We start from the raw sequence: 144,179 nt of genomic DNA, 5'->3' as shown, positions 1-144,179 counted from the left end.
GAGCAGGGGAGGGGCAGAGAGGGAGAATATCAAGCAGGCTTCACGCTGTCAGCACAGAGCCTGACACAGGGCTCAAATCTGTGAAACTGTGAGATCATGACTTGAGTTGAAATCAAAAGTCGGACGCTCAACCAACTGAGCCACCCAGGCGGCCCCCGACTGTTAACATTTAGAACTTTTAGGGGCGCCTGGGTGGCTCAGTCAGTTGGGCGTCTGACTTCAGCTCAGGTCATTATCTTGCAGTCTGTGAGTTCAAGCCCCATGTCGGGCTCTGTGCTGACAGCTCAGAGCCTGGAGCGTGCTTCAGATTGTGTCTCTATCTCTCTCTGCCCCTCCCCTACTCTCACTGTGTCTCTCTCTCAAAAATAAAATAAAAACATTTAAAAAATTAAAAAAAAACACTTCTAACTAAAAAAGGCAGTGCCACGAGTGAAAAGACAAGCATCAAACAAAGATAAGTACCTTACATATAGTCACGAAATAATTTGTATATAGAATATGCAGAGAGCTCCTAAAAATCAAATAGAAGGAAACAAATCAACCAAAAGAATATGGCCAAAAGACAAAGATAGGCTTTTCATAGAAGAAAAAATATAAATAGCTAACAAATACATGAAAGAATACTCAGGGAAATGCAAATTAAAACCATATCGTGATAACATTTGTGTACTCTTTAGATGGGTGAGAAATTAAAAGGCAATGTCATTTATACACTGCTGGAGGGGGTGTAAATTGGCAACCACTTTTGGAATTATATACATATATAACAATTCTACACATAGCAATTGTATATATACATTATATACATAATATAAATATATACAATTGTGTGTATATAAATTTATTTTACATGTATAATTATATAACCTTATGAACAATCAATTTCTCCTGGAGTACACACCCAAAGAAACCCTTGTAGATATGTGCTGAGAGGCATGTACATATTGTTCACAGTAGGGGCACCTAGTTGGCTGAGTTGATAGAGCATACAACTCTTAATCTCGGGACTGTGAGTTCAAGCCCCACGTTGGGTGTGGAGCTTACTTTAAAAATGTGAAAAAAAAACAACTGTTCAAAGTAATAAAAAACAGTGGAGAAAATGCCCGTCGCCTAGAGAACTGATAAATTATAGCTTATTTATGCAACGTAACACTATGCCGAAATGAAAATTACTAACATAGAGCTATACACATCAACATGGATGATTTCAGAAACTATGTTGAGTGAAAAATAAGTTACAGAGGAATGCATATAATACAGGTCCAAGTACATAAAATTCAAAAGCCAAATTTTGAATATATTGCCTGACACCATAACTTGGATTTAAAAAGCATGGGAATTGTGAGCACAACACCGTATTTCAGGGAGGCAGGAGAGATGGCCATGTGCTTGAGGAGGGACACACAGGGAGCTTCAATAATACTAACAATCTAGTCAGCTGGATGATAGGTTCACAGGTGGTCATCTTACTGTGCCTTATTTTTATATTATATTACAAATATTCTTTTGTATGTAACATTTCATAATATTTTAAGGAATGAACGGAAATGGCAGAGCTTAGCCAATAGTAGCGAAAGGTGATACAGATGATAAGTCCGCAGCTGAGACTGACGTTAAACACATCCTTTATTTGGCCATTTACTGACTTGATTTTAAAGAATGTATTTATTATCCTTAGATTCTTGGTTCTAAAGAATGTATTGTCCTTAGATTCTTGCCTTGTTACCATTCTTAAAACTGATCCAAAATTTCTTTGAGTAATCAACTTTAAATTATGCAAATAAAGACAACAAAATCCTCTTAATCCTAAAGTTGCTTTTAAAATCCATGCATTTATACATGTATGCAAATCGACTATTAAATTAGGAAGATTTCATTCTAAGTAACAGAGTCATAGGGGCTAAAGCAGACCTGCTTTCCAGAATATATTAATTCAAGGACTAAGCAATTTCTGCAAAGTGAATAATTTACTGTGTCTCTGAATATCTCCTTGAACTAGAATATCGGTGATGGTGGCAGAGAAGGGGAAGTAGCTTGTCCTGTATTAGGAAAAGCAAACAGCTGTTGGAGTACGCTTGTAATTTAGAGCCTCTTAAAACCCTGTTCACTGCACAAGAAAGAAAGGACTAACGTTTTCTGAGATTTCAGTAGTATTTTTATGGAGAATGAAATACGGGTGCTCCTGTTGAACATAGTACACTTGGTCATGGTCTCTGGCACGGTACCCCTAAAAGGGAGCATTTCATATATCTGAGAGTGGTTTACCTGTACTAATTTTAATCATAACAAATTTAATGTTCCTGTCTTGCTTTTAAATGGAAGGCAACAGGGAATCCTGGGTGGCTCAGTTGGTTAAACAACCGACTCTTGATTTTGGCTCAGATCATGATCTCACGGTTTGTGAGTTTGCCCGCCCCCCCCACCCCCCCACCCCCGCCTTGGGCTCTGCACTGCTTGAGATTCTCCCTCTTTCTCTTCCCCTCCCCCACTTGCACACATGCGCTCTGTCTCAAAAATAAATATTTAGGGGTACCTGGGTGGCTCAGTCGTACTTCAGCCCAGGTCATGTATCTCACGGTTCCTGAGTTTAAGCCCCGCGTCCGGCTCTGTGCTGACAGCTCGGAGCCTGGAGCCTGCTTTGGATTCTGTGTCTCCCTCTCTCTCTGCACCTCCCCAGCTCATGCTTGCATTCTGTCTCTGTCAAAAATAAATAAACTTAAAAAAAAAATAAAAAATAAATAAATACTTAAAAATGTAATAAAAATACAGGAGGCATTTTTTAAAAATAGGTGTCAAGCGACAGCTGGTCTAAAATAGTTAGCTTTGTATGCTGTATTTACTGAACAGTTCAGAGAGCAAAGAAGCAAACAAATGCACTGATGATTCCTTTGCTCGCCAGCTCCTGAATTGTTGACAATTCTGCAGTGCCCATCCTGTACTTTTCTCTCGTTTCTTTGGTTTTCTTCTCTGCTTTGGAGTCAGAAGCTTCAGTTCAGATCCCCGCTTTGTCAGTAGGCGCTGTGATCCTGAGAACACGGCTTAATCTCTCAGCCTGTTTCCTCCCTTGTGAACGAGGTTTCTAATTCCCATCTTGCTGGACTTGCAGGTGTTAGAATCGAAAGAGGCGACGTCCACCACAGTGACCGGCATCCTATGTACTTCAAAGATAATGTCCGTCTCCTTTTTCTGTCCTCCTCCCCAGGGCCCTGATGTCAGGAAGGACATTTAGTGCGCCATTCGCTATCCACCATTTGCTTGGGACTGGCAGCTTGCTCCTTTACGGTATCTCATCTGCTACCATTAACCATCCATCAGTGGAACGGAATACTTCATTTTATTTATGATGTATTGTCCTCACATCCTCCAAGATCCATAAACATCGTCATCACTGTGTAGTAGACTCCTGCCTTCGCAGGTGGAAATGGGGACAGGCGGATGTTGGGATAGAAGGGCCTCCTCTCTGGTGGCTCGGGGCTCAGTTCTCTACCTGACAGCTCCAGGCTCACTCCTGGTGAGAAGGAGCCCTGTTCCGTCCAAATGGGCAGATCCTTAATGAATGTCTTCTTCCTGTGGTCTGTCTCAACATCGCTTTGGGCATCCCAGGGATGTAGAATAAAAGTAGATCTGCCCGTAGCAGCAAATGAGAATGGTTAACACTTGAGCGCTGTGTTTATAGCGTATGAAGTGTCTTTACGGCTATCACTCATCCATCGTTTAGCATTGGCGAGCTCTGCCATATGCCAGGCCTCTGCTAGACACCAGAATGTAAATACACCGGGGAGGCTCTCCCTGGCCTTGAAGTGTCACCTTAGAAGTCACTTCCCAAGAAAGCCTTCTCTCCCCGCTTCCTGTCTAGACAACGCAGCACTCTGTTGACTTCCTTTACAGTATTCCCGATCCTGGTCTTAAGGGTAAATAGAGATTGTGTCAGCACAGTTGCCTGTGCCCAAGACCTAGCATATTGCTAGCTCCCAAATAGGTGCTTAATGAAGCCACTTGGTTGAGGAGAAGAATGGACAATGGCACAAAAGAGAGAAAGATTCCATTGCTGCACAGCGTGATGGATGCCCTGGCCAAGAAAGGGGTTGGGGATATAAAAGACAAGCATTTAACCAGACTGCATGTCTGCTGAAATGTGTAACTTCCTGGAGGAAGAGAGCTGTGTCAGGCCAGCACTGTCTGTGGGTGGCTGGGTAGATCGGCCCAAATCTGTGGTGCAGAATTCAGAGGGCCATCTACCCGCAAGTGGAGGAAAGCTGCATTCTCCAAAATCAGCCTTATTCCTAGTAAAAGTAATACTGCAGTCTCCATATGCCATACTTTTTATAGTGTATCTCATGAATGGTTTAGAACTCGGAGAGGGAAGAAAACACACTATTACTCCCTCCCCTACTTTTTTCATGAAGTATCCACTCCTTATGTATCCTTTTTCTGCTCTTATCACTTAAAAAAATAGATCACACTGACATCATATTTGAAGAATATGCTTTTTCTCTTTTGGAAAAGAAAACAAAAGGGGTAGATGGCTGGGGTGCCTGGGTGGCTCAGTCGGTTGAGTGTCCGACTTTGGCTCAGGTCATGATCTTGCAGTTTGTGAGTTCGAGCCCCACATCAAGCTCTGTGCTGACAGCTCAAAGCCTGGAGCCTGGGGGCGCCTGGGTGGCTCCGTTCGTTGAGTGTCCAACTTCAGCTCAGGTCATGATCTCATGGTTCGTGAGTTCAAGCCCCGCATCGGGCTCTGTGCTGACAGCTCGGAGCCTGGAGCCTGCTTCAGATTCTGTGTCTCTCTCTCTCTCTGTCCCTCCTTCTCTCGCACTCTGTCTCTCTCCCTCTCTCTCTCAAAAATAAACATCAAAAAAAAAAAAAAAAAACCAGCCTGGAGCCTGCTTCGGATTCTGTCTCTCTCTCTCTCTCTCTCTCTCTCTCTCTCTGTCCCTCCTTCTCTCGCACTCTGTCTCCCTCTCTCTCTCAAAAATAAATAAACATTAAAAAAAAAACAAAAAAAACAAAGCCTGGAGCCTGCTTCAGATTCTGTGTCTCCCTCTCTCTCCCTCTCTGCCCTTTCCCTGCTAGTGCTCTGTCTCTCTCTCAAGAATAAATAAACATTAAAAAAAATTTTTAAAAGTGGGGCGTAGATGACTTAACATTGTCTACGCAGAAATCCCAGTCTTTGTGGTTGCCACAAAATGAGTAAATGGCCCAAAATAAAATAAAAATTCTTTCCTAATTCTCTTCCCGGGATTCTGTGTATCGGTGTGATAAAACATAACAGGTGTGAAAATAAAGATATAAAATGCTGCAGAATGTAGGAGTGCCTGGGTGGCTCAGTTGAGCGTCTGACTTCGACTCAGGTCATGATCTCACGGTTTGTGAGTTCAAGCCCCACATCAGGCTCTCTGCTGTCAGTGCAGAGCCCGCTTCGGGTCCTCTGTCTCCCTCTCTCTCTGCCTCTCCCCAGCTTGCACGCTTTCTCTCAAAAATAAAAATTAAAGGGGCGCCTGGGTGGCTCAGTCAGTTGAGTGTCCAACTTCGGCTCAGGTCATGATCTCACAGTTTGTGAGTTCGAGCCCCGCATGGGGCTCTGTGCTGACAGCTCAGAGCTTAGAGCCTGCTTCTGCTTCTGTGTCTCCCTCTCTCTCTGCCCCTAACCCACTCGCATTCTGTCTCTGTCTCTCTCAAAAATAAATAAACATTAAAAAAAAAAAAGATCTGTGTAAAAAAAATAATTAAAAATTTAAAAAATACTTCAATAAATGCTGTCGAATGTAAAATACAATAAAATGACAATAGCCAAAAGGTGGAAACAATCCAAATGTCTGTGAACAGATCAACACAATGTGACATATATGTCCAATAGAATAGAATTCAGCCCTAAGAAGAGCTGAGTGGACGAACCTTGAGGGTATTATGCTAAGTAAAGTAAGCCAGATACAAACGGTCACATCCTGTAGGTTTCCGCTTACGTGATATACCTAAAATAGTGAAGTTTATAGAGACAGAAGGTAGCATCGTGGTTGTCAGGGGCTGCAGCAGGGAGGGAGTGGAGAGTTATTATTTAATGGGTACAGAGTTTGTTTGGGAAGACGAAAAAAAATTCTGGCTAACGGTGATAGTAAGTTGTGGATGTACTTAATAGCACTGAGCTAGGCACTTAAAATGGCTAAGGGGTAGATCTTACTACAATAAAAATTGTATGATAAAGTGCAGACCATGAGCATCATAAAGATACTCCAGGGGCACCTGGCTGGCTCAGCGGGTAGAGCCCAGAGCCTGCTTCGGGTCTTCTGTCTCCCTCTCTCTCTGTGCCTCCCCAGTTCGTGCTTACTCTCTCTCTGTAAAATAAATAAATCAATCTTTAAAAAAGTAAAAGCAATAAAATAAAAACAATAAAATAGGATGCATAAAATGAAATCCAATTATAAAAAGATACTCCAAACATTTGAAGGAGGAATGCTCCGTTCTCAAGCCACAGAGGACCACATAACATCCCAGGAAAAGAGCACATGTTAGCTAAAGGTGCAGGAAAGGGGAAGGGGTATGGTCTGGTGACTGAGGTCAGTAGAGGGGATTGCTCTGTTCATACGAGTCTCTGGGTAATTACCATCCTCATTATCATGGTTAGTGTCCCGGCTACCGTCGTAAGAGAAGGGTCCTTCTCAACCAACTGGCCTGGTGCGATGTCCCTCACCTATATTATCTCACTGAATTTTTGGAACATCTTCGGAGGTAGGTATCACTCCCATTTGCAGGAATTTAATAACGTTTCCAAGGTTGCCAATAAATGATGCAGTCAGGATTGAAATCTTAGATAGCAACTCCAAAACGCAAGTATTTTTTCCAGTACCCCTTAGGAGTAGATTCTAGGAACAATTACATGGATAATCTGGAGTAAAGGGAATAGGAATTTCTTCATTAGGGTTTAGTGAGATGTACCAATGGGATGACGGCAAACATAGGAACTTTGGAATGGTAGTTAATGTTTAGACGAAAAATCATTAAAGAGTTTAAAGAGTGGACATAACAGTGCAATCAAAGAGTTCCTGGAGGCTAATTGGTAGGGCTCTTTGGGACAGACTGAGGGGGGGAAATATTAAAGCCAGAAAGCTCAGTGGAACAAATGCCACAGTGGCCACAATGAAAAAAGAATTTTAAAAATGGGCTGGTAAGTGAGAAACAGCAAGTGGAAAGGGAAGTAACTTTTCCAGTGTCGTTACGGGCACACGCAAAACTGTTCTTCTAGACTAGTCGCTTTGTGATAATCCAGAGACCGGTGACTTAGGCCACTGGTTTTTCTGACTGGGAGTCTGTCTCTATCCCCTACACCGTCACCAGCAGGGATCAGGGAACGAAGAGAAAAGAAAGGAGCTGGTGTGCCATACTTCTGACTGCTGATAACGCTTACATAGGAAGGGAGTCTGCAATGTCCGAAAATGAACTTTCTGATTTGAATGGGTCGAATTTCACCATGTGAAAGCAGCTCATTGCTATTCATTACTGTGTCACATCAAGAGATTTCAATGAGATTAAGATCTTTCAAAAAGAGCTCTTTATTAAACTTTCTGAGCTATTACAGATTAAGGCTCTGATTACCTCCGCCACATAAATAGATTTTGGTTAATGTGTTGACATACTGAGCCACAATCTGGCATTTATATTTTGGCAAGTGACTTCTAGGCCAAAGTTTGTTAGCCTCACTCGAAGGGGAAGGCCAAGCCAAGTCGGGAATTACGAAGAACAAAGCACGGATTCTCAAGTTGAGAAAGACAAATATCTTCTTCTAATTCTCCCACTGGATAAGTGTGGGAAATTGAGGCCCAGAGGGAGTAACTTGCCAGTGATTTTGCTGTTCATTTATGGCAGAGCGGAAACAAGAGCCTCAGATCCCAGATCAAGGACGGGTCCGCTCTGTCATACATTAGTTCAAGTTGGTAAGAATTATTTTCTGAATGAACAACAGGGACTCAATAAACTCAGAAGATGACAGAAGAGGGGTGCCTGGGTGGCTCAGTCGGTTAAAGCTTCTGACTCTTAGGGCGCCTGGGTGGCTCAGTGGCTAAGCGGCCAACTTCAGCTCGGGTCATGATCCTGGTTCATGAGTTCCAGCCCCATGTTGGGCTCTGTGCTGACAGCTCAGAGCCTGAAGCCTGCTTCGGTTTTGGTGTCTCCCACTCTCTGCCCCTCCCCTCCTCACACTCTGTCTCTCAAAAATAAATAAACATCAAAAAAAAAATTTTTTTTTAATTTTTTAAAAAAGCCTCTGACTCTTGATTTCCGCTCAGGTCATGATCTCACGGTTTGTGGATTCGAGCCCCGCGTCCGGTTCCACGCTGACAGTGCGGAGCCTGCTTGGGATTTTCTCTCTCCCTCTCTCTTTGCCCCTTCCCTGTGCGTGCGCTCTCTCTCTGTCTCAAAATAAATAAACTTTGAAAAAAAAGAAAAAATTAAAAATAAAATTTAAAAAGACATTTCAGCATTTTTTGAAAGCACATAGTTTAGATAAAGAGCATTCCAGTACTAGGGGAAATTCTGAATAAGATTCAAATCCTCTGCATAGCCATGATCAGGAGGATGTGGCATTTTTTTTTAATAAGATTTTTTTGATGTTTATTTTAAAAAAAAATTTTTAACTTTTATTTATTTTTGAGACAGAGAGAGACAGAGCATGAATGGGGGAGGGTCAGAGAGAGGGAGACACAGAATCCGAAACAGGCTCCAGGCTCTGAGCTGTCAGCACAGAGCCCAAGGCGGGGCTCGAACTCACGGACCGCGAGATCATGACCTGAGCCGAAGTCGGCCGCTCAACTGACTGAGCCACCCAGGCGCCCCGATGTTTATTTATTTTTGAGAGAGAGAGCATCCGATGAGAGAGTGGGGAGGGGCTGAGAGAGAAGGAGAGAATCTCAAGCAGACTCCATGCTGTCAGTGCAGAGCCAGATGGAAGGCTCGAACTCATGAATCGTGAGATCATGACCTGAGCCAAAATCAAGAGTCAGACGCTGAACCAACTGAACCAACCCAGGTGCCCCAGGAGCATGTGTTTTTTTAATGTGCACTATGAAAAGTACTCTTCAGATGAGGCTTATTCTTATTTGTAACTAATATTTTTATTTTTATTTTTTTCTAAAATAATTTTAGACCAACAGTAAAGTTGCTAAAGTAATATAGAGTTTACATAGATCTTCATCCAGCTTCCTCCCAATGTCAAAATTTTATATAACCATAATTCACGATCAAAATCAGAAAATGGACATGGCTCAATACTATCAATTAAGCGACAGACTGTCTTTGAGTTTCACCATTGCCCCCCGTGATGTCCTTTTCGTGTTCCAGCCTAGAACCCAAGATCCCGTGTTGCATTTAGTTCCTGCGTCTTCTTAGTCTCCTCCAATCCGTGCTGGTTTCTCAGTCTTTGCTTGTCTTTCATGGACTCTTTTGAGGAGTACTTGTCAGCCATTTTTAGAATATCCTTCAATTTGAGTTTGTCCAATGTTTTTCTCATGGTTGGAGTGAGGTTACAGGCTCGGAGGAAGAACATACCAGAGGTGAAGTACTCTTCTCGTTACTTCATATTAGGGGTACACGATGTCAACATGACTTACTACTAGTGAAGTTTGATCACTTGGTTAAGGTGGGATCTGACCAGTTTGCCAACTGTAACCTTACGATTTTTCTCTTTGTCATGATAACTATCTTGGAGAGGTGCTTTGAGACTGCTAACATCCTATCTCCGCAAACTCTTGCCAGTTGATTGTAACAGCCATCTGAGGTCTAGCCTGAAGCAAGATGGTCTAATGGGGATTCTGTATTTTCCTCATTCCTTCTACATTTAGTAGTTACAGTTCTTCTGAGAGATGAGTTGGCCTTCTCTCTCACGTTTATGTATTCAATTATTTACATCAGGATGGACCTAGGGATATTTGTTTTCTTTTATGGCTTATAATCTAACACTACTATTTTTTACTTCTTATTTTTTTAGTAAAAGGCAAAAGATTTATTTGATGTGAAGAGAAACCAAAGTATTAACACCATTATTATTTATATGTTTCTCAAGTTGTTCTTCCTTTAGCCTTTGGAAGCTTTCTCGGGTTGGCTCTTGTGTCCTTCTGACGTGTTCCCATCCTTTTAAAGTATTTCCTTGTTGTCTGGTACCGTAAGATGCTCCAGGCTCATCCTGTCCCTGCCCTAGCCCAGAATCAATCATTTCTTTCAGAAACCCTGGTTTCTCTTACGGGAGAATAAAATTTAGAACCCAAGATGTGCACACCGGGTGGATGTTCTTTGATGATCGTACAGCTTACATATCAGAAAATTTACCAATTACAGGATCTTGCAGTCTCTTCAGTAATAATTCCGAAGCAGAGTGGCCAGATATATATGAGTTAGCTTTAATGTGGTTTAAAATGTTCTGCTTGCTCCAAGAGGTGCTTTGGGCATGAATGCCATTTGTATCAAAGTTGGGAAAGTGCTTTTCCTTCCTAACATGCTCCTTTTCTTTCTTTCTTCTTTCTTTCTTTCTTTCTTTCTTTCTTTCTTTCTTTCTTTCTTTCTTTCTTTTGAAAAAGAGAGAGAGAGAGAGAGAGTGCAAGTGGGGGGGAGGGGCAGAGGGAGAGAGAGAGAGAGAGAGAGAGAAGAGAGAGAGAATCCCAAGCAGGCTCCACACTGTCAGCACAGAGCCCAACTCAGAGCTCAATCCCCCAACCCCCAGATCGTGAGCTGAGCCGAAATCAGGAGTCAGAGGCTCAACTGACTGAGCCACCCAGGTGCCCCATCTCCTTTATTCTTTTTTTTTAAAGTATATTTATTTATTTTGGGAGAGAGAGAGAGAAAATGCAAGTGGGGCAGGGGCAGAGAGACAGGAAAGAGCAAGAATCCCAAAAAGGCTCTGAACCAGTGCAAAACCTGATGTGGGACTCAAACCCACAAACTGTGAGATCATGACCTGAGTCAAAGACACTTAACCTACTGAGCCACCCTGGCACCCCCATCTCCTTTATTCTTTAGTAGAAAGATTAATTTTCTTCTCCTCTCAGTAGCATAGCCTTCTATCTATAATGACAAAGTAATCACATCTTACATTTTATTTATTTATTTACTTACTTATGTATTGAGAAAGAGAGAGAGAGAGAACAAATGGGGGTGGGGCAGAGAGAGAGAGGGAGAGACAGAATCTGAAGCAGGCTCCAAGCTGCCAGCACAGAGGCCAATGCAGGGCTTGAACTCACGAACCATGAGATCATGACCAGAGCCAAAATCAAGGGTTGGACATGTAATCAACTGGGCCAGCCAAGTGCCCCACATCTTACATTTTAAATCAGAGAATGGTAAAATGTTCAATCTCATCAATAATCAAAGATATGCAAAGTTAGCAATGTGGTTATTGCCATATTACGAAAATATTAACAAATATTGAAAAGATTGGTAATATCCAGTATTGTTAAGAGTGTGAGAAAGCAGGTCCTCTATGGCACCTTCCTGAGAACAACTGGTAGTGTTGATTGAAGTGTGAAACGTACATTTGTCTTAGCCATTTCACGTCTAGAAATGGATCTATCAGAGATGTTAGTACAAGTATAAAAACACATGGTGTGTGTGTGTGTGTGTGTGTGTGTGTGTGTGTGTGTATCTGCATTGCTGGGATTGATGAAAAACTGGAGAGACCACTTCAAATGTCATCAAGGGAGGGCTGGTTCTGGGCGCCTGGCTGGTTCAGTCAGTGGAGCATGGGACTCTTGATCTTGGGGTTGTGAATTCAAGCCCCCATGTTGAGTATAGAGATTACTTTAAAAAGACCTTTTAAAAACAAAAGAGGGCTGGTTAAATACTTTGCACTTACTGTACTGTGCAGCTGGGGAGAGTTGTGGAAGACTTCCTAGAAGCCTGTTTAAGTTGTGAACTAAAAAAATTAATAGGGTACACCTGACTGGCTCCGTTGGTAGAGTGTGTGAGTCTTGACTTCAGGGTTGTAAGTTCAGGCCTCATGTTGGGTGTAGAGATTACTTACAAATATCATCTTAAAAAAAAAAGAAGAACTAGGAATAGACCTTGTGAAGTGTACGTGTGTGTATGTGTTGGCAGTGAGGAGAGGACATTCAAGAAGAAGCTGTAAAACATAGGGTAGGAAAGAAGGTTTTTTTCCAAGACACAAAGATTGAGATGGAGTGATAGGGGAGTGGCTTAAGAAGGGGCTGCAGGGGTGCCTGGGTGGCTCAGTCAGTTAGGCGCCCGACTGTGGCTCAGGTCATGATCTCACAGCTTGTGAGTTCGAGCCCCGCGTCGGGCTCTGTGCTGACAGCTCGGAGCTCGGAGCCTGGAGCCTGCTTCGGATTCTGTGTCTCCCTCTCTCTCTCTGCCCCTCCCCCACTCTGCCCCTCCCCCACTGGTACTCTGTCTCTCTCTAAAATAAACACTAAAACAAGAAAAAAAAAAAAAGAGTAGGCTGCTTAACCGACTGAGCCACCCAGGCACCCCGCCTTGCAGCTCTTTTCTTCTTCATGTTTAGCACAGACTGGTGTTGAATAAACAGCTATTGAATTAAATACATTTGACCTTTAAACAACACGGGTTTGAACTGCAGGGTCCACTTCTACGTGGAATTTTTCAATAAATGTAGTACACTTTAGTAAATGTATTTTCTCCTCCTTATGAGTGTCTTTTCCTTTCGTCTTTTTTTTTTCTTTTTTTGGTAAGCTTTCTGACCAACGTGAAGCTTGAGCTCACAACCCTGAGGTCAAGTGTCCCCTGCTCCACTCAGTGGGCCAGCCAGGTGCCTCCCCCTTTTTCCTTCCTTATGATTTTCTTAATCACATTTTCCTTTCTCTAGCTTAATTTATTGTAAGAACATGTACTATATAGATAACATACAAAATATGTGTTAATCAACTGTTTACGTTATCAGTGAGGCTTCGGTCAGCAGTAGGCAATTAGTATGTTTTTAAAAAATATTTCTAGTGTTTATTTATTCATTTTGAGAGAGACAGACAGAGCCGGGGAGGGGCAGAGAGAGGGAGAGAGAGAGAACCCCAAGCAGGGTCCGTGCTGTCGGCACAGAGCTCGATGTAGGGCTCGAACTCACACACCGTAAGATCGTGACCTGAGCTGAAATCAAGAGTCTGACACTTAACCCACCCAGGTGCCCCTAAGCTTGAGGAAGTCAAAAGTTATATGTGGATTTTCATATACATATACCGGGTTGGTGCCCCTAACCCCCAAGTTGTTCAAGGCTCAGCTATATTCAACTGTCTATCGTTGGAATGTAGGGTCTCAACCTGAGGTCAGGGTCTTTTTAAGAGAGGAGGTGTGTCTGCGAAAGAGTTCAGGGTGGGGGAGTGTCTGTGAACTTAGAGAGGAAAACATATCCTTATTTCCACTTACCTCTAACAGAAAATTAGCATTTCCTTCATTTATTAATGTGTACATCCCAACACAGTCTGTTTTTTAAAAAAATTTTTAGTGTTTTATTCATTTTCTGAGAGAGAAAGAGAGAAAGAGCAGAGGAGGGGCAGAGAGAGAGAGAGAGAGAGAGAGGGAGACACAGAATCCGAAGCAGGCTCCACGGCCCGGAGCCTGATGTGGGGCTCGAACTCAGGAACCACGAGATCATGACCTGAGCTGTAGTCAGACGTTTAACTGACTGAGCAAGCCAGGCGCCCCCCAACACAGTCTTAATAGCAGTACTATGACTTTGTCACCCACAGAAGTCACAGCTATTTTCATATCCCATTAGAATGTTGTTGCAGATATCTCAAAATATAATTTATGCTCATTACTATTTGAAAATTACAGTAATTATTAGACCTGCCACTAGATCTTATTATTTAATGTGTCAATAAAGTAAGAGCTCTTATTATTATATTACATTTCAAAAATATTTTGATAACTATATTTCAACATAATTAGCTCTTTTATAATCCTATATATTTTAGTGTATGCATTTTAAAACATTATTCTGAGAGGAAGTCTAAAGAAAAGGTCCATGGTACAAGTGGTTAAGAACCCTACTCTGAGGGGGGCGCCTAGGTGGCTCAGTCGGTTAAGCATCCAACTTCGGCTCAGGTCATGATCTCACGTTCCGGGAGTTGGAGCCCCGCGTCGGGCTCTGTGCTGACAGCTCAGAGCCTGGATCCTGTTTCAGATTCTGTGTCTCCCTCTCTCTCTGACCCTCCCCCGTTCATGCTGTCTCCCCCTGTCTCAAAAATAAAATAAACGTTAAAAAAAAAATTAGAAAAAAAAAACCCTACTCTGAGGGCATAGCTTATACAAAATTTGTACTACACTCTCCACGATAAAGTATCATAATGGAAATTGCAAGTATCATAACCCAACTCCCTTCCTGTCAAATAGGTACCACTTTTAGTCTCCCCATCCCCCAACTCGATACATTCTGGTCTCTTTCTACTGTCTTTAGTTGGACAAATCCCTTGCTCTAATGTTTTCAATTCTTACTTCCATAAGAACAATTATTAAATATAAATAGCCAGGCTGACCCTCTCTGAGCCCTAATCCTGTAGTAACAATTGTCTTTATTTCTTGTGGTGTGCCCAACATTATCTCAAGTTCTCCATCTTTCTCTGCCAATTACCTCTTTTTCCTAATACAGTAAAACCTTGGTTTGCAAGTATAATTCATTCGGGAAACATGCTTGTAATCCAAAGCACTTGTGTATCAACGCGAATCCCTCCATAGAAATAATGGAAACTCAGACGTTCATTTCACAACCCAAAAATACTCCTATAAAAATGATTACACTACCGCAATAGGATACTAAATAATAAAGAAAATACAAAATATAAAGAAAGATAAATTAAACCCACCCTTACCTTTGAAAACCTTCATGGCTGGTGTGAGGGAGACGAGAGAGAGGAAGGTTATGGTGTAGATGACTTTCACTATCAGTAACAGAATCACCCCGATCTATTGGCTCAATGGAATCTTTTTCTTTTTGTGCAACTATAACAAGGAACCTACCCAGTCACACTTGCTTTTGCCTCCTCTTGAGGATTTCGTGGACATGTGAAATCGCATTGTCTGTCATTAAACAGACTCATCAGTTGCACTGCCACAGCCTTATTCCCACATTTTACACAACCCAACTCTATGCATTTATGCAATAAATTTATGTATAAACAAACAAATAAATAAATAAATGTATGTGTATATATACACATATGCATATATGTGTATGTATGCATACACATATGTATGCATACACACGTTTGTGTATATATATACATACATACATTTATGTATATATAAATTATAATAGACATATGCATTTTATTGCATACATTTTACGCAACCCAAGGTTTTACTGTGTTTCTCTTCTCTTCTTCTCCCAAGGGCAAAATGCACCTGTCAGCTCTGCGTGTTTTGTCTAGTTGGCCAACAAAACACATTAATTCTCCTAGACCTCTGAGTTTCACTGCGTCGAATTGTCTGTATAACGATTTATTTTAAAATACTTTAGTATTAACAGTGTGTGATGTATGGGTGTGTAAATTAACTTTAATCTACACCCTAGAGGCTGTGCACATTGAAGTACCCTAATTAGGAACCCACTCTCTAGGGGAGGGATTAGTTAGCATTTGAAGTACCCTAATCAGAAATTCGTTACTTGAGGTAGTTATGCAAACACTTCAAATCCATCACTGATTTACAGATGAAATGATATAATGCCTGGGATTTGCCTCAAAATAATCCAGGAGGTGGGGCAAATAGGTAGGGATGTGGATTGAAACAAGATAGACTTTGAATTGGTAGTTGTTGAAACTGGTGATAGGTAATGTGGCGATGGGTTGTTAACATGATATGTATTTTGTATATATTTCAAACTTTCCATAACAAAAACTTTTGAAATATATCATACTTGCAACCTACACCGGGGTTTCTGTCTAAAGATAACAGACGGAACACATGCCATCTACCTTCCTTCCTGAAACCTCACTAAATGACTGTAAAAGGATTTTTTTTTTCCTTAAAAAAAAAAAAAAAAAAAAGAGGCCAGGGGCCCCTGGGTGGCTCAGTCGGTTAAGCATCCAACTTCAGATCAGGTCATGATCTCACGGTTCGTGAATCCGAGCCCCATATTCGGTTCTGTGCTGACAGCTCAGAGCCCAGAATCTGCTTTGGATTCTGTGTCTCCCTCTCTCTCTGCCCCTCCCCTCCTCGTTCTCTCCCTCTCTCCCTCTCTCCCTCTCAAAAATAAATAAACAACTTTAAAAATAATAATAATAAAAAGAGGCCTAAGTGCATAAAGTTGGACAGAATGGAAGAAGAGATGAAAACATTTTGGAGGCTGGATGGACAATGGGTGAGTGATAAGGTATTAGCAGACCAGGAAAATGGGACCAACTTCTTTTATGCTAGAGAATCTACCCACTTCCCCCAATCGGTGGTTGATTGCACCAGATTTCTCTGGAGGTGAGAGTAGAAGGAAACAGGTTAAAGTAAGGAAGATTGGTTGAAAATCTGTTTAAGAAGCCAGGTGGGGTGCCTGGCTGGCTTGCTTAGTCGGTAGAGTATGTGACTCTTGATCTTAGGTTCATGAATTTGAGGCCCACATTGGGGGTAGCGTTCACTTAAAAAAAAAAAAAAGACAATAACAACAAACACTGGAAGCTAGGTGCCTGTCTCACCTACCTCCGGAGATGTGTTCCAGAGAAGTAAAACAAAAGGTTTGGGCAGGAAGATACCAGGCTTTGCTAAGAGGTACTGTACCAATAACAGAGAAATTAAACGAAAACTCCCTAAAGGTCTAGATCTCTCCTCTGAAGATATTGACATGCTTCTCGTGTTATCCGTTTCACCTTCCTGAGGGAGGCTTCCCTGGGAGCTCTTCACCTGCTCTGGACTGGTTGTGCAATGCACATGGTGAATACCGCTATCCTGGGATCTCTGTTCATGTCTTCCTAAGGGCACCTCTCTCCTATGTTGCTTATATTTCTTCCTATATTGCTTACATATTCCTCTTTCTTAGTTTACTTCATCTTTTGCTGAAGCGCCTCCTTCAATGACTTTCTGGGGGAGTATTGGTTAGTTCTTGCTATAACATGCTGCATAACAACCAGCCTCAAAACCTTAAGGGGGCACCAGCGCCCAGCATGAGGACTGGATGCAGCTGCGCTTCCTTTAAACTAGTAATCCTGATAGGTTATGCGAATCACTGGGATGTTGCTTAATGCAGATTCCCACCCCCCCTCCCCCCAGGCAGGCATATTGGAGCCAGTTGGGGAATTTGACAAAAATACAAATGCTGCCCATTCAGCCCCAGAGACTCTGATTTCAGAGGGTCTGATGTGAGGCTCGGGAATCTGGAGTTTTAACAATACTCCCTCTCCCCAGATGATTCTGAAATACAGCCAGGAGTCATGGGAGCAACGCATTAGCAATACTACCAGTTAATTCAACTACTTATTATCTTTCCATTGATATTGACCTTTCCTGTGTTCAAGATACTTCCTGTTATTTGCAGGTCTCCTGTGGGAGATAAAAGTGAATAAGTTATGATCCCTAACTACAATAGCTTCATTCTGGAGGGAAAGACAGGCGTGCAAACAATTAGCTATAAAACAATACTCATCAGAGGTCAGTATATTTTAACCCAATCAGATTATGTATCCTTCCAATTATACCACACGTATGTACCGTATATATTTATTGAGTGCCTGTTTTGTGCTAAGTACTATATAGTTTGAACAGTTGACACTCCTCCAAATCCATATATGAATTTTGGGGACATGGGCGGATTTTGGGGGGGTTAATTGCATCTGAATCATGATTTCCGGTTCTGATGTGGTATCCTTTTTTTTTTTTGAACATCAGTTAATTCTCTATTTTACTGCAGGTGATATATGGACATTTCAGGACATTAACTTAAAATTCTATCTAAACTCACTGTGAAATGGTAGCACCCCACTCAGAGGATATTTGGGAATGTGTGTGTCAGGAGGATAGTTTTTGATTTTTGGTTGTCACCATGACTCTCAGGGGATAGTGATGTTACTGGGGCGGTGGGGGGGGGGGGGGCAGCACTACTAAATAAACACCTTGTAATACACAGGACAGTCCAGAGTGTTGAACTGCCCCAAATGCCTATATTTCCCCTGCGGAAATACAGTGGCAGCATATTTCTTTCTTTCTTTCTTTCTTTCTTTCTTTCTTTCTTTCTTTCTTTCTTCTTTCTTTCTTTTTTTTTTTTTTTTTAATGTTTCTTTCTTTATTTATTCAGAGAGAGAAAGAGTGTGTGAGCAGGGAGGGGCAGAGGTCGAGAATCCCGAACAGGATCCACATTGTCAGCACAGAGCCCCAGGCAGGGCTCAATCTCACAACCTTCGAGATCATGACCTGAGCCAAAATCAAGACTCAGACGCTTAACTGACTGAGCCACCCAGGTGCCCCTCTTTTTTTTTTTTAATTTTAATTTTTAATTTATTTTTTTAAGTAAACTCTACCGCCAACGTGGGGGTTGAACTCACAACCCCAAGATGAAGAGTCACATGCTGTACAGACAGAACCAGCCAGAGGCCCATCAGGTCCTTTTTCTTGATTCCCCAACTTGGGAGACACTGACAGCCCAACCGCACGTATGCTGGGCTGCCCAGCCTCCTTTCCCAGTGTTGTATCCAGCACAGGTGGTGAAAGGATCAAACCTCTGATCTCTCTCAGTCCTCACCACCTTTGCAAATACCAGCTCAGCATATTCAAGTCTGTGACATCATCCTATAATCTATAAGCACCCAGTGGGCTAAATCCAGATTTAGGTAAGAGGGGTTCCCCTAATGGAAACATAATTTACTGGAGCATAGTCCTATAAGAAGATAATAGCAGAACACTTTGCATTTCTTCCTGAAGCATCACATTCCTGTCTCCTCTAGAAAAATGAGGATGAATTTGCTTCTCTGTGCATAACTAAAAGAACCCAAAATAGATCACACACTTTCTCGAGTGATCTCGTTTTTAAAAACACGGTGTTGATAGGCTTCTCTTCAATATAGCTCTCCCACCCAACCTCCCCCACCAAGCCTTCCATAACCTTGCTTTGATTAAAACGCAAACATTTTTAAAGTTTATTTATTTATTTTAAGAGAGAGAGGAGAGAGGCGGAGAGAGAGGGAGAGAGAGAGAGAGAGATTGAGAATCCCAAGCAGTCTCTGTGATGACAGCACTGACCTGGGGCTCCAACCCATGAACCGTGAGGCCATGACCTGAGCAGAAATCAGGAGTTGGACACCCAACCAACTGAGACACCCCAAGTGCCCCAAATGGCAAACATTTTTATTTTTCCACGTGCTATTCCATGTCTGGAGCACAGACCTCCTTCTCTAATTGAGAAACACCTTACCATTTCCAAAAGACACAGCTTAGCAGTGGCTGCTCGGAAATTCCCTTCCAGGATCTCCCTACAGAGCTGGCCCTCGTCTCCCCCTTGCCCCCATCGGACAGTGTCAATGCAGCACACGACTCTTAGATCACAAGCACAGGAAGCCCAGCCCCACGACAAGCTCCGTCATTGTGTATAAATGATTTCCCACCTCCGTGCCTTAGTTCGCTTATTTGATAGTGATTGGAAAACTTGTTCCTACCCTGTAGGGTGGTTGTGATATGTTGTATAAGATGAATAAAGTACCTGGCACATAGTAAGCACAGACCCAATGTCAGCCCTTATTCATATATCTCTACTATAGCCTTAAATATTGTGCATAAGCAAGCTTCAGTGAATTTCTTATTGAACAATCATGTAATCCTAGGTTTTTCCTAAGCTAATGGTAGAACTCAGCATATAGAAAATCAGGGCAGGGGCACCTGGGTGGCTCAGTTGAGCATCCAATTTTGGCCCAGGTCATGATCTCACGGTGTGTGGGTTCAAGACCGGTGTTGGGCTCTGTGCTGTCAGCTCAGAGCCTGGAACCTGCTTCAGATTCTGTGTCTCCCTCTCTCTTTGCCCCTCCCCACTCCTCACGCTCTGTCTCTCTCTGTCAAAGAGTGAATAAACGTTTAAAAAATTAAAAAAAAAAAAAGAAAGAAAGAAAATCAGGGCAGATGGTAGCTATACTTGTGGGGAGCAGAGCAAAATGCATAAACTTGTTGAGTCACTACGTCGTACGCCTAAATCTAATGTAACGTTGTGCGTCGACCGTACTCTAATTTAAAAAAGAAGAAAGTAAAGAAAAAAAATTAGGACAACCGCTTTTTACATCAGGGTTTCCAACTTTCCCGACCTGTAGGAGTTATGCCTTTAAAGCACATTTAAGACCGCATAAGCCGTAATGTGTTTGTGGGGGATGGTCTATTTTTTACCCTTTCTTCCAGCTAGGTATTACAGTCAAACTATGGAATGCAGATGAAGTTGAACTCCTTCATGAGAATGATCTGTATGCTAATAGGCTTGCTTATAAAAAAAAAAAAAATCGTCCTGTCCCTTCCCCTCCCCTGGAGCTTGAGCTGAGATGTACAGCTCAAATTTATCATGTGCTTCTGACCTTATGAGAAATATAAACCCTGGAGTCAAGCGTGGATTTCCAAGTTGTCTAAGTCCTGTGAAGTTATAACGGGTAGGTTTGATTTCAGGAGAACTGTCAGTTAAGGCAGCTTTCTCCCTACAGTATGACTAATAACGGTCATTATTAACATTGAAGCCCGAGTACCTAGAATTAAGACTTTGGCAGAAATCAAGACACATGGAGACATTCCACAGTTTTGGACCCTTAAGTATATGTCTCAGTGAAACGTCCGCTTCTCACTTAACAGATTTTAAAAGCAAGAGGTGGAAAAAAAGTGACAGAAATAAGAGGAATATGACAAACGTACCTCCAAGGCTCTCCTCCAACGAATTTTAAAATTAAAATTAGGATGAAGATAAAAAGCATGAGAAGATCAGGTCTAGAGGATTTGAAAACAGCTTAGCAAATCCTCGAGGAACTAACAGGAGAGTATTTTAGGCAATTTAAATTTCCTGGGAAGCTTTGCTCCTTGTGAAGACGTAACACTCGAAGAGTGTTTTTCACTGTCAGGGCTAATCTTTCAAATCTGGCACAAGGTGATAAGTGAAATGATTTCACTTGGCATATTTTTGACATGAATCTGTCTCTAGTTTCCCTCTGGTTTTGCAAAAACGGGCCCGCCTATCCACGACTAAAGTGGAAACCCCTAAATTAGTGTCTTTCCCCTCCATGGGCCCCTGGGACCCATCGCTGCAGATCAGGCTCCACTTGGCTGTGGAGGGGCGCTTGGACGCTGCCTTAACGTTTTCTCCTCTTCCTTCTGGCTAAGAGTGGACAGAGAGCTGTAGGCCATAGAGGGTCCTTTTTGCCCCAGTTGGCTGTACATTCTACCCAAACGCAATGAGAAAAAAATGCTTTCTCTGTGCAAATTGATGTTGCAAAATTATTTTACTATCTATAGCAGGGCTTGCTTTATTAAGGACAAAAATCTTTCTCCCATTTTTTAAAAAAATATATTTATTTATTTTTGAGAGAGAGAGAGAGACAGAGCGCCAGTGGGGGAGGGACAGAGAGAGAGGGAGACACAGAATCTGAAGCAGGCTCCAGGCTCTGAGCTGTCAGCACAGAGCCCGACGCGGGGCTTGAACTCACAAGCTGTGAGATCGTGACCTGAGCAGAAGTCAGATGCTCAACCGACTGAGCCACGCAGAAGCCCCAACCTTTCTCCCCATTTAATCGTCATCCTAGTTCCAAGTCACCACCCACCCAGTTTGCCTCAGTTCCTCTCCCTTTCATTCATAGTCTCTCATGTGTCATGGAGTGTTTGTCTGTTATCCTTCTAGGGATTTGGGGTTTTATCGTAATGGCTATTCATTAATATACTTCCATGATCATCATTGTTTATGAAAATCTGAGGCATAAATTTCCTTTAAAGATTGATTCATTCTCAAAGCCTACTTCCTCCCTTTTCCTCAAGCAGAACAATGCTATTTTTAGATTAATAAAAAAAAAGATGCTTCAGGGTTGTGAAGATCTAAGGAAAATTTTCTCTTGATAAGTATATTTATGTATTAAGTAAAATTGACCCAGTTTCCAAAAATGCAACTGATATAGTTTCCCCCCCAAAATGAAAGATTAGACTGAATAAAAAAATTAATGGAGAATTCAACACACTTAACGTTACAGTATGCCTATATTATGAATAATAATGAAAATTGTGGAGTATTTGTTACCCTCAAGATATTTTAAAAATTAAACAATTTCAGGCACCTGGGTGGCTCAGTGGGTTGAGCATCTGACTCTTGATTTCAGCTCAGGCCATGAACCCAGGGTCATGCGATTGAGCCCCACATCGGGCTCCTCACTGAGTGTGGAGCCTGCTTCAGATTCTCTCTTTCTTTCTCTCTCTCTCTCTCTCTCTCTCTCTCTCTCTCTCTCCCCCACTCCCACTCTCTCTTCTCTCTAAAATAAATAAATAATTTTAGAAAAATCTTCAAAAGGAACTAAGTAATTTCTAATCGTTTAGAATTAACTGGCTCGGTTGATAGAGTATGCAATGCTTTTTTTTTTTTTTAATGTTTACTTATTTTTGAACAAGATAGATAAAATGCAAGTGGGGGAGGGGCAGAGAGAGAGGGAGACCCGGAATCCGAAGCAGGCTCCGGGCTCTGGGCTGTCAGCACAGAGTCCAACGAGGATCTTGAAATCACAAACCGTGAGATCATGACCTGAGTCTAAGTCAGATGCTTAACCAACTGAGCCACCCAGGCGCCTGCTAGACTGTGTAAACTCTATCTCAGGGTAATGAGTTCAAGCGTCACATTGGGTGTGGAGCCTACTAAAACATTAAAAAATTTCGAGGTACCTGGGTGACTCAGTTGGTTAAGCACTAACTCCTGATTTTGGCTCAGGTCATGTTCTCACAGTTCATGGGATTGAGCCCTGTGTCAGCACGGAGACTTCTTGGGATTCTGTCTCCCTCTCTCTCTGCCCCTGCCCCACTCATGCACACTCTCTCTCTCTCAAAATAAATAAATAAATTTGAAAAAATTAAACAATTTCTTTAAAAAATTTTTTTAAAGTTATTTGTTTGAGAGAGAGAGAGAGAGAGAGAGCACAGAGAGAGGCGGAGATAGAGAGAATCCCAAGCAGGCTCAGCACTGTCAATGCAGAGCCCAATTCAGGACTCAAACCCATGCACCATGAGATCATGCCTTGAGCTGAAACCAAGAGTCCAACGCTTAACTGACTGAGCCACCCAGGTGCCCCCAAATTAAACAATTTCTAAAAGGCTAATAAAAGACTTTTTTTTTTTTTTAACTTTTCTCTGAGGTTTTTTTTTTTTTTTTTGCAAAACTTTTTTTGCCAATGGACTACTAATGTTACATACCAGTAGGGGGCACTAAAACACTGCTTTTAAACATCATTAAAACTTTATCAAAGTGAATAAAGGACTTTTTGGCAATTTTTCTTTGCCCCTTCTCATTCATCAGAAAACAATGAAGGACATTGGAAAGGGAGAGAAACATCGTTCAGGTAGAAGATCAAAGCTAGCAAATAACCATAACTAAGTTTGAAAAGAATCATTTTCTGTGTAAAAGCAGCATAACTATGTTTAGTATGTTCAGTATTAGTGACTGTCTCATGAACATAAAACTTGATGCTAGCTCTCTGATGCCCCACAATGACTGTAGGCAATTACGCATAAGGATCCCCCAAATGGAAACAAATGGCAAGGCTCGATTGCATGTCGTCAGTGGCACCTCTTGATGGTCTAGAATATGTAACTTTTTATTTTTTTATTTTTATTTTTTAACATTTATTTTGAGACAGAGAGAGACAGAGCGTGAATAGGGGTGGGTCAGAGAGAGAGGGAGACACAGAATCTGAAACAGGTTCCAGGCTCTGAGCTGTCAGCACAGAGCCCGACGCGGGGCTCGAACTCATGGACTGTGAGATCATGACCTGAGCCGAAGTCAGATGCTTAACCGACTGAGCCACCCAGGCGCCCCTAGAATATGTAACTTTAAAAAATACTAGATTGGAATCGTTTTCAGATAGATGGTAGTTTGGGCCTGGAACATCTAGCTGTCCACTTGAGGAGTGGCAAGAGTGTAGGAAGAATGGCCAGATGACATTCTTGGGTGTTGCATGCCATATTTACCTGGGAAGGCTGGACTACTGGGGGCCTTGACTACTGGCTGGGATGATCAGCACCATGAGGTAAATGAACATCTTAAAAAAGTAGAGGGCTCAATTTTTTGCAGTGTGTATTTCTATGAGAACAGAGGTAACATCAAACCCATGCATTTCCCTTTGGCCATGCCACACAGCTAGAGAAAGTGTGCTGTATGTAGCCCAGCCCGAGGCATTTTGTCCTTTGTTCTACAAGTTTTAGTAGCATAGAAAGAAGCCAACAGCACAGAAAAAAAACTCCTATGGCTCTGAATATGTTAAGATTTAGCTCAAATAGGGTGCCCAGCCTGGGGTGCCTGGGTGGCTCAGTCGGTTAAGCATCTGACTCTTGATTTCAGTTCAGGTCATGATCTCACAGATCACGGACTCGAGCCCAGCGTCAGGCTCTGCGCCTACAGCTAGGAGCCTGCTTGGGATTCTCTCCCTGCCCCTCCCCCGCTCCTGTTTTCTTTCCCTCTTTCTCAAAATAAATAAATAAACTTAAAAAAAAAATACAAGTCCCAGCCTTGCTAGTCTCCTGTGGGGGTAAGCTTGGTGCTCTGTGCCTGCCAAGATGTTAAGAGCTCTCTCCGCAAGATAATTAAGCCTCAACCTCACAGGAGATGAGAGGACAGGAGATGAGAGGGGTTTAGATCCTGACATGGGAGTAGCTACAATAACCGAGCTGGTGGGAAAGCAACCATCTGTAGGGAGTGTCGATTTCAAAAGTGGGTTCTCAGAAGAGTTTTTCTCTTCTCATCCCGAGGAGGCCTGTGCTAAGATCAAGAGTAGGAAGGGAATTGAGTAAATGTTCTCCTCAGCCCAAACAGGTATATGGCAGAGGAATGGACAGTGTTGCTGTGGCCAAGGCTCAGAGATGGGGGTGACTGCCTGACAACTCACATTACCAAGTGCGATTCCATAAGGTCCAAGCTGGGGGAGGCCTGGGAGGAAGCCACAGAAGTTCACCTGGAGGGCCAGTGTTTACAACCTGGGTGGACTGGGTCTAACACTCACACGTCCCAGGCCCACTCTGGGGAAGACTGGTGGCCTTAGAGTGCCTCACGGCCACTTGGACCATGGAGGGCAATGAGCCTGAATGCACTCTGGGAAGTTGGGTGTGGGAGGGAGGAGCTTCGGGCCGGTTTAGTAGGATCCCACAAGGCGCTGCCATAACATCTAGTCTTGTGCTTGCCTTATTCAATAGGCTGGCCTTCCATTTCTTTTTCTTAAAAAAAAAAAATTTTTTTTTTAATTTTTAAGCAAATTCTCACCTAATGTGGGGCTTGAACTCACAACCCTGAGATCAAGATTTGCATGCTATACTGACAGCCAGTCAGGCACCCCAGCCTTCCTTTTCTCTCAGAGCCCCCCTCACCTATGTTTTTCCTCCAAACACTGCTTTTCCTAAAGCTGGTGTTTCTAAGGGCTTTGCAGAAGCCTAGGGGAGGCTAGAGAGAAGGCTCCAGGGGCTAGGAAAAGGTGAGCGGGGACCTCTTTTTCCTCCCATCCTTACTTGCCCACAAAATGGTTTACAGGAGGCAAAGGTGGACCTGTGTGGATGGCATAGTTGAGCCCTCATGGACTGTAGAGGTAAGACCAACTGATAGGGGCTATAAACCCCTGATGGAACTAAGACGACCATGGATTCCCACTCAACAGAGAACCCCTCTAAATATTTTCAAAAGGAATCACAGGCCCTGTAAACACGCCTCCAATGCATGGGGCTAATCCCACCTGCAAAGCACCTTCATCTAATTGTCTGAGCTGACCCCCCACAGCAGGTAGGCATTATCTTTCCCATAAAGGGATATCACTATCATTCAGATAAGGAAGCTACCTGGAGAGATAAGGGGCTGAGCTTGAATTCGGATCTTTTAACTTCCCCTCTGACTTCTACCTGATGTGTGCTGGGTTGGTGAGGAAGGATGAGAAGTATTAGATTCCTAATTAAGGAAGCCGCTTAGATTACTGGTGAAGAGCAAAGACTCTGGACTGCCTCAGTTAGTATTCCAGCTCTCACACCTGCTAGCTAGGTGACCTTGTGCCAGCGACTCAACCTCCCTGTGCCGCCATTTCCTCACCTGTGAGACAGTAATACTCCCTGCCCCCCCCCCCCAACCTAGGGTTTTGTGAAGATGAAATGAGTTTATACGGTACTGTGCTTAGAACAATTACCTGGCATAGTTTTCCTTCGGATGCTGACCATGCTGCTTGTTAATAAACCTAACATCAGCCGAATGGATTTGGTCGAGACCTTGGCTCTCAAATTTGTGTTTCATTGACTTAACTGTCTTTCTGGGTTAGGGCCCTTTAGTTCCTCAATGGGATGTTAAAAATCTAACCTAACCGTTGGAAAAACAGAACTGGTCATTTAGTTCAGTGCCTGCCCGTACAAAATGCCACAGACTGGCGGGCTTGAACAGCAGAAATTAATTTTCTCACAGTTCTGGAGGCTGCAAGTCCAAGATCATGGCTGATCAAGATCAGCAGGTTTGGTTTTTCAAAGGCCTCTGTCCTTGGCTGGCAGATGCCCTCCTCTCTCTATGTCCTCAAATCATCTTTCCCCTGTGCGTGCACATATGCCTCTGGGGTCTCTCCTGTGTACAAATTTCCACTTAAAAGATTGGATCTGGGGCCACCCTAACAACCTCATTTAATTACCTCTTTAAAGACTCTATCTCCAAATGCAGTCACATTCTAAGGTTCTGGGGGCTTGAATATATGGATTTGCAGTGGGGGTTCACAGTTCAGCCCATTACAGATTCATTAAGCAAAAACAAAACCAAAAAATCCAGATGAGGTTACATCAATCAAAGAATGGGACATGTGTCTTTTTTTTTTTTTAAATTTACTGATTTATTTTGAGAGAGAAAGTGAGAGTGGGGGAGGGGAAGGGAGAGAGAGCCCAAAGCAGGCTCCACACTGGCAGCACATAGCCCTACACAGGGCTCGAACTCATGAGCTGTGAGATCATGACCGGAGCCAAGGTGAAGAGTCAGATGTTTAACCGACTGAGCCCCTATTTTATTTTATATTAAAAAAAAATTAGTTTTAAGCAATCTCTACCCTTAACGTGAGGTTTGAACTCACAACCCCGAGATCAGGACTTGCATGCTGTACTGACTGAGCCAGTCAGGTGCCCCTACCCATTATTACTATTTTAATAATTTCTCCATCATGACCCATTTAAAAATAATTTTCCATTATGACCACTTTAAGAATTTGGTAGCAAAGGTAGCTAAGAAGACCCTTACTAAAAACCAACCTCTATGTCTTTAAATGTTTTGGGATAACATTTACAAATTCCTACCTTGACTGTGTGATTTTATCAACTTTTTTTTTTTTTTTTTAAATTTCAGGTCCACCTGACTTCTAATTTAAGAGGTTTCCATGGTTCTCATCAACTTTTTTTATTAGTGACTAAATTTGCTGTATGTTTTAATTGGGTTGTAAAAGTAAGGTGGCGATTTGTGATCTTTTAATAGAATCCTGGTACGTAACACATAGGAACATGCATGCACACACACACACACACACACACACACACACTGACATGTCGTTTTACAGCACCACTGCCAAGAATAACTAATCTAGGAATAACTGCAGAATCTGATAATACAGGTGGTGTTTCTTTTTAGAAATAATTTGTCTACATGAACAGACATGAGTCCTTTTTCATTTCAAAAGTGAGTATTAAAATTAAGCTACTGACTCCTTCCTAAATAAGATTTAAATAGTCTTTAAAAAAATCATACTAAAAAAAAAAAAAAAAAAGGATCCAGGACTTAGAAGCCTTATATTCCAAATCTATTTAAGTGGAATACTTATTGTTATTGTTGCTCTGTAGATTTTCTTTTCTTTTTTTGAGCAGGCTGATTTTGTAGGATGTTTTGTTTGTTTTCTCTTCATGAGAAAGTCACTTGTGTTCTGTTTCTATGTTTCTTAGATGCAACATCTACCTCTTACAAAATATGTTGAGGTGTCTAAGTGGGTTTAGTTTTTAAGAATTCTATTGTAAAGAAGAACCACAAAATACCAAAGACTATATTGTATCAATTCTGTATTGCGATTATTTTAGAGAAATTTTCTCTATTGTTAAAGTTGGGCTGCCTTTTGTGATAACATTATCTGTTGAAGTTGAAGCTGCCAGTAACATCATCAGCTAAACTCCCCAAATGAGTCAGCTAACTTTATTTTTAACTGCTTTTTAATTGTCTGCTGAAACTATCAAGAATAATAAGATTTCTAAGGCATTTATAGCAAAGTTTTGGTATATTAGACCAAATTAAAAGGTGGATCAAATGTTCCGAATCCTCAAGTCATTTTTATATATTGTTTTCTTTTTAAACTCAGCTGTAGGGCACGGATAGGTAGTAAAAATCCATGGTTTGAGATTTTTCCTAAATTCGTGCTATGATATTCCATGGGTATTACACGCATTATTTCTGAATTCACAAAAAATCGGTTGGATTTGGGCAAACGATGTTCATAACACTCAAATATGAAGGAGCCATCGTAGGCTTTAGAACAAATGTGAGTGATTTAGAAATTGTATGTTTACCTAAGTTAAAATAATTCTCAATGTAAGAAAAACCTACCCACGAGGTTGTACCGATGTCAAAGAACAAACATTTCGTCCCTGTTTCAAAGCACTTTAAGACATTATTTTAATCCTTACCTCATTGAGGTATGTAGGTGGCAAGTCATACCGAGATAAAAATTCAAAATGCACAATAAATTGAACATTGCGTAGGGAATGAAAGAGCTTCTTAGTTGATCACGCCTTGTTGATTTTCTGCTTTTCTTGGAAGATCATTGGTGCTTTCACTTTATCATATTTTGCATGTAGGGCCAACAAGCATCTCAGCACACTCGATAAAACGGCTACCAAATCTGTAAGAGAGCCACTACGTCTCCACAGTTTCCTCTTCACTCAAGCCCCGGTCCGACACAACCCCAGGAACGCAGCAGGACGTACTTTTATATTCAAGTGGAGGCTTTCGGCTCCTTTCTCCATCCTGCTTCCCCAGGCCTTATCAGGATTCTGATATGGCTGTGTCTATAATGAAAAGTGAAAAATCCAATCAAAGATAAAATATAGGGCTATTAAAGAAAAGAGATAATGTATTTGGATGATTGATTTTCCTTGATTATCATACAAAGATTGGCACTAATCTTCAACATTTGCTGGCTCTCACGGCAAGTTCAATGGGTCATTAAAACTAGGATATCTCCTGGAGATTCTAAAGCAGTGAGGAGTGATTTGCCTTTTGTGATTCATTGGCAATTGAAACTGTTCCTGGCTGAAAGGAAGGTAGCCACAGATAAGTTCTTCTGACTAATACTGACCGGTAGTCTGTGGTTTGTAGAGGGGGCTTTACTTCCCCATGACAAGAGAATGCGCCCTAAACCCTTAGCTAAAGGTTTTATTCACGCTTATGAGAACTGGGGGCATTGAGATATGACCCCATACCATTCCCCCAGTAGGGAGCTTTACAAATGTTTCTGATATTTTATGCTCACTTGATGGTGGAGGAGGCACTTTCCAATTCATGTTGAAGTTGACTTTAAAATAGAAAGGAACACAGGATTTTATTTGGTTTGCTTATAATATTGTTTATTGTCCCAGGAAAGTAGACCTTCAGGCTTTGACCAATCCCCGGCAGGTTCAGCCATAGAGCTGGATTTTAAATAATATAGGAGGAAGGCCTCCACCTGAACTGTAAAATACATGTTCGTGTGTTCTAATTTAAATCCAAGCTTCTGAAACTCAGATGAAACAAGGCTTTTAGGTAAAAATCCAATGCAAATGACCTTCTTCGGTAGGTAGGGATAGAGCTCAATCTAGTGGTTCAGTTTGGTTTGATGTGCTTTTATTCAGGATAAGAAGAGCTTTGGAAAGAGTTCCAGATAAGCCAACCATTCCGGAAGGGCTAGTTGCTCTTCTTGTATATGGTCCGTTCAAATAAGCAAGTGCTAATGGCTTGAAATCCCCCACATCATTCGAGTTATACAAATGCAAACATCAGCATTATTATTGTTATTTATGTTCTATCTCTAGGCTTCTCTCATTAACATAAACTCAACTGGTTTCAGGCAGAGCCGATTGCAGATAACCACCCCCCCCCCACCCCACCACCACCAAAATAAAGTCCCAAAGTCAATTTTCTGTTCCAAAAAACCCTGAATCATTGAATTAATCTCTGGTTAATTTCTAGTTCTCTTTAAAAGAATCCCAACATTTTATGGAGGCAGCAATTTAGTGTTAAACAGGAGATAAGCTCTGGGTTTTGATAATGGTCTACCTATAATTAGATAAACGTGTAAGATAAGACCGTAAGTAAGTTCCTTAGGTCTTTGTACCTCTGTTTCAATTTCTGTAAAATGCAAATCATAATGTCTCCTACATTATTGGGTGGTTTTGAAGACTCATTCAGATGAAAGCTGTTGAAAAAAATAGTCATTTTTATTCACCCTGGGGCACAAAGAAAATAACATTTATGTATATATTCTGATTCTGGGTAAAAAGTCATCTATGGCTTATATATGAACATATCTTGAAATAAAAAATATATGTTTATATTTGTCAATTTATATATCATCTTGTTTCAGATGATATGTAAATCTGAAAAACAGGAGGAAGAGATCTCACCAAGCTTAGTCTTGGATTGTGGAAGGATTTTTTCCTGTTGGATTCTTCCAGAGTGCAGACATGCAATATAGCTGTCAAATGTTCCGTTTTTAGTTTGTTGTCCAAACACAAACTCATTTAAAGCACACATGGCATCGTATGAGACAAATCAATTTCTCCTCCAGCATGATATCAGTGATCAACTCATTAGAAATTCCATTTTTAAATGTTAAACCTCAGAATATAGAATATTTCAATGTGTTTTAAAGGCTGTATTTACCACCAAATAGAAACCTGATACCCTAGAAAAATACTCACTATTCATCTATGTTTACTCTCTGGCACAGCAGACGTTGCATATGGGTGGGCCCTGTGAGTCAGCCAAATCTGAAATTTGATAAAACTCTTACCTCCTGTTTTTACACCTTAACTGATACAGTCAGTGACTATACATATCATTAAAAACACATGTACTCTACACAGTCATTACCTCTTGTTATTGATTCTTATCAACAAATGACAAGCAAAATGGTCAGTTAGCATAAAATGCTAACAGTTTCTTGTTCATTCTTTTATTACTGTCAAGGACTCTCAGGGGTAGCTTTGACTCCCTTTCCTTTCTAATGTTATGGAAATAGGGAGATTTTATTTGAAAAAAAAAAAACAACAACTGATTATTGTAAAGCAGCAATTAATTCTTACTGCTTAACTTGAACATTCAGACATATTAGTTTTCCAAGTAAATAAGTAAAATGCCTCGTTAAACTTCCTTTCTGCCAAAAATGTATTACCATCTGTGTTCTACATGGCAGCGTTTTCTTATTTAATACATATGTCCCCCCTTTTTTGGAAGCATGTGAAGAGCTTTAATATGACACAAAACAGAAATAAAATAGTGAAAACACATTGTGCTTAAGCACGGATGCAACATTCAGATTTGTGCCATTCAAAGAATTGGGATTTCATGTGCCATCCGTGAATTTTATGGCAATTCTATGAGTCCTTAATGTTAGAAAAAAATTTTAATGGTACCATTTACACAACTTGGAGTTTGGGAGAGTTATTTTATTGTCTCAAAGATAAAGACCTAGTGTTTATTTAAAATAGGTTGAATTTAAGGGGCGGCTGCTTCACTCGGTAAAGCATGCGATTCTCGATTTCTGAGAGGTGAATTCAAGTCCAACAGTGGTCAGAGAGGTTACTTCAAGAAGAAAAAAAAAGGTTGAATTTTAAATTAATTAATTAATTTACTAATTGATTAGTCAAAGTAGGTTGAACTTCATCAAACAGTCTGAAAATCTCTGGTTAGAAAGGTACTGTCATGAAAACCAATGCATGAAAACCAGTTTTGGCCTGAATGCTAAGAGGTCTGAATTCTGGTCCCAGTAACTGCACAGCCTTGGGCTAATCACTTAAATTCTCAGTGTCTCTGTTTTCTTACCTGTAAAAGGAGGAGTTTGTGTTGTATCAACAATGATCACCTATAAATCCATCACCCAGATACAATCACTGCTAACATTTCTTCCAACCTTTTAAATATTGTATCCCCAGGATCAACATAGTCACAATGTCATTACAAATGCTTTGTCTATTTTATTTTATTTTATTTTCTAAATGTTTATTTATTTATTTTGAGAGAGAGAGAGAGACAGCACGTGTGAGCGAGCTTGGGTACACAAGCCAGGGGGTGGAGGGGTGGAGAGAGAGAGTCCCAATCAGGCTCCATGCCTTCAGCACAGAGCCCTACCCGGGCTTGATCTCATGAACCGTGAGATCATAACCTGAGCCCAAACCAAGAGTTGGATGCTTAACTGACTGAATCACCCAGGCACCTCTCATTTTGTTTTATTTTATTTTATTTTATTTTATTTTATTTTATTTTATTTTATTTATTTTATTTTATTTTATTTATTTTACTTTATTTTTAATGTTTATTTTTGAGAGAGAGAATGTAAACGGGAGAGGGGCAGACAGAGAGGGAGACAGAGGATCCTAGCAGGCTTTGTGCTGTCAGTGCAGAGCCCGATGTGGGGCTCCAACTCACCAAACAAAAGATCATGACCTGAGCCCACGTGGGACTCTTGACCAACTGAGCCATGCATGCGCCCCTCACTTTATTTTCAACGACTACATAAGATTCTACCTTACGGAGATGCCATTATTCATTTAACCATTCTGTACTGCTGCTCATTTAAATTATCTACAAATATATTTTAGTATTCCTGTAGAGATCCACAAGTAGTCTCTCCCTAACACTTCAAAGTGAGGGAACAAGTTTATTGAAAGTAACAAACTTTGGCTCTTCATAACTGAAAATATTGATGATCTGGTTCATGATTTGCCCAATGCCTCTCTCCAGTTACAGGTTAGTAAGCATTGTCTTTATTTGTGGCAGGCAAATAACCTGATGCAGGTTGTGGCTTTTGTCCGTTTGAGGCAAGATATCTAAACTGCAAGCTTGGTGGCCAAAGCTCATACTCCCAATGCCTGTGGACGGCACATTTTATTTAGCTTTTCTAGCTCATCTTATTTTTCTTCGAAATTGATGATAATATTTCAATTTTTTCCTGCCTTAGCATTCCTAGTATCGACCAAATACTTTGTGTGTGTGTGTGTGTGTGTGTGAGTGTGTGTGTAATTCCTCCAAATAAATATGGTTAATATGCATTGGTTATTTAAGAGTATCATAGCCTTAACTCTGACATCGCAATCGTATAAAAGAAAAGAAAATAAACTGTGCACTCAAGGAATTTGCCATCAAAACGATGTACCCTAAGAGGCACAGTACCTGGTATCTACATGGTAGGCACTCTATAAATATTTGTTGGAACAATAACAAACTCCAAAGGAAATTATCCCTCAGGGAAAAGAAATGACTCCTTCTACCATTGCCATAGCTACTTCTTAGTATGTCAGGTTTCAGGACATTGGTTTAAGAACCTGAAGCTGTGTTTTTTCAGATTATTTTCTACGGACAAAGTGAAGAAAGGCTGTTTTAGGTTGATAGCAGTACCTCTTAATAATGTAGACAATGGGGTGCCTGGGTGGCTCAGTTGGTTAAGCGGCCGACTTCGGCTCAGGTCACGCACGATCTCACGGTCCGTGAGTTCGAGCCCCGCGTCGGGCTCTGTGCTGATAGCTCAGAGCCCAGAGCCTGTTTCAGATTCTGTGTCTCCCTCTCGCTGACCCTCCCCTGTTCATGCTCTGTCTCTCTCTTTCTCAAAAATTAAAAAAAAAAAAAATAAATAATGTAGACAAAATGGTGGAAATGGGCAATGGTTGGGGAAAGGGAATGTGAAGTATGAAGCTAAATGCCATGCCTGAAAAATAAACATCCAGACCTTTCATTTACTCATTAAATCGGACTTAAATGACCCATTTTGACATGTAAGAATTGAAACCAGAGATCAGGGTGTTGGTGGTGAGGGGTAAATGCAGAAGTTTCTGCCAGGGAGTTGATGGAAGGCAACCATCCCTCAGTCTTCCCATCAAGGATGAGGCAATAATTACCCTGCAAACCAGGCAGAGAAAAGAACACATTGGTTTGTGAGATGGGCTTTGTGATGATGCGTTTCCTTTTTCATTTTAATTGCTCTTACCTGACATGAAACCTTTTTCTGCCCAGTTGGGCCATGTGTACCAACTAGTGAGTGATAATCATTAGAAACAGCCTTCAAAGCAGAGGGCTACCACAAAAAATACTGAAGAAAAGAAATGAGCTTCTTTCTCTTAAGCAGAACCAGTGCCAACCTAAATACTTTGGCATCCTTCACAGAGAGAAAACGGGTACGCTTTTGACTAAAAAACCCCAAACCACTTCTTGTAATCTTCTTCCTTTCGTTATCTTCCTGTCACCATCATCTTCTTGTGTCTGCTTTTCCAATCTTTTAAATCAAAACTTCATTTAGTTCAGTGCAATTCATTTAACTAAAATTACTAAAATCTGAGGAGTGGACTGGAAGGAAATATACCGCAGAGTTTTATACAGTGGTTGTTGCTATATTGGAACTGCAGGTATTTCTAATTTTCTGTGTGTCCAGAAGATTATTGATGGGAAGGCCGGAAACTGGGGTTCCAGCTCTGGCAGCACCGCTAAGGTCTGTGTGACCTTGGACAAATCAGCCTCTGGTGGGGTTGGGAGGGGGGCTCAGTTTCTTCGTGGAGAAAGTAAAGGAGGCCACCGAGGTGACCCCTGTCTACTTTCAATTGTAACATTCTGTGGTTCTAGCTGGAAAGAAAGTTTAGCAGGATACAACCCTCATGGAGGGCAATTTGACTGTGTGTCTCCAAATTACAAATGCATTTAACTGCCGACCCAGTGATCTCTTTTCTGGAAATTCCTCCTGTGTATATACTTTCACAGATGCAAAATGAGTTATGTAAGGTTATTCATTACTGAATAGCTCCTACAAGCTAAAGATTGGAAACAAGCCAAATGTTCACCAGCACCCTAAGGTTCAGTAAATTGACGCATACAATGGTACCGTAGGCAGCTAGAAACACCTTTTATCATACCTTCAGTTTTTTGGAACTATGTGTCTGGGACATTGGCGCTATAAGTATTCTGTGCCTGTTTCCGGTCAAATTTTTTATTTTTATTTAAAAAATATTATTTATTTTGAGAGTGAGAAAGAAGGAGAGGGGCAGAGAGAGAGAGAGAGAGAGAGAGAATGCCAAGCAGGCTCCAGACTAGTTAGCGCAGAGCACGACATGGAACTCCATCCCACGAACCTCGAGATGGTGACCTGAGCTGAAATCAAGAGTCCCACGCTCAACGGATTGAGCCACCCAGGCGCCCCTCAACTCAACTTTTTTTTTTTTTTTTTTAATGTTTATTTATTTTTGAGACAGAGAGAGACAGAGCATGAACGGGGGAGGGTCAGAGAGAGTGGGAGACACAGAATCGGAAGCAGGCTCCAGGCTCCGAGCCATCAGCCCAGAGCCCGACGCGGGGCTCGAACTCACGGACCGCGAGATCGTGACCTGAGCCGAAGTCGGCCGCTTAACCGACTGAGCCACCCAGGCGCCCCCAACTCAACTTTTTTTAAAAAAAAGACCAAAAAAAAAAAAAAAAAAAAAAAAACCCCACCACTGTAACATCCAAACAAGGCAGGATAGTCCAGATTTCAAGGACCTGAGGAAAGTCTGTAAGAAAACTGCCTTAACCAAATACTCTCCTCCGACGGAAGCCATGAAAAACCGGAATTGAAAGGAAGGCAAGGCCAAATTTGCAGCTGGTTTCCTTTGCCAAGAATGATGCACTAGGGCACCGCCTATTTGTAGGGTGCGGCCATCCGAATGGGGGCTGCCTCTGCAGAGCTTACTTGAGGCTATCAACAGTTCTGCATTAGCGCCTTCCTTTGAGCTCGTCGTCCGGGTTACTGAGGTCCCCTAGCGGCTGGCAGAGGAAGCCTGAACCATCTAAATTTGATAGTAAATGCAGAGACCACAAGAGGAGGAGGGTGGGAACCACCTCTATCCTTAATCCATCAGGCTCACGACCTTCCTCTTCCCTGCCCCTCTCCCCCATTTATCAGTAGGAAGCTGTGATAAGTGGGTTGTGAAGAAACAGGGGCCTGAACTAGGGAGATGATAGCGAGAATGTAAAGAAGAAGTAAATCTTAGTTCTTTCAAACTTTCGTAAATGAGGCCTAATTTTCTTTAGATGCCACTTTTCAATTGAAGAGTTACCTGTAAGAGAAAGGGGATTGTAAAAATAATTGGGAGCTGTCATTTTGGACAAGATATTTAAAACCCTACTGTCAATCTTCCATCCTAAGTGATCCCATCCCTCTGAAAGGAAATGCCTTCCTTATGCCTCCTGAATAGGCAAAACAAAACAAAAAACTGTTTCTTGAAAACTGTTTCTTTTGCTCCCCGAGACACAAGGGCCATTGTCTTTCTGCCTTTGGCCCCAATGATCTCGACAGGACGTCCAGGACCTGGAGCCCAGATGGGGAAAGGTGGGGGGGGGGGGGGAAGTTGACTGGCATTCGAGGCAATTTAAAGGAACCTAGGGGTGGGCAGGGCTCACCCAGGCTTTGGTTTTACCCCTCTTGCGCTGTTACTTGCAATCTCACTACTTCTATCCTAAATAGCAAAGAAATGACAAGCAAGCCGTTGAACTTAATTAGGGGTACATAATAAAGTGACAAGGTTCTCTCTAAGTGCTCTTCTCTGACCCCTTCCCCGCCGCCCCTGGACCATTAGAGTCTGAGGTTCCCGCGCAGGGGAAGATGATCCCACAGAGGGCACTGAAGTCTAGGATGCTTTTGGGTCTGTGTGTGCGTGTGAAATAGGATTGTCTTCGGCCCGGCTGAGTCTCTTTACCTCATTTCTAGCCTTTTAGGTCAAGTGTGGCGTCAATCCAGCTGGGCTGCCGCTGGGCTGGACGCCTGGCCCCCGACTAGACCGAACCTGCAGAGGCTCAGCTCTAGGGTACGAACAGGTGGGCTCGAGGCGCGGAGGCGGCGGGGCCGGCGCCCGCCGCGCGGACTGGACCGCCGGGACCCAGGTGCGGGAGGGGCTTGTGCAGCCCGCGCGGGGGCTGGAGGACTTGACAGATCGCAGGAAAATAAAACAAAAAACAAAAACAAAACCCACCGACTTCCCCACGTTCCTCTGCAAAAAATCGTGGGTGGAGTCGAGAAGGGGGCGATAGAGTAGAATTCCGCAAGGCCGCCTCCGCCCGCCCACCCAGTGCCCGCGAAGCGAGGAGCGTCCCCCTGGGCCCCGCCCCGCCCCACTTCGGGCCCCGAGCGGAGGTCGAGGCGAAGAAGCGAGCGACTTGTTCCACTCGAGCTTCTCGAGTACTCGGCTTTGCTCTTCAGTAGTAAACAAAGTGTCGCCGCCGCCTCCACGCTGGTTTGCCTCCTAGCAATCAAAACACTGAGAGGGCGAGAGACTCACAGAAATACTTGAGAATTACCAGAAAATAATAACAGAGATCCAAAAAAAAAAAAGAGACAGAGAGAGAGAGAGAAAGAGAGAGAGAGTGTGTGAAAGAGAAAAACATCCCACTACCCCCCACCAAACCACTGCCGCCTCCCGGGTGGAAAACCGGCCCCCGCCCAGGCGGGCGACCACTGGCTGCCTGGGCGGCGGCGCCGCGCGCTCATTGGTCGCGTGCGCTGTCAGTCAGGGGCGGGCCGGCGCGCGCGCCGCCGCGGGCGGGGGGCGGCGGCAGATCCCGTAAGTCGGGCGGCAGCGTAGTCGCTGCAGCAGCCGCCGCCGCCGCCACATTCAACAGGCAGCAGCGCCGCGGTCGCGCCGCCGGGAGAGCGAGCGGCCCGCGGCGTCCGTCCTCCTTCGGTCCGCAGGCCCTGTCAGCAGGAGTTCGGCGCCGACTGCTGCCCGACCCGGCGACTCTGGCCTGCAGTCCTGCCGGTGCAGCGAATCTGGAAGAGCCTAGATGTTGATGGACCCGCGAAGTTAAGTTCTGGGCTCGCGCTACTACTCCGCCGCGCCTTCCTCCCGGTTTTCGTCGGCTCGAGGCGCCGACCTCGCCCCCCCAAATCTCGGACCGGCTCTTCGCGCCCTCTCCCCCTTGGCTCCCTGTGCTGCTCTCGACCCTTTGGCTCTCCCGCGGTTGGGGGAGGGGTGGGGGTCACCATGGCCGAAGCGCCCCAGGTGGTGGAGATCGACCCGGACTTCGAGCCGCTGCCCCGGCCGCGCTCGTGCACCTGGCCGCTGCCCAGGCCGGAGTTTAGCCAGTCCAACTCGGCCACCTCCAGCCCGGCGCCGTCGGGCGGCGCGGCAGCGAACCCCGACGCCGCCGCGGGCCTGCCCTCGGCCTCGGCGGCCGCTGTCAACGCCGACTTCATGAGCAACCTGAGCCTGCTGGAGGAGAGCGGGGACTTCCAGCAGGCGCCCGGGTCCGTGGCGGCGGCCGCAGCGGCGGCGGCAGCGGTGGCGGCGGCGGCGGCCGCAGCTGCCGCCACCGGGGGGCTGTGCGGGGACTTCCAGGGCCCGGAGGCGGGCTGCTTGCACCCGGCGCCGCCGCAGCCCCCGCCGCCTGGGCCGCTGTCTCAGCACCCGCCGGTGCCCCCAGCCGCCGCCGGCCCCCTTGCAGGGCAGCCGAGAAAGAGCAGCTCGTCCCGCCGCAACGCGTGGGGCAACCTGTCCTATGCCGACCTCATCACCAAGGCCATCGAGAGCTCAGCCGAGAAGCGGCTCACGCTGTCGCAGATCTACGAGTGGATGGTCAAGAGCGTGCCCTATTTCAAGGATAAGGGTGACAGCAACAGCTCCGCGGGCTGGAAGGTGAGTGGCCTCGGGACGCACAGCCGGACTGGGAGGGGGCGCGGGGACTCTGCCTCCACCTGAGGTCGTGGTGAGGCAGATGAGAGGGCGGCTGTGGAAGTTTGCTTGGGCTGAAAGTGCAGGGCACGCGGGCAGCGCGTGCAGGGAAAGCTCGAGAAGTGGCAGATGTGAGTGGTGGGCTTGCCCAGGACCTGTCGGGGGACAGGAATAAGTGTGTGTGCGCGCGCTCAAGTGAGAGTTGGAGCGGGACGGGGAAAAGGGGCTCATTTGGGAATTAGGGAGTGAAAAAAAGTAACGGCAAGAAGTGGACATAAGAGCGAGCCGAAAAGTTCACCGCCAGTGGAAGGAGGAAGGGGTTTACTGGGAGCTGCTCCCCCACGGCCGGCGAGGACTCTTGTCACCGCTTCTTTTACTCCAGGACCTTTAGGGGGTGAGGGCGGCTCCTCTCCGTCGCCGCGACGCGCGTTCCCCCAGCCTTGGGCTGCGCCGAAGAGCCGTTTCCGCCGCACTGGGCGGAGGAGGGCGCCGGGAGGCTCATCGGGGGCCCCGCCGCCGGGGGACCGATCTGTAGGTGGAAGGGACAGGTCGCGAGTCGGCCCTTGGCAGCGCAGTTTTTGGAGGCCGGTGTGCATTTTGCTTTGTTTTGATTTTACCCGAAGTGGCCTCGAGTGCAGGGGGTCGGGCGCGACGAGCCCGAGGTAGTGCATCCGACACGTGCGAAGAGACGGCCACCGCCTGCGGAGCGCGGGCGCCGGGCCGCGCCGGGCGAGCTAAAGTTCAAGTGTGACCCTCGGCGGGGGCGGAGGCGGGAGCGGGAGCTGCGACGGCGAGGGAGGGGCCGCAGGCGTAGGAAGAGAGCGTCTTTAAAGGGCCAGCGCGCTGGGGCGGTGCGCGGTTCCCGGCCCGGCCGCGGGGCTGCGAGGCCAGTACTTCTCTACGCAGGGAAGTGACCCCAAACTTGGCCTCGCCCATGGTCTGGTCTGAGGCTTTTACATAGGCACGGGGAGGCTGCCTTGGGTGACCAGAGCTGGGGATGTGTGTACCTTCTTTCTCACTTTGCCGCCTCATTGTTACCGAGCGTGGAGGTACAGATCCCAGAGGCAGGCAGGGGGCTTTGTGACAAGTGTTTTCGGGGAGTCGGAGTGGAGGTGCGCATCAAAGCAGTTTGTAGGGCCGTCCTGCCACAAGAGAGGACCGTAGATGAGGGGCCTCTGGTCCTTTTTGTCTTTCAGAGAGGGAGACCCGGAGAGACGCAGGATGGGGGCAGGTACTTCCCTACTAGGAGACTGAGAAGACCCCGGGGCTCTCAGGAGGAGAGGCTGTGGGGAGGCCTCCCGGGGGTGCATTCTCCTTTGGCCTTCTGAAGCTGACAGTTTCTCGCTGTCCCAGGTGGAGGGATCGATGTGAAAGTTTAGTGGAGAACTTCCTCACTCCTCGGAACTTCTTCCTCACCCCTAATCCTGACTGTACAGCCTAATAAAGATTGATCTTTGCTGCGCAATTGGTTACTCCACGGTTGTTTTACATACACTGTCATGCCTGTGGTTAATGTGTGTCAAAAAGGTTAAGATACTCCTAACGTATTGAGGTTCCTGGAGAAGGAGCCAGGATATTATTTTTTCCAAAGTGTGTTTTAGAGTAAACGTACCACTTAATAATGTCATTACTAGGCGTTAACATGTTATTTTACCAAGTGTTTCAGAAAGGTACAGTGCTTTCTTTTAAGCTTGATATGTATTCTTTTAAGTCACAAAATCAAGATTGTCTGCCAAATCCAATTTTACTTAACATTTGAATTTAAGACCTGACTTGCTCATCTATCAACCCTACTTGAGCTATTTATTTATAAAGCGTTTGCCATTTAAAAAAAAAAAACACAAGTTTTTCAAAGTACGGTGTGTACTTACACCATTCTTTTAGGTCCTTGGAAATGGATACAATCTACTTCAGCTTGCTGGAGTGCCTTTCTTCAAAGATGGAGAAGGGCGATGTTTGGGATTATTTTTAGTTTTGCCTCTCATATGGCCTTAAATCAGATTATTCTTCTTAAACTAGGAATACAACCCAAACTTTCAAGTTAAAAACAAAACAAAGATTCTAAGGCCAAAGCAAACCCCCAACCATTTTTATTAGGTTTTTGTTCTAATTTTTTTTTGCCAAAATGCAATTATAATTTTATTTTTAAAAATACACTTTTCAGAGCTAGAAGAGCAATTAGAATCGTTGGTATCTGTTCACAATTGGAGGCCCACTGACTGCTCCCAGTGGCAACCAAGTGGGGCTTTGGGAGGAGCGGGCTGCCGTTCTCAAGTGAGTAAATGTTTCAGGTGTAATGAGAGTCCGTTGGTGGAAGTCAGATTACAGCAAGTGCATTTTCACTTTGAGTAAAGGGATATTTTAAGAAGAAAAGAAACAGCCTTAAGTATTCTAAGTCATAACTAGTCTTTTGGTTCGAGTTTTCATAAAAATGAGTTACTTGTTAAAACCAAGTTTTTCAGATTTGAAAGACTCCCTTGATTTAAAGGTTCGTAAAAGGGAGAAATTTTACTATGACTTTTAGCTTTAAAAATCGAGTCCTAAAATGCGAATCAACCAAAACCTAACTATTTTAAAACTTAGGAGAGGCTGCTTTGGAACTAAATATTTCCTGTGATTTACTGGTGGGAATTAGATTGACCCTTTAATTAAATATAGTTGCTTGTGCTTTACTTTCTGGGGCCTGCCTGAGGATTTGAAAGTGGTTTTCATGGACGGAATAGTTGAGAAGGTGTTAAAGAGTTCATAAACTTGTAGTTCCTTAGACACTGGTTATATTTGTCAGATACGCATTTTGTATTTATAGAGATGGTACCTTACATGTGCTTTACAGTTGTTTTAATATCGGCTATAATTATCATAAGGTTACACTCAAAGTGGAAGCTAAGACTTTTGGAAAACCCAGGATCTTTTAAACCATGTACACTATTTATAAATAGTGAAACTTCATTTCCATGACCTTTTTTTTTTTTTTTTTTTTTTTTTTTTTTTTCTTCCCCTCCCACATAGAAAGCTTTCTAGAGCTTGGGAACTAGTATTGTGAGCTCTGGTTCTGTCCACCCCCCCCCCTCTTTTTTTTTTAATGGCAGTTTTAAGTTGACTCTTGTTTTTTGTTTTGACACTATTTGGAGCACTTCGGTTAAAAGAATGCTTTGACAAGTGAGATATCTCAGATGTTCCTTATTTTGCAATGACATTTCTTTAATTTGGCTTATGAACTGACAGTACTATTTGTGTTTAAAAACTCGTATTTTGTAATTAGGGTTTGTAATCTGCAGGTGAGTTATTTAAATAGCCACAAAGTCCCTAGCACAGGGATGATAGATGCTTTCTTGCTGCAGTCACTTTTGATTTAGAGAATGACCTCTTTAAAGGTGAGGCCAGCTTCTAGATTGTTACTGAAATTACCTTAAAAGAAAACCTTTTTTTTTACAGTGGGGTGAAAATGTCAATATCTGTATTTGGGGAAGGGAGCATGTGGTAAGAGAATTAAAAATGAGTAAGGGAATTATGCAGCCAAGTGTGATATCATATTTACTAAAGGCTGAAAAAGGTATGTGGGACTGACGTAACAGGTCTTATGGCTGGCATGTTTTTTTTTTTTTTTTTTTCAGAAATTCCAAAATTGATGTCAAGTGTGAATACCTTAATTGATAATTATAAGAATTTTATTTTTATTTTACTTGTGGATTTGTGGCAGATCCTTGGAAGAGAGTGGTGACTTCTATTTTTGACTTTTTTCAGCTTTTATTTTCTTGGGGTGGCAAACATTTGAATACTGGAAAGAAGGCATTTTTAACTCATGTAAATTTTAAAGAAGGTTAAAGTTCATTGAGACAACCCCCCCCCCCCCCCTTATTGAGAGTCTGTCACATTGGCAGTGGACACAAATGTGGCTAGGATACCATGCACTGCACAGGGAATCTTTTAAGGGGACATATAAACTGGGGAGGAGGGAAAGAATACTCAGTGGTGAGTTAGAATCCCTGACAGGCTGGACATGTTCTCTCTGTCCTTGTGCCTTTTCATCCAGCCTCCTAAACTACAATTCTGTATGATTTTTCTAAGACAGCAGCTGTCTGTATTTGCCTGGAATTTCTTTGGAGAGCCTGAATTATTTGCATTTTTCTAGAACACTCTGCCCTTGGAAACTACCCAGTACCTTGGCATCATGGGAATTTAATCGGCTGGGTTTTTTTTTTTTTTTTTTCCCTGCGTGTGCCGTAACTTTGGGGCTTCCTGGAATCCTCTTGGAGAGGCAGGATAAACCCCATGGTGATTAGAGCAGTTTGTAGTTGTACTGAGCCTTAGAGCATTGAGTGAGCAAAGTGGATTTAGCCCAGCGTCTCTGCAGTTCAGCATTTGCCTCGGCCTTCTTAGTAACAGCTTGCAGAGACTTGCCTTTGCCCCATCCCCTGGGACCTTCCTTGGGTTAGATAACCACCTTTTCTTGGTGTGTACAAAATTCTGAAGTTGGTATGGGCTGCTCCTCAGTTGTCAAACAGGATTGGATGAACTTGAGAAAGTGTTTCTTTTGGTGTCTGAGGGGTGACGGTTTGTGTTCCAGTGGATATACTGTATATAAGTGTACCGAAGCCTGGAAGAATTGTCCCTTTTTGCTAATTCTTCATTAAGACTAACAGAACTCAGTGGCACATAAATTCTTTGCAGAAAATTACTGCTTGTTATTTGTGGTCTTCTAAGGAACATACGAAACAAGAAAATGGATTTTTGTACATTAGTGATTTCATATGGTTCAGTTTTTAACATCCACCCTCCTATTGGCATCCCACTCCACTCTGTCTACCTATGGTTTATAAATTTGTGGGTTAAGCACTGCAAATATTGAGGCTTGGTTTGAATTATTCTTGCCACTTGGAAAGCTTTGGGGCTGCTTTCCCTTTTTTTTTTTTTTTTTTTTCCTCTTTTTCATTCATCCTCATGTAGCTTTGACATAAGCTGTTAAAAAAAAAAAAAAAGCAAACTATTTTTGATATTGTGCCAAATAAGATTAGAAAGCTAAATCTGCAATCCCTTTCCAGTTTATTATTTGGTGAATTTTCACCTTGATGCATTATTAATATTAAATAAGGACATACATTCAATATGTGTTCTTTATTTCAGGCCATATTTATTACAAAAAAAAAAAAAACGAGATGGGACTGTGTGATGAGCTTCTATACCCCCGATTTTTGGTTTCTCATGATTGCTTGAGCTTGTAGTCTTTACGGTCAGAGTTCACCAAGGCTGGCAGGGGAGTGTCTAAGCCTTCCATTTTCTCAGTTTTCCGTTGACCACCCCCTCTGTAGAAATCCCTTTATTGGAGACTGGGTTACATTGGACTTTCTTCATCCCTCCCCTGCTTTCATACTGCTTTCTCCTCCAGTTGGTTCATTCATTTTTTTCTTCTGTGCTCAATCCTAAAGATAACCTCAGGACTAGTTGTGGACTTTTTCTCTGGCTCTTTCCTAGGTAACTGACTCCATCTATTGTCCTGTGTCTCCAGTTACTTTAAAGGCCATAAGTGTCCCACTTTCACCTCAAATTGAACCTGTCTAAACCCAAGCACGCCATATTTCCTCTTACTCTCAGATAAGGTTCCCATCTTGAGTTCCCTGATTCGGTTAATAGTCTGGTTAACCTTTTCCCTAGTTTTCAGACTTGGATGCCCTTTTCAGCATATTCTTCTCATGCTTTTTGGTGCCCCCAAGTCTGTCAGCTCTTCTGTCTCAGTCTCTTGAGACATTCTTTTCACGACCTCCACTCATTCCCCTAGGTTAGGCCTCTTATTTCAGGTCCAGACCATCCTGTCCCCAGCACTTGGATCATCTTGTGCCTCTACTGCAAGTTCTGAAAATTTTGCTTAGTCTGCAAAGCTCATGTCCTTTCCACCAACTTCCAGTCTTGGTTCCTGCCTGAAGGCATTTTTGCCTTCTCTTAGTGAATGTCTGGTGATTTCTTAATTCATGTTGCTGTATATTGTAATTTGACTTTAATGTCTGCATGTTATATCATGTCCGTTATATAGTAAATATGTGGTTGGGAAGAAATTTTTTCTTGACCCATGGGTCTTTTATATTTCAGCTTTCTGTGTGTTCAAAACGTGATAATGTTTTTATTAGTATTACTAAAGAACAATGATTATTTTCCACAGATGGTTACGGTATTTTTATTAATTTTTTCTATTTGTTGAATAATTATTGTATACAAGATGTCGTATTAGATGCATCTGAACGATAGAAAAATGATTCGAATGTGATCCTGTAGGCAGGTTAGGTATGGCACATAAATCAGTGTAGTTAGTCCACAGTAGAGAGGGTTAAGTGTCTTTGAGAAAAATGGAGTTCTGTGTTGGCTATTGAGGTGGACCTTGCAAATGGGATGTTAGTCTCCCAAGATTTCATTATAAAATTTTCAAATGTTCAGCAAAGTTGAAAGAATTCTACATTGAACATCTGTATACCTGCCATCTAGTTTCTACTTACTATCATTTTATCATACTTGGTTTTATCAAGTAACTAACCATTGGCATATCCACTTTTCTATATATATATTGATTTTCAAAATGATGAACTGGCATTTATAAAGGCGTGAAAATAAGGGAAGCATCAGCTTCTCTGAGTAATGGCTATATGACACACAGGAAGTTTAAAAAGTATAGGGTAGAATATCGTCAGATGGAAATTGAACTTTATATGTATTAGAACACATTTTTCTATGAAATTATATGTTTTTATAATATAAGAAGTTATGAAAATAGGGTCACATTTTTAGTTTTAAAAATTCAATTTTGTAGAAATGTTCCTGTGAATATAGAAACCCATGGAATGCAAGTAAAGCCAGTGTACTGCATTGGGTTTAAAATTTACATGCAGAATTTGATAATGGAACATGGCACATATTACATAATTGACTTAACATGAAGAGTAGGTATTTCCAAAATATTTAGCTTTTTGCTTGGTCTGTTCCTTAAAACTAACCTTCAGGGGCGCCAGGATGGGCCGTGGATGGAGCATGCAACTCTTGATCTCTGATCTCTGGGTGGTGAATTCTGGTGAATTTGAGCCTCACCTTGGGGGTAGAGTTTACTTAAAAAGACAAATAAACAACAAAACCTAACCTTCATACTGCCCTGTCCTGGGAGCAGAGTGATTTAAATAAAGATGGGTCATTGTTGAGCATAATTCTTGTGTTTTTGAAAAAACAGAAATTTCTTTTTTTTTTAGATCATTATTTGAAATATTTTGACGAACCTTTATACCATTTTCCATAATGGCTGCACCAGTTTACATTTGCACCAAAAGTGCATTAGGTTTCCCTGAAAAAAGAGAAATTCTAAAGTTGGAGTCAGCAATCTCAAAATATACTTAGGACAATCATGAAGAAAATTTATATTGGCTTAAAAAGATGCTTTCAGATTTAAATGTCAGTTCTAATATTGCATTAGCTAAATCCTAGAAATCCTCGATAGCTTTCTCATTGTAGTTTGTCTTTACCACTAACCTTGTATAGGAATGAATGTTATAATGAGATTGTTCAGTGGATCCAGAGGAAGTTAAATCTGGATAGGCTAAACCCAAAACTGATGTCAGGCCGATATATAACTGAATGCATTCCAAATACTTGTGAGTGAGCCTGGCTAGCTCATGGAGAACCAAAAGATTTATGTAATAGAAACTGTACTGTGGCATAGCAAAAAGGCACAGATACAGATCTTTAAGCTTATTGGCCATGTTAGAAATAACAAGTGTTGGAGAAATGTAGAAAGCTATTTTGCTAGTATGTACATATTTGTGGTAGCAGACAGTATCATTTAGAAGGTGTCTTACTTTGGGGAGCCAGGGACAGGGAAACAAAAACAGATGAAGAAAGAGCTCACTTGGAGGAATTATTAAATTTGTAAGTTACCTAACACATGGACAAAGTAGCTTTCACAGCACACCAGGATATCATGCTTGTGTGATTGCTAGTGATCAGAAGCACTAGGAAACAGTATGTAATTGGCCAGTCTGATTTTTTCCCACTGTTAATGTTTGTGGATCCAGTGAGGTTCAGAATTGCCACTCATCTTTGAGAGATATGTAAAACATCTTCATCCGATAACTTATGTCTTATCTTAGTTCTGATTTTGAAGGGGAGAAGTGTAGGCTTATTCCTAGGCTTCTCTCCTGGGAGGAGAGGCAGAGTCAATTTGTAGATCTGTGGGAGGACCGGTCATTTTTTCTAAGGTAGCCTGTCCCCTGTGGACACGACGTCACATGGGTTCTTCAGTTCTTAGGGCTGGTGGGTGGCACATCTGTCTTAGAAGAGACACCTCTAAAGCCTGTGCTGCATTGGTCTGCACCGCAGCACCTGTGACCTGGGATGTGCTGTTAACCTCTGACAACCCACGCTCCTCTTACACACTGCTGCTGGGCAAAGACACGAAGTCTCAAGACTGCCACCTTTTTGAGTGTGACCTGGTTCCAACATCTCTAATGTGGATCCTTGAGACCTAACAAAATCTTACTCTGCCTTAACTTTTCGCCCTAGATGATATTGGTCTTAAGTTACAGAAGTGACCCTCATGCTAAATCCTGTGACCTTGAAGGGTGTGGAGCTGCTGCTTAACTCCCCTGAGTAAAGCAGTGCTGTTATGTGAAAGAGGGTGGGAAGAGAGTGTGGCCCGTTTTCTTTTTGTGTGATTAAACATATTTCTTGGATAAATAGATTTTTCTCAATCGCCATTCCTCGCAGATCTGGAAAATGGGTCATGGTTTTGTGAATGTCTTATATTAGAGATTCGATATGCAGCAGAGTTGGAAAAAAATGTTTTTCTCTTTACAACCCTGATCCTGAAGTTGTTCTAGAACTGCTTTCGCGTGGCTGGTGAGAGGCCTCCTGTTACTGGTTTGCTGAGTTAACAGTTTGAAAGGAGCTAAGCAAACCTGACATCAGGAAGGGAGGGGAGGGGACCTCCGTGGCTGCATTTATTTTATAACTGCAGTAGGAAAGTCTCGAAGAGCATGATTAACCCTCTGAGTCTTGTTTGGGTTCTAGCCAAGAGAGAAGGTCTAATGGAGGAAGGAGGAAGATGAGAACCAGCTTGGATTATGTGGGAAGATAAAGATCTTTTCGGTATCTCTCAAATAGTTATTTGAGGCCCAGAGGCATTTAACTTTGCCTCCTCAGTTCCTCCCCAGCCCCCATAGTAGTTTTCCTTTTGCTTTTAGTAGGCTCTGTGCCCACCGTGGGGCTTGGACTCCCAAACCCTAGATCACGAGTGACATACTATATTGACTGACTCAGTCAGGTGCCCCCAGCTTTCCTTTTTTAACTTAGAAAATTAGTGCTTTTCCTCTACCAGTTCCATACCCCAGGAGCTTGCCATGCAGGTGTCTTGAGGGAAGACCCATCTTGTCTAGGTGAGAAATCCCTGCATACAGAATGGGAGGGTCTTTATCTTTTCAGTGGTGGTGAGGGTAACTGGGAAAAGAAAAGGGCTTACTCTACATTCCGTATTTGAAAAGAAATGTATTTGGATTTCAAATGTAATTTGGAGAGTGAAATTATAATGAATTACATAATTCCTAGGCTTGTAAATATTACATGTCCTTCAAAGCTTGAAAACAAAATAACCACATAAATATTTGGGAATGGTCTATACAAGTAAATATCAAATACCTCAGATAGTTCGTTTGCTTGGAAGCAAGGTCAAAGGAAATGGTTTGCATATGGTTTAGCTAGAGGCTCTTATTTTGGCAGATTCTTGAGGTGGTGACAGTCAAATGTGGATTTTATTGTACTATTTTGACATAAGAGGAATTTTTTTCCTGTTGTTCTCATATAACCTTAAGTGTAGGTTGCATCAGGATAAATGCATCAAGATAGTACCTTCAGTCATCCTAATTTTGTATCAGGGATGACGTAGTTTCTTGAGTTTGTGATATGTAATTTGGAGAATCATCAATTTGTCCCACCAGTGAGGGTTCAGCGTCAGTTTCAGCCCACCATACTGTGACTGAATGTAGGAGAACCCTCCTACTTTAAGGCAAGGGTTATATCACCTGTCTGCATCTGGAGACCTCTTTCCCTTTCTCTCACCCTGCAGGGCCAGCTCTGAAGGGGGGAGGGGGAGAGGCTGAGAGGAACTTGCCGAACTTGTAAATATCACTAAGGTTGTTTGTGTACTGGGTACCAAGCTGGTTGCATTTCTCTAAACTTGAATGTAAACCTTTTCTCTCTGGATGGGTAGATATGCATGCCGTCATGAAATTTACATGCAATGAATGTGAAAGCTTCCTGTGGGCCATCCTGCTGAGAATTTTATGTAACCTGTGCAACTTGAATTGGTCTCTCCTTCAACCTTTTAGAATTTAACTTTCTATTTTTAGTGTCCCATTATTACATTTGCATACATTGAATGTGAAAGATTCCTATACTTTCTTCTGTTACCTGTGTGCCCCAACTGGTTTCTTGAACTTCTTAGAATTCATGAAATAGAATTAATTATATAGGGTCTAGATTTATATTTATTTTGTATTTGTATTAAGACGCGGGCTTTCAGATTATTTTTTTGTTGCTGTTGTTAACACTGATCTTAAACACAGTATTTGATGGGTTTACATTTTAGAAGAGCTCACCAAATGGTTTTTATTGCTTTTTTTGTTCTCTTCTGAAGTACTTAGGACAATTAAAAAATTAATGCTAAGGAAATTTTTTAGGGTTAAAAATTCCTGTAATGAGGTGTGTTTTGATGTGATTTGCATCATCTTTTTTGCCTCTATAATGGATACTTCACCAGCTGTGATCACTCTGCACTGTAATATTATATCCCCGTATTCCCGGGATGTTTTCTGTAAGGTGCTTTATATTTCTAGAAATGCCATTTTGATATCTTTGCTAGTTACATGGAACATACTAAAAACCAAACAAAACACCAAGATTTGGGGTTACTGAAACAGAAATTTAGAAGCATGGTTGTCACGGCTTTAAGAATTACCGTGCCCACACTTTGGTGTTTAGATGGTTCCCTGTATTTCAAGGCTAGTCCCCACGCTGTCTGTATCCATCTTTTCAGAGTTTATAGCCTGAGTTTCTCAGTGTGGTGTCTAACTCAGAAGTAAATATTCTTTGTAAAAAAATTTTTTTTAAGTTTATTTATTCTGAAGGAGAGCGTGTGCATGAGGGGCAGAGAGAGAGGGGGAGAGAGAGAATCCCAAGCAGACTCTGCACTGTCAGTGCGAGGAGGCCGATGCGGGGCTCAAACCCATGAACCCGTGAGATCATGACCTGAGTGAAAACTAAGACCAGGCGCCCCCAGAACTAAATACTCTTGAGTCATCTTTCCAGGTTATTGAGTTTCAATAACTCAATTGAGTTTCATTTAATAAGTAGTTTGGATATTAAAGTTTGTACCATTTCATTCCTTAGTGTGATTGCTTTATTTTTGCTTTATTTTGAGCTAAAGATGGAGAATATGGGGGAGAGACAGAATAAAATGTAGAGAATATTATATTGATACATGCGTAGCTCACATTTATGCTGATCATTTCTGCTCCACAAACTATGGGAGGTTGCATGTTTGAAAGTCAATTTCAGAATTCATTACCATTCCATTGCATGCCTTATAAATTCTATTTCTAAGAAAAAAAAATTAAAATAATGACTTACACCATGTGATCCTGTCGAACAGCGTAAATGATTTTGGGTTATATCAAGTGCTGAATGTATTCATAGAAAGGCCCTGCTTAATTTCTTTTGTGATGAAATTATGTAGACCTTTTAATCAAAGACAGACTGTTGATGGCCATGGTTCTTAGACTAACCATGACTTCCGCCTGTGTTTATATAAAAGGCAAGAAGAGAAAAAGGAAAACACATTCAATCACGGAAGTCAAGAGCTGAGATCATTCTACTGGGATTGACAGCTCAGGGCTTCCAATTAAGCCTCATTCACACTTTCCACCCCCATTTGTGTTTCAAATAACTTTTAAAGAGGACTGGGAGGAAGAAGTAAAGAAGTCCAAGCATAAAATGAAAACTAAACATCTCAGATTCTAAAGTAATGCATCAGAGGGATTCCTTTCCTGTCTAAATTCTTTGTGATCCTTAACTGTGAATATACCCCTGGGATTTGAAATGGCGAGCCCTCCCTTTAGTCACATGCCCTGTTAAGCATGATTCTGAGGAGGCTTGCCTAGACTGTTTCAGGGACTCACTTAAAACAAAATGACATTGAATTTTATTAAGCAAACTTTTCAGTCCGGGACTTGCCTTTTGCACAAAATCTCATCTCTCCTGGTGAGGTCTCCCTGCTCCCTGGGGCTGCTGTTGTGTTACTCTGGCCTGAAACAAGTTGGTGGCCACTTTGCTGCAGACCCACACGGGGCCCACAGGTAAGAGTCATAAGAGCGTCGACTTGTTAGACCACACCAGTTTTGCAGATGAACTGAAATGTCATCAGGACAGCCTTCCTGTGTGGGCATAAAAACTTTTGAATTTAATGCCTTTTCCGACTTTCATCAGGTCATAGCTTTTGGATTTATAGTTACTCTTTCTGGCTATAAATATATTAATAGTATTTTTCTTTGGCCAAATATGGGGCATGACCTTTGACATCCTGCCTGGCCATGCCTGGGAATTTGACATCCTTCAATTTGGATAGAATTCCCTTGCTTTGTTTCCTGTGATAGTGTAGGGAGTACACATTTTGGCTCTTTCAACCAGAGGTAGAGGAAGACAGGAAAAAAATAAAATAAAATTGGAACACACAAAGAGGGTATTAATTATCTCTGTTGGGTGTGGTTCAACACTGGCATGCTTCTGTAGGAGCCTGAGCCTACAAAATAATTTAGCTAGTGCAGAATATTAAGAAAATACTATAATGATACTTAGTTTTATTTTCTGTGATCTGGGTCTAATTTTTGAATAGTTTGACATGTTAGGGTCTTTGAACTCTTGCATTTAAGTACACATGGTAGAAAGAAAATGTGACTTTTTGTGATGCTTTTATGTCCTAAGTATGCCATTGACAGCACAGAAAGCTGCGAAAAAGAACGTACGTGAACTTCTCCTGAGTCAGGGAATGTTTTGCTCTTACTAAGTTTACAAATGTGTGATTGTGTACTGAATCACCAGGAGTCAGAACCACCATCAGAAATGATCCCCAGTGAATTGTCATCAGATTCAAATGTCTTAAAAGTTTGATGAGGTGGAGAGAAATGTGGAAGCCAGAGTTTTGCAGTGTTTACCTTTTGAGAGTGACAAAAGTTAGCTTTTGCCTTAACTGCTTTAAACAGAAAATCACCATCTATTAATGACCACCCCCCTCATTTTAATAGGTTTATTTTTTGTTCATTAATTTTCTCATTTCTCATCTGACGCTGATAGCTGGGGTAGATGAGTTAAAAACGTGGCTTGGAGGGAGTCTCTCTGATCTGTTCTCAGTTATTCCCTAAGTGAAGAATGCCACATAGTCTGCTGAGCTTCTGAGGGTACAGATCTAAATGACTTATATTAAAAGTGTCTTTTTGATCATCCCCTACTCCCCCTCCATACTTTGTCATTTCTTCTTCGGTTTCTTTCTCATTTTCAGCCCCCTGGTTTATTCAATTTGAATAAATTTCTCCAACCTATTAATGTAAATCAGGTGAAAAGTTTCTTCAGAGGTTATTGCTGGTTACCGGTGCAGTTTTACTTTATCACCACAACCCTATTGTATTAACTACTGCCATTGGCAATGGTCTCTAAATTATTAATAGATACAATCCCATTCACAGGGATTTACAAGTAGATTTAATGTCTCACATTGTGTAGAAGTTACCTTAAACTGTTTGTATTCCCATTTATTTCCTTGTTGTTGAGTTTGGGTTTGGGCCTTCAAGTTTATTAAACTTTGTGTACCAGAAGGCATGATGAATCATGGAGTATCATTTATTTATTTAACTGTATTTTTAAGCATAATCTCAAAATTTAAAACTACCACCTGATATGGAAGCCTCTGCTTGGCCATTGTGAGATACTTGAGAATCTGTTGCTTCCCACATTGCTGTAAAGTTTATTTCTATATTGACCCCGTGTGTTCGCCTGTAATTCCCCCTTCTCCTGCCCCCCGGCTTGCTTCTGGTTCTGGTTTTGGGAGTCACCTGGAATTGGCTCAGTTTGTTTCCTCTTCAGGTATGCGAAGCCAGTTTCTACAGCTAACCAGTATTCTTTTCCCGGCTAACCGGTTTTAACTCTTTAATCAACCTTTCAGAGGACTTAGATTTCTATGTGTTGACAAAACACAGAATCCCAAACCTGGTTTTTCTTTTTTTTTTAACAATTTTTTTTTTTTAAACATTTATTCATTTTTGAGAGACAGAGCACAAGTGGGGAGGGGCAGAGAGAGAGGGAGACACAGAATCTGAAGCAGGCTGCAGGCTCTGAGCTGTCAGCACAGAGCCCGACGTGGGCTGGAACTCAGGAACCTCCAGATCGTGACCTGAGCCTAAGTTGGATGCTTAACCGACTGAGCCACCCAGGCGCCCCAAACCAAACCTGGTTTTTCTGTTATGGGTGGGGAGTGACCAGTGGAGTACACAGTGGGGTCGGGTCGGTCGTGCCCTTGTCCAGGGACACTGTGCTTCTTGAAAGGTGGCCTGAGAAAACCTGTCCTAGTTTCTGGATGCTGTGTCACCCTTTGACACAGAAGAGCTGTGAAAGAGCGTAGGGCCATAGGGGCCTGTGCTGATTCTAAGCAGTGTCTGGAGGATGGTAGTATTGTGCTTTACGGGAGCAAGTTCCACATTAAGCAACACCCATAGAGAAGAGAGTAACTGAGGGGAGTAAGCTAAATGGAAACAACTTTGTGTATTTTCGTCTTTAAGCTAAAAAAACCTGTGAGTATGTGTTTGTCTTAAAAGATATTTTTACTAACCTTAGTTTGTGCTGGTAAATAGACAAGGGGGGAAGGAAACAGCTTCTCCCTGCATAAGATAGTCTGGATGTATAGACGTAAATTTCCACTGAATCTGCACCATCAGATCCATCCCATTATGTGATGCATAGTTAACCTATATTTGACTTTTGGGAAGAGAAGAGAGAACCGTACCAAGGGATAAGATGAGGAATTATAGCCATATCAGTGTTAATTCTAGGTGCCTTTTATTTTCAAGTAATCTCTGTAACCCAGTGTGGGGCCTAAACTCCTCACCTCCAGATCAAGACTTGCATGCTCTTTTGACTAAGCCAGCCAGGCGCCCCTCTAGGTGCATGTTGTCATCACTTGTTTTCACTGAACTAAAAGTGTATCTTCATGCTGTTCAGTGGCGAATCTCGAACTCTGTAGGCATAATCAGGCTTAGCAGATTTTGTAGTCTTTCCGCTCCATCTGTGTTAAACGTGGAAATTATTGACTTGGTGATGGGTGGTGTTGGCTGACTTCACATTCTGACATGTCTCTACATTACCATAGTCTCTACGTTAGTAAAAGGAGTTAAAAATCTCAGGATTGCATGGTTTTTGTGCCTTGATGAGGATGATCAGGGATGCCATCCCTGTGTTCTGGGTGAATAATTCCATAGACATTTTATCTGTTGGTTACAGAGATTTGACTCTGTCAGTCCAGGCTTATGGAGCTGGGTTCTCCAGCTCCTGTACACCGCTTGGGAAGTGTCTGAGCCAACCCTGCATGTGTGACCTGGTACATGCTTTGGGACCCACGCACATCTTACATCAACCTCATTGGATTGGGTACTCATCCTATTTCTGTTTTCTCATTGCCCTCTCTCCCTTCGTCGTCATCTCCCCAATACCTCCTACCATTTTTCTTCCTGTTCAGAGCAGTAAAATCCCTGCTCTCCTTGTCAGTCTACATGGAAACTTGGCCTACTTACCTGGCTTCCTTTGGGCTGAGCTGAGATGGGAAAGGAAGACTAGTCCTGTCTTGATCGCAAAATGTTGGGGATGTGTGTTTCAGTTTCCTTCTGCCTCGGTTTTCCCACCTGTAATTTTGGACAGTGATAATTGGCCAGCCAGTGCTAGTGTCTACAAAACTTGCTTGGAGATCTTCGGTTAGATATATTTTCTAACACCCCTGGGAAGATGTTCTTAGATCACCAGCATGTTTGAGAACTGATTCTCATCAGAATTCCCTCTAACATTGGCTTTTTATATTGCCTTCATGAGCCTCTCCCAGGTTTGTGATTTTGCAGTAAATATTAGGATCCCTGGATTCTGTTTTTAGATTGGTAACCAGATAATTCATATTTAGGTAAGTCACATCACTGCTCTATTAACTTCTTGATCTGTAAAGTGGGGTTGGTGATACCAAATGGAGGTGTTCAGAGCAGGAGCTATATAATTATGCGGTATCACACATTTTAGCATTAGCCAAAATTCTTGGCCTTAAAATTCAAAGTAGCTAAGCATCTGGGGCTTTCATATTTTTATTTATGGGCTTGGATTATGTAGAATATTTTGAGATAAAAAGCACAGATCAGAACCAAAGAGAGAGCCAAAATACCTATCTTTCCTAATAATGCTGTAACAGGTTTGATAGGGACATTCTGAAAGACTTGTTTTGTGTTTTGGAAGAGCTTCTGATAGCATGGGAAAATACCCAGCAACATGGGAAAGCAGAATATAAAATTGTATGTAAACTGATCTGACTGTATGATATATCTTTCAGTTTCAGATCATGTGAAATATCTGGAAGGAAATATATCCAGATGTCAATGGTGGGTCGTATTTGGATTGTATAAATATAAGTAATTTATTTTTAATTTTATTTTTAAAAAATTTTTTAAATATTTATTTTTGAGAGAGAGAGAGAGAGAGAGAGAGAGACAGAGAGAGACAGAGACAGACAGAGCACGAGTGGGGGAGGAGCAGAGAGAGAGGGAGACACAGAATCTGAAACAGGCTCCTGGCTCCGAGCTGTCAGCACAGAGTCCAGCGCGGGGCTCAAACTCACAAACTATGAGGTCGTGACCTGAGCGGAAGCCAGATGCTCAACCAACTGAGCCACCCAGGCGCCCCTATTTTTTCTTTATTTTTGACTGACTTTTCACATTTTCTCAGATATATATTTTTTTTAATTTTTCTTTTTTTTTTTAACGTTTATTTATTTTTGAGACAGAGCATGAACAGGGGAGGGGCAGAGAGAGGGAGACACAGAATCTGAAACAGGCTCCAGGCTCTGAGCTGTCAGCACAGAGCCCGATGCGGGGCTCGAACTCACGGACCATGAGATCATGACCTGAGCCGAAGTCGGACGCTTAACCGACCAAGCCACCCAGGCGCCCCAGACTTTTCACATTTTAAGCAACAAACACATTAGAAGCATTTAAAGTTTTTGAAATGAAAATGAACTTTGTGGTTTTCCATTCCTATTTGAGAGAGAATATTGGATTAAAGCAAGTGTTGATTAGTTATACTGTTTTTTTTTTTTTTTTAATTTTTTAAATGTTTGTTTATGTTTGAGAGAGAGAGTACGAGCAGGGGAGGGGCAGAGAGAGAGGGATACAGAATCTGAAGCAGGCTCCAGACTCTTGAGCTATCAGCACAGAGCCCGATGTGGGGCTCAAACCCACGCACTGCAAGATCATGACCTGAGCCAAAGTCGGACACTTACCCGACTGAGCTACCCAGGCGCCCCTGATTAGTTACACTATTATAGGGAGGAGAAGAGGACTGGAATTAGACTTTATGTTTATTACTTAATTACATAAACATACCAGGTAGGTATTGTTGCTATCTCCATTTTTTAATTATTATTTTTTAAAGTTTTTATTTATTCATTGAGGCAATCACTATACCTAGCATGGGCTCGAACTCGTAGCCATGATCGAGTTGCATGCTCCTTGGGTTGAGCCAACCAGGTGCTCCTCTATCCCCAGTCCTTAGATTAGGAAGCTGAGGCACAAAGTTAATTTGCCCAATGTCACATAGTAAGTGGTGGAACCAAGAGGTCAGTGGGTTATCATTGCAGATCTCAGGTTCTTAACCACTTCACTGTACTACATCAGAGAGCATGATTACCTTTGGAATCTTGGAGGAAAAAACTAGGACTTCAATTTAAAGTTGGAAATACAAAGGCAGAATAAAATTAATGGATAAATGATAAGTTAATTAACAGAATCTAAACGGTTAATGCACATACTGGCAGTCCCAAGACAAATTCTGTCGGCCCATCCAACTAGTTAACTAGATTCTTAAAGATGACAAAGTACGTTGATATAGAAAACCTTTGGGCTAGTGGATTTTCTGTACCTCTGAGGAGAGGAGGGAGTGCATTTGTAGTGATGATTAATGAGTGGTCGGGAGGGGCTGACCAAGTGACCTAGACATGGCTTACGGTATGGCCAAAAGGAGGTGCCCTGTGTTCTCAGTATGTGGATGAGTGGACTCTAGTCTCTCGTACTATGGGCTCTGTAACTCCCTCCACATACTGCTTAGGAAGAAAAGTACTTCCTTTCACAGGGAGATAGACTTGGCTTGCTGATGCTCTTTGGTTGACAAATAGAACAAATACCCATTTGGACAAAAAAAAAAAAAGACTGCTCTTGGTGTGAGCTTAAGCTTCAGAAAGATTATTGTGTCCTCACTTAAGGGGCAAGGATGAGGTAAAGTTCTTAATTAAGCTGTCATCCAAACTTTGCTAAGTGCTGGTTAGTCTTCTTACCATTTGGCTGTATCTCCATTGCATGGGTAGGAAACTAAGGCCAAGGAAGGCCTTGTGCTTGCTCCAGACCATCCTCCTGGCATTGTAGGAGTTGCAGAATGCCAAACCTGCCCTTCTTGCTAGATCATCAGTTGGCCTGTATAACTCCTGGGATTTCCCTTGTTTAGAGAAAGTCTTTTGGTTTTGTTTTGCAAGATGCATGGAGAGAGTAGCGTGGTTCAGAGGCAGTGATAGTCTGGGCTTCAGAGTCAGGTGCTACTTACTTGTTTTTGGATCCTGCTTTCAAAGAGTGTTCGTTCCTATATAGCCCTTGAGAAATCATGTCAGCCTACAGCGATTCTTTCTTTGAACTGCTTTTGTATGTTCCTTGTATGAAGTGGTGGCATTTTAGATTTTCCTGAACAAATAGTTCATAATAGGTGGACAGGATTTGTGCCAATTTAGCATGAGATTATGTAGAAGATGATTAATATTTTTTTTATTAAAGTGATATGTGTTTAAGTTAAAGGGCTCCTTTGGGTCAATAAGTAATGTTTGGAACCTTGAGTCTTGTCACCAGATTTATTCAATCTTGTTGAACTTAGAACTTTGGACAAGTTAATACCTAGGTATAGGTTTCTTCATCTCTAAAATGAGAAGAATACTTCCTGGGATGGCTGTGAGGGCCAAGAGATTGGGGTTGCTGCATAAGACAGAGGGTGCTGTCTCCCGTGTCCTCCATCCATTTTATTTGCAGAGATTTTTCAGGTAGAAGGCAGAAAGGAAAAAAAATTGTAAGTATTTCTACATTCTTATACAAAAGTCTAAGCCAGTGGTTCTCAACTGGGGAGGATTTTGCCCCCCTGCCCCGGGCACATTTGGCAATTGGGGAAACACTTTTGGTTGTCAGAATGGGGTGGGAGGGGGTCACTACTGGCCTACAGAGGAGAAAGGCCAGGGTTGCTGCTGAACATTCAGCAGTGCTAAGGACAGCCCCCAGCAGAATGATCTGGCCTCAAATGCCAGTACTGCTGAGGCTGAGAAACCCTGCTCTGTGCAAAATTACCTTATATATTTCTCTTGGACTAAAATCCCCTTATTTGTTGATTACTAAGTGACTGCAAAACTTAGACTGGCGTGAATATAGAGTTTGCCTCAATTTTTCTCATCATTGTCTCTAAGAGGGCAAGAGTTTTCTCAGGACACTTGCTGTCCTCTGAGATCTTGGGTCCCCCAGATGTATATTAGCAAAGCGCTCACCCCAGGCCCGGTCCTCACGCCTTCACGGAACGGGCATTCATTGCTCACCCTGTGCTTCCTTCCTCCTCCCACGTGACCTCTTTTGCCACCTCCTTTATGAAGCTTTTTTTGATTTCCTCCAGTTGAATGGGATCTCTCTCTTTCCTTGGATTCCTCATAACAGGTGTGCTTTCTCATGGAATTTCTGTATTTGTCTCTTGCTTCCTGTGTATCATCTGACTGCGAGAGCTCTTTGGGGCAGAATTCTTCCCTTCTCTTTCCTGGTCCTGGGAAACACCTGAGCATAGTTCCTCACACATAAGGGGGCATGAAAACAGACATTTGGAAAATAACATGTTACATTTTCTTTTTATTTTAATGTTTGTTTGTTTAGTTTTTAAAAAAAAATTTTAAAGTTTATTTATTTTGAGAGAGACAGAGACAGCATGAGTGGGGGAGGGTCGGGGGGGCAGGAAGGAATCCCAAGTGGGCTCCACACTGCCAGCAAAGAGCCCGATGCGGGACTCGAACCCATGAATTGTGAGATCATGACCTGAGCTTAAATCAAGAGTTGGACTCTTAACTAACAGAGCTATCCAGGCGCCCCACATTACATTTTTCTTGGTGAGGATATGAAAACTATTTTTATTCTTTCATGTGATGACTTCCTCATATTACTTTAATATTCCTCTGTAAGTTATATGATGATGATGATGTCATCATCAGAGGTTCTCATCTGGCTTCACATGGTTTTTTAGAGCAACCATTTAAATTATTAGGTCCTTAAATTACCGGGTTCACTGTTGTTATTGTATTAACCTAACCTAATCCATACGATTTCTTAAATTTAGAAAGGAAGAGAGAATCGCAGTCCTTTCTGCCACCGAACTGTGCTGGTAGAAAAACAAGTTTCAAGAATTAAAAAGCAAAAAATACAGTTAAAGTAGGCAGACATACCGCTATTAATGAAGTAGGTGGACTGGTGGTAAAAACGTGTATTGTAACTTGGAAATGAGTCTAAAGTGCTTCAGAATTTTAGACTTGCCTGTAATTGATTGATAGAGAAACAAAATATTTCTGAAATTCTGTAGTATTGGTTATCTAAACCACAGATTTAAGTTATTCTCATAAAGTTAATAGTTGCGGAGAAGTCAGTATACCTGAGGGGCCAAGAGCTTGGGTTTTGCCGGTCACACTGCCTGGGTCAAATCCTGCCTTTTGTACTTAACAGCTTTGTCACTTGAGCAGCCCACCTCACTGTGTTGTAGTTTTCTCATCTGAAAAATGCGACTAGCGGTTCTCTTAGAAGTTGTGAGAATTCCTTAAAATATGGACCGTTCAGTGCAGTATTTGGCATGGAGGAAGTTTTATAAACGGTTGCTATTATCATTACTTCAGCATAGAACAGTTCATGGAAGGCCGAAAACAGGAAGGAGATTGACATTTTTTGAGTTGGGTAAAATTTGACAGATGGGAAGACTCAAGTCAAGGGTAAAATCCCCACGTGGACCTGTTGTAAGCGTTTATACTGGCATCAGCCGCCATTGCATATGACCACAGCTACAAGGCAAGCTGCTGTCTGTCTGATTTTTGAATCCAGTCTTTCTCCACTTGTGAAGTTCTCAATCTGTATGCCTCAGTTTCCTCATCTATAAGCTGGGATAATAATGATAGAGGGTTGTTGGGAGAACTAGTTAATTCATTTGAAGTGCTTGAAGAATAGTGCCTGGTACATTGTCTGGACTCAAGAAATGCCGTTGTTTCTGATTGTTTAAGAGATGTGTTGTTTATTCAGCTTCTACTTGGTGCCAGATACAGTGCTAGGATTGTTGTAGAGATGTTCTTTTGTTCTCATGGCAACCGTTCCAAGTGAGTACTATCACCAGGAGACCCAGACAGTTAGAAGAACTTGCCCAAGATTGTATAGCTTGTGGCAGTTGTAAATGGGTTTAACTGACCCACCTGATGTTTTTGTTTTTGTTTTTGTTTTATTTGAGAAATCTCTATACCCAACGTGGGGCTCAAACTCACACCCCGAGGTTAATAAGAGTCTTCCAACTGAATAGCCAGGTGCCTCCACCCCTCTGATGTTTAACTGACATTTTGCACAGACATGTGCTACTTTGGTCCTGAGATGCATATACTGGGTCCTTGGGAGGGGGCAGTAGTTGGGACATCCCGGTGGCCAGGACCACTCACACCCCTGAGAGTGGGTAAGGTAAACCCCCAGTGGAGGGTGAAAGATTGGCAGCCATCGTCCTCATCAGAGGGTGTGGCTGATGGCCAGAGGCCCTTCCTGGAGGAGGCGCCCGGCCCTGCCCAATTGTGGAGGGCAGTGAGAGAAATAGAGTTAAAGTGGTTACCCAGACATTACATCTTCTAAATTGTCCTTGGTTTACAAATACTCTGTCAGATTGTCATAAAAATATTTTCATGATAGTTTTAACAGGGTATTTGTTCAAGGATTATAATAAACCTGATTACAGAAATGTCAGTAGTGTTTGATGAGCAGATTATGAAGCTGAGTAGAAAACTGGATTGTGGTGATTTCTTTTTTCTTTTTAAATGGCCTCGGTGGTGTATAAAAATACCTTTTCCTTGTTCCCATGGGTTGCAGAATTAAACCTATAAATTAAGTCTTTAAATGTTGCCCTTTTGTATTAAAGCGCCCTTTATTAGAAACTTAATTGAATTTTTTGTAAATATTAGAAGGAGCTTATAGTGTAATGGTTCTCCAGAGCTGCAGATACTTGGTAGCCTACAGAAAAGTTTTATCATCTTTAATTTACTCCTTCTTTCTTCCTAGGAGGAATTGTGGAAACAGTGAAATGCGAACCACTCTTTTCCTAAACTTTTTGTTGTTGTTGTTGTTGTTAGTTAACATGGCATTAGGCTTTATGGTTTCTTGATTGAAGGCTCTTGTAAGCATTTCTGATGTCTAACACTTCATTTCAGGCAGATAGAACAACACCAGATGACCCATAAGGTAGATGATTTATATACTTAATTGGTTATGGTTCATGAATGTTGTGAGTTAGGTTTAGAGGCTTAGATTTTAGTGAATGGTGCTAAATTCACTATGAATTTGTAGAGGTTTCTTCTATTCTAGAAATTAAGACCAAAGCCACTTTTCTTAGTAATACCAGAATGTACATTTTCTTTGCAGCTTCTTAGGTTTATGTTCAGTTTATTGAATGTCAGACTGCTCATTTATTAATGTCTAAGTGAGATTTGTTATTACCTATGTGACAAGACAATTATATGTGCACATATGTGGTTGTATAAACACGAACTAGTTAAATTGTGGAGTCTTCTCCTGCAGATTACTCCCAACGTGGACCAAGGCTTTGTGATGTCATTGGGAAAACTCTCAGGGGACTTTGTCCTGGGTAGTTTTATTAGAAAAGTGGAGCTTTGGGGCGCCTGGGTGGCGCAGTCGGTTAAGCGTCCGACTTCAGCCAGGTCACGATCTCGCGGTCCGTGAGTTCGAGCCCCGTGTCAGGCTCTGGGCTGATGGCTCGGAGCCTGGAGCCTGTTTCCGATCCTGTGTCTCCCTCTCTCTCTGCCCCTCCCCCGTTCATGCTCTGTCTCTCTCTGTCCCAAAAATAAATTAAAAAAAACAACACAAAAAAAAAGTTGGAAAAAAAAATTAAAAAAAAAAAAGAAAAGTGGAGCTTTTCTACATTTTGCTGTCAAATCATATAGCTGGTACATCCAGCCTTGTTATCCTGTCCCATACCTATCTCTCATGTGGGCAAATAGTTTGATGTTGAAGAGCTATTGTCAAATCCTAGATTGTAAAGGAAACTTTTCCTAATTAAGTCTCCAATCTTAATACAGTGAGTGTTTTACTTGGTACAGTACTTTTGCAACTTTATTTTTATGACCCTAGGTGCTTGGCATAATACATACAGTAGGCATTTCCACTGATGTATATATACCCGGGCGATTGTTACCTGATTGTAAGGAGCCTTGTGAATTCTTTCCTTTTCCACTCGAGAGTTACTCTGACTTGATTTTCTTTTAGGTATGGAATGGATGGACATCCACATTCATATTTTTTCATAATAGCTTTATTGAGTTATAATCCACATAGCATACAGTTAGCCCATTTAAAGAGTACAATTCAATGATTTTTATTATATCCACAGAATTGTATAACCATCACTATAGTTAATTTTAGAACATTTTCATCACCCCCCCCCCAAAAAAAAACAAACAAACTATAACCATTGCCAGTTACTTGCCTCCTACCTTCCAGCCCTAAGCCACTAACTATCTGCTTTGTGTCTTTACGGACTTTGTTATTCTGGACATTTCATATAAATAGAATCATATAATATGCAACCTTTTGTGACTGGCTTTCACTTGACATAACATTTTCAAGGTTCATCCATGTTGTAGCACGTGCTAGTACCTTATTCCTTTTTACGGCCAGATAGGATTCTGTTGTAGGGATATGCTGCTTTTTATTTATCAGTTGATGGACCTTTGGGTTGTTTGCAATTTTTGATGACTATGAATAATGTTCTGTGGTCATGTACAGTTTTTTTTTGTGTGTGGACACATATTTTCATTTCTCTTGGCTTGGATATATACCTAGGAGTCAGATTGCGGGGTCATTTGGTAATCCTTTTTTAATCTTTTGAGGCACTGCCAAACTTTTTTTTTTTTTTTTTTTTTTTTTTTGAGAGAGCAAGAGCAGGCGTGAGCTGGGGAGAGGGGCAGAGGGAAAGCGAGAATCTTAAGCAGGCTCCACACTCAGGGTGGAGCCTGATGCGGGTTCCATCCCATAACCCCTGGGATCATGACCTGAGCTGAAGTCAGGAGCCAGACGCTTGACCAACTGAGCCACCCAAGTACCTCAAGGCACCGCAAAACTTTTCCAAAATGGCTGTACCATTTTACATTCCTACAAAGAGGGTATGAGGATTCTAATTCCTCTATATCCTCGATACTTGTTACTGTGTTTCTAGCCATCCTAGTGGATATGAAGTGGTATCTCATTGTGGTTTTGTTTTCCATTTTTCTGATGGTGAATGTTAAGCATCTTTTCATGTGCTTATTGCCCATTTGTATATCTTGTTTGGAGAAATGTCTATTCAGATCCTTTACCCTTTTTTTTTTTTTTTTTACACGTAGGCTCTGTGCTCAACCTCAACATGGGCTTGAACTCGTAATCTCTAGATCAAGAGTCGCGTGCTCTACCAACTGAGTCATCCGGGCACCCCTCCTTTACCCATTTTAAAATTGTGTTATTTGGGGCCCTGGGTGGCTCAGTCAGTGGAGTGTGTGACTCCATCTCAGGGTTGTGGGTTCAAGCCCTATATTAGGTGTGGAGATTACTTAAAAATAAAATCTTAAATAAATTGTTATTTATGTTTATTTTTATTTTTTTTAGTTTTTTAAGGTTTATTTATTTTTGACCGAGTGAGACACAGAGCATGAGCTGGGGAGGGGCAGAGAGAGAGGGAGACACAGAATCTGAAACAGGCTCCAGGCTCTGAGCCGTCAGCACAGAGCCCGACGTGGGGCTCGAACTCACAGACCGCGAGATCATGACCTGAGCTGAAGTCAGATGCTCAACCGACTGAGCCGCCCAGGCGCCCCTATTTATGTTTTTGTTCTTGAGATTTAAGGTTTTTTATTTAACCTGGATACAAATCCCTTATCATGTATTTGATCTGCAAATAATTTCTCCCATTCTGTGGATTGTCTTTTCACTTTCTTAGTGTTTTTTTCTTTTATTTTTTTAAACTGCGGTACACATGGGGCGCCTGGGTGGCTCAGTCGGTTAAGCGGCCGACTTCAGCTCAGGTCACGATCTCGCGGTCCGTGAGTTCGAGCCCCGCGTCGGGCTCTGGGCTGATGGCTCAGAGCCTGGAGCCTGCTTCGGATTCTGTGTCTCCCTCTCTCTCTGCCCCTCCCCCATTCATGCTCTGTCTCTCTCTGTCTCAAAAATAAATAAAACGTTAAAAAAAATTAAAAAACAAAAAAACAAAAAAAACTGCGGTACACTACATGTAAACTTACCACCTTAACCATTTTTAAGCGTATATAGTTCCTTGGCATTCAGTATTGTCACACTGTTGTGTAGCCATCACCACCGTCCGTCTCCAGTATTCTTGTCATCTTGCAAAACTGAACATTATTAAGTAACCCCCAACCTTCCTACCTCCTAGCCCCTGTCAACTACCATTCTACTTTGTGTCTTTGAATTTGACTGCTCTATGCCCCTCACTAGGGGAATCGTACGGTTGTCCTTTTGTGACTGGCTTATTTCACTTAACATAATGTCTTCAAGCACATACTGTAGCATGTAATAGAATGTGCTTTTTTAAATGCTGAATAATAATCCCTTGCGTGTATATACCCCATTTCCATTCATCTGCCAAGGGACACTTGGGTTGCTCCCAGTTTTTGCTACTGTGAATAATGCTGCCACGAACGGGGATCATAGAGGGGATAGTGGTGTTCTTTGAATTACGAGTTTTAAGAAGTTTTTGATGGGATCCAATTTATGTTTTTTTTTTCTTTTGTTGCTTATACGCTTGGTGTTGTGTCTAAGAAACTATTGCCTATTCCAAGGTCGCAAGGATCCCTACTTGTGTTTTCTTCTACGAGTTGAATGGCATTAGTTCTTACATTTAGGTGTTTGACCTTTTGAGTGAAGCCATATTCATGTTTTGTGGACTGGTGGCTCTCAGCGTGTCCTCCGGTGGTTCGGTCTGCTTCGGTTACGCTGCGAGGTTGGCGCTTAAAAGCCTGTGGCAGGGAGCCCTTCACCCCGGTGCTGCCTCCCCCGCCTCCTCCGTGGACTCTGAGCCGCCCTCTCTTGGCCCCAGAGGAGTGGGAACTCTGGAGCAAAGACTCGGGCAGTTAATTAATTCGCATCCTCTTCATTTTTCCTTATTCATAATGGCTTCATTCTTTCTCACTGATCTATCTCCACAGCATAATTTATGTCAGGCAGAGAAGTCCCCCTCAGCGAGCCTCTTTGGGAATCGGAAGTCACACCTGTGTGGCGGCATTGTCCCTTTTGTTCTCTTCTGAACCACACTCTAGCTGAATGCTGTGTGCCGGGAGGGGAGCTTAGTGTGGTATCTCAAGGCAGTTTCCCTCCCATTTAAGAAATTTGAAAGATTTAAACACATAAAATGACAGAGTGGTGTTACCAAAGCATGTAGCCTTCACAGTACCTCAAGGAAAAATAAGATTGTTTTAGGCCCTTTTCTTGTTTACCAGACCAATCATTAGATGACAAGCCTTTTCCTGGTTTTTCTAGTATTGTCAACTAAGTTTTGCTCTTTAGTAGGAACAAAAACAAAACAGCCCAGACTGTTTTGAAGGATTCCCCTTGCCTTGGGTGTGTATAAACTACATGCAGATTTTCTGTATAATCAGAGAATCTCAGGGTTTCAGTTCCCCTTGCTGTTAAATTAATAGTACTTCAATTCCTAGAACAAAATGCCTAGCATTTTGGGAGGTCTGGGGTTCCCGGTTCACCTAATTATGTTTTAAAACCTCCTTCTCTTAATTTTTGGAGGTAGAAAGGTAGAAGGTATTACCAGTTTTTAAAACAAAATTTTTTTTAATGTTTATTTTCTAGAGAGAGCACAAGCTGGGGAGGGGCAGAGGGCAAAGGGACAGAGGATCCAAAGTGGGCTCCATACTGACAGCAGTGAGTCCGATATGGGGCTCGAACTCATGAACTGTGAGATCACGACCTGAGCCGTAGTCCGATGTTCAACCCACTGAGCCACCCAGGAACCCCAATGTTATCAGTTTAAAAAAAATTTTTTTATTTTGAGACAGAGAGCACAAGCAGTGCTTAAGAAACAGGAGATCATGACCTGAGTCGAAATCAAGAGTTGGACACTTAACCAACTGAGTCACCCAGGCACCCCATCACTTTTTTTTTTAATTAAAGTTTATTTATTTTGAGAGAGAGAGAGAAAGAGTGTGAGCAGGGGAGGGAGAGAGAGAGAGAAAGAGAGAATCCCAAGCAGGCTCTGCACAAGCCCGATGTGGGGCTCAAACTCACAAACATGAGATCATGATCTGAGCCGAAACGGAGAGTCAGAGGCTCAACCAACTGAGGCACTCAGGGGCTCCTTATCAATTTTATTTTTAAGTGGTAAGCACTATTTAGTAAGTTAAACATACTAAACGTGACCTAACTAAAGGCTGTTCTCACACTACATACTGACAGCCTGAGTGCTGAGCATGAGAAAAGCATAAACCCGCTACGTGTTTCTGGAGCCTTCCTGATCACCAGTTCCTATCTGCCTTCTAGGTCCTCTGGTTTCAGAATGATGTATGCTCACTGCACCAGCACTCACTGAATCGCCCTGAATCCTATCGTCTGTAGCTTCCTCTTACAGAACACAGTGCCCCGGGAGAGTCATGTGGAGCCAGTGCCCTGTAGGGAAACTGGGTCTGTGGTCTCTTCCCAGGCTTTAGCTGTGGCCCACAGCCCAATATGTGAAAGGAGGGCCTCTGGTGGGTGGGCCCCACACCCAGCCTCGTCTCTACAGACTGTGAATGAAGTCGTAGGCAGCTTAGAACTATAACCACTCATTGCCACTTACTGGCTGCTCCTCTTAAGTGATTACAGTCTAATAATCACTGTAGTTTGTGTGTTAGTGACCTCAGATACTGAGCTCTTGGAAGCACACAGCCGGCACATAAAGATGAGGTTGTTACACTTGTTTGCATAGGTGTATCTCCTTCAGGAGGTGCACTTTGATGAATGTGGTCGACTGTAGGTGGTCTTGCAAAGTATCTGTGACAGTACTGTCTGAATTCAGGGGAGAGGGGAGTCTGTTTCCAAGCAGGTGCCCGGGGGGAAACTTAGGGAAGAAGGCCGACCTGCAGGGCTTTAGATGCGTGGAGGTAATGGCACTCAACTCTGTTATTTTGTATTATTTCAGTTTACGCAGCACTGTCATACTTTCCTCCTCAGTTACTTGGACCTCAGTCGCCCTGCCAGTTCCCTTCTGCATCTTGTCAGCAGGTGACTCTAACCTCTGTTTCACAGATGAGGGACTGGGCTTCTCATTGAGCACTTGATACAGCTTAGATTTGAGGTGACCTGATGCAGTTTAGACTTTTTAAATTTTATTTACTTACTTACTGTTGGTGCAGCTTAGATTTGAACTGACTTGATACAGATTTGAGTCTAGCCTGCGTGAGTCCAAATGCTCTTAATCCTTTTCCAGGAAATAGTAGTAGAATGAACAAAGAGAAGAAAGACAAGCTCAGATAATACAGTGAGTTCTTCACGATTGTGGGAAAGAGGGGTGAAGAGTGCAGGGACAAGAGGGCCACACGGTTACAAGGTGTGTTAAGACAGGTTGTCAGAGAGCCTGTGAACACTGAAACCCTCAGAAGGCTTCCAGTGTGTGTGTTGTTAAGAAACCGCTTTCTGAGGTATAACTCACAGGCATAAACTGCATTTAAGTACACAATTTGATAGGTTTTGATATGTACATACACACTTACGAAACATTACCACAATCAAGATAATGAACGTTATCTATCACTGAAAAACTTCCTTATGCACCTTCAAAGGGCTTTAAAAAATGTTTTTTTTTTTTTAATTTGGAAATATTTTAAAAATGTAAGCTTAAAAATATAAAGAATTTCTGTGTACACTTTATCCAGATGCATCAATTTTTAACATTTGCTTGCATTCTTATGGATCTGTGCATTTGTATGTGTGTATTTATGTGGACATACATTTTATACATACAAACATTTTCCCCTAACCTGTTCCGGAGTAGCTTATATAAATGGTGTTGGCTTCTTGGCTTCATCCCTTCATGTTGCAGGGTATATTTCCAAAGAACAAGAGTAGTCTCCTACGTAACAGTGGTACAGCTAGCACATTTAGGGAACTTACCGTTTTGTCTCCCTGTTTTATTTAAACAATTAAAAGAAAAAAGTTTTTAACGTTTATTTACTTTTGAGAGACAGAGCACGAGTTGGGGAGAGGGCCGAGAGAGAGAGGGAGACAAAATCTGAAGCAGGCTCCAGGCTTTGAGCTGTTAGCACAGAGCCCAATGCAAGGCTTGAACTCACAAACTGAGATCATGACCTGAGCTGAAGTCAGACGCTTAACCAGCTGAGCCACCCAGGCGCCCCCCCCCTTTAAATTTTTTAATGTTTATTTTACTTATTTTCTTTAGATTTTTTTTTTTTTTAAAGTAATCTCTACCCCCAGTGTGGGGCTTGAACTCATGACCCCGAGATCAAGAGTTGCATGCTCTATGGACTGAGCCAGGTGTCTTCCCAAATTTAACATTAACATGGTGCTTTTTATCCCATTTTTAAATTCCATGTTCCTTTTTGTCAGCTTCCCAGTAACACCTTTAATAGCAGTTTTCTTTTTCTCCTGGTACAGGATCCAGTGAAAGGTCCCACAGTGCTTTTAGGTATTACCTTTCTTCAGTCCCCTTTGATTGGAACAGTTCCTCAATTTTCATCTTTCATGTAGTTGACAATCTGAAAGAACACAAAGTGGCTAGTTTATTTTTTTTATTTTTTTTATTTAAAAAAAAATTTTTTTTGGGGCGCCTGGGTGGCTCAGTCGGTTGAGCGTCCGACTTCGGCTCAGGTCACGATCTCGCGGTCCGTGAGTTCGAGCCCCGCGTCGGGCTCTGGGCTGATGGCTCAGAGCCTGGAGCCTGCTTCCGATTCTGTGTCTCCCTCTCTCTCTGCCCCTCCCCCGTTCATGCTCTGTCTCTCTCTGTCTCAAAAATAAACGTGAGCATGACAGAGCACGAACGGGGGAGGGGCAGAGAGAGAGGGAGACACAGAATCGGAAGCAGGCTCCAGGCTCTGAGCCATCAGCCCAGAGCCCGACGCGGGGCTCGAACTCACGGACCGCGAGATCGTGACCTGAGCCGAAGTCGGATGCTCAACCGACTGAGCCACCCAGGCGCCCCACAAAGTGGCTAGTTTAGAGAATGTCAGAGGTTTTTGAGCAGGTCGTTGAAGTGATTCCTCAGGGCTCAGGGAAGATGAACACACAGGGTTCAGGGGTGATAGAGAGACGGTCTGGGGCAGCGGCCTCGTTGCTGTGATTTCAAGAGGTCTAGGTTAGGGTGGAGGAAATGCTAATAGCATTGCTTGGCTGTGGTTGGAACTGGGCAAGAGCAGAGGAGATTGCAGGGTTCTGGAAACACTGATGATCTAGCAAATTGAAATAAAGAGGAGGGAGGAGTAAAGAAAGATTGGGCAAGGGCAGGTTCATGTCCCCAAGTCATATATATGCATTTCTTAATTCTTGACGTCATATGCCTCTGGCAGGTGCTAACTTTGTGTAGAAAGATTTGGTTGTGAAATGTTAGGGGCTTTGAACCTTGTGGCCAGATGGATAGAAGATAGAAGTTTGTTGCACGCAGGGCAGTTGCTAGTGAAATCCCCCTTGGGTGCCTGTTGACAGCTGGTAGCCCTCCATCTTTGGATGGAGGGAAGTTTGTCTGCTGCCTGAAAGGAATCAAGGCCAATGTCATCTTGGGTGGCAGAGTCTGGCTACCTAGTTTTAGGGAAGTTCATGTCTGCCATGAAACTAGGCATCTTTCCACAACTCAGAAAACAGACATTTGGAAGGGAGAGAGGTGTAGATGGAGTTTACAACTTTGTTATATAGCCTAGTTTTTATTTCTCTGGGTATTTAATAGTTCACTAAGTGCAAGGAGTTAACTTCTGGGTCTTCTGTATAGTTGAATCCAGAAAACTTGGGAATCTAAACTGACATGGGAGGCACTGGGGTGGTTCAGTTGGCAGAACGTGTGACTCTTGATATTGGGGTCATGAGTTCGAGCCCCATGTTGGGTGCAGAGATTATTTAAAAGAAAGTATTAAAACTGGCATGGAATTATTTTTATAATCCTTGGGATGCAAAGAACATTGTGGGGTTTGGGGCAGGAAGTCTCTCACTGATAGCTTTAGAAACAGCATTACATTTTCAATTTTTTAAAATGTTTATTGCTTTATACTAAGCCATCATAATCACCTAAGTTCAGCAAACTTTGTCAGGAAGTTGGAAATATCTTTTAACGTTTTTACAATCTTTTAAGTAGTGGGATTAGTTAAGAATACATCCTATTACTAGAATGTGTGCTGGTAGGATTTTTCTGTTACTCTGTTTCAGTAGAATACAAATGACACTTGACATACGATGGTTTGACTTCTGATTTTCCAACACTACAATGGTGCAAAAGTGATACACATTCAGTAGAAACCCGTACTTTGAATTTTGAATTTGGATCTTTTCCCAGCTGGGCAGCAGTGGCTCCCAGTCAGCCACATGATTATGGGGCTAAACAATAGATACACTTATAATCATCTGTACCCATATGACCACTCTGTTTTTCACTTTCAGTACAATATTCAGTAAATTACATGAGATATTCAACACTTTATTTTATTTATTTATCAAAAAAAACTTTAGCGTTTATTTATTTTTGAGAGAGACAGAGCTTGAGCAGGGGAGGGGCAGAGAGAGAGAGAGAGAGAGAGAGAGACAGACAGACAGACAGAATCCCAAGCAGACTTCAGGCTCTGAACTGTCAGTACAGAGCCTGACACAGGTCTCAAACCCATGAACTGTGAGATCATGACCTGAGCCGAAGTTGGATGCTTAACCAACTGAGCCACCCGGGCGCCCGTCTAGTCTTATCTTTGTAAGGGTTAATGGTGGGAAATTGTGGGCACCTATTGAGCAATAGTCAGAGTTTGCTGGATTTGTTGGAAAAGTAATCTATTAGCACTGGAGACCACAAGCAGTATAAATTGTTGATAATATATTTATTTTATTTAAGTAGGAAGGAGATCCCTTGAGTTAGAGTTTTTAGATGACACGTTGCATATTTAATCATTAGTATGTTTGTGCCCTGCCAAATTGGTTCTAGATCATAATAGTGTAGCAATATGCCACATGTATGGTATTCGTGCTAATGTTTTTATTTTCTTTTCTTTTTTTTTTTTTTTTGAGTCCAGATTAATAATTTATTATATTTTGTGTTTTCTTTCAATTCAGTGTGGTAATTCTGTTGCATTAAAGCGTTAAGCAGTTTTATCTTTACTAACAAACCGCTTAATCCCAGTAGATGGTACTTTAATGGCGTCTACTGACTTAAATCTATCCAGTCAAAACTTTATATATTACCAGACTTTTGTTACTTGCATATAGCATTTGAAACTTAGCTTTATAATTGGTTGGCAAAGGGCTTTAGGATATACACACAAATGTTTACTGTTGAAACTGCTCTTGTTAAATTTTCAACCTAAGAGATTGCCAGAAATACTGTTACATACATAAAAAACTATACATAACTCTTCAGTGAGCTAGTTATTTCCATTACTGAAACAATCCCATTGAAAGTTGTAATCATATATATTTTTTAAAGTTTATTTATTTATTTTGAGAGAGAGAGAGAGCGCACTAGCGTGTGCGTTTGTGCCCACTTGGTGTGTGTGAGCGGAGAAGGGATAGTGTGAGAGGAAGAGAGAATTCCTACTGTCAGCAGGGAGCCTGATGTGGGGCTCGAACTCACGAACCTATGAGATCATGACCTGAGCCAAAACCAAGTGCCAGATGCTTAGGTGACTGAGCCACCCAGGTGCCCCTGTAATTCTATATCCTTTCACATGTTTACAAAAAGCTATTAGATGGGGAGCATGGGTAATTCCAACATTATATGTATATATGCTATATAGCATTTTAGTCTGTAGTTCCATCCATGTTGTTTCATGTGGGAGGATTGCATTCTTTTCTGTGGCTGAATAATACTCCATTACACACACACACACACACCCCACATTTTCAACTACTCATTTATTGATGGACACTTAGGCTGTTTCCATACTTTGGCTATTGTAAATAATGCTGCAATAAACATATGTATCCCTTTGGAGTAGTGTTTTTGTATTTTTTAAGTAAATACCCAGTAGTGTGATTGCTGGGTTATAGGGTAGTTCTATTTTTAATTTTTTGAGGAACCTCCAGACTGTTTTCCAAAGTGACTGTATCAGTTTGCGTTCTACCAACAGTGCATGAGGGTTCCTTTTTCTCTCCATCCTCACCAACACTTGTTTCTTGTGGGTTTTTTTAATTAAAAAAAAAAAAAATTTTTTTTAAATGTTTTTGAGAGGGTGGGGAGGGGCAGAGAGAGAAGGAGATGCAGCATTCGAAGCAGGCTGCAGGCTCTGGGCTGTCACCACAGAGCCCTATGTGGGGCTTGAACCCACAAACTGTGAGATTACGACCTGAGCTGAAGTCAGACGCTTAACTGACTGAGCCACCCAGGCGCCCGTGTTTCTTGTGTTTTTGATTTCATTGCCAGTAGCTTTGATCGCACTACTAACCTGCTTTCTGTGGATGACACTATCGGGTTGCAATGTGGTGACAATTCCCAGGTGCATGAAATCTTAGACTTGAGATTAGGTTATATCTCCTTTCAGCATCTCCTGTGGAGAGGTGGGACTTCTTTGCAGTATTGGCCTCCATTTCTTTTATGGGATGCACTTTCATTTATCACTGTCCTTCTTAGATCGTGCTAATAAAGAGCTCAGCTATCCTCTAGCTATGACGTGGCCAGTTCTGAGCACAATACGATTTTAATTTTCTGTGATCTCAAAACTATAGTTGGGTTAATGCAGCCTAAGACCCTGACAGCTTGTTGAGTATCTGTATCACTCCGATGGTTCATTTGAAGCCTGCAGTCAGCAAACGTTTCTGTTACCTACCTCTTTGTTTTATAATTCTGTTGAACTTTCAATTTCATCTTGATTTTTAACCCAGCGTTCTAACTTGGCAGTGTAATTTAATTCTATTGTTGATTTTCTGGCTGGTCTCATTTTGCTTCTTGTCAAGTTGGCTGCTCTGCCTTCTCTGGGTTATCATGGTATACACACAGATGGAGAAAAGGTTTATTAATAAGGGCAACAGTAAAAAAAAAAAAAAACAAAAAAACTAATGCTCCACAGTGATCCCCAGGGTCACTTGAAAAAGCCTGTGTTCATGGAGTGGCCTACCAATGGATTAATGTTTTACGGTCATGTTTTTGGTGGTCGGAAAAATGTATTTCAATATGATTGTGTTATTTTTCAGAAGTCGGTTTCCCATTTTCGTTGTTCCTTTTCCCCTTTCCCCTACATTTCATTGTTTTTTTAACTTTCCCATTGGAGGATTCAAGGAAAGGTGAATAAATGCAAATTAGGTTGTTTGTTTTGATTTAGTAGTACTCTTGATAAAAGATATTCTCTCAGTTGAGAATTTGTGTAAATGTTAACCATTAGCATACTTAAAGCCAAATAAAATGATTGACATAGGCTTAAACCTCTGAATCTAACCCTGGATGCAGAGAATGCCCTGGGGAGTCTCCCCCTAAGTGGAGATTATTAATGTGCAGAGCATCCTTCCCCCTCCCGCACTTACAGCTCTAATAGTTCTTGGGGAATGGGTAAGATAGGATTAAACTGGGAAATAATTTGCAAAGGGTTGAAGTTTTTCAGTAGTAATAACAAAAAGCTAATTTTTTGTTTTGTTTTTTTAATCGCTTTGTATGTTTGGCAAAGAACTATGAGCTTTATGTGTATTATTTTCTTTAATCATTATATAATCCTGAAGTAACTACCTGCTATTAACCCTGTTTTGTAGTTGAGGAAACGGGTTTAGGGAATAGTGGATTTAGGCAGAATTGGCAGAAGGTATGGTGATTTTGTTTAGGTATCTTTGATTTGGGAAAGGCAGATTTAGATTTGCCTTTTGCCAGAAAAGAAACTTCATGGGTGAGCTGGTATTCAGGAGTTCTGTATCTCAAGGGTGTCATGGTGAGACTTAGCCATTTCAGAGTTGTTGGTTTGGTTTTGTTTTGTGTTTTAATAAACACCCTCTTTGTAAGTGTACCATTTTCCCACAGTTGTGAAATTTGAGATTTTAATTTTAGAATGAAAGAAAAGTCTTTAATGGAATATGGGCTGTTCTATAAAGAGACAAATGTCATGCTCATTAATTAGGATACAAATCTTTTATAATACCATATACAAATAATTATGTAATGCTATTCAATAATATTGAACAACTGCCAGTCTCACAGAGTGCTTCAGGGTTTTAAGGATTTGGAAGAACCCTGTTTTTTTCTACTGCTTTCTACTGCTGGAATGCCAATAGAAGTAAAAATTGAGCTTAAGTATAGACGAGCTAATGAGATGGCTGCTTTTTAGTGCTTATTTTGTACTAGATGGTAAGGGCATATCTAATTCTAACCCTTAGTCAAGCCATATAAAGTAGATGATGTCAGTATTGCCCTTCCTTAAAGTGGAAATCAAGGCTTAGGTATTTCAGGCAGTAATGTGGCTAATAAAAAGGACAAGCTGGAATCACATCCAGGCCAGTCTCCAAAGCTCTTAGTTTCAAGTGTTATACCGTCTTCAGTTTTGTAACTCTGGTCTTCAGTAAAATGACAAGTTCTATTCTCTCTGCCTTCATCATCCAGTTGAGCAAAATCACCCACCAAAACATAATCCTGCAACATGGAAAACAGCTCTTGGGAGCTTAGAAGAATGAAGAGCTTTTATTTTGTTATGAAGTGGTGTTTATACTTGTACGTTTAACGTTCTTAATTCTTGAACTTGTCTGGAAGAAATACCTGGAAATGTGGACGTTGTCCTTTGGACAGGTGTTCAACACATTGGTCTCTTTTTTTCCGTGAAAGAATGAGGCTGAAGTGGTGTTATTTGTTCAGTGGCCCAAAGTGTGTGAGAGGTCTAGACCTCTTCATTTCTCGTTCATGGTAATTTTAGGCTTATACTCTAGAGCTCTCATTCTCTCCAGATCATTTCAAATATGTCATTTGTTGTGCCGTATATGGCATAGAATACCCATGCTTTCATCGCTTAGGAAACTCTGAAATTAAAAATTAATTTCTTAGTCAGCATTATTACTGGACTCTTCTATTTTCAGATCATGGTTTCTTTTCCTCCTAACCACTCATTTGATATTTTTTCTCTTGTTCCTTCATCCAAATATAAGTGAGGACAGCAGAGATGCTGGCCTATTGAGGCTTGAGTACTGTGGCTCCGTTGTCTGTACTGACTGGGGCTGTATTTCCCATCTGGCCCTTGGATACCAGGAACATGTTATTTGATCTTCTTTTCTGTCCAAAGAGTCTGAGGTCTGCATGATGTCCCCTTTCCTCTTAGTGGTACCCTTAGGGTACTCTTAGTACCCTTTCACCTTTCTATTCCCTTATTCATTAGGGATAGACTGTTCCCTAAAATACAGTTTCTCTTCCTGTTATCCCATTTGGATTCCATGTAAAGATTTTAATTCAAGTGTCCAATGCAAAGATGAGTACTTTTGTATATATAATATTTTAAAAGTCTGTTTAGGTTTTTTATTATTTATTATATTTTAAAAGTTTATTTTTGAGAGAGAGAGAGAGAGTGCATGAGTGAGTGGGGGTGGGGCAGAGAGTGGGACAGAGGATCCGAGGCAGGCTCTGTGCTGACAGCAGACAGCCTGGGAGACTGGAACTCACAAACCACTAGATCATGATCTGAGCCAAAGTTGGACACTTAACCAGCTGAGCCATCCATGCGCCCCTGCCTAATTTTTAAGAAAAATTTTTTTAATGTTTATTGGTTTTTGAGACAATGCGAGAGACAGAGTGCAAGCAGTGGAGGGGCAGACCGAGGGAGACACAGAATCTGAAGCGGGCTCCAGGCTCCAGGCTCTGGGCTGTCAGCCCAGAGCCCGACGCGGGGCTCGAACTCACAAACCGTGAGATCATGACCTGAGCTGAAGTCGGATGCTTAACCGACTGAGCCACTCAGGCACCCCTGAAGTTTTTTTTAATATTTAAAGTGATTTGGATTCGGCAAGGTAGGTAGGGAATGTCTGTGTATGTGTTTGCGTGTTAGGGCAGGCACTCTAGAACAGAAGGGATATAACTTGAAAAAAGAACAACTGAAAAACTCGGAATTTGTCCTGTGTTTCCTGTAACAGTTGAGCAACCAGTACCGGTGAATTGCAGTTGGAACTGGAGGTTAGTTGCTGCTTTTCCCACATATTTCCTCTGCCTCCAGACCCCACCCGGACTACCGAGTAATGCCAGTTTATTATTTTCATTCCTTGGGTCTCTTTTAGGTCTTCATTTTCCTGTGTTTTTTTATCCTTGTGCTCACCCTGACTCACTGATCTGCTCTGTCCTTAGCACAGAGGCAAAGCTTCATTCATCTCTCCCCTCTGTACTGCAGGCTCCTATGTGGTAGCTTCTAACGTTTACCTCTTACAATAAATAATATTCCCTGTCATACCCTTTTTGTACCATCCAGTGTCTCTCCATTACGAAATGTCCTTTCTGCTACTCCTACCTATGATTTTACTGATAGACTTCTTGTCCTAACCCATGTGTATTTGCTTTCTTCATCTGAATTTTTTTTTCCCTTACTCTTCATTAGACCTACATTCTTTCATCCTCAAGACTCATTTCCTTCGCAAGAACTTTCTAGAGGTACCTGTTTTGATTCTTGTCTTTTTATCAATATTTCCATCTCTCTCCTTCATACTTCTTCAAACATTAGAGTCTTTGTAGAGCTCTCTGAGAGAATTCAGCATGGTCTGCTAAAGATATTTGTGTTCCATTCAAGTAAATATTCCAACTAATACTTTTGAATTCAGAAAGAAGACCTTTTTCCTTTCCCTCTCCACCCCACGTGCAATTTTATTAGCCAATTCTGCCCTCTCTACCTTCAAAATATGTTCAGATTTCCTTCCATTTTTCCTCCTCTACTGCTGGCCCCTGGTCCAAGCGGTATGATTTCTCACCAGTTGCTTGTTGTGTCTCCTAACTGGGTTCCCGCTTCTGCTTTTGCTTCCCATCAGCCTGGCTGCCTCAGTTGGTAGAGCACGCAACTCTTGATGTAGGGGTTGTAAGTTTGAGCCCCATGTTGGGTGTAGAGATTAATCAAATCTTAAAAAAAAAAAAAAGCTGAGATTCCTCCAGTGACGTATGGGGCTCCGATGGCCTGACCCCCCAGTCATTTCTCTGACCTCATATCCCTCCCCTTGGTATCCTTCTGATCACGCTGACCTCCTTACAGGCCAAGCATCCTTCTGCCCCAGAACTTTGGCACTGTCCTTTGCCTCTGTAACTCTCTTCTCCAGGTGTCTGAAGGGCCGACTTCTTTACCTCACCTTTGTTACTCAGATGTCCTCCTTTCTGTGTGACTTTCCCTGACCACTTTGTTGATAATTGTAACCTCCCCCATCCCCAGTACATTCCCCACCATTTTCCTCTCTCCTTTATTTTTCATTGTGACATTTATTGCCACCTGACCTACTGCGTGTATTCTGCTTGTCTGTCTCCCCTCTAGAGCTTGGGCTCCATGAAGGCAAGCATTTTCTGTTACATTCATTCCTTTGAACCCAGGACATAGTTGGTGCCCAGCAACTGTTTATTGCATGAGTATACTTTTCCTGTACCTCTGAATTCACTATGTGCCTTCTACCTTACTGGGGTGATTGGGGTGGTCGTTGGGAACATCCACCTTTTCTGTGTCATAAGGCTTTTGAAACCCCTCTTTTCAGCTGTGTATCGATTGGTCTCCTAGCTCCTGAAAACTGGTCTTCGAGCTAGGAAGGAATGCGGTTCTCAGGAGAACCTGTATAAACAGGGTATACAGGTTGAATAACTGACCTTATTTTGTACAGAGTTTAAATCTAGCAAGCTCCGCATGAGGGCCTGAGAGGGTCTCTGTGTCTGTAGATTAGTTTTCGACTTGCGTCATTTTCTTTCTGCCCTGACTTTCTGGTTTAATGTTGTCCAGATAGTCTGTTTTCTGCAGGAAGGCCGGCCGGCAGAAAAGAGGGTATTGCCACCATACTTGGCAGTGTTTCTCAGCCAAGGGGCCTGGGGCCTGGGGCTTCTGCTGAGTGCACAGCGCCGAAATCCCTCTAGCATCAGTCTCAGTGTCAACATCCTCTCCATGAAGATTTGTTCTAAAGAGCCCTCTGTTCCTTACTTGGCCTATTTGGAAAGTGAGGGGGCCTGACTGTATTTTTAAGTCTTTTAAGTTACCAGGGACCTTGAGTCAGGGAGCTGCTCTCTGGGTAGTGTTTTCAGATGAATGAAATGCAGTGCCACCGGCTGTAGGATGTGCTTTGAAATGGTGGTCACATTCCCATCAGTGCCCTCGTCTTTCTAAAGTGGACTTAGCTCATGGTCAGCACATACTCTGATGATTAAATGTATCTAGCCTCAACATTTTCTGCCACTGAAGGACATGGGGATGGTAGGGACCAAGCATACAGCAAACACTTTGGTATTTAGAAGCACCTGCGTGGCCGGCTGAACTTGCACATAACCATTGGTGCTGAGTTAGTTCCCGGGGACTTTTCCAACATTCGTCTTCGTATTGAATTTTGCTCTTATTCCTGAAACAGAGTGGCCACTGAAATCAGGAACTAGACTGCTGGAAAATACCTTTGGAAACCACTGTGTTGCATGGTAGAGGAAAGGTAACTGCCAGTCGTTCAAATGCTGGGTTTGATGCTAGTTTTTTTTTTTTTTCCTTTCTTCTGTTTTTTTTTTTTTTTTTTTTTTTTTCTCTTTAAAGAGGGGGTTTGATTTACTTTCTCTTCTGTCTGTTAAAGCTCTTCACAGCCGCTTAGAAAAAAACAACAAAAACGAGCCATTTAATGGTGCCAGCCATTAGGGTGCAACTTGAAATCCTGGGAGCGCCATCCTGTCGGTCCTGGTCACTGGATTCTGTTGAAGACTGTACAACTGCAGAGACGGGTCTGCCAGGCGGTCAGTCAGATGGTTCTGGTGTGGCCCACACTCCTGTTTGTTCAAGTGACCTGAATGTGCTTCCTCTTTGGGGACCTGTTTTAAATGCAGATGCTAACGCCCCATAATCACCCACTAAACTCACCCAAGTGAGAGCCAGGAAATTCAAATTCATAGTGCCTGGGACTTGGCCGCATTGCCCACACACATATCAAGGTCTTAAATCAGAGAGACTGTCATATACAGTAACACTCAAATTGCAGATGGGCGCAGAGTTGCTGTTGCTGTGGGAACTGCAACTTTGAAGTTCCAGACTTTGATGTGATTAAAGTCTCAGACTTAAAGTCCCTCTGTGTGTGGTAACTTTTTTTTCTTTTTTTTAACACCAAACTGAAAATAAAAATTGATTTAGATTGGGGATGGGCTGGAGAAGCAGCTTGTAAAGGGAGGAGGCCTCTTGGAAACCACATGTAACTATGTCACATTCTTATGTGCCTGAGAAAGAGAGAGATGACAGGCCACTGGCCTTTTCACTGTCTCTTTCTACTTCTAGCTGTTTGTTCATCACACAAACCCTGCCCCCAACACACATGCCACCAACCCCCAAAAGAGGACACTTTTAACTCTGTTGTGTGTCACGACCTATAGCGATCATCCTAATGGAGAAATGAGAGTTTATATGCGTGAGGTGTTCTTTTTCTTTTTTCTTGTTCTCTCTCTCTTTTTTAAAAGTTTGTTTATTTTGAGGTGGGGGAGGGCAGAAAGAGAGAGAGAGAGAGAGAATATCTCAAGCAGGCTTTGCCCTGCCAGCGCTGAGCCTGACACGGGGCTCGAACCCAATAACCATGAGTTCCTGACCTGAGCTGAAATCAAGAGTCAGATGCTCAACTGGCTGAGCCACCCAGGCGCACCGCACCCCCCCCCTCCTTTTTTTAGAGATAGAAAGAGAGGGGGAGAGGGAAAGAGAGAGAATCCCAAACAGGCTGCGTGCTGTGCATGGACACGGGGCTCAATCCCATGACCCTGGGATCACGACCTGAGCCAAAATCAAGACACTCAACTCACTGAGCCACCCAGGTGCCTCTAGGTGTTCTTTTAATGAGGATCCCAGGGTTCAGATCCTTGGGATCATCTGGCTGATTTCTTAAAATTGTGGCTGGTGAAAGTTTACTTCTTGGCCTTCGGTGTTGCTAGTGAAAGGAGTATGGGAAAGCAGAATTGGTGGGTCATTCCTCTTTAAAACGTTGCCATTAAAATTCTAGATTACTTGATATCAGTGATGGAATGGACTTTGAAAAAAACAAGCAACCCTTGTGCCTAGGACTTTAAAATATTTTGGCCACAGAAATTGTAGGGTCAACTTTGTCTTTTACAAGATACCTCCTTAGGTATGCTTGCACTTGTGTGTGTGTTTGCGTGTGCTCGTATGTGTAACACACATGCATATATAAAGAATCCCTTCTGTATTTTTCCTTTAAGTGTGAAATCCTGAGGTGTCATCCTGGTACTTAATTTTATAGATTCATGGAGACTATAATATTTTTCTCCCCCATTAATGGCATATTCTCTTAATATTTAAGTGTCTGTGATGTGCCATGTGCCTGCCCTGCTCTATGCCATTTGAGCTTTGTAGAACCCCATGGGAGAGGTGGTGAAGCCCCAGGTTTTGTGGATGAGACTCGAGGTCTCCACGGAGTGACTGCTAAAAAATGCAAAGATGGAGGGTGGGAACGCCCAAGTGTATTTCACTCCCTGGCCTCTGAGAGTCTACTGGCTCTGCCCTTGGTAATTCCTGCAGAAGGCAGGGCAAAATTTAGCCCCCTAGTTCTTAGGAGGTTTTTGGTATTGATAATTCTATAGCTGTGATGGGGAGGAGTGAGATAACAAGGCTCATGAGAGAGCACAGAGTTTGTGCCATAAATGTCTTGGAAATGAGAACAACACACCAAAATATGCCTTCTGTTTGCCTTTCCGCATCTTCCTATTCATGTTTAGGGGCATAAGGAGAGTCAGGTGAGAAAGGAACAGGCATGTGAGTCCGTGGGAACACCTGGTGGGGTTTTCTACCTCTGAGCATCCTTTCAAGAGGAGATGGAAGGTGGCTTAACTCCCTTAATGTAAACAGTCAGTGGAGCTATGTGTTCTACACTGAGTCTTCCAGAATTCTAAATTTATTGGTCATATCTTGCCATACACACTGAATGTACCTAATATTGGCTACGGTGATGATGTCTTGTAGAGTTTTGTGGGCTTTGTTTTGTTTTGTTTTGTTTTGTTTGTACTGAACCCACTCTAGCACAGTTCTGGCTAACAAACAAGATCACGTTCCGAAGTGGTGTCATCACTGGTCTCTAGAACCCGTAAGGTCACATAGAATGAGTTTAAATAGCAGGACAGAACAAACTCATTGTTCCTAGAATATACTGCTCCCTCATTCCGGTTATTTTATCTGCAGACGTAATGGGCTTTATGGTTTATATGCCGTATACGTGTCATTGAATATACATTCATTTTTGGTGAAGGTGTCCCTTTCTCCCTAACTTTTAGTTTGAGAAATTGCAGCAGCCAAGACTCTGGGTTCTGGAATGTATGTGTATATTTGTGTATAAATAAATGCAGTTTTATCAAACCTGGCAGCCTTAACAAATGGTGGTGAAAGATTTTGGCTGTCTTTTAATAGTATTATGATGTGGTTGACAGTTTAAATAAGCGGCACTTTATCTTGATGAAGTGAAGGCATTTAATTGGTTATCTTGGCCCACCAGGGTGTTTGTTGGGCAAAAATTTAATTTTCTTTCTGGGTGTTTATATTATTTTTCCTTCTAGTTGCTTGCGAGGTATTGTTTTTATAGCGTATGTGGAAAACATGCCTTTTTTTTCTTTTTAAAGTGGATTGTAGTATAGAGCTTTGTTAATAAAAAAAAATTAAAATAAAAATGGTAAGGCAGAATGACTTAGTTATTTTTATATTTTCCTGTAAAAACAGCCTCAGTTAAGTGAGCCACAATGAGCCATGATGTATTTCCTCCATCAGGATGGAAAATAAGCCATTTATTATTTCAGGTCTGACTCACAGTGAACCTGCTGACACTGGGATGTTTTAAAATCATAATCACAAGGAACAGGTTAGGGCAGAAACTTGGACGCTGGGCCGAGGATTACCTGCTTATTACAATGTTTTACAACTTGGATGCTTTAGGTTTTCTGGCACAATGTCCTAAACCTCACACACTAAACACCCCCTTGTTGTACAATTATTGCTTGCTGGTTTTAGATGGTGCCAAATAGACAGATGTCTCATCATAATTACCATTTTTTAATTTCACTGTTACACACACACACACACACACACACACACACACACACACACAGGTTATCTCCTTTCCCTTCCCCCAGTGTACTGTCTCCCTCCCCATTTGGGATGTCTTCTGTTAAGGAGGACTGGAGAGAGAGAGGGATGTGGCACGTGGGTGCAACACATTACAAAGAGCCGGTTATAGCCGGTAGAGTTATTGTATGGGAATAGATATGCTTCTTCTGGCTGTTTGTTTTTTAATGTTTATTTATTTTCTTGAGAGACAGAGACAGTGTGAGCAGGAGAAGGGACAGAGAGAGGGAGACACAGAATCTGAAGCAGGCTCCAGGCTCTGAGCTGTCAGCACAGAGCCCAATGTAGGGCTTGAACGCACGAACGGTGAGATCATGACCTGAGCCAAAGTCGAACGCTTAACTGACTGAGCCACCCAGGCTCTAGTTGTGCTTCTTTATCAATGTATTAAAATAACAGGCTCTTCTGGTGAGTCACTGTAATTTTGAGGTACTCACTGGAAATAAATATTTTGAATTTTTGATAGCAACTCTGATGTGAAGATCTCAAATTTCCAGTCGTGTCAAAGTCACAGGTACTTGCTAATACTGTGTTCCATTGCCTATTTTCATAATTGCAAGAAATGCTAGATTTCAATGAGAGGTTAGTAAAAATAAAAATGCATGTTATTTGTTGCCCACCACTTTACTAAATCCCTTGAATTCTGCTCCATGCTAAGAACTTTGGCTTTGAGGGATTTTTTTTTTCCGCTGAAGAATATCTTTCGATGTCAGTTTGAATATATGCAAATACAGTCTTCCTTGAAGACAATGCTATTCTACTGGTCTTGGTTCAAAAACGAGGAGTAATGTTTCACTTTGTTTTCCTGGCCAAATTCTAATGAGCTGTGTGTAGTCCAAAATGGACAAATGAGTAGCCTTCAGTTTTTAAAGGAGATTACCACCTCGTTTGACAGGAAAAAAATAGATGCCTTCAAACCTGTGTATTTCGCGCTGTTGCGGAAACGGACTCGCAGGTACACGAACTCTGTAATTCTATACACACTCCAGGCGTATGATACTGTATATACTGCTACATGAACTTGGAAGTTACATCCCCTCGAGAGGAAGTATGTCACTTTGTAGACAGGAGAATAAAGAAAGGAAACACGTTGACTTTGTCGTGACAAGCAGAAGGAGATCTGTGGTAGGTTCCTGCTTTGGTATTCCATCCTCCAGATGACTCTGCTGCATAGTAGTGTGTTCTGTTGGTCCAGACGTGATTTTATTTCAAGTCTACTCAGCTTCCAAAGTTACAAATGAGGACTATAATTAATTAAGCTGTAGCGGTTTTAACAACATTGAGCTATGTGCTGGAATAAGAGATGGCTAACTTGAAGGATGTTTACATTGGGTCTTATTGTTTAATGTTATCCTGATTTGGAGGCCCTTTAAAAATACCAGAAATTGGTTTATTTTAACTTTAATTCTAGTTAAGGATTTTAAAGCAGCGTTTTAAAAGTCTTTGGTACCTGCACTGAAAGATAGATGCACTCCTTCCCACCTATCTTTAGGATCCATCATAGGAGCTGAGAATTATTTTCAATAAATTAGCTGTGATCGTGACAAATCTCACTGCTTTGAAGGGGGGAGAAGGCTTTTTGTGAGGTGATACTGACAGGATACGGTTTTCTCCCACTTATATAATACCTACCTTAAGAATCAGTAAAACATTTGGAGATGACACTGTAATTTGGAGACCTTTTCTTTTCTGAAGGTAATTCAAATAAAAGATGGCCCTGAGGAATTAGTAAAATGGAAATAAAAAAAGAATAAAGTAATTGCTACTTTAACAGCAAGCTGATACTCTAAGGGGATACAGCAGTGACAGGTAACCAGAAGTATGGGTTTTGACTTGAAGGATAAGATAGTGTACATCAGTCATCTCTTGCTGCATAACAAACAACAAAATAACAACAAAACATCCCGGTGGCTCACACTGGCTCACACCTCGCAAGCATTTATTTCTTGCCCGTTGCCTGGGGCAGCTCACTCCGTTTCTCACTTTGAGGCCCAGACTGGAAGGTCAGTGACTCTCTGGGCTAAGTTCTCCTCATGATGCTGTCAGATGCTCAGGAGGGGGGAGCCTTACTACGCAAGCTCGTTTCAAGCCTCTGCCAGTGCCAGAGTCCCTAGCATACCATTGACCAAAAACAAATCATATGACTAAGCCTGAAATCAGGGAGGAGGAAAGTGCACTTCATCCAGCAAGAGGCCATAGAAATAACCGCATGGGAACAATTGGGACCAACAATTCTATTTACCACAAATGCTAAAAACGTTAGCAGCTGAAGGAAGCATTTGGTTATGAGATTATATGGTGCTACCTTGTTGTCTTTGGCTTTTGTCATTTCCCATGCTCCAAGAAATACCAGTTCGGGTTTGCGTGTGACTGTGGACTGAATTTAACACGTCACGGAGGGCATGTTCCTATCAGGTAAGGGGTGAGCAGAGATTTTTAGGAGATTTGGATTCTAAATCTGGTTTAGCTCTTTCCTTGTTGAAGGACCCTAGGCAGTTCATATAATTTGTCTCTGCCTTGGGCCCTTGTTCTGTAAAATGAAAATATTGGGCTATTCTGTCTCTGTAGTTCCTTCTACTAGGATTTAGATTTCATTCCCTGTCTATATGTGCAGGTTTCATTTATTGACACCTTCAGTCCACTTTCTGTGGCCATGTATTGGAAGGGTGTAAGGCTTTAGGAAATGCTCAGGAGCAACAGAAATGACTGTAGACGCCAAAGGAGGTTAAGTAGTGGACAGGTTACACTGCATGTATGGGGACTGATTATTTGTGTGTCCTCGGCTAAGTAGAATGGAGTAGTGACTGCTGAGTGCTGTGTTTGTAGTTACAGAATCTTCCAGCAGGATCTAAGTTCCCTGAGAGCAGAGACCGTGCTTTACTTTATCCTTCATTCATAGTGCCAAGTACAGTGCCTGACATGCAGCGGAGCCCATTTGGAATGAATGCAAGCTGTAAAAAGCTTCAAATGGGAAATTCATGCAAGTATAGCTTGAAAGTCTGTGAGAAGAATGTGGGTCTTCTGGAGCTCCTCTTCAGCGCCTAGTTGTTGCCTCTGGGGATCTGGAATGTTACAGTAGTCCGAGGGTTGCAGCACTGATGTAGACGCCATCCACTCTGACTCCCTGCTGTGTCTGCAGCACTCCGTTAGGTACTCAGGGTGTAGGAGAAGGAAACAACCGCTGTGCTGCAGTTTTCCAGTTGTCGCAGAGTTTCGCAAACGTGTGCCTCTTTCTGTAACAGAAAGACAAGTCCCATGGGAGAGACATGGTGGGAGGCAACAGTGACCTCTGGTCAGGAGCAGATTTGAGGGGTTTATGGAGAGCCTCTGGGAAGCGTGAAATGACCCAATATGTTTTGGTAGCCCACGTACAAAGTCAGAAGGGTGAGACAAAGCTGTAGAGAGGCAGGCAGGGTCAGGTTTGAGAGCCTGGCCTGAACTTGATCTTTACCTGGTGGCATCTATATGTTGATCTTTACTTTTCCATCCTGGAAAAAGGAAGCCAAAAAGGGGTTTTCCGCAGGGTCGAGGATGTGATCAGAGGTGCTTTTTTGAAAAGTGGGGAACAGGAATGGCAGCAGGGAAGCTGGATGGTGGGGATGAAGGGCTCCCAGATGACAGTATGGCTTGGGAAGAATGGAGGGACAGGGGGACACCTGGCGAGTAGTCTAGCATGAACATCCACTTCTGTAGCCTTCCTCAGCCTCTCCCTGTTGGTGCCTTGCCCTTCCAGAAAAACCCAGAAAGCATCATGTGTAGCCACCTAAAACCCCTTTTTCATAAGCTGACAGAAGCTGGTGCACTGCTTCTGAAATATTGCTAGTCTTTGAAGCAGTTTGTTTTAGGTTAGAGAGCTTCAGGTGACAGGATGGGTGTGGTGTAGTCTCGGTGTTGAAGGATGTTATAACCTCACTTGGGTAAATCGTCAACTTGGTGTGTTGGAAACCACCTTGGTCACTAAAATAATGGATGTTCTTTTGATCTTCAGTTTTTACGTTTGCTTTATCTTGCCATCAGACATTTAGAAAAATGGATTTTGCACTATTTTGATTAAGTAGAACATGCCTTTCAGTAAATTCCACTGTATTACTGTGTCAGAATATCTTTTCTATTATTCCGGATTTGTTGGTATTTTCACAATTCGCTCATGCACGTCTTCTAGCTTATTAGGTTCATACTTAATTAGCTTTAAACCTGTCAACTGATGTTAAGAGGCATCTCCTCGTGGTTGGTGTTGGCAGTATAACTGGTACAATTTGGGGTATCCTGTTACACATCAGTTGCTTGTATTTGCTAGCCCTGCACCTTCACTAGTCACCAGTGGTGGTGTTCTTTCCCTTTGTGCAGTCAGTGATGACACAGCCTCTTCTTGAAGTGGCTAACAACTGGTCAGGGCTTCTAGAGCTACTGATCCGTAAGTATGGTGGGCACGTGACTGGAGAGAACTGTGAAAGGGAATGTCATGGGGTTTCAGGGACTGGAAAGGTCATGCTGGGTCAGAAGCACCAGGAAGAATACTGCCCGCGCTCTTAAATGGGTGCTAAAGTGTGGGTAGAATTTCAACAGGCTAGGGCAGTTGTTGGGCTGGGCAGGGAGGAAATTCAGGGTGGTGGGAGCACCTGTGACTGAAGGGTGCTTGTGGGAGAGGGTGGGCTGGTAAGGGGATCGAGAAGGACAGTGTAGTGGGAGTTGGTTTACTAGAGGTAATGCTGGAAAAGGGGGGGGGCATGTCCTCATCCATCATTTGTATTTAAGAGTAGGGTGCTGTTGGGCAGGGGAGTTTTCATATGTGTATCGGTGACAATAATACTGTTAAAGTTTTAAGCACCAACTGTGACGCTTTGGACTTAAAATTGTAATGGAACATCTGTAAACACATTGGAATTACCCTCAAAATATCCCGGAAATCATCCACTTACTCCATGATCAGGGAATAAAATAGGATTAAACAGTGGATTTTAAGAGTTTTATTGTTGCTGTACTTCTGCAGACATGTACTAGTAACTGACTCTTACTATTTTTTTTTCTACAGTGTGTGGTTTTGCAGGCTAAAAGTGGGGACTGGATTACAGTTGATCAAAGTGTGTATGTGTGTATTAATCATTTTGCAAAATTTAAGTTACTGATTTTGTCAATCTGAAAGCATGCTTAAAAGGACTTTAACATAACAGCATAGTTAGTTTTCTTAGGATTGCCTTTGCTTTTGCTGTTACAAACTTCAAGGTTAAAAAAAATGTTAAATCACATATATATATATATATATATATATATATCAGATATATGTATATCAGATATGTGTATCTATATATAGATATATATATATATGTAAATGATAAAGAATATCATTACCCAGTATTTATTTGATTTTCAGTAAATCACAAAATAGTGTACCAGTTTGTAAATTCTGGAAACAAATAATTCAGGTTTCTATGGCATTTAACAAATATGATTATTCATAGCAAAATTTGCATTCCTGTAGCAGTTTAAGAGGAAAGCAGTTCTGTCAAAGAGGAACCAGTTGGATTTTAGAAAGGAATTAACATATAGCTGTTTAACTCTCCATAATATTAAATAAGTATACTTTTGGTTTCTGTCTGGGGGGGGAAATAATATTTTAACCTAGTGGTTTGTGGTTTATTCTTCCGCATAGAACTGCATTTAGGGATGACAGTAATATTTACAAATATGTGAGCAAATGCAGAGCTGTCTGGTTTAGAACTGTATTGCCTGTTAATGACATTTTCAAAGAGAGCTTCCCGCAGGGAAAGGCTCGTGATGATTAAATAGCCTCACCTTTCAGTCATCTGCAGTATAGGTTACATGTCTGCCCTTTTGGTGATGCTGGTGGCTTGGTGTCCTTGACTAGGACCAGTCTGACACTAGGCTGAAAATGTCCAAATCAATTCTAATGTAGGAGTGTAGATCACATAGGAAGATAAACATGCTAAGAGAACCACATACAGAAAATACTGTGTATTCCAAAGCTTAGGAGAATTAAAAAAAAATTATTTGGCATCAGGTAATTATGAGATAATTGGGAGTTACGTGCAGTCATATGTGCACATTAACTAGCATGTACATACAGGCACATATATATATATAATACCACCATTCAGATTTTCCAGAAGATGGACTTGTAGGAACAAGTAATGACATTCAATTCTTACACATTTAAAGTGTTACTGTAAGTGCTTCTTGGGTGGCAAGTTGTGTGTGTGTGTGTGTGTGTGTGTGTGTGTGTTTTAATCGAAGTTGAAACAATTCAGCCTAATTCTGTCATATTAAACATAAACATTAAAAAAAAAAAATCTTTACCCTTGCCTAGCACAAAAGCCTCAGGGGACGTCCTTGTGGCAACACCAGCATCAACACCAGCATGGAGACTGTTGCAGCTCCCCAGTTGACCTTCAGTTTCCCAACACACATTAACCACGCTCTCCTAAAGCCCCTTACTGGTTGTCTGCCTCTGGTGCCTGGAGTTAGTTGTCTTTTTCTTGGAACTTGGTTTGCAGTTGTACTTGTTTTCCCAATTAATTAACTAACAAATGAACCCATTAAATATGGACGAAATACTTGTTTTTAGGAAAACGAAGTTGAACGTTTTGGGAATACTTAGATTGCTGATAAATTAGGTGTGCTCAGACCCTATAAAAGATTAGGAGGAGACCATGGAGAATTCTGTAGTTGGATTGCTGTGCTATGGGAAGATTTCTTCTTCACTGTAAAGAAATGGCAAATGTAAGTACTTGGTGACAATGCAAAGTAGATTTATAAGAACGACTGGAAATCCAGCCAGAGGAGGACATCTCACAGGTTTTTCTTTTATCTCAAGCACATTTACATTTATATTTTTAAGGTAAAAATTTAAATCCTATATATCATTTTAAAGAAATTCTGTACTTTATCTTGCTTTTTTCTTTTTAATGTTTGTTTATTTTGAGATAGAGAGTGAGTGGGGAAAGGGCAGAGAGAGAGGTGAGAGAGAATCCCAGTCAGGCTCCATGAAGTCAGTGCAGAGCCTGGGACGGGGGCTCCATCTCACAAACCCTTAGATCATGACCTGAGCCGAAACCAAGAGTCGGACGTTCAGCTGACTGAGCTACCCAGCACCCCTCACTTGCCATTTTTCTTTTTCCTTTCCTTTCCTTTCCTTTCCTTTCCTTTCCTTTCCTTTCCTTTCCTTTCCTTTCCTTTCCTTTCCTTTCCTTTCCTTTCTTTTCTTTTTTTTCTTTTCTTTTCTTTTCCTCTTTCCCTTCCTTCCTTCCTTCCTTCCTTCCTTCCTTCCTTCCTTCCTTCCTTCCTTCCTTCTAAATTGACCAACTAGGGTTTTGATCTGGTTTGGATTCAACTGGATAACAAACATGTTTTGACCTTACAGTCAGTGTTATTAAGAACATCAGCTACCACAAAAAGCCACGTCTAACCTACTTGATTTGTGATACATCTTGTTTCTCCTTATCACCTTGTATTGAAATGGTAGGTAGAAGTAAAATGGGAATAAAAAGCATAGGTATAGTAAGAAGTTGAAAGAGGCTTGGAAGATTGTTGCCAGGGCCTTCCATTAAAATGGCTGAGGAAATGGCCCTAACAGTGGTGTAGCTGTTGAGTGACTAAGACAGTGAGAGGGTGACTTCAGTGTGTGTTGTGGGTGTTGTGTTCACATCTATCCCTTATTCATCTCACACAAATTTGCCTCTAGATTGGGACCTTGAACTCTGTACTGATTTTATGGTAGTGTGAGTTTCATGCAGAAAATTGTGCTTATCAAGTCAGTGAGCTTCATAGTATGTTTTTGTTTTGTTTTGTATTTAGGACCATCTTTTAGATGCATCAGCTAAAATGGATATATTGTCAATCTCTGGCAACAAACCCTGGAAATGCCTTAAAATGTTTGGCAGTTAGTGGTCAAACATGGTTGTTAGGGGACTTTGTAAATCATGCTTGCTAGATAGAATGCATTGTATTGGGATGAAATTAAAAGACCATTTTTTTTTTTTAAATTCTAAATGATTTACTTTTATTTATTTTTTAAAGTAAGCTCTAGGCCCAGTGTAGGGCTTGAACTCACACCCCCAAGATCAAGAGTCTTATGCTCTACCCACTGAGCCAGCCAGGCGCCCCTCTGTTTTTGTGTAGAAAAAATCATGAGCATTAAAAAACTGTATTAACCATTAAAGATAAATTATCTCCCCAATGGCGTTTGAAATAATCTTTTATATTGCTTACGTGAATCTCATTCTCTTTTACATTAAACATGTACATTGATTATGCATCTTCCCGTGTTCTTCTCATTCAATCCCTAAAGGATCTGTATTAATGAGTTTTAGGCTTTGAACTTAAAAAATTTTTTCTTGTTCTCAAAAGTGAGACTGGGGAGAAAAAGGGTTTTTCGTATTTCCTTTGAGAGCTTTTATTTATCTCCTATACGTATCTCTGTCATTTGAAAATTTCTCAAGTGTATAGCAGGCCTAATTTTTTACAGATGACGAGTTTAAATGCCAGAGAATAGATTTCACTATTCCTTGGTTCACTTCCTGGTTCCGTCACTCACATTCACCTTCAGAAAGTTAGGGAGGGGAAGCATAAGCAACAGCTAAGGTGTAGGTAGGTTATTAAATCTATAGCTAGTTTACCCAAAAAAAAGGTCAAAAATTTAATTTGTTCCTATGGTGATGGAACTGAAAGTAAATTAAAAAGAAAACCAGAATGCTTGTCTTTTACTAAAGTTTACATGAATTTTTCTGTGTGTGATTTCAACCAATGCCTCTTGGCTTTGGAGGTTATGTATATATAATTTCATGATTAACAACGTATGTACTTCCATAGAGTTCCAGTTACCTTTTTTTTAATTTTTCTTTTTTGAAGATTTTATTTTGGGATTCCTGGGTGGCTCAATCTGTTGAGCGTCTGACTCTTGATTTCGGCTCAGGTCATAATTTCACAGTTCTTGAGCCTGCATTGCAGAGCCTGCTTGGGACTTTTCTCTCTATTCCTCTTCTCTGTGCTCCTCCCTCGCTGTCACATGCATATTCATTCATTCATTCATTCATTCATTCATTCATATTCTCTCTCTCTCTCTCTCTCTCTCTCTCTCTCTTTCTCTCTCTCTCCCCCCTCTCCCCCCCAATAAATAAATAAATAAGTAAATAAATAAATAAATAAATAAACAAACTTAAAAAATATTTTAAGTAATTTCTGTACCCCGTGTGAATCTCTAACTCATGATCCCTAGATAAGGAGTTGTATGCTCCATCAGTTGAACCAGCAAGGAGGTCCACCTTATTTTTCAACCATAATTCTTTTTTATTTTAGTTTTAATGTGTATTTATTTTTGAGAGAAAGAGCAGGAGAGGAGCAGAGAGAGAGGGAGACACAGAATCCGAAGCAGGCTCCAGGCTCTGAGCTGTCACCACAGAGCCCAATGCAGGGCTTGAACTCATGAGCCGCGAGATCATGACCTGAGCTGAAGTCGGATGCTCAACCGACTGAGTCACCCAGGTGCCCCTAACCACAATTCTTACGATTCTTTTTCTTTATTACACATAATAGGTCTGAACTGAGGATCTTTGGTGATATATCTATTTCAAAGTATTTATCAAATCAAGATGTTAATGATAAAAACGTGCTTGTACAAAGACATGCTTTTAGCTATTGCTGTATCTTTTTCAAAAGAACAGCAAAGCATGAATGACATCTTGTAAAACATGTGCCAAAAAGTGCCAGTCTGACAAAAAAGGCATTTAACCATTGAGAATTTTAATACGAATTTTGAAATGATGTTATAGGGAAGTGTTCGTGTTTAATGTGTTAGGCAGTTCAGAAGATTTTGTTCATGTTTCTTGGAGACTTGAGAACAAATTTGGCTTTAAATTTGTATTTATAATTTAAAAAATATAGTTAAAATTTGAAAAATAGGGCAGTGGGCTATATAACTTTAGTGAAACAAATACAAGTGTTTTAGTAGTGCTTCCATTTTTTTTATATGCATTATCTTTTAAAGATCACTGCTTAATATTATGTATAACACTTGCCAACTTGCTTTTGATTAATAGAGTAAGTTCATTCAGAGAATAATATAAAATATCATTGGCAGCATAACTGGAAGTGTCTTGAGCAGATAAAAATTAGCTTCAAGTTTGGGACACCTGGAGGGCTCAGTCGGTTGAGTGTCCAACTTCAGGTCACTATCTTGCGGTTTATGAGTTCGAGCCCCGCGTCGGGCTCTGTGCTGACAGCTCAGAGCCTGGAGCCTGCTGCGGATTCTGTGTCCCCCTCTTTCTCCACCCACCCCTACTCGTGCTCTGTCTGTCTTTCAAAAATGAATAAACATAAAAAAAATTTGTTTTTAATTAGCTTCAAGTCAAAAGCTAAATTCCTCTTTTCATATTATATCTCCTGTCATCATTTAGGGAAAAGAAGCATGCCTCATCTTAGGGGTTCTTATTTAATATCTCCCACAGGCGGGGCTTTAGCAAACCAGTCTATCATTTGTCATTTGGTAGAAGTTGTAGTCTGGTAAAGGGGGAGGGAGACAAATGCAGCGAAGGCAAACAGGAGGCGGATTGAGTTATAATCTGTGCCTGTGGGATAATTTTAGGCACAGACTGGATGTGGCTCGGGCTCATGTTTTCAGACCTCGTTCCTGTGCAGGCATTGATCTAGGATTTTCTCTCTTTTCAGCTTTTATTTGTAGTGGATTTCTTTAGGCAGGACCACTGTTGATTGGTTGCTAATCATCTATAATCTGTGATGATTAGGAAGTCTAAATTAAGTATTGGATCTGTTAGATCTGATCTGGACAGAAATTTGAATGCCCAGTTTCTTGGATTGCCTTTTAATCATCATTGGTGATACGCAAATTGAGTTAGAGTCTTGAATAAGAAAAGTACCTCAGGAGTAAATGAGACAGTTCGGCAGCTCCATTAACTCTTTCTGAATACTAGGTTGGTATTTAGTCTACCCAAACAATAATTTACTAAGTTTAGCATACCCAGACAGTAATTTGCAAAGTAATACCTTGAAGATGCTAGAAAGAGTTAATGAAGCTTCTGAAGTACCTTGTGTTTTCTTGGAGAACCTGTGTCAGCATTTCTAGTGGTTGTACTGGAGAAAAAGTGTCCTTAAATCGAATGCTGATTGCAGGAATTGTTGCTAAATTTATGCTCCCATTTTTCGGTTTTTATCCCACTCCTGTCCTATCCCTGGCCCTTTTTTTTGCAGGACTCCTTTTTCTTATTCTGAGTGAGTGTTCCCCAGGGTTCATTTACTCCTGTACCTCAGGCTGTTTTGTGATGGTCTCTCTTCTCACTGGATTTAGCCCGGTGCCTTGACAACACGTGGTTTCTGGAGACCACTTGGTTCTTGCTGTCTTGTTCTTCACCTCCCATAATCTCCTGTATCTACCTCTCCACATCTTTCTCCCCAACTTTTAGTCTAATTTTCAACCAGCTGATGACCAGACCAACTCATCTTCCTCCCTAAAACCAGCTCCCCCCACTGCTTCATTATGTTTTGAATAGCACTTTCTGCCACTCTTTCAAGAGTCTGATTTTGGAGCCATGGAAACTCCTCCCATCAACTCCAGCCTCCTTGGTGGAGCATCTGGATGAAACTCCCTTGGGGTCTCACCTCTCTCCCCTGTGGTGCCTACTGTCTCATCTCTGGGCCTCTACACTGGGCTTGCTGCGTCCAGTGTCCTTCTTCCTCACTCTGCTCTGGACAGGCTACTATGTCAGATCCCTTGACATGTTACTCGAATTAGAGCATTTATCTCAAACACCTTCAGACGGTCTGTACTGGCATTCCAGGCCATTCACCATCTGAAAGGCCCATCTTTCTAGCTTCCTTTCCTGCGGACTCCTGTACCAGCGCGCCTTCCGTGCTGTAAGATACTCTCCTCCCCCCTGGAGTTGTTTTACTGTTCTCCACACCCAGCAGGGCATGCCTTTTTTCTCTGTGCACGCTGATCCTTCTGGGACTATTCAGTGGAAGAAGCCAGGCCCGAAAAGGTACGTTCTGCACAATTCCCTTTGTATGAGTTCCAGTAAACAAGCAAAAGTAGTGTATGAGCTAGAAGTCATCATAGTGCTTACCTGTGGGGAAGGGGCGGCCGACTAGGTGGGGCGTGAGAGGGCCACCCACTACTAGGGTGCTGGAAATGATTTGGGTGGTTGCGGCATGGGGATACACAAATGTAAAAATTCATAGAGCTGCACACCGCAGATTCCAGTGCTTGGCTCTATGTAAATCAAGCATCAGTAAAACATAGACTAAAACAGTGTGCACCGTCTAAGGCTGTGATAGGTTTAAATTCGATAATGAGTTTAAAATGCTGCGCATAGAGACTGCTGTGTGGGGAAAAATCCCCATGCCGCAGTAGGACAGAGTTCTTTTTCTCCTGAATTGTGTAGCAGATATTCCTCAACAAGACTAATTTTGCAAATAATTTGACCTTGAAGACCATTTTTTGTATTACATTCTTCACTTGAATCTTTATTGCCACATTTATTGCTCGGTTGATATTGTTGGTTTAATGTGGATACCTGTTTCTGTTTTTGTGTAGTGTACATTTTTGATCATCAGTAGTAATAGTGGCAGGTGTGGTGTTTTGTGGAACGCTTGTAATAGTTTTAATGTTTCCCCTCACCCAAAATGTTGCATACATCAAAAGAAGGATTTTGAGTTTATTTTAAAAGTATTTTACACAAGCTTAAGTTTGGAGTTATTCCCCTGGTTACCAGGGAAGCATCCATAAATGGGACTTAGGGGAAGTCTGGCCTGTTCTGGGGAAGACTTTCTTGGCAGGGCTGTTAAAATGGGCTTAAATGATTTTTAAATAATAAGTGTTTTGCAAGATGGTGGTTAGCAAACTTTAATGTGTGCATGAATCACCTCTGTACAAATGTGGGTTCTGACTCATTAGGTCTGGGGGGAAGCCTGAGGTCCCTGCATTTGTAACCAGCTCTCAGGTGCTGCTGCTGGTCCCTGACGCGCTTTGAGTAGCCCAGAATTAGTGACATTACAAAGGGCAAAGCAAGAATAACTTAGCTTATAAAAACCACCCCACCAATTTGGGTGGATAGTGACCCTGTGAGCCATGTTTGTGTGAATATAACTGAAAGAACCCATTCAAGAAAGTACTAAGTCTTCTTTTAAAGTTTTAGTATTACGTGATTTTTTTCTCCCCATGTTAGTGGGCCAGACTGGTTGATTTCATTAATTTGTTTTTGTTCCCTCTTGAAAATAACATTGTATCAGTTGAAATGGTCATGAATCCAATCAGAATTTTTAGGGAAAGAAATTTAAAAATAACTTGGAATCATTTGTGACTGCCCCTCCTAAAAAATAAAGAAAACAGAAAAACTAAACTAAATACCACTGGCCAGGCACAGCCCTTCCCCATTTGTCACCATGTTCCGTGAACAATACTTGACAGAATAACCACCGCTGTGCCGAATGCCATGTGAAGAGCCAATTTCACTGCTTCATGTTCTCCTGCTTGCTGTGGGTAGATTTCCATTCCCCTTCTCTGAACTGGGACCTCTTTTATTCCGTTGTTCCCTCTTGCTTGTCATATTCTTGACTCGGCAGAGGATGATTTTATACTCTGTCAGACTTTAACATCTGTCAGGCTATGATTTGAAACTGAGGAAAATCCAAGTTACAAATTGAAGAGGAGATCCAGCCCTTTGATGTTGGGAAAGCAGTGCTGTCTGGGGACTTGTCCCCAGAGCAGTGCCCGCCAGCCCGCCACTAGCCTGCCTGCTGTTACAGGGTGACAGGAAGAATGTGGCTCTGCCTGCTGGCTTCTGGGCACATTCCTTTCTGTTTCGGACCAGAGTAAGTACCAGATATACACATTATTGAATCACTTAATGAAGATTTTGTAGCACATCTCTCATTCTGTTGAAAAGGCCGTTTCAGCCCCAGAAGGGTGTATGGGGGCAGGGAGGGAGGAGAGGAAGAGAGAGGAGCTTTTACATTCGTGAACGGGGTTCTCTGTGACCCTCAGGATGCATGGGAGTACTCCAAGGCCGGCTGTGTCTTTTCAGCCCTGAATTGGCAAGGGGAGCGATGCAAGCTCAAGGGAAGGTTCTTAATAGGGCAGGACCGTTTACCAAGGGGAGAATGCAGCGGTTCGGCTTCAACCTTGACTCAGTGTTGCCATTCAGACACAGGAGATCTTGTTTAAGCTATGATTGAGGGCCTTCAGATTGTGGGCTGTGGTTTACAGACCCTGATATCTTAGAGGGGCGCAGCTCACACTGGTAAGAATGGGCTCCAGTGGTCTCTGTCAGAATCGTGTGTAATTGAATTATGTAGATGGTTCCAATAACAAAAATACCTTCACCTCCCTATCACCTTCTTATTGGGGAGATCTCTGCCTTCGAAAATCAGAGAACATACAGAAAGGTTGGGTGGCCAGGAACATGTCTTTTCTCTCAAACTCTGAGACTTTATCTGTATTGATAATAAGAATAGTGGTCCTAAATACTAAACACAGTTATTGTTGGATTGATTGAGATAATATATATGGAAAGACTATGGACTCAAAAGTATTAATCACATACTTATTTGTAAAATAATGGTCCTCCAGGGTTTTGCTTTGAGTAAATGGTCCTCCCCATGTGTTCAGGACTAAGCAGAAAAAGGGCAGTCCGTTCCTGCTTACACTGTACTGGGGGAGATATGGAGTGCTTTGGGATGCTGTGCTATTTTTTTTTTTTTTTAAACAGAATGAGGGTGACCAGAAAGACAGGGAAGGATTGATGGTGCGATGGCACTGGGGACAGTGAAAAGAATGGTTGTGCGTCTTGTAGACTTTCTTTCCTGAATACCATAATGCTTAGATGATTACAAAGAAATCAAGAATTATCAGCAATGTTTAAAAAGTGGGTGTGACTTCTATGTGTTGCTGGCTTGGAATGTAAGCTGGCTGAGAACAGAGCCTACCCAGTGATGTGTGTATTTAGTACAGGGCAAACTGGGATTGGTTGGGTCAGTTGGAGAAGGTGGTCCTGATGGTAACAGTGATAACCCTACCCTTGAATCTCACTGGGCCAGCCACTGAGCTGCTCCACGCTCAAAGTACGTGACCTTACTGGAACCTTGGGTAACTATTGTCCTCATTTTATGGCAGAGGAAACAGAAAGCTGAAGTAATTTGCCTAAGGTCGTATAACGAGTAACTGGCAGAGATTTGAGTCGAGATCTCCAAAGAAGGCCACATTGCTTCATAAGGCTAGTTTTTAAAATTTTTTTCCTCAGGGCGCCTGGGTGGCTCAGTCGGTTGAGCATCTGACTTCGGCTCAGGTCATGATCTCGTGGTTCGTGGGTTCGAGCCCCGCGTCGGGCTTTGTGCTGACAGCTTTGAGCCTGGAGCCTGCTTCTGATTCTGTGTCTCCCTCTCTCTCTGCCCCTGCCCTGCTCACGCTCTGTCTCTCTGTGTCTCTTGAAAAGAAATAAATGTAAAATTTTATTCCTCATATGAGGAATAGCCCACAAAGACTTTAAGATAGTCTTCCAAAGGCTTACATTTTCACTGAGGCTCACCAGACTATGGAAAGAAATTACCACTAATGGCATACCTGGATTAGAGCAACCCTGCTCCTTGTCTTGGCCTGGGCTTTCTGGTGAGGTGTCAGAACAAAAGCCTCAGGACTCCTGGAAAACAGTATAGTGACCATTTGAGAGCAAATGGGGGTTAATTTCCTTTCCATGTAAGGAAAGATGAGCTTTCATGCAAATGAACACTTGGTCCATTTGGCCACTCGAGAGGACTTAAATCAGGTTCCATAACTATCAACTTTACTGTCCCTTTGTTGCAGGACAAAACACACAGACGGTGTTATTCCCCCCTGAGCCCAGAGCAAATTATGTTGTGTTAAATAATCACAATGCTTTTATACTTAATTGGACTTAAACTCCCTCCCCTGCCCACCTCCAAACTATGTAGACATTTCATGGAGTCTGTCAATCACCAGAAGGAAAAAGACTCAACGTGTCACTGTTGTGTGGCTAGCAGACCAAGTTGTGAAATAAACATACCTTGAAATGTGACTTTCATACCTCATGTTTTTTATGGCCTTGCTCCTTAAAGTATGGTCCATGGATTGGGCTGAAGGCATCAGCCTCACCAGGGAGCCTGTTAGAATCTCAGTCTTGATGCCAGGTATACTGATTCAGAACCTGCATCTGGACAAGATGCCAGGTGATTCCTGTGCGCGTTCAAGTATCAAGTATTTATGGTACTCGACCCCCTCCAAGTTAATGATTAGGCTTCTTTCTTCTCTACAAAGTCCATTTCAGGGATCAAATCTATTTTAGACCTGGGCCCTAAAGAACAGCTGTCTCAGGTTTAGCTGTTTAGCATCAAGGGGCATTTTGCCATTTGTAGCCAAGTCTGACTTACTTATTAAACCTCTTCATCTGTCTCAATTTTTCTCTGTACTATGTATACCATTTGTGATGCAAAGCTAGTATGGTGTTCCTTTATTTGGGGAGAGGAGTTAATCTTGGCCTTTTGAGTGTAGAAATCTCAACCAGATTACAAACATGACGATCTCCTGTAGGTCCCATTGAAGATAGAAGCCCATTAAGCAGTTGTATTATCCACGTATCTTCCTCCAGTTGCACAACTACTTCTTCCTCCAGCTTGTGCTCTTTCTTAGAGGGGAGGGTGAGGCATGCAAAAAGTTGCTATGTGAGCACGTGTACAGAGGTGCTCTACCTCTTTGGTTATTGTCTGTGCCTCCTGCCCTCTCAGCAGGCAACCGGGGCCTGATTCTTGTCACTTACTGGCTTTGTTATCACGGCCTCCGTTTTCTTCACCCCAAAATGAAGGTGTTGGATTCGTACAGTCTGGAGAAACTCACCAACCCATTTTTACCCTCTGCAGCCAGCTCAGCTCTTTATGACCCGTGGTCATTTCTGCCCGTGTTTCTGACACCTCTCCTTTCTACCCTTTTCTTCCTTCTCCACCCTTGCTGCCCTGGCCTTCCCCTGGGCTCCTCCTGCCCTCACTCACCTCCTTAAACTCCAGAATAGCATAGAGCATAGAAGTGATCAGTGTGTGGTTTTTGTGCACTGTCAAGGAGGGAGATTCCATGTTCAAGGACTCAGAGTTGAACTTGGGAATTTATGTGAATTTATAGTATCTCCGCTTGATTACACAGTTCTCTTGGGAGTGCTTCAAGCAAAAGTAGCCCTTCATGAATTTTGTTTTGTTTTGTTTTGTTTTGTTTTGTTTTAGGGAGGAGGGCTCTCCTGTTTTTAGGGAGGCGGGCCCACTAAGTCCTTTTCAAATTCAGAGAAAGTAGGGTATCTTGGATCATTTTAGTATTAACTGTGGGTTTTTGTCAGGCCAGCCCTGTCTAAGGGGACCTCATTAGGCAGCGCTCTATAATGATGACAGAGCAGCTTAAAATGTCTAACTAAATGTAAACGATCTCAGAGCCAGTAGTTGAGTTTCACTTGAAAGCCAATGAAACATCTAATTAAGGAGCAAAGGAGGATGTCAGAAGGATCCAAAGTCCTGAATTTTTGTTATATTGCGGTGGATTTTACTGGAGGATTCTTTATAAACAATAAAAAAAACTTGGTTTTCCCCTTTTCTTTACCTGTGGAATAAATAGAACCAGCTCATAGGTTGGAATGTCCGGTAGATTGTATTACGTATTACCAGGGTTCAAATTTGAACTTGAAATATTTTTAAGCAAACTATACAATGGTAAAAGCTTTTCTCCACTACATGTATAATTATCTTGCTAAGCTGTTTTAAGCCCTACGTAAGGAGAAAACAGAAACATCTTGGAATGATTGTAAACTGGTGCCTATGACCCTGGAAGTGAACTGTTTTCTAATTACTGTATTACATGTGTCACTTAAGGTTCTATACTCCTCCTCCTTGGAATCTTAGATTTTAAATAGTACTATTCAAAATGCTGCCTTCTGTTCTTGAGGCATAGTTGATACTTTAGCAGCGTTCAGTTTTGTATACATAATTGTTGTATAGGCTGTGAAATTATTACTTATTAAATTAGTAATATCACAAGCTATGTACCTTTTAATTGTGTTTAATAATGTGAGACCCAGAAATGCTCCCTCTGTTCTCCTTTAATATTTCGTGGCAGGACAGTAGGGATGCACCATCATTGTTAAGCAATAGGTAATAAAAGGGACTGGAAAACGGGGATTGGGGTTATTGAAAGTGTAAAACAAGAGAGAATAGCTTGTAGATTCTTTCTGGTGATTAAAAGTTTGGTTTTCCTGGCTGTGCTAAGTACTGCAGAAAGATGAACCAGGGTGAGAGTGTCAGTCCTTCAGTAGCTCACATCCAAGGCGGGGCTCACCTGATGTTAGAGTTCTAGTCGCTGAATTGGAGCTCTTCAGAAAATGTTCCTGAGGCATGTAGAAATCAGGGCATCCTTCTGTCAGCCTTTCTTCTGCCTTGCTTTCAGTGCCATTCAAAAAGAGAGCGTTCTTTGTTCTGGATCTTTGAAATATGGATTGATCTGTTGCTTTTCAAAATTTAAGGTAACTGCCTCCAAGGTACTGTAGGCCTGATTCACAAAGCAGATTGCAGGCAGGAAGGAACGTTCGCTGTATCCTGAGTTTTGATAAGTTTTTTGTTTTTTTTTTAAATGGAGGACCAGGTACACAGGTTCTCAAATTAATTTGTCTGGAGTTGAGTCCTCTGAGAGCTGTTGGAGGAGGAGGTGAGAATAGCATGAGGTTTAAATGAGACAGGCATTGCACATTATGGTGCCTCCAGCTTCGAAGAGTAAGACATACATAGTGTTGTTGGATGAAGATGTCCATTTGTGAACATTCAGCAAGCCTAATGATTTATTTCATTTAATATACTTGGAAAGCTTTAACTTCTTTGTTGACCTGTAGCCACCAACAATTTGGAATCGTCTTCGCTATAGAGTTACATGTTTTCCCTGGGAAATAATACATAGCCAGCAGCTAGTGGGGACGGTATGAGAAATAAGAGAGAGATTGATTAACTCCATTTCACCCTCATATGCACAGCCTCATGGCTATGTGTGTGCACATGTGCGTGTGTGTGTTAGCCCTGTTTTTTTTTTTTTTTAACTATATGGCCATTTATGTGCAGCCTGTTTTTTGTTTATAACTGTATCACCATTTATGTGCAGTTCCAGAATAGTGGAAATAAGTTATGGCGAATAAAAATCATAGTAGAGGCTGCCATTGTTGGGGGAAGGAGGGGTTGGCAGAATGCTAGATCAATCGGAAAAGAACACAGGGAAATTTCAGGGGTGATGGAAATGTCCTCTTCTGGATCGGACTGGTGGTTCCATGAGTGTATGCAACAGCCAGACTCAACTGTCTCTTAAGATCTGTGCATTTACTTTACTATAAATTGTACCCCCCCCTCCAAAACGTGAAATGCTTCATAAATTTGTCATCTTTGCACAGGGATCATGTTAATCTCTGTATCAGTCCAATATTAGTATATGAAGCACATTACAGCTTCTCTTGTTAGTTACAATTTTAAAGTTCTTTTTTCCACATAGAAGACTTATAAGACTTGGTTAAACAATACAGTGATTGGAAAGATGATGTGGTCACACTTTGAAATATCTAATGTTTTGACTTCAGGTAAAACATGCATTGGAACCTCTTAGCACGTAGTATTTCATAAAAGTCACTGAACAAAAAAGCCTTCATTATTAGAGGCTTCCTTCCTTCCTTCCTTCCTTCCTTCCTTCCTTCCTTCCTTCCTTCCTCCCTCCCTCCCTCCCTCCCTCCCTCCCTCCCTTCGAGAGAGAGAGAGAGAGAGAGAGAGAGAGAGAGAGAGAGAATGAGAATCCCAAGCAGGCTCCACACTGTCAGCACAGAGCCTGACGCAGGGTTCGATCCCATGAACCCGTGAGATCACTACCTGAGCTGAAATCAGGAGTTGGATGCTTAGCTGACTGAGCCACCCAGGTGTCCCCATTAGATGATTTCACACTGAGATGTTCCAGGGCAAGATTCAGTGTTTGTGTAGAAAAGTCCTGTTTCTTTTGGAACTCTCAAAGAGATAAATAGTAACAAATCCAGGATGAAAAGTTACTTTAATTCTAGTATCATATATGAATTCCCACAACAGTGGCCATCTCAGGAATATGCAAAGACTTTTCTTACCATATCTCCTTCTTACTCATTGAGTCACTGTATACTAAATATCAAGTCCATGCCTGGCATAGTCCCAGGGGCTAGAGGCCCAGCAGTAAACAACACTCACAGAATTCATACCCATGTAGAGTTTACAGTCCCAGTAGGAGAGAAGGATAAAAAGTGCTTTGGAAAAAGTTAAGCAAGGAAAGTGGGGGGACCCTGGATTTGAGGGTGGCCTTATTGGGGTACATTTATGCAGACACCTAATATGATGAGGTCTTCTTTTGGATCTTTTGAATTTTGCACCACGTACATACAGTTCCTCATCACAAAGAAATATTAAGAAAGAATATACAGTATCAACTCTTGACCACGTTATGTCCTTCTGTTAGGATACTGGGCCCTAATGAAGTCTTTGATCCCAAAGATAAGAAATGTAGCTGCTACTGAGTTGGATAGTTTTATACATAAATTGCTTAAGTTTTTATATTGAAGGCTTTAATGAAATGGAATATTTTGCTATCAATTGCTGGATAATGTATTCTGAAACTTAGCAGTTTATTTTTTTATTTTTAATGTTTACTTATTTATTTTGAGAGAGTGAGTGAGCACGAGAGAGAGCAGGAGTGGGGGAACGGTAGAGAGAGGGAGAGAGAATCACAGACGGGCTCCTGACCTGAGCCTAAACCAAGAGTTGGACACTCAACTCACTGAGCCACCCAGGTGCCCCTGAAGCTTAGCATGTAAAATAACACACAGTCATTATCTCACAGTTTCTGTGGGTCAGGAATCTGGGGCCCAGCTTACCTGGGTGCCTGCAGGGGAGGAGACGTCACAGGGCCCGAGTATCAGGAGGAGATCCTTGGGGCTTCTTAGAGGCGGGCCGCTGTGTGGTGTCTCTCAGTAGCTGCATTTCATCCTGCCCTTTAAGGAGGAAAAAGAAACTATTTCCCGGACTTTTTCATCCCGTTTTTCAATCAAATATAGCACACATCACAGGGAAGTGACGGTTGGCAAAAATAACAAAACAGTAGTGAAATTACAGAGTGAATGGCCTTTGATGGTTTTACGTTTTCTGTGATCATAGGCCCCATCGGCTGTTTGTTTCTTGTGTCAGCCTCCACTCTGCTCTCTGCCCTTCCCAGAACCTGGTTGGCCTGCTGGGTCAGGACAGCACTAGGATTCCTGTGCGGGGCCGGTCCACCTCGGGCTGCCCCGCACGCTACCCTGCTGGTCACCGCCTCCACCCCTGGCGGTCTCTGCGGCTTCGGTTCCACACAGTTGCTCAGTTTGGCTGAGGGTGATTGCCAGTAATGGTTTCTTCCTTTTGTGAGGCTTGCTTTCTCCATGAGCCGCTGCCTGTCTGGACCGTGCCTGGACCCAGTTGCAGCGCTGCGTGTCTGGAAGGTGGGGGCCGTGAGGAAACTCTCCTACAACACTGCCATCCTTCAGCAGCAAGCTGCCGGCTTGCCCTCTTCCGAAGCGAGTGTTCCGTCTCGGGTTTCTCAGGGCTCCCCCTTCCCCCTTAACTGGTTGGCAGAAGGGCCAGGGCCTCTTTGTTTCTCACTTGATTTGCAGAGCAGAAGTAATAGACTTCGGTAAACTTCTTGAGTGGTCCTCCCTTTCTGCTGGGACTGCTAGTCTTCGTGGCCTGACTCATCCTGTGTCTTCATCAGTCACGCTCCATACCTCCAGAGGTCTTGCTGAGCCTTTGCGTTGTAGTTTTTGTAATACCTACCACCTTAGAAACCAGAAAGGAATAAAAGGAAGAAGACCGTGGACATTAGGTAGAAGAGGATTTTGCTGGCCAGTACATGAAGCAGAATGTTAAGTGAAAATTATCGTGTGTCGGGTGAAATGTTTAGTTAAATTAAGCCCACCTCCTTCCCCAAACAATTTGATTTTCTTGCAAAAAGCTGCACAGGAGGTATTTAGTACAGTTCTTGGTATGTTATTTAAACTGGAACGGAATTTCAGCCTATCACCACTTCCTCATCATGCTTCCCAGCTAGTCTGAGCCCTCGCAGCAAGTTCTAGACTTTCAGACTGCCGGGTAACCTGTGCTGCGGAGATCGGAAGGTAAGCTTTATCTGTTGCATTTTCTGGGTTTGTGCTGTGTCTGGTTCATCTTTAGCTTTCGCTCATTCTGCGTTTGAGTTGACACAGTTCAGTTCTTGCTGGGCTGCCGCTGTTAGTTGGTATCTGTCCTGCAGAGCGTGGTCAGGTCCCTAACGGTATTCCCTCAGACTGGGTGGGATTACTAACGTGGGGTCCTGTTATTTGGGGCTCACAGACCCTTACAGGATTCGAAGGGTCTTTGGAGGCCAGCCGTTTACTCCAGGGGAACTCTTGGGTGAGTAGCAGGTTAAGGCTGTGCCTGAGGTCACCTGGCTGGTTAGTGACACCAGATAGAGCAGGGTTTCTTGGCTCCCAGCTCAGTATCCTCTCCCACACACGGTGCTTCTTCCCAGCTGCGTCACCTTGCAGGCAAGCTGAAGGCAGTCTCCTGTCTCCGTTCTACACCCTTGACAGATGAACGCTTCTCTAAAACTTGAGTCAGTTTAGCTCTGGAAGGAGTGGGCCTTTGGATAATGGTCATTTTGGAAAGAAAGCTATTTTAGGGACGGTAGCTGCCAGGAGTCATTATGTAAGAAAGGACCCAAGAGTCTCAGCAAGGAGAGGATTTCCCTGTTGGTGCCATTTAAGTCATGGTATAAATTTCTCTCATGGTGTTTTGTTTGCATCATTTGGCTTAGATGTTGTTAGATGTTACTAGCTTCATCCAATTCCTTGTTTTGTGAAAATAGGTTTTTTGTTGATCTAAGTGGGCTTCTCTTCGTCAGTGTGCCGGAATAGTCGTTCTTGGACCGAAACGATGGCTTTTGAATCTCTCTGCTACGTTTTCAGGCATGCCGTAGGGGTTGTAAGATAATACTGTCGTTACCAGGAGGAGTTGGGTAAGGGCCATGAACACTGGGGAGAGAGCGGAGAGAGGCTGCCATAGGACCGAATCGGGGAGAGAGCGGAGAGAGGCTGCCATAGGACCGAATCGCAGGCTTCTGCTAAAGCTTCTTGACTGCAGATTGTGGCAAAGGAGTAGGACTTGCGGCTCTTTAGATTCCTTGTATCTCCGTCTTCACATTGTTGTCTCCAAGCACCCCTCAACCATCTGCTGCTTCGGGCCTGGTCCAGTCGTGCTCTGGTGACCAGCCCCAGAAGCCTGACAGCTCTTCCTGTCTCGACTCCTGCCAGTTCCGACCAGCCGAGCTCCCAGCACACGGGAACAATGGGGCTCCTTGAAGACTCGCCTACTGTTGACACACAGAAGCACATTTCCTCTTTCTGAACTTCCAGACAGAGTTACCGTGGTGGCTTTGAAATTTGCTCTGAGACGAATACACTCAAAGGATTCCGTTAATCTATTCTGATTTACTTAGGAGGCGGCTGCGCTCATTATTTGACTTATGTTAGTGGTTAATTAACCAAACTAGAACATGTTTCCTTTTTACAAATTGAATGCTGAGAGAGTAACAAAGACCAAATATTTTACAACACACAGATCCTTGAGTTTGACTCTGAAATAGTATATTTTATTTTGCAGCAACTTCCGGTTTTAGTGACAATTAAATGCTGTTTCTATTATTAGCAAGTTTTGAATTTTAAGTAAATTGAAATGGAAATGAAAGTTGTTTCTAAAAATAATGCTAACTGTGTTTATGTGAGTTTCTCTGTTGTCTTTGTTTTGGTTTTAAATTCTGTCATTTGTGGGGAGGGCCTTGATTGGGGAGAAAATGTGAATTTCATGCCAGTCTCTTTTTGTTTAGAATTGATGAGAATCGGATCGAACTGTTTATGAGAGTAGATGGGAATAGATGAGATTTCTTTTACTGTTGAACACTCTTGCTGTCATTGCTTGTTGATCTCCCTTGACTGTCCTCTGGGCAGTGTGCATCAGTGGACTTCTGAGTCACCGTCATCTATTTGACGGTGAGGGGTCTGCCCTTTATTTTACCAAGGAAACCTCCATACATAGCTGCTTACTCTGAATTTTCTAAAGACGATCAGACTGCTCTGATCAGGCTGGTACCTTCTACCAGTGTGGGCTGAGGAGATTAGATGGACAAAGGGGAAATAATCATACTATTCCCCAGTCCTTTTTCAGTGGGGGTCTTCTTAGAGTGACTTTTTGGCTTGGAGCAAATCTGTTCCCCACTCCTTCAAACAGAAGGAGGAAGGTGTATTTCAAAGCTTATTATTATAATTTTTTTTGGTCTGGACTTTGGGATTCTGTGAGCATTTGTTTGGCAAATTGTGGAGGGTTTAATACCCTTATTTTCACCAGCTAACTCAGTGGAAGATGAAAAGGTTGGCAGAGAATTCAGTTTCACTTGTGACATCACTTGGCTTATTCAGATTCTGGTGAATCAGGGTGTTGTAATGAAAGTGGAGCTCTGTTCTCCAGCATACCTGACCTTGCTGAGAAGTATACTTAAGGGAATTCTAGCCAGGGCCTGTCTTAGGAACACAGTAAACCATTGGAGAGGAAAGGTGCGAGGTTCGCCTACCTTAATCCTCCTTTCTCAGTTTCTTTAGGGTTAAATTAACATTCATTCATTCATTCATTCATTCTTTTTTTTTTTTTTTAAGAGAGAGAGAGAATGAGTAGGGGAGGGGCAAAGAGAGAGAGGAAGAGAGAGAATCCTAAGCAGGTTCCACACTCCATCTCATGATTGGGAGATCATGACCTGAGACCAAACCAAGAGGTGGACACGTAACTGACCGAACCACCCAGGTGCTCCTAAATTAACATTTGTTTAAATGTGGGATTGGGTTTGCCTGAACCCCTAACCTTCTGTTAGTTGAATTTACTCTGTGAAATTTTAGGCTTTCTGTATACCATAGGAGATGTGAGGCTATGGAGCATAATAAACACAGTATTGTGTACTCCGCATTATGTAATTTGAAGGTAATTTGGAAAGCACTGTTGTTGAGATTGCTTGTTTGTTTATTTATTTATTATTTATTTATTTGCACGGGGCCTGAACTCATGACCCGAGCTGAGGTCAAGAGTCAGACATTTAACCGACTAAGCCACCCAGGCACCCCCCGGGAAGCACCGTTCTATCCTGAAAAAGTTTGTGCATTCGTTCTCTTTTGTATGGAAGACCCCATGGTCTGCACAGAGGCAGAGAGACTCATTTCCATTTTTACCAAACCCCTAGCCATTTTCAAAGGTAGGGATGTATGCCTAAGACAACACTTTAAATTGGATGAGTTTCATAATTAATGCCTCCTTAAGTGAAGGCTTCTGTTTAATTTGCCTTTCTAGACCATTTGGTAGAAATTGCGAAGGAACAGGGTAAGAACAGCACATCTCAGTTGGCAGTCAGTAAGAGCAGACTATGGAAGTGCCAACTCCTTTGTTTGAAGGTGGCTGTTTTCTTCAAGCACTTGAAGGAGATTCGAATTGTCGTTTAGTGAGCTGTGCTGTAGGTGTCGACTGACAGCCTTCGGGAACATCCCTAGTAATTATTATGGTTGGTACCAGTTCCTCCCTCCATTTTTGAGTGTTTCTTTGAACAAAAATGACTTTTTGTTTGACCAAAGTACCCAACCATGGAAAGAAGATGGAACTTGGATAAATCTTTATTTTTATTCTTTGTATTTGAAGGGGAAGATTAAAACTATTCATGTAAATAACTGGCTTATCTGGATTTTGCCATCATTTTTGGGTCCTGCCTCTGCGGATCATTGACCATCCAGCACTGTTGATGCCTGAGGAACTTCTCCCGCCGGTCTGCTCATTTTCTTCTTTGTTTTGAGCCTTTTCCCAGGCAGAGGAGGTCAGGCAGGTACACGTGCCTTTGGGAAGGAGGTGGTGGGAAAATATGGAATAATGAGCCCTTCTGACTTTGGATTCAGCAGTTTAGCATTGGTGCAGTAGGTGGAGTTATTCTTGGAGCCCCAGTTTGAAGATTGCTGTGCAGAAGCCCATCTGCACCACTGGTTGCCAACATTTCTGGTACAAATATTGTCATTTGCTCTTGAGGCAATCTGCTATTTCAGTCCTAGATGCAGTTTTGTAATATGCTGGGCAAAATAGTAGAGAAAAAATATCTTAAGTGGTGGTATAATCTTCAGTTTAAAAACACTTTAGCAATGTTTCCAGTAGAGGATTGTTCAACGCGTCTCCTTTCCTCCTTTCCTTGGCTGTAAACATAATCCAAATTTCATTTTTTTCTCACTTGTCTGTGCCATGGTTTCCTTGAGCTGCACCCACCCAAAGGAAAGATGGAAGGGTAGATGGAAGGCTTAAAGAATTGTACTTTAAAATCAGACTGTGAAGGTTTAACATGTCATGTTCATTCTGTTGATAAGGTAAGTTGTGCTCAGAAGTTGCTTGGTTAAAAATTCTCCAACATGTTACTGTGCAGCCCTTTGTACATCCTTCCTTGTTCCAGGCTGTAAGAATCACTTCTGCCAAGTGGGCCACTGAGAAGGCGGCCCCTCTGTTGCATGTGCAGAGTGGGAGCTCCCTGAAGGTTATGGGACATTTCCAGAAACCCCGGGGTAGCTGTACTACCATTTGATTGGGCTTTGTCAGCAAGCCTTTCCTAGAGCGGGAAAGCGTGTCCTCTAGGAAGCAGTACATTTTTTTCTGTTACTGTGGCTTTCTCCACATTTTTTCCCCAGTCTGAGCAACAGTAAGAAATCCATTTTACAGTATGACCCGGTGTACCTGTGCACACACATGCCAGAGTTTTACAAGGTAGTACTGTCCTTGCCCTTTTGCGTGAGATTTGTTCTGTTTTATTAATACTTGAAAATGCTGGCCTCAGTGCTGCAAATTGATGTCACTACTTTATGGATTATGCTCCAGAGTTTTTAGCTTGAGGGCTTTCCCACATTTATTCTTTTAAGGCCTTCATGTCATGGCAGCGGCAGTGGCGTTAGGGGAGAAGAAGTGGATGCATCCATTTGGAAGACCGGCCCACAAGCATGAAGCAAGGAGGAGGGGGTTCACGATTCACGTGGATGCACACTGAAGGATTTGGGCTGAATTAAGAAAGTCGTGCCTCTTTGAATTGGTCTCAGACACGGAACTAGTTAAAATCATGTACTAAATGAAACGCTCGCAGAAGGCGTCTGATGCGATTTGAGCTGTGGCGTGACAAACTAGCCAGGATAGTTTTGTACTTACCTGGACATCCTTGTCATTTAGATTTTACCTTCAACCCTTGAAAAACTGGTGGCTAGTTGGATCCGCTTTGCTGGGTGGGGTTTCACACTCCTGTTTTTCTGCATTAACTTCGGGTTCACCTGACCTGTGCTCAACTGTCTGCAGAATCTTGGATCCCATGAAAATACATTCCCCTGTTCATTTCCTTAGAGCAAATGTGCAGTCCACCTTCACCCCGGAATCGGATGTGTGGTCATCAATGTAAAGGAATTTTAGGTGCTGTCAGTGTTTGATAAGAAATCATTACCCTTTCTCTGCATAGCAGGAGCTGTTGAAGCAGAGGTGATCAGTCTACAGTAGTGTTTCTCCCGCTGAAACCCTGACTGGCCTATTGGTATCTGGAGCAATGATCTTGTAAAGAGTCCATTGTGAAGTTGGCTGTGTGTATGTCCAAGGGAAATATTAAAGGGGAAAGCGGGGGAGGAAAATTCCAGGAAGTTGAAAGGTGAGGTTGACACGTCCTCATTCACCAACGATGCTTCTGTTTTTCTTTCTGAAAAACAATGATGATTTAAATATTGATCTCAGAATGAACTGGCTTTTATCCATAGCCGTATAATTATATTTTTAAACATGCTTTCTTAATCATGTGTTAAATAACATCATACTAATAATAAATAGCCTTCTATTATTTGGTGTTAATGACCCAAAGTACCATTAACAAAGCATTTCTCAATCTTGCCTATCATGTGAGATACTTGTTAAGAATATTCTGGGATTTCATCCTTTTCCTGTTGAATCAGAATCTCTATGAAATGACACAGTAGGTTATTTTCTTAGAATATCAAAATTGAAAGGAATGTCAGTCATCAAGCTAGTTCGATTGTTCCCAAACCTGGTGACCCTCAATATCGTGAGTGTTTTAATACAGATCCCTGGCCCCACTCCATTCATACTTGAATCCCAGCCTCCGAGCTAAGGGCTTTATTAGTGTTTCTGTTTTCAGCAAGCTTTCTGGAAGAATCTGATCATCAGTTTGGAGTGATAGCCACTCATCTGTTCAGATGCCTTCAGGAAAGGAAAATTGACTTGATGTGCTTGGTTATTGGGCTAGATCATAGCAGAACAAAGAATCCTCTTCTGCTTATCTATTGATTTGATCAAATAATGTTTACAAATCAGGTATTGACCAGTAGGTGAGTGTGGGCAGTTTCGAGATGAGTGAGCAGGGTCTCTGCCCTTGAGAGTGGATTGTTATTCAGCCTTTCTCAAGGGATGAATTTGGGGCTGGCATGAGAATCATCTGGGGAGCCTTTTCAAGCCCCAGCAAATCAGATGGGCGTGTGCCGGTGTGGTGGGGCCAGAGGAGTACAGGGCCCGACTCTCCTTCTTCGCCTGCTGGCTACTGGCCATCCTCCATTTGTCTTTCTCTTACAACTTCTCAAATATTTTAAACATCTAGGAAAGCATGGAGGCTAACATAGCATCCACATGACACCGCCAGGTTTTAACAGATGTCACTTATCTTGCTCTAAGCCTTCTTGTGTTGGACGGTTTCTTCAAGAAGTCTGCCTCCTGGCTGGGCTGATATACGTGGGTCCATTAAACCTCTGTAGGAACCCGCCAACCTTAAATATAATCAGTGTTGTCAGTTAACATTGCAGAATGTCATAGGTATCGTTCTGCAAATTGATTTTTTTTTAAGTTAGCATTATGTTTTTGTGAGATTTATCCATTGTTGTTACATGACCCGACATGACCGCATACTTAACAGTAAAATCAGGAAATTGAAGCCAGACAGCTTGAAAACCTTCTTAATGGAAAAAATTCAAGATGATGTGGGTGGGAGAGAATTTCTGTTGAATTTTTAGTATAGAACATTGTTATTTGTGGGAAAATAGTTGATTTGAATTACGCACTATTTTGAATAGCTCAGTATCAGCTCAGTGAGAATGAATTGCATGTTGTATGAAAAGTTAATTGTTTTTATTTACTGTGGGTGTATAGTTATTGCAGTTTGGTCCAAACAGGTGAAAGTTAAGATTTGTGGCCTAAAACAGGAAGCAGATGGGGGCTAATTAAAGTTCTGTTGTTGGTAAAAGGATGACTGATCAAGGAGCAGCTGGCTTCCCGATTTAAACGCAATTTGTACTGTTGTTTGAGGGCAGCCCTCTGCAAGTTTTCATGAGTATCTTTCTAAAGTGAAGGAATGTGTTACAGCAACAAGTGGGAAGGCTGTTGTTGCACTCTATTTTTGTTCACCTTTTTGCCTGCAAGCGGTACCTCTTCAGAGTTTGTCAAAGACCACAAAACCCGGCCACAGTTTTCAGTGGTGCTCCATCCACTCTGGACACCTATTCTCCCTTGGGAAAGCCTGAATCCTCTCCGGTATCCTCCAGGAAAGTGCCCTAGTGTTTGATTTAATGTTGCGTTTCGTATTTCTCCCCAAACCCTCTCCTGATGGATTTAAAAATGTTGGTGCCCAGGCTATAAGCCAGGAAGGCCCATGTCTATCTAACGGAAGCGCTAAGAGGTGCAGTGGAGACTGTCTTGGACCCAAGTGTCTTTGAGCTTCTGGCTGACCTTACTTTGCTTGATTGTGCCCTGGATGACTTTCACCTTGAAATGACAGCATCTTCTGTTGCTACTGCTAATAAAGGTTGGATAAACATTGAGACCAAGTGCCCTGGATGTGTTTTGCCTGAAGAACAAATCAGCACTGGGTTCTTTCTGAATTTGTGCAGGGAGGTGACATGAGGTCAGATGAGGTTAGCCTTGCCTGTAGTCAGAGGCTAGACATTTGCTTGGCATTTTGTAAGTGCTTTGCATGGTTATCTCATTTTAATCCTCATAAAAACCTGGTGTAGTGGCTATCATTCCCACTTTGCAGATGCGGCAGTTGAAGCTTGGAGAGGTTAAGTGACTCAGCCAAGGTCACACTTTTGCTAAATCTCAGGAGTGGGTTAAGATCCAGGTTTGTCTGATAACAAGCCCCTGTTCCTCAACCACTGTACCCTACTAGTTTTGTGTAATACTATTGTTTTTTTTTTTCCACTTCTGCTTTAGGAAAGAGCTATTGTTTCCTGGAAAATCAAAAATCTTAGGATATGGTTTATGAACTTCATCTTCTTTGATTATGTAAATATTTATGTGTGTATGTGTATGTATCACATGATACAGGTCCTGGCACTTGATAGGAAATCAGTTTTACTTTGTTTTTGTTTTTAGAATGAAAGCCTGAAAGAACAGGCATGGGTTTTTTGTTTGTCCTCTGCCCCCACCAAAGGAAGTAGCTTTATTCAGATAATAAAAGCTATACTATATGTGCTCTTTTTTTTTTTACATGCTCTTTGTTTTAAAAACAACAGCAAAAAAGACAACATGCAAAGGTAAACTAGAAAGTAAAAATCCTCATTGCCTTCACCATCCAGAGAGAGCATCATCATATTCATTAAAATGTCTGTAAAAGAAATAACTGACCATATAGATCTCATGTCACTGGTAATAAAGAGCACCATTTATATTAGCTACAAACCCCCCCCCCCCCCCCCCCCCCCCCGCCCACCTCCACCCAAAAAAAAGTGTGCTCTAGAGGTTGCAGAGATGTCATAATTGACATTCATTGTCAAATGTTGTATGTAGACTTTCCAATCCTAGTCGCTATTTTTGCCCAGGCTGGTCCTACACCAGTTCTGCTACTGATTATGCTAACGGGGAGAGACTGCGTGTGGGTACTGTTTTCATGACCCTAGAAACTGACCCTCTGCTCACATCACAGTTCTCACAGTATGAGGAATGGCGTCACAGTCAAAGCTTGACCCAGGAGAAGTCTCAGGAGTCTTTGTTATTTTTCTATTTCACTTGTCTTCTAAGCAAATCAGCCTACTACACTCCTCCTGTTTCCTCTTCCCCTTCTCTTCCACTTCCTGTACCTTATGTGCCTCTTCCTTTTCACAAAACACTCAGGAAGGTGGGAGGGATTTGGAGATGAAATTAAGGGTGGGTCCGTTCTTCTCCCCAGAGGTAGCCAGCTCTGCCTTGTGCATTTTGTTGACTGTTACTCTGTCATGTTTGGGGGAGGAGCCTATGCCAGACCTCCTTCCTACAGAGTGATTTGGCCTGGTTGGACAGTCTGTGTCTCCTTCGTTCTTCAAAGGGTAAGAAGTATGTTTCCCAGAGCACCTGGGCTTTCCGAGGTAACTGGGACAGGTGGTTGTTTGGTTGGGAGCTCGGGCAGCTCTGCCCCTTCTACCTGGGGCACAATCCTAAAACCTCACAAATGCGTAGAACTTTTTTAATGCTTTTTGAAGCAGTTGTATCCATTACTACTACCCTGGGAGGCAGGTAGGACAGGCATTATTTTTTCCACTTTGTAGACAAGAAAGCTAAGATACACAGGACATTAAGTTTGTCCAAAGTTACATGTACAAAGACAGAGCCAGACTTAGGTCTTTCACTTGACCACCATCTTGCCATCAGGGCAGCATTTTCCAAAGTGTGTGCCACTGAAATTTGGCTTCACAGCAGAGTCTGTCAAGAAGTATCAGGGAAATTGTGTGTGTGTGTGTGTGTGTGTGTGTGTGTGTGTGTGTGTGTGTAGAGGGGTACACGTGATCACACCTACAAAACAAAAAAGTCTAATGGAGAGTATTTTGTTTTTGTTTTTTGTGTATGAACATGCACATAGGATTTACTTTGGAGGTGTTCCAGGAGACCTCAGTGGTTGGAGGGAAATCTAATCTTTGGGAACCTGGAGGGAAAGTCCAGGGGATGCTGTTACATGGGCATGGTTGGGGTAATGCTTTGGGAATAAAGACTACCCTGCGGGTGGAGTGGGAGGCTGGCCATGGGGAATCCTTGTCATCATGTCATTGTCAGTTCAGTAGGAGCTTTATGGAGTAGGGCTTAAACCAGAGCACAGGACAGTTCTTCAGCAGCAGGACTAGCATTCTAGGACCAGTTGTCAGCGTTGTCAGGTAAAGATCTGTAACTGTAACCTGAATGACAGCTGCACTGTTTTTGGCAAAGATAGACCGAAGAAATTTGGACCCAGAACAGCATGCTGCTGCATCTTGGCACACGTTTGACAAGGCACACTTCCTGTGTGAAGCCATCTGCCTCAACATGCCTACCCCCAGCATTTCTTTAATATTTAATATTCAACTTTGCACTCGTTACTCTTACTAGATTGGCTAATGATGGGGGGGCATGACGATAAAGGTGCAAATGGCAGATTCTGCATCCATCTCATTACTGAGCTCTCCTCCTTCCTTTTAGCAGAAGCAGAACTTGACAAAACTCTTGTATTTTGAAGTAAATTGTTCAGGCAGAAATGATGGGTTATTTTCCACTGAAGTCTCAAACCAAGGAAACAAGTCTAGCTTCTTAGAACTGATCTTGGACATCACACTTGATGTCTTGTCTTGTCTTGTCTTTTCTTGTCTTGTTCTTTTCTTTTCTTTTCTTTTCTTTTCTTTTCTTTTCTTTTCTTTTCTTTTCTTTTCTCTTTCCTTTTCCTTTCCTTTCCTTTCCTTTCCTTTCCTTTCCTTTCCTTTCCTTTCCTTTCCTTTCCCTTTTCTTTTCTTTTTTCTTTTCTTTTCTTTTTTTCCCTCCCCTCCCCTCCCCTCCCCTCCCCTCCCCTCCCCTCCCCTCCCCTCCCCTCCCCTCCCCTCCCCTCCCCTCCCCTCCGTCCCTCCTTCCCTCCTTCCCTCCTTCCTAAGAACAGAGGATCTATCTGCTTTCATCCTAAGCTGTTCCAGGAATTGAGTATAGATCGAAAGTTTACAATACAGTATTTTTAACAATCGAGGTAGAAACTCTGAATTACTGGGAAGTGTTTGGTTTGATATTGTTGTGGTGGGGAGAATGACCTCAGTAGGAGGAATGGCTGGGAGAAAGTGCTGTGAAATGGATGGGGAAGCCAACAACCTAAAGAGAACCTAATTCTCGCAGCAAGGGTTTCTCAGCTGTCCTCCAGAAAGTGATCAGAGAAAGCATGAGACTGTGTGACTTAAGCTTTACAAAATGTTTGAACTACCTGCTATTGTTTCTTTGTTTGCTAGTGACTTTGTGAGTTTTAAACTTGGCTGTAAGTTGCGCGGCACTAACTTATTTTGGGCAAGAAAGGAAAGGAGACGGGATGCAGATGGAGGCCAAGGTATCTATGCCACAGAAGAACGGCAGTGGGATTGGCCGTAGGTGGTGGGGTTTATGCCCACAGTTGTGTGCTTTTACAGTCAAATTCTGATGGGATAATCAACCATTAAAAATTAAGTTCCCAAGGTTTAGACCTTTGTGTGTGTGTCGGCGGGGGGGGGGGGGGTGCCTTTCACGAGAATGGGGGAGGTGTGGTGGGGTGGGAGTGTTGTGTGTGTGATAAGCCCTGAGCCAGATGCCATCTCAGGCCACCCTCACATCACTGCAGTCCAGCTGTGGTGGGCCATTCTTGGCCCTGGATTCCATGTGCCCCCACCAGGGCACTGACTTAACTAGTGAATAATGTGTTGTAGCTGTATTCATGCTTATGTCAAACGGTCTATGGTTACATTGTAGGGCATTATTTCCTTTAATTTCCCTTTAGCTGTTCAAAACAACCTGAAAGATGTTATGGCCAAGCCCAGACAATGACCTCAAGAAACAAAAATAAACCTTTCAGAAAGCGAGAACTGAATTTGTATGCTGAATGTCGTGAACAAGGGATAAAAGTATGAAAACACACCAGGCTTCACGAAGGGAGAATTTAAAAATCCGTTTTCAAAACAAATGGTCCCTGCCCCAGGATCCTGCCCTCCTGTGACTACGAGAAAATCTGAGATTATGCCATGAGTTCCAAAACAACCAAGTAGCATTCAAGTCATGAGACAGAAGCTAAACAGCTGCTTCGGTGATCATGTTCAGAGACATCAATCCGGTCCTGAAGATGACACTTGTGAGGCTGTTCCCGCACACCAGGCTCCGCACAAGCTGCAGCAGAGCCCTGTTAGAGGGCAGAACCGCGGGCACCTCTCAGGGTGGGGAAGAACCGTGCCAAACAGCACCTCCTGGAGATGCTTTTGTTCATCAACAAAAATTTATGTGCACGGTAAAATACACCCACACCCACTTAAATTTTTGGGTAGGTGAAAAAATCTCTGCTTTTCAAGCAGGACACAGACTCTCCTTCTCTTCCACCATCTTGTGGGAAGATGGGTTGGCACTTTCCTCCAGGTTCCACATCGTCCTTTTTTCTGATCTTCTTTGCTCTCCTGTATGTTGCATGTAGGATGCAATGCAGGCTCCTCGGTGACTAAAAGGTAACTCAGCACCTTCTATTCCAGCCCCCATTCACCCTGTGGTCCTTTTGCAACAGTCACGTGTGTGTATGTATGTAGGTATGTATGTATGCGTAAATAAATCAATAAATAACCCAGCATAGAAAACTGAAAAAAGAAAATGTTTTGTTCTAAAATTGTATGCTACTCTAGCTTAATTTATAGCTACTTTAAGGACTAAAATGGTTATCCAATATATTGGTGTCTGTCTTCATGAATTGTTTAATAGAAATATATTGTGGCTTTAGAAATGGTTGAAATGCAAAACTTAACCTTCTGGGGGTAGGATTGCACTAAAGAATGATTGTTTTAAATTTTGTTCAACCAGTAACAATTCTAAGCTATTACAGTCTTAACTAGGTTGTCAGAATATGACTACATTACTTTTCTCAGTAATAAAAAATAAATTAATACCAAGGAGACTGCCATTGGAAATGGCCTTGGAGAAATGCTGAAGTGGTCTGTTAGGCTGACGTCCCTGCATGTAGTTAAGTATCTGTGATAGCAGGGATGATAATTTCTAGAGAAACTGATTACCTTTGTTGTAGAATATCAAGAATTTACAGAAAAATTCTCTAATATGCTTCAAACTGGTAGCATCTTTTACAGTTTGGGTACTCTGTGTGGTTTCCAAACATGTTCCCATTTGGTCTGCATCGTGCCCCTTTGCGTTATATGTCCTTATATATATGGTGGTGCGTTATATATATGGTGGTGAGGCACCAGGACATCATCTGACTTGTCTGATTGACCTGTGGGAGTAAGTGACCTAAGTTGAACCTGAATACAGGACCTGCCCTCTGGGAAGACCCTTAAGTCTGAACTCTATTGGCAAATGCATACTTTTTAAAGAAGGTGGAGAAAAGGGCATCCCTGAATATACTAAATACATACATCATGGTGGAATTCCTAGCTGTGGTTCAAAGTATCCTTGAATGCAGTAGCTTGGAAGAGATACAAAACATTTGTACTGTGTGCAAGATTTCAGTCACAATAGTTGTTATTCACAGTCCCCTTTTGGAGGAAATTCAAAGTGTGATAACACTGAGAACAATGAACACTGAAGTTCCAAAGAGGAGGTTAAGGTACCACCAACTTTGGGCTCAGATGAGAAGTTCTCAGGTTTGAATCATCCTAAGAAATGCTTCATTTATTCATTTTTTTCTTCACTGGTCTCCCTCTAAGTATTTAAGATAGAGCTAACTGTACAGAATTCTCCCTTTGCTTTCTCAGCCCCAAACAAGAAATGGATATTATGTGTAATAAGTGCATTTTCAAAGATAATGCCTTCGTAGAAATGATATTTATAACTACTAAAAGTAGCGGTGAGGTTTTTGTCTTTGGGGATTTATAAACACAGTCTTGTACTTTTAATTCTTGGCTGCAGTGTTGTTCATGTTTCCAAAGGGGACATGAGTTCAAGCTGCAGCATTAGAGTAAAAAGTTCAATGCAAGGAGAACTTTCCAGATGGTAAGGTTTGCTAATTGCTCAAGTGAGGATCCCCAGGTGGTTGGGGCACCCTTCTTTTTTGTCTTGCCTGACTTTGTCTCTTCTCTCTGGAATAAGAACCTGCCTAGCCCTGTGGCTGAGCTCAAAAACTGTGAAACACAAAGGATACTTAGCAGGCTGTCCTCAGGTCGTCTCAATCTGCTTCCAGGACAGACTCTAGTTGGAGCCTTCCAGCATCCCCTGAGCCCAGGAATAGTCTTGGCGAAGCACTTTCCCCCGGGGCTGGCCTTCATCTCCACCTGAGGCCTGACTGAGGTTGCAAATCCTGTGGGTATCACTAACCTAAGTGTGCTTACTTCTGGTGGAGTGTCCGTGACTGTGCAGGGGTGAGCAGGGGTGAGACTTTGCAGGGGCTGTTGCTCACAGCGTGGGCGCTTATACAGGGGGGGGAAAGCTGTTTTTACAACTAAGCACAGCGCCATATTGTCTGGAGAGCCCTGTGTGCAGATGCTGCTTGAGATGTCAGGTGTAGCCTCGTGTTAGGACACAGGATCTGTGCTGGTGGGCAGGTGTGGTTTTAGGGTGGACACGTTGTGGAAGGCTTTGAAGGCTATGATGTTTGTAGGCCTTTAGGTAACCACAAAAGCTGCATTTCTGAAACATGCGTTTGGGGTTCTTTTGGAGACCCTGCGCTGTTGATGTGGGCACCTGAGGGTGCTGAAGGAGCCTCAGTTGTTTGGAAGGAAGGTGCAGAGAGTAGGGCCATTGTCCAGCGGACACACCTACTGTCTCTGTGGTCTGCTTGCTGAATTGGATCCCGATGTCTGCAGGATGCTTGGAAACAGCCCTGGCTTGGCCCCTGCCTCCCATGGCTGGGGGGTTTTGCTTTAGAGCAAATGGGCCCAAATGATTTTGCTAGTATTAGGTCGACCAGTGATTTTTTAGTAGCTGTTTGATTTGGGACAAGAATTTTTGTGAGCTGGCCCCTAAACAAAAAAGAACACATGCTCAGCAGTCACAAATCGTTGCTGATTAGCCAGAGTATTCGGCAAGCAAGCTAGTTTCAGGATTCTATATAACTAAGAAAACTTTACATTGCACGTGATATATAATTCAGAATATCATATTTTTGCAGTTTCTTTCCATTCTTCTCATAATCTGGATTTGTTACATTTGAGTTCCAAAAAACAAAACAAAACAAAACAAAACAAAAAAACCCCAACCCTCTTTGACTTCATACTTCTTAATTCTGTTTACTAAGGGTAGCATTTCTTGGTAAATAGATTATGCATTCAGTGGATTCATTTTCCCCTAGATTTTCAGACAGTGAACATATTTAGGGCAAAAAACAATTCTGTATAGTACATTCTATGGATGGGATATTATCCCAGAGATTTTAATCTCTCAACGTTTCAGGTGTGCTTGCCTTTGAATTTATGTTCAATTCATAGAGTTTTTCATTGGCTCTTGTAAACAGTTGGGGTACATGCCCTGTTTTTGTTTTTTTGTTGTTTTGTTGGTTTTTAAAGCTGATTTATTTTGAGAGAAAGAGAGAGAGTGAGTCCCAGGCAGGCTCTGTACTGTCAGCACAGAGCCCATTGCGGGTCTTGAACTCACGAACCGTGAGATCATGACCTGAGGTGAAACTGAGAGTCGGCTGCTTAACCAAGTGAGCCACCCCAGCTCATACCTTGAATAAACATTCACCTAATATGAGTGGGTTAAAGGGCTCATCACAAAATACTTCAAAATTTACTCTAGTCCTTTAATAACTTTAGAAAACTTGAACATCGGTCAAATTGTTACACGCTGTGTTTCATTTTGATGCCTAATTTGAGTTATTCATCAGAAGAAGATAAATCCTCAAGTGTTCTTTCGTTTTTGGTTTCTACTTTGTTTTGCCATACTCTGGTAGCCCAGTTCACCAGTAGTTATTCTTCTGGTAGCCAGATACAGAGCTAGTTAATTAATTGCTTGTAAAGCAGTGCATTTGTAGAGCCGCTGAAGATGAGAAAAATGGCCTATAAAATAGACCCAGATTTTCATTAGGAAACAGCAGGAGCACTTCGGCAACAAATGGGTTTCCTCTTAATACTATGCTGTGGTGTGGCCTTCTGTGTCTGAGACAGTCCATATTCTGAGCAGTTAATGAAATAGAAGTTTCAGAAAGGATGGGCTCTTTCAGGCCACCAGATGGTCAGGATGGGGCGTTGAAGTTCTCTGCCTGGGACTTGGCCGTGTGCGGTCTTTATGCCTCCCGGGGTTGGGGGGGGGGGTGTGGGTTAAAGGATCGATAGGGATGCCCGCATGCTGCACGGAAACTAAATTAATCCCAGGAGACACAAACTCCACTTTGAAATCCTTAGCTAGCCTTAAAAAACAAAACAAAAACAAAAAACCCCACACATTTAAGAGAAATCTAGCTAAATGAAATTTAGTCTGTCTATATCCACCACTGGGACCTAATTAGCCAGAGTTGATGACACTCATTTGAGAGTTGGCATTATTGGCTTTTGTGGCAATGTACTCAGGCCAAAGTGTATGACAGCAGGAGGTAGTTTCTGTTTTCCAGACTTGACTTAAACGGGGGTCTACATTAGCACCTTTTTTTTTTTTAAAGTAAGCTGGGCACGGAGTAGCCCAACACAGGACCCTGAATCACGACCGTGAGATCAAGACCTGAACTGAGATCAAGAGTTGGAAGCTTAACTGGCTGAGCCACACAGGCACCCTCTGTTAGCAACTTTTATGGAAGTTATAGAGAGAGAGTGATTAAGATCAATACTCCATGATTTGGAACACAGGGAAAGATGCTTGTACCTAAGGTTTCAACCTCACCTGGAATTTTTGGAGTTTTGTCTTTGGGCTTCCTAGTTTCTGATAGTGTGAAAAGCATGGGGCATTAAATGCTGTTGGAAAGACTTTCCTTTTCACGTTCTGAAAATTGAGGGGCTTTGCCCTTTCTTTCATAAAACAGCTTTCTTTGATAATGAGGTTTTCCTGTAGGACACAGCAAGGGGAAGCACTGTGTTGTTTTGATTAGCACCTTCTGAGAAATAAAAGCATGGGATAGTTCTGATATAATCAAAGTAAATTTTCTGCTCTATCCGTGGAGATTTTTTCTTACACCCCAGTGAGGTTGTTGGCTGACCTGTTACTCTGAAATACTTAGTTAGGCTTTTGGCTAATGTGAGAGCTTATCAAAGATCAGGCAGGCGTCGTCCCGCATTCTCACCAGGGTCATCATCTCAATGGGGTCATTTTCCGCACTGCAGGGCTTCCTCCCTGCCCCTCCTCTCAGGCTGGGGGTGCTTCCCTCTTCCCTCTTGGTTTCCTAAGACCATAGTCCCATTCACTTGGAGCTCACCTTTTCACCAAGTGTTTTGTCCTGCAATATATTCTTGAAATCCCTCACCTCTTCAGGCCCCTTTTAGGGTTTGTTCTCTGCAAAGTAAACAGTGGGGAGTGAGCGGTGTGTGAGAAGAGATGTAGAAGGGACGTTGCTGTAACTGTCCTCCTGCATGTAGTCTGTCATCCGTCAGCTGGTCTGTCTCCTTGAACAACCTCAGGGACCCACATATGTTCTGACATGGGTCGTCCAGAAAGCTGACAGAGCACACTAGTTAATCACATTTTTACATTTAAAATCCTCGCAAGGGGAGAAAACGATTTTTCTGTAAAAGAAGGATTGCAGGCTCAGTTGTGAGGACCTGGAAACCAGCTTGAGGAAGACTGTTAAACAGGAAGTTTGTGATGAATGGTTTTTAATCAAGTTGTAACCATTCACGATCGCTTTCAAATTCCTGTTTATATATCCCTTTGCTTCCTATCAGAAAGAGGCCAGCCTTGATTTCCTCGTCTTTGTGTCCTGGGGTGTGCTAAGCACTTCCCATATATGTTATGCTGTTCAGTTCCTAACCATCCTATGTAACAGTCCTGTGTAGTTACTGCTTCACAGATGGCAAGACTGAGGCCTAGTGAGATCAAGGTGCTCCCTCAAGGTGGCCCTGCAGTCAGCCAGACCTTGGCTTCTGCCTGTCCGTGTGCTTAAACTTTTCATGGTGCTCATGAATTCTTACAGTTATCTTTTTGGTACTGTCTTACATGAGAGCATAATCTCCCATATGCTTTTTTTGTTGTTGGAGGTTCTTTAACGTAGTCATATTTTCCTTCTTTGGAAAGATTTGAGTCAGAGAGAAAGCTGTTTAGAGCTAAGAGTGTATTGATAGCCATTTGTGAATCTATAGCTAAGAATTGGTTTGATTAGGGAAGGAACCCTGCATGCTCTTGATACTTGTTCTATATTTCTTCTAGGAATAGAGCCCCAGGTGCTTGTGCTTTTTGTAAATGAGGTCTTGTATAAGTTTCGTATAAGTTTCTCATCTGGATTTTAATCTTCCTGAATTCTGTTTTCTGTAATAGGAAATGGGAGTGTTGGGTCAGATGACCTTCCCAGTGCCTTCTAGTTTGCACATTTCATGAGGCTGCAAGTCTTTTCTTCCCAGCCCTGGGATCACTGGAGAAGCCCGAGTCCTCATTGCAAACTGGGGGGTGAGAGTGTGCTGTGGGGTTGTTGATGTTCAGGCAAGAAGGACAGGCTTCTGGAAAATGAGATCAGCCTGAGGAAGAAGAGCTGAACACTGCTGGGGCCTATTGTGTAAGCATGTAGGCTAGTCATTCACCATACATCTTCTATTACAACACTTTGAAAAGTTGAATCTATATGGCGTCTATTGACATCACTTGTAAAAAGAACAATTGGCAAACGGTCGCATATTTTCCTTCCGTTTGCAAGCAGAATGGATTATTTTGCAAAGTTGTTTTATTAGCAACCAATGGGAACTCTGTTGAATAGAGATTATTTCTACTTTCTCCTTAGTTTGTTTTCACTCGTAGAAGTGCAGGAAGAGATGGTGTAAAAGAGAGGAAGCAGGAGGAGGGAGTAAAGTCCATGCTGGGAGTCTACAAAACAATTGCATGCATTGACAAAGAGTTCACAGAAATGAGATAAAATGCTTTTGGAAAAATCTAGTTTGTCTAGCATTTTGAAAGAATTTCTAGAATTTCTAGAACAACAAATTCATTTACTCATGTGTTCCAGTGTCTTAAGTTTGAAGTTCTTTTTGTTTGACTTGGTGACTACTGCTCACCCCCACCGTGTGGCAAGGTGACGGGCAGGTCTAGGCTGCAGGGGCCCCTGGGGCCTTTCCATTTTCCTTGTGGGTCCCCACAGCCTCCTTACACATGCTTTCCCCAGGGCGATGTTCATACCTGAAATTCACACTTCAGCTGTTATGGTTTCCTGCCATAAAGAGTCACCATTAGAATTAAAGGCAAATCATATTTTGTCAGTCTGTTTTACCCAGTGAGGCAGAAAATTCGTTTTGTAAACTAGTATTTGTAAACAATTATTTCTGCTCCCTCAAGATGTGTTCATGTAACCTTAGTCTTGAGTGTGTTCCTTCGATTCTTCACAATGGCGGAGCCAAGGAGGTGGTTTTTTAGCTGGCAGCAGTGTTGCATTCAGACTCCTGAAACCTTGGTCTGAGCCCTAGTTGGACAATTAATTTTCTGAGCCTCAGTTCTCCCATGTCTAGAACAAGGCCAGTAATCCCTGCCTTGTAGGGATCTTTCAAGTGTGGAATGCGATGATGGATTAAACGCAGTTTGTATATGAAGTAAAATGCAGACATAAAGTATGAAGGCCCGGGGTTCGTGAGCAGGATGTACTCAGCCTAAGTTGATGGTTTTCTTTTATTTTTGGTTATAAAGACAAAGACCAGAGTAGTCTTAGAACTGCCGAGCAGAAAGAAAAATGGAGTGATGGCAAGACCCATGGCCGGAAGGTGGTGATCTCCACACACACCAGTGGACAGGCTAGATGGAACCAAGCTGGCAGCTCAGGTCAGAAGGCAGGATTCAGAGTGATGAGTGTCCAGGGTACAGAAAAATGGACAGGAAGGAGCCCGGGGCGGGGTAGGGGGGGAGAGGTGCAAACCCAGGGCCAGATCAGAGCATTTCTTCAGCCCAGGTCTGGGAGGCCAAAGAGCTTGCTAGTCTTGACCCTAGGACTAGTTCAACAACCTTGGTTTTCTTTGTTCAGGCTTCTAGTAGACTAGAAGTCTACTGTAATAGAGTAGGGGTCTCCAAATGTTTTTTGTAAAAATCACATATCCTTTCTGATGTCACAGTTATTCATTTGTACTACAGCCATAGATTGTGTGTGTTATATAACACATTTTGCCAATATAGATTTAAAAATGAGATAAAAAACTTAAAGCAAATGAAAGGTGTGAAGATTTCTTCTTGTGCGTCAGCGACGCTCCGATTATTGCTTTAAACAGCGGGGCTGGGAGCCTCTTGGGGAGGGGCAGTTCCTGTCCTGTGTCCTCAGGGTTTCTAGGGGCCAGCCCCAGAGCCTAGCTTCTGCCAGCCAGAGAGGCAGGGGACCAGCAGGGCTCATTTGTAACCACCCCCCCAAGGAGACACAGGACTGTGGTCTCTTGACTGTGGCCCGGGTAATACCTGCCACTCCTTCCCTTGTCGCACACCGGCTGAGTCCAGACAGCTGAGAGGCCACAGCTGTGTGTGGTGCCCACGCGCGAGGCTCCGTGGCAGCACCTTGAGAAGACTTCAGGATTCTGATACGCTTACTGGCAAGGGCAGTAACAGGCCAGCTTTGGTATCTGAGTTCCTTTATTATTAACGTCTCTTCACAGCATCTGAGGTACTGTCTGGGGCAGAGAGAAAACATCTTAAGTCTTACCTCAACGCTGGTCTGCTTTTCCAGTACCTAACAGGTAACACCTTATTAGTGGCAACAGTGCAAGGTATGATAGTAAATTAGACTGATGGTTATCGTACAGATAAGTGTCTAAAACACAAACATTTTATAGATGCCATTATCCTAATAATAACAGCAGTAACATCAGCTAATATTGATTAAGCACTTTACATGTGTTCTCTCATTTAATCTCCACAACAGCCCTGTCAATGTAGAACCTATTAATCCATTTAACAGATACTTGAGTGCCTCTTGGTGACGGAGCTGTGAGGATACATTGTACAAGAAGACAGACCAGGTCCTGAGCTCATGCAGCTTACAGTGTAGTGGGGAGCCACACATGCCCCCAGGGGACCACACGTAGCAGAATCATAATTGTGGTGAGTAACCAAGGTCCTGTGTTAGCGGTAGGATGGGATGGTTCCAGAAGGAAGGGACGTTTGAGCTCAGAGAGAAGTTGGAGGAGGTGGGGATGGCAACCTTTGATAGGAAAATGTCAGTGCTCCTGGACAGTGGTTTGTGCATCATTTTCTGTCCCATGTCGCTGTTTAGGTGGACTTGTTCTTGGCCCAGGTCAGTCATAAAACACCTAGAGGGCAGACTCTGCCTAATTCCTTCTGTTGTCTTTTCATTGCACCTAGCACAAACTAGGTCCCAATAAATGTGGTTTGGCATGAATTGGTATGTGAACAGACGGCCAAAAGATGTGTAAGACATTACACCTTCCCTGTAGTGTGTTTGGGATGTCAGTCAACAAACATTCCTTGGCTTTTTCTTGTGTGCACATCATCTTTGTGTGTGTGTGCGTGTGTGTGCATGCGTGTACACAGAACTCTTCTAGGGGCTTCAAGATTAGGAAATAAAACCGGACTTCCGCCCTTGCTCTTTAAGGAGCTTGGAATCCATAGAACTCCTGAAATAGAGCACCTGGGACTTAGAGGCAGGCTGAACAAGCAAGCACGTACCTTGTGCAGCTCCTTCTGCCCCCGACGCGACCCGCCCAAATGTCCCGGGTCAGGTCAGGCTTCCCAAGAAGAACGTGCCGCCCTGCTTGGGGGGGCAGGTTGTGGGGAGGGTATGTGAGAGGAAATCCAGCTCAGCATTAGTAAAGAGCCCAGGCTGCAGAGAAATACAGCTGCTGGAGAGGAAATTTGCTCATGTGTCCTTGGTTGGGGGGGTGGGCGGAGTCTAATGGCATAGCAGCTTGCGATTTGGCTAAGTAGCTTGCAGTGTCTGAGTTTTCTGTCTTCACAACCTGCCTTACTTCTCAGGTAATAGTCTGTTTGTAGTCAAAAAACTGAGTATCTCCAAGCACTGACAGTCGAAGAGTTTGCGGGAGAACCACAGTTTCCTCCGGCCATGGCTGTGTCCCGCAGGGGTCTGCAGACATAATACCCTTAATAGCAACACATATTTTTGCAGGATTTACCTATTCACCCCGCCCCCGCTCCCTATCATAGCCCTGCTGGCTGTATGAAAAACAGGAATTTTTGTAACAAGCCCTGCACAGCAAACCTTTTCCTGTTTGGAAAAAAATTTTTTTTTAATTGTTGGCAAAGTTAGAAGACAGCTCTGTTACTCAAAGAGTGACCTGAAATGTCCTCTTAGAAAAATATGGAGCATGATGTTTTGATAAGTAGGGTATTGCTGTGGACCCTCCCCCCACCACCCTTTTGGAGAGCGGGGGTAAGTCTAAGTGGTGAGTTAGTGTATGTCCCACCTGGCTTAGTGAACGCTTCTTGAACTTTTTAAAGATTTCATCATTACATATTCTGCAGTCTCATTAAAAATGTCCCCTAATTGCAGTTACAAATGACCTGATCTAATTATGAGTGTTACAGAGCTGCACCACCCTCTCCACCAGCCAGTGCAGACAACCAGGAAGCCATTATCTAGGAGGATCTTCCCCCCTTTATCATTAACTAAATGTGACAGGGACAGGAGTCAAGCTTCCTTTCCTCTAGAGATTTCATCGTGGCTTATCTATGTGTCTATTGTGTTCCAAGAACAAGATAGTCAAGATGGAATATTGTGCAAACGCCCAGACTTTCAGCCTATAGAACATGTCGCAGGGTCAGAGCGCTCAGCCCCTTTCCAGGTCCTCCCCAGGGACAGGCCTGCCTCTTTAAGGACAGATTTAGAACCTCCTTTGCTGGTGTTGGTGGGCCCAGGAGACGAGGCTGTGGTTCTTGGAGCATACATAGGTGTGTGTTTAAGACCTTTCCGTGGGGTTTGGAGAATCTTGTGGAAATGAAATAGGCCATTAGAAAAATGTAGTACTTGGCCTCTTTTAGGGATTCTTGTGTGTACTTAAAGTCCTCCTCAAAGCTTGTCTTGAGTTGGGGATAGATCAATAGATGGGAAGGAAGAGGAAAGTCTAGGGAACAAAAGAAACCTTCATGCCATCCACTTGGACACCTGCACAGCACCTAGCCTGGAAGGCCCATTCAGAGCTGAATCTGACCCGCCCGCGCTGTGTGCCCTGGCAGAAGGGTTTGTCACGTTGCTCCTCTGTTGCAATCCTTGGGTGGAATGTAGTACGGAGGGTCAGAGGGCATTTTGAAATACGGATTTCTCAGCCCTGGCTATCCGGCCTGACTCAACTCGGACTATCGCATCTCCTTTTAGACAGTGAGATTTTCCCCCCGCATGTTTGTGATCTCTTTTTTAATAAGAAAGAACCTGAATTCATGGTTTGTGTTGAAGCCCGGGCCTTGTCTGTGCAAAGGCTTTTTCTGGCGCACCGATTGGCACTCGAGCATCTGCATCCCACGTTGATGGCATGAGGATGTGGGCACTGTGGCTGCATCCCTGGGTGACCACAAATCCAGCCAGGGCCTTTTTGTGGTCAGGGTGAGGGGCCCCAGAGGTCCAGGGGGCTCAGTCTGCTAAGCCTTGTCCCCAGTTGGCAGAGGAAGCCAGGGGAAGCTTGGGAGACATGCACAGGGGCCTGTTCGCAGGGGTCTAGGACATCCAGAATCCTGCTCCTGGACTTGGCCTCAGGGCCCTGATGACAGAGGCTGCTGAATGAGCAGGTAGTGGGAGTCTGCTGTGTGCCTTGTTCTAGATGGGGAACAAAAAGCTACAAGACAAGGGCCCTCCTTTGGAGCCCATTTTTGCTTTTCCATATGTCCCCAGAGGCTCTCCAGATGCTGGTGATCCCACATGTGTCCATTAGGGGAGTTGGATTGGGGCTTCCTTATTTGCAGCCTGGCTTTGCGGCTTCTGCTGGAGCTTGAGACTCTCTTTGGCCTCCTTCACTGTATATTGGGAGTTGTGGGTTTGTGTTTGCAATCCCTCTGAGCTCCTGCCCACACCCCAGTGAATAGGAGGTAGGAGGAGGGGAGCAGGGCTCAAAATGGCAATATCCTCGTGCCCTCAAAGTTGGGATCTAGGCCCTACTCTTTGGTAACTGCTTGCCATGTGCCAGGCACCACTGAACATTTTATAAACTCTGTCTCCCTCTAATAGCCCTAAATGGGTCTATTATTTATCTCTGTTTTATAGATAAGGAAACTTAAGGCACCTAGGGGCCAAGCAGTTTCCCAAAGTTAAGTTGATTTTCTTTACTAATTGTGTTAGAAATACACATGGCACAATTTAGTTGTGGAACAACTGTACTGAGCGATTGAAGCCTGGAGCTCTTTGTATTACCACCCCTCTCCCCGTGTCTTTTTGGATAGAGCAGGACCTCCCTCCGATGCAGTGACCTGGAGTTAGTTGGCACATACTGCTGGTTATTTGTGGGAGGAGGGGTTGGTGAACAGCCCTTGGATCTAAATTTTCTCTTTTTTGGCAGTTCAACTTTCTAAAATAAGAAATATGACCCTGTTTGCCATATATTCACCTATATTAGCCTAATGGACTTGAAAGGTAGAAAGGAATCTAGGTCTTACTGGTTTTCAGGCTTTTAATTCTTGACTAAGAATATATCCTGCTTCACTTCTTTCTTTTCCATAATCACGTGGGCCCAGTAATCTAAAACTTCTCACTTGTGTAAATGGCATATGTTCAATCTGAAGAGAATTGGCAGTAGTTTTAGGGGTGATAGAATGGAAACGGTTTTTGCTATTTACGTAGCATTGTAGCTAAGCAAAAATTTAAGTGGTTTTAAAGTGAGTTCCTGTGATTTCCTGTAAAATACAGCTATATAAAAGAAGGTGTCTATAATAATGCTTATTTAATTTTGTCCCCTCATTACATTAAGATACAGACACTGGGTTTGTTTTGGTTTGTTTTGAGAGCGTGAGCGGGGGAGGGGCAGAAGGAGAGAGAAGAATCTGAAGCAGGCTCCATGCCCAGTTCGGAGCCCAGCATGGAGCTGGACGTGGGTCCTAACGTGGGGCTTGATCTCCTGAACCGTGAGATGGTGACCTGAGCCGAAATCAAGAGTCGGACGCTCATCCGATTGAGCCACTCAGGCACTCCTACAGATGCCTGTTTTTAAGATAAGATACTATTTCTCTTGTACTGGTTTGGAGCTCTTTTATAGTGGAGTTCAGAACCCTTCTGATGGTATAGGTTGAAATCTGTACACAAACTTTAAAAGATGTTTACTTGTCTTCCATTAACATTGTCTATACTGAACAGTAAGTACTCCCAACGGGAGAAGTACTTATTTCTAACATGATGTTTTGCTTTACAGAATTCAATTCGCCATAATCTGTCCCTACACAGCAAGTTCATTCGTGTGCAGAATGAAGGAACTGGAAAAAGTTCTTGGTGGATGCTCAATCCAGAGGGAGGCAAGAGTGGCAAATCCCCTCGGAGAAGAGCTGCGTCCATGGACAACAACAGTAAATTTGCTAAGAGCCGGGGCCGAGCTGCTAAGAAAAAAGCATCCCTGCAGTCTGGCCAGGAGGGTGCCGGGGACAGCCCAGGATCTCAGTTTTCTAAATGGCCTGCGAGCCCTGGCTCTCACAGCAATGATGACTTTGATAACTGGAGTACATTTCGCCCTCGAACTAGCTCAAATGCTAGTACTATTAGTGGGAGACTTTCTCCCATTATGACCGAACAGGACGATCTTGGAGATGGGGATGTGCATTCTCTGGTGTACCCACCATCTGCTGCAAAGATGGCTTCTACGCTACCCAGTCTGTCTGAGATAAGCAATCCTGAAAATATGGAAAATCTTTTGGATAATCTCAACCTTCTGTCATCACCAACGCCATTAACTGTTTCAACCCAGTCTTCACCTGGCACCATGATGCAGCAGACACCATGCTACTCATTTGCACCTCCAAACACCAGTCTGAATTCACCCAGCCCAAACTACCAAAAATACACATATGGCCAGTCCAGCATGAGCCCTTTGCCCCAGATGCCTATGCAAACACTTCAGGACAACAAATCGAGCTATGGAGGTATGAATCAGTATAACTGTGCACCAGGACTCTTGAAGGAGTTGCTTACTTCTGACTCTCCTCCCCACAATGACATTATGACAGCAGTTGATCCTGGGATCGCCCAACCCAACAGCCGGGTCCTTGGTCAGAATGTGTTGATGGGCCCTAATTCGGTCATGTCAACCTATGGCAGCCAGGCATCTCATAACAAAATGATGAACCCCAGCTCCCACACCCACCCTGGACATACCCAGCCAACATCCGCAGTTAATGGGCGTGCCTTGCCCCATGCGGTCAACACCATGCCCCACACCTCGGGTATGAACCGCTTGGCCCCCGTGAAGACAGCTTTACAAGTGCCTCTGTCCCACACCATGCAGATGAACGCGCTGGGGGCCTACTCCTCGGTGAGCAGCTGCAATGGCTATGGCAGGATGGGCCTTCTCCACCAGGAGAAGCTCCCAAGTGACTTGGATGGCATGTTGATTGAGCGCTTGGACTGCGACATGGAGTCCATCATTCGGAACGACCTTATGGATGGAGATACGTTGGATTTTAACTTTGACAATGTGTTGCCCAACCAAAGCTTCCCGCACAGCGTCAAGACGACGACACATAGCTGGGTGTCAGGCTAAGAGTGAGTTAGTGAACAGGTAAGATCACCCCCGTGTCAAAAGACCTTCTGAAGCCAGGACTTAAAAGAGAGGAACACGGTAACTTGCCACATATCTTCCATGGTTGGGACTTTTCCTGATGTCAGCTGGCTGTTCCTTGCAGAGAGGCATCTTTTATCATTCTTTCTTTGCCCTTTTTGCAGCTTATAATTTTTTTTTCTTTGAGCTTAAGCATAAGGAATTTTCCTCTGACTGCTTTAAAGATTTCTTTTGACAGTTAGATGGCTGCATCTTTTTAGTAACTCTTCAATAAATGAATACGTTTGATACAAATCAAATGCTGCAGGTTTTTTTTATAAGTGGAATTTTTCCCATTGAAAGATTTCAGAGCTGTTTGAGAAAGCTCTAGCTTCTCCCCCCCCCCCCCCCACCCCCCAAGTATGTCTGTCACTCTAATATGTTAAATCGAATTGATTTTAATTCGGCTGTATTTTCATTGTGTGTTTTTTCTAGGCTACACTTAAAAGTACTTCAGACTGTCTGACAGCAGGAACTGAGAGAAGCAGTCCAAAGATGTCCTTCACCCCTCCTTTTCGTTTTCTTGATTAAAAAAAAAAAACAAACAAAAAACGAATTTCTTTTTTCCTTTCGTCAGACTTGGCAGCGAAGACACTTTTCCTGTACAGGATGTTTGCCCGATGTTTGCAGGTTATGTGCCGCTGTAGATAAGGACTGTGCCATTGGAAATTTCATTACAATGAAGTGCCAAACTCACTACACCATATAATTGCAGAAAAGACATTCAGATCCTGGTGTGCTTTCAAGTTTTGTACATAAGCAGTAGCGACAGAACTGTATTTGTGTGTGTTTTTGTTGTTGTTGTTGTTGTTGTTGTTGTTGTTTTTTAAAAAATATCCATTTGGTCCAAGGAAAGTTTATACTCTTTTTGTAATACTGTGATGGTCTCATGTCTTTGATAAGTTAAACTTTTGTTTGTACCACCCGTGTTCTGCTGAACAGACGAACCACAGAGAACCAAGCTCTCCATCCTGCGCCTCCAAGGGACAGCTTTGGGCCTGTTCACATGGCCACTTCACATGAGAACCAATAGCCTGTTATCAATCTGCTGAATTAATGGACTTGTCAGACACCTTCGGGGGAAAAAATAGATTAAATGCCAGCCTTGTACAGGTCTTTTCTATTTTTTTGTTTGTTTATTTTGTTATTTGCAAATTTGTACAAACATTTAAATGGTTCTAATTTCCAGATAAATGATTTTTGATGTTATCGTTGGGACATTTTTGGAATAGATATTGAACTGTAATGTTTTCTTAAAACTAGAGTCTACTTTGTTACATAGTCTGCTTGTAAATTTGTGGAATCCCAGATATTTGAGGCAGCATCCATAATTTTCATTTTGTATTTCTAACTGGATTAGTACTAATTTTATACGTGTTTAACTGGTTTGTACACTTGGGGATGCTACTTGGTGTTGTTTCTGACTAATCTGAAAATCATTGTAATTAGTACTTGCATACTCCACGTTTCTGGCTCTGTTCTGGCAGGAGAGTGATGGTTAGTTATGGACATTTTGCGTTTCATGTTTAGGAGAACTTAGTAAGCTTTTATGTATGTGTTTTAAAGAAATTCCATCTGCTCCTATTATCCCGTGAACTAAGTGCACGGTGTTTCAGGGACTCCTGAGGGGCCTCGTGATGTTTGTAGATCAGAAAGGGAGACCCGAGTCTAAAACCATGCTCCTCTCTCAAACTGGGAGTTTGGATCAACTTAACCTTTTGGAGTTGAGCTTCAGCAAATGTTTTCCCTCCTATTTCTGTGCTCTTATTTTGGTCTAGGTGGAGGTTGGTTTGATAGCTCTGCCTTGAAGGATTATGTTAAGACTCACACTTCATTCCTCTCTCCCTTCTGTCCTGCAGATTACTTAGCACACTGTGGAAATTTAGGTGGAAGGAGGAAAATTTAAAATAGGACTTCAGTGATTTGCAGAATGCTTTGTGTCCCTGAGTGCAGATGGCTACCAAATGGACTAGAGCTTGTTTAAAAATTGGGGCAATTGATTTGAAAGCCGACAAACCAGCTATAGGTTGTATATTTGAATTTATTGTAAAACCTCTTATTGTAAGTTAGAATTGGAGAATTTCCTTAGCCTTTAGCAACCTAAACTACAATGCTGCATCATTATGTTTTAATATTTTGCAATTACCTGTAACTGACAGACTAGGTTAATTGGCTTTGCATCCGTCAGTATTTTCAAGTCTTGTGGAATGCCCTAAGTCAGCACAATAGAAGGAGCAGGTGCACAAAAATGTTCCTCTTGCCTTCTTGAGAAGGCTCTGATTTCTTTCTGTGTACTTTGCCCAGATCACACTTGCTTTGTCTTGCATGTGGATTGCCGATCTGTTGGCTTGGTCTTTCCTACATGTTTAACGAGAACACAAGTGTTCCTGAAAGATTTCCTATAGGAGGCCAGCTCTGTTGTAAGCTTCCCACTGTGACTTCTACTGTCTTGAAAGTTCATTAAACAGCCACCTGGCCAACCATCCTTACTGCTAGCCACTCCAAAATATGTCTGGTTTTGGAAACCCTAGTTCCTCTAAGCAGTGCCTTCTGCATATGTAATAGAACTTGTTGGTGCCAGAGTACTTGGGTTCTCTACTGTGTCCAGCTTCTTTCCTCCTCCTATGCCATCACATGGTGAGCCTCAGAGCCCCTGTTTGTTCATTAAAGAGGCAACTCCAGCAGAAATCACTCTTAAAATCTTATTACATCCTAGAGTAACTTTTAAAAAGATGTTTCTTCCTCCTGAGTCTGTGTAAATACCTCTTTTTTTTTTTTTTTCTGCAGATTTTTGTGTTGAAATTCTCATGAATCTTGAGTATCTCTCTGGGGTACAGTGAAGTCCAGTGAAAGGCACCTTGTCTATTTTGAAAACAAACATTATGTGACCTCTGGTAATACTTTTTCTGTACGAATACTGACTTTCTTGAGTAATTAGTATATCAGTTATTGTACATGATTGCTTTGTGAAATGTGCAAATGATATCACCTATGCAGCCTTGTTTGATTTATTTCCTCTGGTTTGTACTGTTATTAAAAGCATATTGTATTATAGAGCTATTCTGATATTTTAAATATAAAGTATTGTTTCCGTAATATAGATGTATGGAATATATTTAGGTAATTAGATGTATTACTTGCAAAGTTCCGCTTCGACAAACTGACAAAGTCTAAATTAATTAGCAAATGTTGTATCCCAGTGGGCAGTAAATCAATGGAGCATACTGAGAAGAGGAGAAGGACACTTGAAATGGAAAAAAAAAAAAAAGTTTTCCAAAGGTATACAATTTGGACATGTTCAACTGCTGGGTATATGTTACCAACACCTCCCTCCCTCCCCCCAGACTTACTTGAAACTCTCACACTCAGCTCTTACGAGTTCTTAATTTATAACTGACTTTTAAATGAGAAGTTTCTCTTGTGGTTTTGGTCTGGGAGTTAATTGTTCATTAAAAAAAGGCAGTGTGGTTTATGCAAACAAAACAGCCTTGCATTACTCTTGGCCTCCTCCTTGAGGGTGGTGTGCACGGCCTGGCAGTGTGGCCAGGTGTGGCCACCGGAGTCCTGTCGGGATGCGGTCACATCCCCCCCCGCATTTCACTACTCGAGTTCAGTAACAGCACAGATTCCACGTTCCTGTTCCGATACTCTCTGAGAAGTGCCTGATGATGCTGATGTACTTACAGACACAAGAACAATCTTTGCTATTATTGTATAAAGCCATAAATGTACATAAATTCTGTTTAAGTGGTTTGGCGTCTTTCTTTCCTAATTGTGCAGAATAAGCTCTTTATTAGTGTTTTGTTGTTGTTTTTTAATGTGTACCTTAAGTGAAGCCTTGTCAGCCACAGTGCCATGGTTTCTTCAAATCTGGTATTTCCTTTGGGGGGCAGGGGTGGGTTGGGGAGGAAACAGTCCATCTGAGAGTGAAGTCCCGAGAGTTGAAGAACAAGTAAAATCCCTGATAAGGAACAACTCGGGAGCCGCATCTTCGGAATGTCTGCGACGACATCCTGTGCGGTAATTCCTAGGCATATTAAATCTCATGTCAGATGGACCATGCTAAAGGGAAAAACACTTGAAGGGCAAGTTAGGAGGGCACTGAGCACTAGCGGGTGTGCGGGGAGCAGTGGCTTTCCAGGGCCGTGTGTGTCCCTACCTCACACACCTTGCCGAAGGGGGAGGAGGGACTGTGTCCTCCTTTAAGTGGCCACAGATTGGAGGTTTATATGTTTTACTTTTCTTTTTTTCAGAAAGTGCCTGAGGAATGAGCTAGGATTAGATTAACATGGTTAAAATGCACTAAAAAAAATTTTTTTTAGCATGTATTTATCTTTTGAGAGACAGCATGAGCAGAAGAAAGGCAGAGAGAGAGGGAGTCACAGATTCCGAAGCAGGCATCCAGGCTCTGAGCTGTCAGCAGAGTCTGACACAGGGCTGGAACTCACAAAGCACGAGATCATGACCTGAGCCGAAGTTGGATGCTCAGCCAACTGAGCCACCCAGGCGCCCCCAAAACGCATTTTCAAACCAGGAAAAGCCTGGTCTCCTTGCTTCTGACTCAGTTACAAGGCAAGTGAATGAATGGGTTAGAGTAGTAACAAGGAAATAGGTTATTCTAATGTTTATCTGTTTAGACACCAGAAGGTCAGTCTAGCTGTTCAGGGTTTGTTTGTTTCCCCTTCCTTCCATCAAATAGAACCCTTTCTTTAAAACACATGATAGCCCAGAGCATAGAGCAGATAAAGAAAGGCATCTTCTCCCAGACCCTGGGGCTCATGCACAGATCACTTTGAAATCTGACCTAGCCCACGTGTGGAAAAATGCCGATTGTACCACCAGGACTCAAGCCGGCAGGCTCCTTTCATAGCCCTCCATACACATACACAGAATCGTATATCTGATGTCACGTATCGGGACCAGTTCCCAAGGTTTAACATCACTTGATAGGAGGAAGCAACTCAGCAGGAAGATTTCGCAGACAGAATCCTGGGCTGGAGCTCAGTGCTTAACGTCAAGGGAGAAACTTCTTTGGTGGCATACAGGTCCTTGCTGTGACCAGGCCGCCGACACTAGAATCGGGATGTGTACCTAGGATTGTTTCTTGGCCACCGAGCCTGCCACACTGAGGGACTCTGCCCCAGCTCCCGTTTCTTCATGTTTGAGCAGACCCCTAACAGGTGCTGGTTAAACGCACACTGGTTGGTGTGGTTAGGTGGGTGGAGTACTGCTCTCAGAGATGTATCTGCACTAAGTGGCAGTCTCTGAGTTAGACGCCATCGCATACACGTTGAACTTTTTATCATCTGTTCGTGCTCATTACAGGCCCGTGAACCTGCAGCTGGGTTGGGCCATGACCTCTAAAAGGGGGTGTAGTCCTAGGTGTCCGCAGGCCAATTTTGCTATTTCATTATTGGTGTAAAAATGACACTGGTGATAACTTCTGTACACAGACTCGAGGATGTTTTCCGGTTACTTAAACTGGAAAACGAGTGACATTTCTGTGGAATGGAAAGGGGGGGAGGTATGTAAGCTGGTGGGAGTGTAAGAAGGCCAAGGAGTCTCCTTGGTAGCGGGTGATGGATCAGGAAACCAGATGTGAAATGGGGACAGCTGAGGTGTGAGCCGAAGGTGTCTGGATGCTTTGACTAGAGGAACCTACAGAGTGGCACGGACATCCAGAAGTTCAAGAGAACTTTTGTTACTGCAGGTGGCTGGGGGAGGAGGCTTTCTTATGCGGACGCCTGGCTTTAGCAGTATGGCTGTGAGAGGGGGAAGCGCCACGCTGAGAGCATGTGGCTGTTACAGGAAGAAGGAAGGAAAGGAGATCAGGGCCAACTTTTCTCAGCTTGACTGGTGGCAGGAAAGTATCCACTCCCCTACCCCTGCCTCCCAGTCTCCCATGGACTCAAAAGGCTAAATGCAATTTCTTGGCATCAGTACCTTTACCGCGTTGGTGTCTTCGAAAAGTGCAAGAAGTTTGCACTGGAAACCACTGGTGGAAAGCAGGGATTTACCTCCAGGAAGAGAGAGGGCAGCTTTGTGAGGGCTAAGTCACTCATTCTTTCTGTCTCATTCCCTCCGTGAACAACTTTTCAGAATTGCCATGAAACTTCAAAGTGGCAGATGGTAGCCTGGGAGCCGTGTTGGGTTTTTGTACTGCTAGAGTTTCTGCAAACATTCTTGGGACTGTAACCGTAGGGAAATGGCTGCCCCACACAGGGATGACCTCAGTTGAGATCGCTGCTTAGAATCGAGCTCACGGTGGCCCATTTTAAACCCAAGTTTTCTTTCCCTCTGATGTATTGGGATAGACAGGAGGTCCATTCTGCCTTTCAGTGCCTGGTTGCAGAACATGAGCAGAAGTGCCCGTTGCTTGGTTTGTGCTGGTTTCAGGACACTTACGCCTGCAGAATGCGATCTGCTCTGATGTGTGGGCAGCGATTGGCCTGTAGATAAGGAAAGTTGAGGATACCTTCTGCCACCTGCCTTCCAGGTTTGATGCGAGGATTAGAGGATGAGGTAATGTCTGCAGATGGCTTCCTGTGTCCGGGAGAAAGACCTTGTACATGTGAGTTGGTGTCAGTGTAGGTAATAGTAGGCTTTGGGGATTTGTTTCCTTAATGGGGCTTCTGGACAGTCAGCATTTCCTGCAGGATGAGTGGGAGAGCCACTGGGTTCATTTCCATCCTCTCTCTGCATTTTTATTTGCACTCTTCTATCTCTTCAGCAGGGGAGTGTGGACAGTTGGCCAGACCCGTACTTTTTCTTTTCTTGGTAACTCCAGAAGTGCTTAGTAGGTTGTAAACCTATAATGTGGCCAGTACAAACTACCTGTGATCATGGTTTCCCACGAAGTTCTCCATGGACCTATACTGAGAAAATTTAAAGACGTTTTAGGCTTCTTGACCTTGACCTCACCCTGGTCGTGTGCTCCTAGTAGACGGTGGAGGCCCCCAACGCCATGTGCCCCTTTTAGGCCATGCTTTTGTGTGCTAGGGAGAAGGGCAGAGAGGAGAAGCCTGATGTTGAGGAGGCCACAGTGATGTGCAGGAGCCTGATCTTCTGGTTCATGAGAATTGATGGTTAAATTTACCAGAAGTTTGAGAGCCGATTTTAAATACCACCATTGTTCACAATCAGATTAGATAAACTTACTATTGATTCATATTGAGAAAAAGGTAGTAAATGCTCAGAACTCACCACTAACGACTTTTGTCCTAATGTACGACAGTGTACTCTCGTCTGCCCTTGAGGTATTTATGTTACCTGTCTCTGTCTGGTGGGATTATTGTTTAATGGCCTGCTACTGCTCTGCTGAAGCTGAACACAGTTTCAGTTTATTGAATATAATTTGCGGGTGAGAAAAGTTTTCACGGTAAGTCGTATCAGTGAAATTTGCCGAGAAAATAAACTTATTGAGAAAGGAGTCGACCGGGATGGAAGTCCATTCATCAAATCCCGGCCGAGTCACCACGATATGTTGGCTCCAAGTAAAAGAGTTTGGCAACAGCCAATGAAAGCATTTTGCGAGAATCAATTGGCCTGATAGAACTTACAGTAGAGAGGATGGTATATTTTATTATGTGTAAATTGAATGCTACACATCCTTCATGGTGGTAAATTCATCATAAACTTACGTCTATCCAGGCATATATTAACTTCTCCAAAGAGCGGGTTAAATATTGACCAGCACACCACTGACAGTGTCATAAAGGCACCAGAGGACCGGAGGTTCGGGTGACCCAGAACAAACGGGTAGAATGGGAATAGGGGAGACGGAGAACAGGAAGTTGTGGTGAGGCCCAGGGTGTGGTCAGCACAGTGGGTGACTGAGTGGCAGTGAGGTACCGGCCCCAGCAGTGGAAGAGGTCAGGGGAGATAAGGCCTGGTGGTCGTGTGGGGCGTGCACATTAGACTCCGAGCCAACGAGAGGGGCAGCAGCAGGACCTGGGTGCAGTGGCAGTCTCCAATTCAAGGGCCAAAGCATGTAACTTTGGGGAGAAAACGGGAGGCAGGTAACAGCTGGATCAGTGGCTGGGAAGGTACACGATAGAGTGGCTAGATGCCCCAAGCATCAAAAGAGGGTTTTTAAACTTGGAAGAAAAAGATTTCTGGAGCTGGAAGTGGAAGGCAGAAGGATTCCCATTCTGGTTTGAGACCCCTCAAGGGTTGTCACCCAGGGGTCTACTTACTGGAATGAGTGGGGGAAATTCAACGGCCCGAGTGAAGACCCCATCACCACGCCTGGCACACAGAGCTCGCGAAATTGGGGTGACCAAACATTCTGGTTTGCCCAAGACAGGCTTGGGCAACTTGTGCCCAGAGTAATTGTTAGTGCTGCTCTTATCACTCCGAAGGGTTCAGGTTTGGGCAGTTGATTGTATGTTCACTCCACCAGTGAATAACCGCTGCTTGGTTTTTACTTCCTGGAGCTCTCACCTCACAATGGATGTACCAAGAGACCCCTGTGGGTGAGAGCCCTCAGGGGCCCTGCCCCCGGGAGAGGCTTCCTTGGGCCAGAAGGTCATAGTTTAATCTCAAGCATGTAAGGTCCTTCCCAGCCTTTCTTTCCTTCTCCTGCCTTTCTCCACCAGCCTTTTCACCTGCTGGAAGGTTTGTTTATCGGGAATGTCTTTTTCCTTTCCTTATTAACCAAGGTACAGCTCAAAGCCTTCCCTTCCCTACCCTTCAAGCCCTCCCCACCCTCTCCTCTCAGAGGAGTGACTTGAACAGGTGGGCTAGCTGAGTTTCAGGGCTCCTTTCCCCAATACACACATGTGGCTGTGTTGAGCTCTAGCTGAGTAATAATAATCCTCAGTAGTCCTCCTGAGGCAGGCCTGTAGCCATGCTACCGACAAGTTCAGCGCCAGGCCTGACTGACTTGGGCCATCACCAAGCTCCCAGTGAGCCTAAAGCAACTGGCCTGCGCACTTGACCACTGGACACAGCCAAAGGCGTTCTTTCATGAGCCAGTCTGCGTCTGCCAACATTCCAACAAATTAAAAGCAGACCCAGAAGTCCAAGGTATTTTGACAAGTCTGGAGGTGCTATTTGCTTTCTTCAACCAAGGGAAGCTCAAAGGCGAGAGACGGGCTATGACCGATGACGAAATGCCTGTAAGAGATGATTGGTTTTCCTCACGGCTAGCAGTCCCCGCAGCTGCAAGACCTTGCCTTTCCATATAGCTTTTCTCTGGGCTCAGGAGACAGACCCAGTTCCGTTTACCACCCACCTCCAAAATTGCCATTGAGAACGTGATGCCAGTTCAAAGAATATCATGTTGAAATTAATTGGACCTCTTCAGATATTTTTCAAACAAAATATTTTGAAAGGAAGGTACTTTTCTCCCTTACAAGACAAAAAGTTTCTCCCACTTCAGTTCACCACACCGAAACAATGACTTGGTAAAAGGGAGACATTTCCTGAAGTCAGGCAATTTTGTTTAGAAATCCTGGTGAAGTTGGGCTAAAACATACCCTGAATAGAAAATGTCATTTTTCCCTGTAAATGTATCTTAGGAGATCTCAAAATGCTTCAAGCCCTATGTGCTATACTTTTAATTAGTGTTCTCTTTAAGGTTCCATTTCCCTTCTGACTTCTTTTTTTTCTGTCTTAAATAATTGATATTCCATTAAAAGCATGAATAATTTTCAAAACCCTGAATAGGACAGGCTGGAAGCATTTAACAGCTGTATGGAATCTCATGTAACCATCATGTGCCTTTTTTTTTTTTGGAAACAACAATTGTCCTTGTGAGAAAATCACATGATTAAAAAAATAGATGACGAGCAATAATTCTGCTGTCACTTGGTCACTGGCAAGAGTAGGGCTAGGGAGGAAGACATAAGAAAAATGCATTCTTGGATCTTGCAGCCACACCAATCTGTAAACCTTCCTGGAGTAAATAATTTCCTTTGTCATTTCTGGGTAACTAAAAAAAGGCTTCGGAATGTTTCCAGGACTGGGCATTCTGTTGTGTAATACTTTTGGAGTCTGAGTTACCTTCCTTTGCTGAAAGAGTTGGCTCAACACCCAGCCATCTTCCCCCTCCTGGATCTGAGTGTCGGAGAAACGGATCTGAATTGAGTGAATGAAAATTCGGTCTTTATTATGGACAATAATACTCCCTCCAGGGTTAGAATTTCTTAATATAGTTGACAGCAGAAAGAAGTTTGGATCAGCTATGGGTCCCAAAGATGCTGGTTGACCTAAGAGTCTTGAAATGAAGCATGCCTTTGTCTTAATTGTCCCTGCTTGGGAAGGGAGCTGCCGGTGTGCCACTGGAGGGTGAGCTTGCCAACGTGAGTGACAGGGGGAGGTCTTCTGTCATCTTTGAGATTCCAGAGAAAAGAAGTCCCAAATATGAAATGTTTGAACGTAGCAGTGCTAGTCATTGACTGGCACAAAGAAAGCGTTGGAATTGAGTATTTCTCTGCGAACTGAGCCAATGTGTGTGTGTGTGTGTGTGTGTGTGTGTGTGTGTGTGTTTCCAGGACATTTCTAAGACTTGTGGAAGAAAAACTATAATTAAGAAAAGTGGATGGGTTATTAGGAAAGGCTTGTTTTCAGAAGGTTTTGTGAGCTTAGTAGCACTTAGCATTTGTAGTACCTTCCATCCGAGGATCCCCAGCATCTGCCAATGTAGGTTCCTTTGCTTCCCTTTGAATTAAAAAGAGCAGAGGGGCACCTGGCTGGCTCAGTCAGTGGAGTATGCTATTCTTGATCTCGGGGTTGTGAGTCTGAGCCCCACATGGGGAGTAGAGATTACAAATAAAAATAAAAATGGGGTACCTGGGCAGCTCAGTCAGTTAAGCCTCCGACTTCAGCTCAGGTCATGATCTGACAGTTCGTGGGTTCGAGCCCCACCTTGGGACCTGTACTGACAGTGCAGAGCCTGCTTGGGATCCTCCCTCTCTCTCTCTCTCTCTCTCTCTCTCTCTCTCTCAAAATAAATAAATAAACTTAAAAATAAATAAAAACAATAAAAATAATCTAAAAAAATTTTTTAAAACCAGAGCAAACCCACTGTATATGGAGCCTGGACTAGGGGAAAATGTCCCCCTGGTAGGGGAGTTTTGTTAGTGGAGACCCTGAGGAAACCTGCCGATGTGAGACACAGCATTACTGAGAGGGGGAGCTACTGACTGTGGGCAGCAGGATTATTTGGAAAGATTTGGAGAAGTGCCACTTCTGGGGCTCTTTCCCAGAACTGTGGGCTCAGAATCTGTAGTGGGGGTGTGATGGCCGAGAAATCCGCATTTTAACTATTCCAGGTGATGTTTATGAACAGTGATGTTTGGGAACCACCACCAGTCTATGAAGTTGCTGTAATATTCATTGGTATTATTGGTATTCATTCATTTTCCATCCGATAAAATTAGTTATATCCCATGTCTCAGGCCCTCTGTAGAGTGCTAGGGAAGCCCTGTGTGGTGAACGGGACAGGGACAGACCCGTCAGCCACCCTCATGAGGCTCAAAGTCTCCTACTGTCTTCAGCTGCGGAATCAGGTTGACTTTACCAGAAAGACGTCAGGAAGTATTCTTTAAAAATAGGCTACTTGGATCAGAAAAATACTGAGCTGATAACAGACCCTGAAACTAAAATGTCCATCATCCATCAAAGGTTTTATTATCTGCCTAACCTGTGGTGAGTGCTGGGTAAATGGGTTGACCAGACTGGCCCCTGTCCTCTAGTGTTTACGAGTCAAGGCCTGGTTCGGCTTCTCGCCAGCATGAGGCTCTATCCCTGAATAACGCTGTAGAGCGGCTTGATTCAAGCAGCTTGAACCAAGAGACAGACCTGGAGACACAGCCGATTTGATCCAGAGTGACTGCATGTTGAGCTAAATGCTTCCAGGTCTGAGGAAAATAACCTAGTCCGTGAAGGGTCTGTTTTCCATTGAAAATGAGGCTTTCAGGTCACGATCTCGCGGTCCGTGAGTTCGAGCCCCGCGTCAGGCTCTGGGCTGATGGCTCGGAGCCTGGAGCCTGTTTCCGATTCTGTGTCTCCCTCTCTCTCTGCCCCTCCCCCGTTCATGCTCTGTCTCTCTCTCTGTCCCAAAAATAAATAAAAAACGTTGAAAAAAAAATTAAAAAAAAAAAAAAGAAAATGAGGCTTTAAAAAAATTAATATATATATATATATATATATAGCTGTAGGAGAGAAACAGCTCATCTTGCAAAATC

At 42.7% G+C, this 144,179-nt stretch overlaps 1 protein-coding gene, 1 non-coding gene and 1 pseudogene across 2 annotated transcripts; 2 read left to right on the top strand and 1 right to left on the bottom strand.

Moving 5' to 3' along the window:
- The first annotated feature begins 37,945 nt into the window (after positions 1–37,945).
- FOXO1 (forkhead box O1) lies at positions 37,946–135,735 on the top strand. Its single transcript, XM_007097733.2, has 3 exons — positions 37,946–39,006; positions 130,594–131,949; positions 132,424–135,735. The coding sequence occupies exons 1-2, from the start codon at positions 38,356–38,358 to the stop codon at positions 131,929–131,931; spliced, it is 1,989 nt and encodes a 662-aa protein (XP_007097795.2). The 5' UTR covers positions 37,946–38,355; the 3' UTR covers positions 131,932–131,949; positions 132,424–135,735.
- Positions 98,368–98,452, top strand: TRNAR-UCG. Its single transcript has one exon. It is a non-coding gene; the product is annotated as a tRNA-Arg (tRNA).
- LOC122232194 lies at positions 102,500–102,598 on the bottom strand (annotated as a pseudogene).
- Positions 135,736–144,179: the final 8,444 nt, after the last annotated feature.

This window comes from Panthera tigris, chromosome A1 (genome assembly GCF_018350195.1).
Source record: "Panthera tigris isolate Pti1 chromosome A1, P.tigris_Pti1_mat1.1, whole genome shotgun sequence".
NCBI lineage: Eukaryota > Metazoa > Chordata > Mammalia > Carnivora > Felidae > Panthera > Panthera tigris.
Note: the sequence above shows the minus strand (reverse complement) of the source record. Positions and strands in the feature narration are given on the sequence as shown.

Bases quoted from the DNA above. Each gene is read 5' to 3' on its own strand.
- FOXO1 (XM_007097733.2), top strand. From the start codon at position 38,356: ATGGCCGAAGCGCCCCAGGTGGTGGAGATCGACCCGGACTTCGAGCCG. The intron at 39,007-130,593 runs GTGAGTGGCCTC...TTTGCTTTACAG, and splicing joins ACAGCTCCGCGGGCTGGAAG to AATTCAATTCGCCATAATCT.